We start from the raw sequence: 122219 nt of genomic DNA, 5'->3' as shown, positions 1-122219 counted from the left end.
ATTTAAATTTTAATATATTATTTTCCTTAGATACTTTCCTTTGAAACCACGATTGTAAAGAAGTATATATGTCATCAAAAATGGCTCAAACATGAGGGGCACGCGACTGAGAAAACATAGATGGTAGGTTAAGGCACCCAAGAGACTCGGAGGCGTGGAAAGGAAAGATTTGATGCGAAATTTCCAGACTTGCCAATGATCCTAGAAATTACGTCTTGCATTGGCAACCGATGGTTTTAATCCTTCGGAAAAATGAGCACAAGTTACAGGATCTGGCCGGTGGTGTTAATCCATACAATCTACCACCTTGGATGTGCATGAAGCAGAGCTCCTTTTTGCTTTCCATGATCATTCCTGGCAAGAAAGCACCAGGAAATGATATTGACGTATACCTGCAACCGTTGATACACGAATTGTCGACCTATGGACGAATGGTGAATGGTGTTGAGGCATATGACTCACATGACAAGCAAACTATTCAATCTCCGTGCAGCCTTGATGTGGACAATAAGTGATTTTCCGGTTGGGAACTTTGTCTGGCTGGAATGTGCATACTGGGTTGGCCTGTCCTGAGTGCAATTTTGATTCTGTGCCATGTCGCCTTCCACACAGTCGCAAGTGGTGCTTCATAGGACATCGACGGTTCCTTGATTCCAAGCACAGACTTAGATTGCAACGGATTCGCTTCGATGGGAAACAGGAGAAGAGAGATCCTCCTGTTACTTTGTCTGGTATGGATATTTGCGGCAGTTAGAAGATGTTCATGTCGAGTTTGGTAAGAGTGTGGATCCCGAACGATTGGGACGACGATCTCGTGGGACATCTGATACGCAACCTATGCAATGGCGGAAGAGAAGCATTTTTCACTCTTCCTTATTGGGAATCTAATTTGCTACGACACAGTTTGGATGTTATGCACATTGAAAAAATGTGTGCGATAATGTGCTATATACGTTGCTCAATGAAGCTGGAAAGTCCAAAGACCATCTCGCAGCTAGAAAAGATTTACGGGCCTGGGGAATTCGTGAAGAGGCTTGGCCTGATGAAACGAACAAGTTTCAGCCAGCTAAATCACCTTGACAAAGCAGAACAAGGATATCTTCCTCTCGACTTGAAGAACATAAAAGTACCAGATGGATATTCTAGCAACATCTCAAGGTGTATCGATCTGCAGGCTCGAAAGGTTACTGGTTGAAAAGTCATGACTCTCATGTTCTTATGCAACAGTTACTTCCATTGGCCTTGAAAAACACACTTCCTTCTGATGTATCGGTGGTTTTGGTAGAATTATGTTCATTTTTCAAGAAGTTGTGTGCGAAGGTCTTGGTAGCGGAAGAGCTTGATCAGCTGCAAAATAAATTATTCTTACACTTTGTCACTTGGAGATGATATTTCCTCCATCATTCTTTACTGTTATGGTTCACTTGACTGTCCACCTTGTTCGAGAAGCAAAGGTTGCTGGCCCAGTTCACTATCGATGGATGTACCCTATAGAGAGGTACTAGATTATCTTTTATTCCCGCCTCTTTAAATTTCACATTGTTCTTTCATTTACTCGTAATTATTAATGCAATTTTAACTTACAGGTACTTGGGAAAATTAAAATCATATGTTAGGAATAAGGCATGGCCTGAGGGGTCAATAGCAGAAGGTTATTCCGGAGATGAGGTCCTAACTTTCTGTTCGAGGTACTTTGATGACATGGAGACATCTTTTAAACCGCCCGCGTCGCGTAGATGATTCTCCTCCGGTCCTTCCACGTCAACTTTATTTCCTCCTGTTGGGAAACCAGTTGGAGGATATGAATTCTTCAGACTCACTCCTACAGAGAAACTCCAGGCACACAGACACGTTTTGATAAATTGCAGCCAAGTTGAACCCTTCATGCAGTAAGTATATATATCATATAAGCTCACTAGCTTTTACACTTTATATTTGTTTCTTACTGACTCTTCTAACAAATTACACTTTACTATAGTGAGTTTAGGAGTTATCTCAGGCGTCAGCTACGGGCCGTGCGCGTTCTGCTGACATTGATAAAAGAGTCCACAAAGAGTTTCCCAGTTGGTTTACACGTCGAATACGTAATGACAACAGCCCATACACAGATGAATTCAAAGCTCTTTCTCTCGGTCCGTTAGACCATGCACGAAGGTTTACCGCGTACAATGTCAACGGCTTCAAGTTCTGTACGGTTGGACGTGATCAGGGATTGCTCACACAAAACTCTGGAGTTTGCGGGACATTCGGAACGAGATGTTATGCTAGCAGTAGTGATGGCGATATGCGCTTGGAGGCGTCACTTACTATGGAAAGCTAATTGACATTATTGAGTTGACTTACCAGCTTTTCACCGTGACACTGTTCAAATGCTCCTGGGCAAAATACGACAACTTCACGGGGACTCGCTACTGACCATTTGGGCATCACCTCAGTCAATTTCTCTAGACTTATTCATACGGGGGCATCTGAAGATGATGAGCCATATATCCTTGCTTCTGAGGCACACCAAATTTACTATGTCGAGGACGAGAAACATAAAGACTGGAATATGGTCGTTCACCTCAAGCCACGGGATCTTTACGATATGGGTGATGGTGACATTATTTACGACAGTGAACCCTTCCAACCCTCGAATTTTGAAGACTTTTCCTCAAGGAGATGATAATTTGCCACTTATCAGGTACACGTCTTTTCTTAAATTATTTAAATAATTAACTACTAATTACTAATTTTTTCCAAATACAACATAAATTTAACAAATTTTTTTAAAATGTGTCCTTTCAGGCCGGATGATGATGGAGAATAGCAGCATCCAAAATAAATTATTTAACAAATTTTTCGTCCATAAATACATATGTATAAAAAAATTCGTAAAAAATTTTTTTAAAATAAAAAAAATTCATTTGTAGCGGTTCATAACCGCTACAAATTTTTCCATGAAATTGTAATTTGTAGCGGTTATTAACCGCTACAAAATACATACCTGTAAATTAAAATTCGTTCAGATTTAAAAATAAAAAATACTAAATTTCTAGCGGTAATAACGCTACATATATAACCGCTACTAAATTACTAGCGCTTATATATACGCTAGAAAATGAATAACAGCTACAAAATGCAATAAAACGCTACAAAAAACCGCTACAAATGTGTCGCTGATCTCTATAAATACCATATCTTCTCTACATTCATTTATTCATCTCTTTCCTTCCTCTCCTATTCTTCTTCATAATTCTCTTTTTTTCTTACTATCTCATATTGTGGTTTTTTCTCTTTACTCTATGGTAAGTGAATTTTATTTTATAATTCATTGTATCTTTGTACTAAAATATTTATTTCTCCTTTCCTTTCAGATTTTCTTCTCCACATTTGTCATGCCCTCCTCAACTGATTCAAATACTCTCAACCTAATACTATAGGTTCAATATCCAAAATATATCATCTTCAATTCAACTATCTTATTAAATATTCAATTAAATTATCTTATTAAATTAAATTCACTTCTTTTGACACATTCATAATTTAATTACATATTTTTTATAAAAAATTTGAATATATAAATGTAACATATAACTAATTATACAAATTAAAAAAATTCTTCAAAATAATTTATTTAATGGTTTTTAAAATTATAATATGAAAAACCATAAATTTTTTTTTTTGGCACGGTAAACATTTCTAGCGGTTCCGAACCGCTAGAAATATTCGTCAAATTTAAATTTTGCGCCAAAATTTCTAGCGGTTCAAAACCGCTAGAAAAGTTTTTCCCGCCATTCCTAAAATTCAATTGGCGGGAAAATTTAATTTCCCAAAAATTTCTAGCGGTTCTATAACCGCTAGTAATTTTCGCGCGCTACTGAAATTATTTAATTCCGGCAAAATGAATTTGTTTAGCAGGTTCTAGCGGTTACAAAACCGCTAGAAATGTTCTCCGGGAAAATTTTCTAGCGGTTTGTAACCGCTAGGAATGTGTCTCCTTCAGATATTTTCTAGCGGTTCGGAAACCGCTAGAAATTTTTCTATCGTTTTGACCATGATGTGTAGCGGTTGCGATAACCACTAGAATTTTTTCTTGCACTGTTTTCTAGCGGTAACTTAACCGAACAAATTTATTTGTTGCGGTTAAAAACCGCTAGAAATGTAACACTCTAACTCGCTAGAATTAATATATTTTTTGTAGTGTATTGATATGTCAATTATTATGTAACTTGAATTCATATTTTAGATAACTCACATCAGCAGATTAATGGACAAGTCATACTGCAATTAGTGACAAGTCAAAACAGGTCTATTGACAATGCAAGGTGTAATAATTACAACTCAAATGACAGTAGAATCTAACATATCAGTTTATAGCCAACTTTCATTTACATCTTTGTATACATGGAATTACACATATTTCACAACCCATTAAAAAAAAAATAGGGTGCATATAATTACCAAACTAATTGTTGGTGTGTATCTATTTACAAAAAAATCCCTTCACACTCATTTACAAAATATTCCTTTCATATCCATATACAAAAAATAACTGATTTCAATACATTCTCAGTTGGTATTTGGGTTCTTGCATGGTTTGACGGTGTGATGCTTCCCAGACATACTGGCCATCATTAATGTAAACCTACATCAACAATCATCTAGCTGTTATTGACAAGTAAAGCAGCACAATTGACAACTGTCGCGGCATCCATTGATAACTTTCACAGCTTATATTGACAAACATAATATCCCATTTCACAGGAAAGGTTTTCACCCACACCAACCTTCATCTTCTTCATCTTTCACACTAAACCATACTAAAATAGATAGAGTAAACCACCCATAATGTAACAAAAAACAGAGCACCTATCATCATTCTACCCACCTACAATGAAACCCCAACTTAAATTGCTAACCCACACCAACCAAAAGCACAACCTTTTTTATTGATTATCTTGTTCATATTAGACAAAAAAACAAAAGCTTTGCAATACCTAAAGGCAAAAACGAATTTCTAAATTCCAATACCCAACAACACATCTGTCAAGCAAAATACAAAGAAGAGGGGGAAGAAAGTTTCAAAACCTGGAAGTTTGGAGAGATTGAAATGGAAACTCTTTGGAATTCACTAAGAGTGATGAGAAAGATGCTTTATCAATGGCTATTTCCTTCTTCTCCATCTCTTCTCTCCTATTAGCAGCAACTTCAGATCGTGTAGAAAATATGAGCGCCCTTTCCTTCACACTGCTGGGCAATAAATGTCTTTTAAACATTCTTATTATTGCAGTTAAGTCCCTATGGGACTTATGATTCATTATCAGATTTCAGGAGACTGTTTTGTAGTATATTTTCTTTGTGTGGACCTTAATGTCATTTTCCCAAATAAATATGTCTTTTTATATGTTGCCTGTACCTGTAGTTTAGGAATCATCCTCAAAATTCCCGTTTTCACCAGTATTAATACTATTACGTTTCTTCAACTTTTGCTGTTTTCCTTATATGCTTCCCTTCAGATTCTTCTCATTCTCTCCTTCGGCTGAGCCATTTTAGCTAGTGACCCAATAATCATGTGGCTAGAAATCCGAGGGCATGATTTCCCAAAAAAAAAAAAAATCTTGCAGCTTTTGGTAGTTTAATAGTAAGATTCCATTACTCTACGCCTGAAACAGTGAGAAATTAAACCTGTTAGCTTCAGACAAGACTCTCTCTCTCTCGGATTTGTACGAGTAGACATGATAAGGCAAAACAACGTTTGAGTCAGTCGGATTGTTTTAGACGAAATGAATAATGATTTGTACACAACATGTAAGGGGGCCCTTCCTTCACTCTGAAATCACGTGTCCAGGCCAGCACTGTTGCCATGGAAGAGCTTGCATTCTCATGACCTTTTCATTCATGCAACAATACAAAATGGTCCCTGTGTATGAGGCACGGGCAAACAAAAGAAAGTAAACCAGGCCGTGCAGTGCATTTTATCCTCTTCTATAACGTTCAATTATTATCACTTTAATATATAACATGAAAAACAGGTGCATTATATTAAAGATAATTCCTTGCTACGTACAGTAGTGAAATGTATATGAATAACGGATAATCAACCAACAAAAGAATCAAGAATAAAAATATGGATTAAGAAATTGGCTAGCTGGGATTAAGAAGTATTACCGATCCTTAATATAAGACCTTATTTGACTTTTATTTGGTCTTAGATATAAGACCCTAATTCACTTTGTTTCTCATATTTATACATTTTTTCCAGATAGTAGTCCTCTAACAATGGTAGTTATAGCCAATACACTTAATTAGTAAGGATATTTTAGGAAAGACAATACATATTTATTACAAATAACTAACTTAACTCCTTTCCTTAATCTTCTCAAATTAGTCAACTAGCTCTTATAATTAGAGCTGGAGGTAGTAATAGTAGTAGTCAATTTGGACTGGGGACATGGGGCTTTAAATTTGGAGGAGGAAAAGGGAGCAAAGCAAAGCACGTCACGAGGCGCTGCACAGCATGGCTTCTCACTTCTCACAGTAAAAGCCAATTTATAGGACGCTCCCGGGGGCGTGCCACTCACGTGACAGATCTTCGTCTACATGAAACATTCTGACTCCACTTCGTCCAAGCACATGATACACACACACACACACAGAGTGAGTGTGTGTGTGTGCCGTGAGAAATATATATGTATATGGAGAATGATTGCCGCAGAATGCTTGGTGAAACGTAGTTTTCCTCTAGAGATCAGTAAGAAGCATGCCTTGGGTAACATGTTCGGCAGGTAAAATATATATAAATATAGAAGCCACCTCACCAAATTCTGCGGCTGATAATGTAGTATCTATGTATATGGAACAAAGAACGGCATAATAAAAGCAGACAATTAGCTGTGAGCAGTAATTTTTGACCAATGATTCTTATGTTTGGTCCCCTCCTATCAAATTTCCTGGGGGCGGCGTTATGTGCATCACTGTACTACTTATAATAATTGGATTCTTAGTTGTCCAAAAAAAAAGAAAAGAAAAGAGAAATTCACATTTTAAAATGGTGGAAGCCTTGGTCTATATATATACATATAACACTAAGACGTAAACTTGGTCAAGTAAAAGGGTTAAGAAGAGAAGTTGGCTCATACGCACAACAACTATAAAACGAAGCTGAAATAATGTTTAAAAATAGTGTTTTCAGATACTACTCGGACCATATTTTAAAACTACTGTTTTCGACACGTATATCCATCCGTATATTATATATATTGATTGATTGATTGATTATGAGTGGGCGACAAAAACAGCCAACGAAACGTAATAGGGATTTTCTTATTTATTGCGCACGTTAATTCTTTCATACTTGCTTTGATTTCGTATCTTGTGGGATGATAGAGTCTTACCTGTAGAGTTATAGTCACATCATTTAATCACAGATGTAACAAACAATACTTTTATATTATCAGGTAGACTCCAGCATTTGTCGAAATGATTAGAATATTTTAATCGAAAAGAAATTTGGAAAGGAGTAGCTAGAGATGTGTTTGTTGTGGACAAAAAATGGTTTGGATTATAGGATATTCTTGTCATATTTTCGTTCTTCTCACACTTAGCTTGCTGCAAAAGAACATGTCCTGATACTGTTCTGAGATAGTCATATCCGCCGTTATGATGATTGGACAGGGAAATAGTTAGTCCCATAGAAAAGATGACCAAAACCAATGGGGATGGCGCGAATTTTATTCCTCGTACAATATGCTCAGATAAAACTTGTTAGTCTGGGGGGGGGTTAGGAGATGAAAGGATGATTCAAAGGAGAATGAAGAAGAAGAAAGAAACTATTTATAGTCATAGAAATCCCTCAAAATAATGTGACAAGTCCAATTTGGGAGAGATCAAATCCTGTAAATAAGAGTGAAAAAAATGGGGCATCTATGTATGTTATGTTCAAGGATCAAAATATATAGAATTAGGGTGCTCATCGTATATTCAACCATTTAACTTTAATATAGACGATTAAAATTTGAAATTTAGACTATTAAAACTACATCACAATGGTTTATCGATTTATGAATTGAAGATGATGCAAAGGCGCCCTGTGAGGGAGTGAGCCAAAAGCTAAACTGTTTGAAATTCTCCCAGACTGCTAACCATTACATGACAAAATCCCAACTCCCAAATGCAGACAAATTGCTGGCCGGCTGCTTCACATGCCTCCAAATTCGTCTCTCTCGTTGCTCACCACCCAAACTCAGAAATAACAATAAGGGTTTTCAGCATTAGGATCTTCCTCTCTTTGTAGCCACCAAATATGTTGCTCACTGCTAATCTTTTGGCTGTTTTCCCCTCCCCAACCATGCCTCTCTTTTCACTTCACTTCAGTTTTTCGGGATGGGGTTTTTGCCCCTGATCTCTTACTGCTCATCATCACTCTCTTTTTCCAAGCACGATAAACATACATGCCCCTTATGCACCAAAAAGCTGGTCTGTCCATTTTCTCATTCTCAGATTTCAGAACTCTTCAGATTTCTCCCCCAACTTCACTGCTCATTTCACCTCATCTGGATCTTTTCCCAATGGCAAAGCTAGCCCACCACCTATTTCCCCACTGCTGGTCAGGTCACTTTCCCTTTTTCTGCCCCTTTCTGAATTGCTCTGATCCCTTTTTTTTTTTGGTTGCATTATATACCGTTCCTTCCCCTTTCTTTTTGTTCATTTCTTCTCATATCTCTCTCTATCTCAAGTCTAAACCTACAAGGCTACAACTAACAGTGTCGAAGTGATTTCTATGACGCAGTTCACACCAACACTGCCACCTTTGCACCAAATAACACCCCTTTCCAACTCCATCAGTAATAACAACAACATTCAAGTTCCTAGGACGACCAATTTGTGGCCAAAATTCCAACAATCGAAGGCACTAGGAAGATTGGGCGATGCTAATTGCATGGAACAGTTGCTTATTCACTGTGCCGACGCCATCGAGGCCAATGACGTCACTCTTGCCCAACAAATCCTCTGGGTTCTCAATAACATCGCACCTCCCGACGGCGACTCCAACCAGCGTCTCGCCGCCACATTCCTGCGTGCCCTCGCCGCACGCGCCGCCAAATCTGGAAGCTCCAAAATGTTAGCCGCCGTCGCTAGCGCTCACAGCAACACCAGTCTCGCCATCCGAACCCACCGCTTCTCCCTCATCGAGCTCGCCAACTTCGTCGACGTCACCCCCTGGCATCGCTTCGGCTTCACAGCAGCTAATTCGGCCATTCTAGAAGCCACGGAAGGTTTCTCCACCATCCACATCGTTGACCTGAGCTCAACACACTGCATGCAGATTCCCACCTTAATCGACGCCATCGCTTCCCGCCATGACGTCCCTCCTCTGATAAAGCTCACAGTAGTGGGTGCTTCAAGAAACATCCCGCCTATGCTTGACATTTCCTACGACGAACTGGGTTCAAAGCTGGTCAATTTCGCAAAGTCTAAAAACGTCATGATGGATTTTAGAGTGGTTTCATCGACTCACGCAGACGGGTTCGCTGCTTTGATCCAATACCTTGGGTTGCACCACCTTCAGGTGACGGAAGCTTTGGTGATAAACTGTCACATGATGCTCCACTGGATTCCTGACGAAACCCTATCCGCTGCCTCTTCTTCATCCCTGAGATCACTGTTCCTGAAGGCACTGCGGAGTTTGAACCCAACGCTTGTCGTTTTGGTGGAGGAGGACGCAGATTTGACATCGAGCGATTTGGTGTGCAGGCTGAGGGCTGCGTTTAACTACATGTGGATACCGTACGACATGGTGGACGCGTTTGTTCAACAAGGGAGCAAGCAAAGGCAGTGGTACGAAGCGGACATATGTTGGAAGATAGAGAATGTGATAGCGCAAGAAGGGGCTGAGAGGGTAGAGAGGCTTGAGAGCAAGGGCAGGTGGGAGCAGCGAATGAGAGATGCTGGGTTTCAGGGGGTTAGCTTCAGCGACGACACCGTTTCGGAGGTGAAGGCCATGCTGGACGAACATGCAGCGGCGTGGGGGTTCAAGAAGCAAGACCAACATCTTCTGCTGACGTGGAAAGGACATAATGTCGTATTTGCCTCTGCTTGGTTTCCTGCTCGAACCTTGTTCTCCCTCTCTACTTTAACCCATTAATATCAACTTTGTTAGACATTTATGCCTCATTTTTCACTAATATTATTATACTCATCCTTGTATTCTTCTGTAATTTAATGGAGTGATAGCGATCAATTAGACGCAGCCTTAGACTTACAATCACTCGCAGGCAGAGAGAGAGATTTTAAGAGTAGTATATGGAGCATTGCAATTAACTAATTACGGGGAAATTCTTAAAACTTAATCACAAATGTCTGGATTTTGACCAGAGGGTGATATTGCTTGAAGTCGACCTAACGAGAAGTTTTTTTTTTTTTGAGCTGAAATATTCGTCCATTTTATTGAAAATCAGAAAGAAGGAATACACATTTTAGTAATCAGCAACTCAGCCGATTCCTTTCTTCTCGCCAGCATCAGTACTAGGATTTTGAAGATCCTGTCTTAAAACTTCCAAAAGAGAGAATGGTGGCCTGTCAAGCCATCCTTGCGGTACCATATCCCTCATTATCATAGCTGCAATGAGATCCGCAGCATTATTGCCCTTTCGAGAAACTAAGGACATCGACCAATTACTAACAGAACCTCCAATCTCCAAGCACTTCTTCAGCACGTCAGTACAGTTCCACTCACATCCCTTTGTGTCACCACTTCTAAGACTTTTAAACAACAGCTGGGAGTCAGTCTCGATCACAACTTTACCTTCACTAAAGATGTCCTTAATCTAGAGCGCTTCCATAAAGGCTAAGCACTCTGCCATGAAAGCCGAGTCAGCAACCACCATCTTCCCCACTCCTCCTAGGAACCTTCCTGCACTATCTCTACCAAGCAGACCAATGCTCGCACACTTCCTGTTAGGACAAAAAGCACCATCCACATTGATCTTTACAACCCATGTCTGAGGCCTTTGCCAGGATAGCAATCTGACATCTGAATCAACCATCCCTCTCCTTCTTTCCTTTCTCTCCAACTGACTCCAATATTCGTTGGCCAATCTGATAACTCTAGATAAACAGTTCACAGCATTAACCTCAACATGTTCAAAAATGCTGCTACACCTTTCCTTCCAAATATTCCAGCACAGACAAGCAAATAGAGTAATATTATAATCCTCTGACTTCATTCTCCCTGTCAACCACTCCTCCAACCACCTATCCAACCTGATCATATTACCCTCCACAAATCTCATGGCCAAGGGAGAACCAAACCAGCATGATTGGGCCCAGGGGCATAGGAAAATAGCATGCTCAGTTGATTCAACACTCACCTTACAAATGCTACACATTGGGTTATTAGCACACTTCCTTTTAAAGAGTTCTGCTTTAGTTGCTAGCACGCCATTCGCAGCTCTCCAAAGAAAATGGTTAACCTTTGGAGGTACTCGGATTTGCCAAATGCTGTTCCACAATCTCTTAGAAGCCTTATACGAGCTACTAGGTCTCTCCTCTACCATATTACCCTCCTCCCTCCTAGCAGCCTTATAACCAAGCTTCACAGAATAAGTGCCATCCCTACTCCCCAACCAAACATACTTGTCAACCCCCTGCACAACAGGTAATCTTACCGAATTGATCCACACCTTTTCGTCATCATCTAGTATATTCTCCACAGGGCTAAAGTTCCATTGTTGGTCAACAATTATATCAGCAACCTTCATTTTCTTCATATCATCAGACAGTACCCTCTGCTTCAGGCAATTGCCCTTGACTTCAGGCAACCATTTATCCTCAAAAAGACTAATTTCAGCACCATTGTACACTTTCCAAATTAACTCTTCTTGAAGAAGCTGCCGTCCCTCCAAAATACTATACCAACCCCATGATGCATTATTACCCCTTTTGGCTTGCATAAAATCAGAATCTGGGAAATATCTACCTTTTAGTATTCTACACCACAAATCATTTTGATTTTGGCATAATCTCCAAGCAGTTTTGGCAAGTAAGGTCTTGTTCATTTTCATGAAATCTCTAAAGCCCATACCACCCTCCCCCTTATCACTACACATACAACTCCAGGACTTCCAATGAATCCGACCTTCCAACTCCTTTTGTCCCCACCAAAATCCCGCAATCATTCTATCCAATTCTATACAGACTTTTTTGGGAAACTTGAAGCAAGACATAGGATAGATTGGTATGGCATTAGCTACTGCTTTGATCATAATTTCCCTACCAGCAAAAGATAACAATCTTTGTTTCCAACCCTGCTTTCAAACTCATCTTGTTCTTTACAAAAACCAGAGCCTCAGACTTAGATTTGCCCCATAAAACCGGTAAACCAAGATAACTTCCAGGTTCAGAAGTACCTCTTATGCCAAGAGACTGAAAGACATCTTGCTTGACCGAATCAACTGTGTTCCTTGAGAAAAAAATGCAGGATTTATCAATATTAATTGATTGCCCAGAAGCTAAAGCGTAGTCATCCAGGATTTTCTTCAACAGCTTGCAATTCCTTTTTTCAGCTTTAACAAAAAAGAGAGAGTCGTCTGCAAAAAAACAGTGAGAAAGCACTGGACATTTAGAGGCCAATTTAATACCCTTTAGCTTCCCATGATCCACATACCATTGAACCATCACAGAAAGAACATCTGCAGCCATAATAAAAAGGAAGGGAGATAGTGGGTCACCCTGCCTAATACCCCTGCCCATATTCAAATCTGCGATCCTTCTTCCTCCCACCACCAAACACATTTTAACAGATCTAACACATTCCATGATCCATCCCACCCACTTCTCCCCAAATCCCATCTTTTTCATCACAAGCTCAATAAAGTCCCATTCCAGGCGATCATAAGCCTTATTCATATCAATCTTAACAGCCATTTCAAATTTTCTTCCCTTCTTTTTGTTTTTCAAGTAATGATAAGCCTCATGAGCAATCACAATATTATCCTGGATCAATCTTCCCTCAATAAAAGCCCTCTGGTTATTAGAAATCACTCTTGCCAATACACCACGCATTCTATTAGCAAGTACCTTGGAGACAATTTTATAAGCAAAGTTGCACAAACCAATAGGTCTATATTGTCCTACAGTTTCAGCATTTTCGACTTTCGGGATCAAGACCACATTCGTACAGTTCAAATTATCTAATTTAGCATTATTCTCAAAAAAAATCAATCACCATGTCTATCACATCATTTCCAACCTCAGACCACGCAGTATGATAAAACATACCAGAAAAGCCATCAGGTCCAGGTGCCTTTGCTCCTCCTAACTGGAAAGCTGCAGCCTTAATTTCTTCCCTTGTGACTGATCTTTCCAAGTGTAGATTATCTTCAGCAGTGACCTGTCTCTGCACATACCTCAAAACCTCATCCACTCCAGTACATCCCTTTGACAGAAAGAGATCATTATAGAACCTAATGAAGGTGTTGTTAATTTCTTCCTCTTTCTCCAGCCATACTCCTCCATCTCCTCTCAGTTTGACAACTTTATTCCTTACTCTTCTTTGAATTGTACTTGAGTGAAAGAATTTGGTATTCCTGTCTCCGTCTTCCAACCATTTCACACGTGCCCTCTGCCACCAATACACTTCTTCTCTGTCCCACGCTTCCTCCATCTTCTTAATTAAATCATCAATCTCATTTTTATTATCTTCTGTTAACACACCACTCCTACAGACTTCTAGCCTCCTTGTTAACTGCTCAAGCGACTTCCTTGCATTCGGAAAGGTGGCTTTTCCCCATTCTGTCAAAGCCTCTTTACACTTTGCCAACCTGCATAGTAGTTCCTGAACTTTGTCAATGAAGTCACTAGTTTCCAATCTCCAGCCTTCTCTAACTACCTTTAAGAACTCCACGTGTTCCATCCAATATGCTTCAAATCTGAATTGCTTTTGCACACGAGTATGCTTAAAATTGCAATCAACACAAAGCATATGATGATCTGAGCCCACTGGCTCTATGTGCAAAACCAAAGCATTCTGAAAAGCTTCACAAAATTCTACATTTGCCACAGCCCTATCCAACCTTTCTTTCACATGTGCACTGCCCATCCTACCATTATTCCAAGTATACCGAGGTCCACTAAACTTCAAATCCAGGAGACCACAATCTGATAGCATACCCTGAAAATTCAACATTCTTCTCACATTTACAGGTCTGCTACTAATTTTCTCACAGCAAGCCGCAATATCATTAAAGTCCCCCATGCAGAGCCAGGGCTCATCAATCCTTGAAGCAATGTCTCTCATCTTATTCCATACAAGCATTTTCTCTTCTTCTCTAGGTGCACCATACACAAAAGTGACATAATAAGGTACCCCTTTAGTCGCAGAGGTCATGCTTGTGTGAATAATGTTCTTCAAGCAGTACCAAACATTAATTGCAATCTCCCTCTTCCACATCAAAGCCAAACCTCCACTCTGACCCTGCGGCTCTACTACCACCAACTCATCCATTTGACACTTTTTTCTAATATTTTCAACCTTTTTCTTCTTCATTCTAGTCTCCATTAGGAAGATCACTGAGGGATTTCTTCTAAAGTTTTCCTCCCTCAGCTTTTTGACTGTCAAGGACCTCCCCAATCCTTGACAGTTCCAAACTAATTAAATCATGGCTCTTTGGTGGCTGTTTGAGGCCAGCCACCATCACCCTCAGTCATTGTTCTATTACCACAACTTTTACTGTACTCTTTAGAGCCATCTACATCCAGACTACTGAGAATACCCGAAATAGAATCAGGTTTACAACTTGATACCTTCGTTTTCCTGATCCTCCTCTTCAAAATCCTCACACTTCTTCTTTCCACAGGCCTCTTTTCCCTCATCTCATCTTTTATTTCCTTCAGTGGGTCATCATCAAAATTAAACTTTCTTCTTTTTACTTTTTCCTTTTCAACTGCATCCTCCAGCTCCCTCTTCAGCCTGATCGCACTCACTCCTTTAGTAACTTCTGTTAGCAGTGACTGATTACCATACACAACCAGGGCTTTTGACAGATCTTCCCCTTGGCTGGGAGAGTTAACACAACTCAGCTTCTCTGCTTCTGATATGACTACTGGAGATTTACTACCTTCACAATCCTTCACCATATTGTTCTTAGCCTCACCATCTTTTCCTTTCCCCTCCTTAAATTCTTCCACCCTAACCTCCTTAGCAACAGAAGCTGGATTAACATTCTCCTTATTCCTCCTATTCACATAAGTATTCGCATCATTACTTCTAACCTCCTCATTCTTTCTGTTTGTACTATCCCTCCACTTATCCTTGAATCTGCCATTATCTACTGATTTTAACTCAATAGACCTTCTTCCAATCAGATCAGTTTCACTCTCCACCCAATCCTTCCTACATAGAATGGTCTCAACATCCAGATTCTTAGCAGCTTGCACACTCAGCCAATTACCAAAAGCAAGTATTAAGTCAGAGTGTTCATCATCCCGGTTAGGACAAGCTCTTTGATCGTGACCTATTCTACCGCATCTATAACAGAAATTCTGTAATCGTTCGTACCTTATCTTAATCCAGACTGGCTCACCATCAGGCCGTGATGTTTTCTTCTCTGCAATTAGTTGCTTTCTCAGGTCCACCAATACTCTTGCCCTCAAAAGGCTTCTGATCAGAAAACCTCCACGCCTCGGATTTTCCACCATCACCACTTCACCAATTGTTGATCCAAGAGTAATCACATTTTCCATATCCATGCCTTCAAGAGGAAGGTCATGAAATTGTATCCAAAACGGACAGTAATTAAAATCAATCTCCTTATACACCATAAACTTCTGCCACACTTGAACATTTAATAACAATCCTTGAATTGACCAAGGACGGCCTCGAAGAATCCTTAAAAATTCTTCTCTGCGACGAAATTCAAAGATAAACGCGTGACTATCCACTTCGGTAATCTCTAGATCTTCACTCTTCTCTAAGTTCCAGCCCTTTCGTATCATCCGCATTACAGTAGGTTTATGGATACTCTTATCCGTTATCACTTTTCCTACTAAAGCACCACCATACAGCTTCCGGTTCTCACTATTCTTCCAAATTAACTTCACTTCTTGACCTTCAACGTCACGGTCATTGTTGCTCAAACCTCCCCTGCCTTCCATCTCTCGATCCACCATTCCTCCAATCTTCCGAGAGAACAAAACCTCACCAATACCTCACTGTCACAATGCGCAACAGATCAGCTACACTCTCTAGTCTCCGTCGCAGTGGGCGGCGGAGTTCACACAAATCGACGATCACCGTCGTAACCACCTCTCACACAGGAGAGAGAAAGCTCTCACTTAGGAGAGGAACTTTCGTCCAAGAATGACCTAACGAGAAGTTAATGAGCTAGTTGTTCGTATTAAGACTTTTTAATTTATGATATATGTAACGTATTAAGCATATGAAGAGTAATAGTGTATAAATATATCCGGAATAAAGAAAGAAAGATTAATGCTTTTATAAGCACATAATACTACATATCCATACGTACCGAGCATATTTGCAGGCACTCATTTAATATTATGCCTAAAATTTGTTCAAGTACTTTGAGAATACTACCTCCACTTTTTAATATAAGAGTGAGTCGACTAATTTAACTAAATTAAAGAAATTAGTTAAGTTAGTTATTCATAAACATGTGTTTTCTTTCCTAAAATATCCTTTCTAATAAAATGTATTGGCTAGAATTATCATTATTATAAGGACTATCTTTAAAAAAATAGATAAATATGATAGACAAATTAAAATAGATTGGGATTTTATATTTAAAACAAAAATAAAAATAAAATAAGCTCTTATATTAAAGACCATAGGTAGTATTGCCAAACAAGTCCCACACCCATTACTGTTGATGCGCTAATACTTGATAGGGAGTGTACTTGATGATATACACACACTAACTCATATTCTTAATATAATTAAGAGCTTATTGGAAGTATAACTTAATTTAAAATATAAGACTCATATTTACTTTGTTTTTAATATTTATTCATTTTGCCTTTAAATAATTCTTTTATGAGGATTACATATGTTAAAATTTTTTTTTTTATCAAAGAGTAGTTTCAATATACATAATTGATAGGAGTACTTTAAGAAAGACAATATTTATTTAAGTTAATTAATTTGATTAACACCCTCAAATTAATTATTTTATTTTTATATTAAAAACGAGATAATATATTAGTATTAAATTACTAAATGAGAATGATGAGGAAAAGCATCTGTCTGGGTTTTTTCACTAATACCCGATAAATAAATAAAAAATTCCCCAAAAACTACATAATGGGAATTATTTCCCCAAATGTTACAGTCAAAGTTGTTCAAGGCTTGAACAACTTTTAAAGTTCATTTAAGCAAGAATGAGTTCTTCAATAATTATCGTTTTCTATGTAACTGAACTTCATCTTGGTCTAAACAACTTCTAAACTTCATCATTAGGAGTGATTTGATTATCACTTAAATAATGATAATAAGTAATGATTAGGTTTTAAAAAATTAACAATAAATAATGATTAAATTGATATGAACAAAAAATAAAAATTAATTTACCTTATAGATAAAGACTTTTAGTATTTCTTACCCATAAAAAAGACTTTTAGTATCATGTCTTGCTCTCCTCCACATGTTATGTTTGTATATTCACTTTTTCTTGAATTTAGTCGAATGTCTCATTTATCTATATAGTTGGTGTAGTTGGCCCATACTGAAAAAGTGAAATTGTCTTACACAGTAAGTCCTACGCTGAACTCATTCTTGATAAGAAAGAGTTATTCAATCTTTAACGTAAGATCCACTGAATGCGTTCTTAGTAAGAACGAGTTTTTCATGAATAATTTAGACCCGATCACTTCCTGAATAATTTTAAAATGTAGCATATCCGTAAATATTTTTTTATGCCATAGCATTTGAGTAAAATAAATTACTATTTAAAGTACATAAATAAAAAAGCCAAAGAACCACGATTAGTTATTACATAATTTTTTTTGAAGTTGAAAGTTAAAAAATAATTTTTATTTAGGATTTTATAGCATTAAGATAATTTTCTTAAATAGAAAAAAATAAAAATATTTTGAACGGTCCAAACAGCGGTGATTGTTATTTTGATGTAAAAACACTAAGTTATAGATGGGCTAACATAACTTAATAATAAATTTGAGAAATTTGGTTATAAAAAGTTGAAAACATATTACAAATCAATCCATTATAAATTTAGAAGTTTTGTGAATTTTAAATATTTTGTAAAAATTAGAAAACTAAGTCATAAAAAAACAAAATATTAGTTACAATAAATTATACAATAATTTTAACTTTTAATTAAGAAAATAGAAAGTATAACGTAAATTGTAAAAACTTAGTCGAAAATTATTAATAGCTCAACTAGGGGACTTAAAAAATTAACTAACTAATATAATTCATAATTGATATATAAATAATATTTTTATTTTTTATATTTAAATCTTTTAGTTTTTACATCTTATACTTCTGCAATCAATTTGTTTAGATGAGTGAGGTGGTCTATCAAATGAAGCATTTGTTACCTCCAGTAATCAATTCTTTAAGTTAAATCACATTGATTTGATTTAAATATATGCCAACTACCAATAAGGAATGGAGGGTTGAGTCTAGTAAAATGAGCTAATTTCCATACCAACTATATAGACAAATGAGACATTCGATTAAATTCAAGAAAAAGTGAATATACAAACATATCATATGTGGAGGCGAACAAGACACGATACTAAAAGTCTTCTTATGGATAAGAGATACTAAAAGTCTTTATTTGTAAGGTAAACTAATTTTTATTTCTTTTGACCCAAAAAAATTAATTTTTATTTTTTGTTCATATCAATTTAATCATTATTTATTGTTAATTATTTAAAATCTAAATCATTACTTATTATCATTATTTAAGTGATAATCAAATCACTCTTAAAATTATTTTAGGAGATCAGTGTGTGGTGAGAGATTATAAAGAAATTATTCAAGAAGTGATGAAGTTTAGAAGTTGTTTAGACCAAAATGAAATTCGGTTACACAAAAAATGATGATTATTGAAAAACTCGTTCCTACTTAAATGAACTTTAAAAGTTATTCAAGTCTTCAACAATTTTGATTATAGTATTTTAGAAAATAATTCTTATTACGTAGTATATGGAGCTTTTTTTTTTATCTGCTTACAGGGTATTAGTAAAAAAACCGCATCTGTGCACTTGCAATGGCAGTAGCAGTCCTACTCTTTCACTTTATGACGTAATTGTCATATTACTTTATCTGTCCGCGCATTTTGGCTACTATCTTTCCTTCAATGCATGTACGAGGTGTCTCTGTTGACTTTGGTCGCCCCATTATTGCCTGGTTTTTTCTGGCAGTATTATTAGCCTCCCCTCCCCATACATATTTGTCTTACGCTTGGGGATGCTTGGAAAACCTAAAATCACTTTTTTAAAAAAATCACATAAATTAAGATAAAATTTTTGCATACTTATCTCAAACATCATAAAATCACTTCTTAAAAGATAATCTAAGCACCCCCTAGTGGGGATCTGTGATTATTTCCAAAGTTACTTTTATACACAAAACTTACGTACTTATCTTATATAACATGAAATCATTTAAATAAGGTTAACTTGCATTTAAAGAGTTCCTATAATTCTTAAGTAGCTAGTAAAATTTTGAACTACAACCCATATTTTCGGCAATCCTAGTGAAGGTAAATTGTGTTTTATTGCCTACAGGTAAAATACATAATAATTGTACCAACAAAGCTTGATACGGTTGGTAAATGTCTAGGTCCCTTAAACATGATGTTTTGAGTTTGAACCAGATCATGTGCATAAAAAAGACTTTGATGAGAGAGGCAAAACTCACTTGAGTGATTTTTATGTTTCGGGAGAATTAGTCTCTAGCTATCAGCTTGAGGATATTGTATGATTTCTACAAAATAAATATAATAATTGCTACTAAAAACTGTTAAAAAAAATTTTTAACGAAATATTTATCGTCCAAAGATGTCTAAGGGGGTGAAAACAGACACGTGGATTCGTTTAAATTAATATTGCTTCAAAAATTTTGACGGGGTTATCAGATATTCGAAAATAAGGCGGCAAAATATAAGCGTCACAAGCTAGAGCAAGAAGTGTAAGACAATTATTGTCCCAAAAATAACAGAAGGGTGAAAATGTCATTCTCAGATGTTTTAAAAGGGAGGGAAGGAAGGAAAGGAAGAAAGGAAAATCTTGAGGCACGGGTGTAAAGGGATTAGCTCCAGGCAAACGCTCAGACAAGTTTTGCTTCTTTCTTTTGTGATTTTTTTTTTTCCCGTGAAGGCCTGACATAAAAGGTAGATCACATTATATGGGCCTATGCCCAAATAAGCTTATTGCTTCCAAAAACCGTGGAGCTGGCTTGCTGACCCAGGAAGTGAAGGAATCCAAACTTGCATACATTTAGGGACCTTTATTGTTGGGCTTTGTGAATTTTGGTTTAACTGAATCCCGCGGACCCATAACTACCATTCAAATGGTTTAGGGAGGATGCCTGTGTCTTAAAAATAAAAACAAAAAGTTGATTAGTCACGCTGAAAATATGAGACTTGGGCCGAAAGCCTTGTAGCCCAATTGCGATGATGCTCCCATATAAGCAGGAAATTGCAAGTCCAATTCTGTTTGTAACCCTAAATTATTAGTGTTTGTCTTCGTAATTTTAAAAAAAGAATGAGACTTGGTTAAACTTAAATTTAAAAAAAAAAAAACAGATAGGTCATTGTTACAAGGATTTCTTCGACTAATTATCAGCATGACATATTAATTACCTTACATAAATTAAGAAAATTAGTTTAAAATTAATTAAATGTTGAGAAACTACATTAATTTTTAGAATAGCCTTTAATCAAGGTTAGGAAAAAAAAAGAGAGAATTCGGAATTCTTTTCTCACCATATTCTCTTGCCAAGTGAGAAGGACGAATTGAAAATTAATCACAAATATTTTATTAATCTTCTTGACTGGTCTTGCACTAAAGACCATGACAATGGATACAGTAGATGTAACTTGGTGTAAGCATTCATAGCCAGCCCCACTCCTGAATTCATGGTAAATTCGCATGTACAACATGAAACCATTCTCTTATTAATATCCAAATAAAACTTTAATAATATTAATAATAATAACAGACAAGGCATCAACGGTGAAGTACGGAGCAATCGGTGCGAATATTTCCATTGCGGGCGTTCTTGATACCGACCCGGCCCAACTTGGTGATGGCGGCGATGAAATTTTGCTGGAAAGTGTGGGCGCTGCTGGCGAAGGCATTAACGGCGGGTCTGGACCTCGGGTCGGTAAACAGGACCTGGTCCGAGGTGAACAGGCCCTTCCCTTGCTGCAGATTCTTGTAGTACTGGTGGTCGAAGGCCTGAGGTGTGGCCGGGTCCATGGTGATGGCTATCCTTGGATCCACGTTCCTCGGGCACATCGACCTCAGATCCGCCGCGTATCTCGCGTCTAGCGTGGGGTCCACCGGCATCTTACGGCTGTAATGGTATATCCTGTTCGCGAATCTGCTGCAGTGCGAGAATCCTAGGGTGTGTGCTCCTGCAACAACTCACAACCTCACTTAATGCCCTCACATTATTTTATTCCCCTATTTGTTTTTGCCATTTGCATTCAATTCATAATCTCTGATTTACCATTCCCTTATTATTTGTAGCTTGTACCGAGAAATTTTGGCTTCTTAATTTGTGAATTGTATTTTTTTCAATGTTTTATTTTCAATTCTATCCCTATTAATTATAATGAAGGTGAAGAACAAAGGGATGAGTGAGAAAAAGTATAATGGTCCTTAATGCTCTCCTTAATAAGGACAAAAATAAAAATTTTACCTATTTAATACTTTTCTTAGCGTATGAAAAACTCCTGCAAGTAACAGATAATACGGACTAGAGAGGTACTACTATTATTATTATAAATTTGAGGGTGAACTGATAAATTTGTGCCTGATTTATATGATTATAATTTAAATAAATTCATTATCTCCTAGAGTATGTTTTAATTGATTTATACACTCAAAAAATATTAGATGCTTTTTTTTAAAAAAAAATCTATTGAAATGGAATAAATCATGAACCACATAGTATAAGGATTTTTTCATGTTCCCCCCTTCATTAATGAATGATACAAAACATGGGCCCAACCAAATGTCCATTAGTTTTCATTGTCTCTTCTTTTCAGCAAGCCCATTAATGCGAGATGCTATTGACCCACATGCATGGTCGAGCAGAGAAAAGCAGGAAAAGATAAGGCGACTGGGACTTTGATCCATTTGGGCGGTCACCCTATGAATGTAATGAAATAAACGAAATGAGTGGAAAAGCAAGTGGGGCCCGCCATATTTACCTGAGAGGGCAATCATCTCCGTCTGGGTGAGGCCGTTGGAAGCAAACAGAGAATTGAGCTGATTCAAGTTGAAATCAGGGCGAGGCAGCCTCCCATTCACACTCGACGCCTTCGACTCCAACCCATCGTACCTCCCCAGTTCAACCACATAGAACGGTCCTCCAGCCTATCATCGATAATGATTCTAAATTATTCATTATCAATTCATACATACATATATATATCTTCCATTGAGAAAACTTGATGGATCGATCAGCACAAACCAGTACGACAGCCTCACGAGTGGCGAGAGCCAGAATATCGGCACACGACACTTTGTTTCTGCACTGAGGAACAGCATCCACCGCAGCTTTTGCTTTGATCACCGTGTCGAACCCATCTCCGGCCAGTGACAGATTATCCGGGTGATCCTTCTCTGCTTTGTTGTTCTTCGTGGATGCTACCAGAATCGAAGCGTCGCATCCCTGTACGTACCAAACATTCATACATATATATCAGAGTTTGCACAAATTGAAACTTGAACTGAACTGTTCTGGGATGATGATAAGGAGTCCGGTTGGTAATTACTTACATGGACGAAGCAGTCATGGAAGAAGAGACGAATGGTGGCGGGGGCAGTGACGAATGTCTGGTGAAACTTCTTTCGAACTGCTTCTCTAACGATCTTCTCCAGATTAGGACAGATTTTTGAGTAGTGGTGTGGACTGAGCTGAGCGCAAGTGAAGTAGGGATAAAGACAGAGACTTAGAGAAAGTGAACAGACAAGAATGAGATTAGGACGCCGACCCATCTGCAGTTTCTGACAGTGGAAAACAGCGGAAATTTGTGGGATGGATGAAATTGGGAGTGAAGGAGTGATATGATTATATGCAGCAAAAAGTTAGAGACAGTGTGATACATATATAGAGTATATGGGTATGAAGGTCACGAGCTAGCCAGTTGTACTGGGCGCTCTCAGAGCAAGAAAGGAATTTCTTTTGAATAATGATAATAACAACTGAACAGTGCGCTGTGAGAGGTAAATAAACTGTTGAAACTTGATCTGTGAATGCCATCCTTTGTCTTTATTAATATATCCCCATGTAATCGTTAGGACTTGTAGGGCCTGATTGGAATTGGAATTCTCAATTCCCAAAAAGAAGTGGACCAACCCGGGCAGCAAGTTAATGAAAACATAATAAAGGATAAAGGTCCAGTGTCTTCTACAAACTTTTGTTATATTATCATATACTGGTATATATTGGTCTTCTGTAAGATCTAAACAGAGGGCAGATAGGGAAAGAAAGAACTGGACCATATATACATAGGCTTGGTTTAATCTTTTTCAAAAGTAAGGTAAAGAATAGTGATGGGGAATATGCTTTTTGAACAAGAATAGGGAGTATTATTCACGCTAAGGTTAGGCAGATAAGTGTACTTGTTTTGTTTGTTTGCTTAAGCTGGTGGAGGGGATTCACTATTGTTTTCTATGGGTGGGAGCTAATTAAAGTGAGATTGGAAGGCCCGGATCCTTGCTAAGCCATTGAGGAATCATGCACTCATTTTGGTATAACTTAAACTATCCTCTAATTATTTTGTGTGCAAGACTAATTTCTGTCGGGTTAGGAGTACTAAGGTTAAAACTTTTTCAATAAGTATGTTTTTCAGGAGTTGAGCTTATGTTATCCTTCTTATTTGGTAGGAATCATGCACTTTTACTCAAACTCACTCATCCAATTTTGTTTTTGTTATTGCTCATCCACTCATTCATGCTTGTGCTCCTATTTCTAAGTACTCCCATCTTATCCATGTTAATCTTTCATAGAAATAGTCATCATACAGGGGTAAAAACTTCACAAGTGGCACATTATCAGAGGATTGCGGTGAAATTCAAAATAGTACTAACATTTATGCAAGGAACAATTTTCAAGATTGCAACGTTCTTGTTGTGAAAAAAACCCTACAAAAATCAACTTGTATACTCTACACTCTGGACAGAGCAAACTTCTCGAAGCCTGCTTGGGACTTATGGGAGGGCAAATTTAATAAAAATGTTGAGTTGACCAGAGCAATAATTAATTTTATTGTGGAAGACTCAAACTATTAGAGAAAGAAAAAAGTCATCTTTCATTCTGTTTTGAAGTTTTTAAAAAAGAACTGAATCCTAATCACGTTGCATATTTCACCGATCCGATCTGTATATATATAAGCTATTTCCAAGTGGCAGTGTTTCGTTCTAAATTAATTGGTATTCATTTATTGAGCATAGAACAATAAAATTGAAGAAACCCTCTCTGTCTATGTTTCATTTAATCAATATATATATAGCTCAAATCTAAGATCCAGTGAACCTAAATTATTAATAATAGGCAAACTCAAAGAAAACAAAGACGACATGTGAAATGCTTTTAATCAGAAAGAAAAAAGTTAAAGGAAAATATCCCGAAACTGTACATACTTTGTATTTTATGGGCAACAGATTTGAAGTACGTTTTCAAATGTGAGTAAGCCAGCCACATGAAATCCTGAAACTATTTGCTCACCAAACATAAGTCTAAAGTGTTTGAAATAATGTAGCCGTTGGGGACAAGAATTATTATAACAGCGAAAGCAAAGAGCTAATTAATGAATGGTCCAGGACATAGCACATGGCAATCACTTTGTCCAAAGGCAAAAGAATAATTAGGAAGATGTTGAAAGATATTGCAACTCAAAAGGGCACTGGAAAAGAGAATTTTGATGTTCAAGTCAAGGGGATGGGCGCGAGTGTGCATGATTCAAACAAAGTGAAAAAAAAAAATAAGGAAAGAATTTGGCAGTTTGATTGGGGCAATAGTGATTGGGAAAAGGGGCCGAAAAAGGAGAAAAAGAAAAATCTCATGCATTCATCATAATTACCTGCATAATAATTGGTTGCTCATGCACGTAATCTTATATATTCCGCGGCTTTTCCTCCTTTTTAAGAAATCTTTTTTATGTACTTTTTCTAATATTTTTTGTTATTAAGTTTTATTTTTTTATTTTATAACTTTATTATCAAAGTTCATCATAATTAAGCATACATAATATCTATACATGTCAGTTTGTCACTGTCGCACAATTCATATGTTACAAAATAAACATTCAGTGTAAAGTGTGTGAGAATTAATTATAGCTTTTAAATAAATTGGATAAATATCTCATAAATGTTGTCCAAATTATATATGTATTCTTTAGTCTTTAAAATGTACTAAATCTTTTCTTTAAAAAATTATTTTACGTTCATATGTAATTTCAATATTTTAACTGACATACTACTTTATGTATGCTAAACAAAAGTTTTTTCATAAGGCTAGCCTTAAAAAGCCTAAACAGGGGATATTTGGATAAAAAAAAAGTTTTAAATTTTGAATGAAGTGTTTGAATTTTTTTTTAAATTTTAAGGAGGTTCATCATTTGTGTATATCACAAAAATAAAATTCAAAAGATGTTTATATCATTTATTCTAAAATTTTTAGTTATAGACATGAGGATATTTTTTTAGTGATGAAACTTATATGATACTTCTCCGGTCCTAAATATAAAACCCTTATACCACTGGTATAAGGGTCTTATATTTAAGAGCGGAAGAGTAAATATATATAATTTTAATATACAAAATTATATTTCCAAATTTTGATATTAAATCATATTTTTTTCAAGAATGAGGCATTAATGTTATACTCCGATCCTAAATATAAGGCTCATTTTGTAGTGTAAATTACACTACAAAAATATTATATTTAGAACCAGAGGAGTAATATTTATTGAAAATTTGTCAAGAAATAGATAAACAATCACATTTTAGTTTAACTATTTAAAAAATTTGATGTCGTCAGGAATTAAGTTTTTGTTTTATAAGATCTCTCTTGGAAATTTAATTTATTGTCATATATATATAAAGAAGGAAGAGTCTCAATTAAATCCAGATAAAATTAGAACATATTTCTTATATACAAGTGGATGCGCATTGGCTCTATTTTTTCTAATGAAAAATATAATTCAGAATGAATAATAAATAAATAAAAACTGATCCAACGAATGAGATAATATAACCTCTTCCCATTTTAAAACAAACATTTGTTGGACAAAGCTCCCTCATCTTTTTCCCCAGTCCGAAGCGTGACAGCCAGAGAGTGGATTCCGTCGGTTGGTATAAAGTTGTTATCCGATGTGGGACAATTTGTTGCTTATAGGAAAGTTATAAAACTTCCTCATTTGTTGTTCTTTTCTTTCTTTTTTAAATCTTTTGGATAGTGCCTCTCTTTTTCCCTCTTGTTGCTTCCCAGCTTCAAAAGTCTGGCTTGCATTCATCTCTCTAACCAATGATGTTTATACAATTATGCCATAATTACTGGACTTGCTTCTTCCTTTTCTTTTTAAGGCCAATACGCTATAATCACTTCAATCATGTCTTAATCCTGTATTTTTAAATTACAATTTGTATCCCTTTTCAATCTAATTGGCTTCAAATCAAAGCATGATCCCATTTCCCACCTTAATAAATTTCATGTCTTTTAAGACATATTCCGTAATTATTGAACGAGCTTTACGTATTTAACTTTGCTTCTTTTTGTCCTCAGTAGCAATATTTTATTGGTGAAGACAAATATTACTGCTATGCGTTAAAATGATTTACCAGCCGATCAGTGAAACATTTTAAAAATAATTTTATTAAAACATCCAGGTACCCATGTGCAGATATATTCAAATTTGTGCAAACCATCCACAAGAAATTGGGGGTGAAAAGTTACTTCCCGTTGCCGACACATTTTGTGGACAATGACCTTTCTTTTACAAGTGTCTTGCACAGTCCTAATATTCCAGAAGATATAATCTGTAAAGTGCTATGACCTCCGGTCATTAATATAAAATTTAATCCATTGATTTAAATAAATTAAAAAACTAATTAAATTAGTTATTTATAATAAATATGTATTATCTTTTTTAAAATATCCTTACTAATAAAGTATATTAGCTAAAACTACTATTATTACAAAAGCTATCTTGAGAAAAAAATAGATAAATATGAAAGACAAAATAGATTAGATTCTTATATTTATTATTAAAATAAAAATCAAATAAGTTATTCTATTAAGAATCAGAGGTAGTATTAAATTTTAAGGTCGTGCTCGGTTGGGGTAACTAGGGGAGGGGAATTAAGACTTTCTTTGTTGGGGGAATCACAGTGAGAGCAACGTCCTAAAGAAGAAAAATTACTACCAAGTTTAAATGATAAGTTAATAATTGTCATTTACTTTTAAAACGTGTGGATTTTTTTATTACTATTGGGAGCTCTTAGTAATTATGTTCGTTACTTGAGATTTCACAGTAATTTCTTATTTTGAAAATAATTTTTTATTTTTAAAAAAATAAAATAAAATAAACCTGGTTGATAATTTGCTTTTAGTTAAGTGTTTTTTTTTAAAAAAACATAGATCTGTTTTTAAAAAAATTAAAAAAACCAAAATTAATTTTAGTTGTTTTTTTTTATTTTGCATCACTTATTTTTTTCGTTTGAGAAAATTGGCAAACATTTTTTTTCTCTGCATGGCTTTTTTTCCTGTTTGAATATTTGAGTTCTTATCGAAGTTTTACTCTCCCAACTCAATATGTTTATCTTTAAATCTAATTTTTTTAGAATAATTATTTAAACATGTTTTTTAAAAACTTGTTTTATAAAACTATTTTATAAAATTATTTTGAAACAAAGACAAAAAACAGAAATAAACGAAATTTCTGAGAAGAAATATACACGCCTTACTTATTTTATCAAAAAGCTTAATTTGTCTTACGCGTCCTGAGAAAAGTTTCACACTTTCCTCACAATTGGAGAAGTAGCTTCTTGAGTAGAACCCAAATAAGTTCTGGGTTTGCATTGGGTGCTCATCAGTTTTGATGAGCACCTAACTGAACAGTTCAAATTTAATTTAATTTTATTTTTATTTTTATTTTATTTTTAAAAATAATTATTTTAATAGATATATGATAAAAAATAAAGATAATCTCTTAATTATTATTTTTAAAAAATATAATTTTTTATTTTAAAATAATTCTTTAAAAATATTAAATTTAGACGGTCCAGATTACTTATCAGGTGATGAGTACCAAATGCGAACTCGTAGTAAGTCTACATTCCCAACATTTTTTTTTAAATTACAATCTTTTGTTTTGAAATACAAATTCAACCAATCAACTTATATATTTTTCGGGTCTTAAATATAAAATTTTTATACTAATTTGTATAAATATATTATATTTAAGACCGGAGGAATATTAACTTTCCAACAAGCTGCGCAATTAAATCAAGCCTAAGGCTAAAAAAAAGTAAAAACACCAGCCCATCATTAAATTTTGACTTAATTTCAATGATTCATTTAAATTTGTACAAGAGTAGAACTGTAGCTTTATCCCTAATCTTATTTTTCAAGTGAAAAAGATACTGATTTTTTTAGTGGTGTAATTTGAACATAATCCTTTTTTTTACACCTGGAAATAAGACCAAGGGTAGTGCAACGAAAAAAAGAATGATGGATAAAATTACACCATTGAAAAAATCATGATACTGAACGCAAGAAATAAGATCAGGTAAAGTAATTTTACCCTTGTTAAGACCTACACCTATGTTTTGACTTAAGTGCGCTCCTAAAAAGTTCTAGAGGATTATTTGTTAATTATAATTTAGATTAAAATAATTTATTTTCACAAGCTCATCCACACGATCCACCATTCCGTAGCTTCTTTCTATTCTTTTAGTTCTTAATGTAAGACGTAATTAGAAAGTTAATATTGATCCTAAATATAAGACATATTTTATATGTTTATTAATTCTTTTTAAATTAACTTTATTGATGTTCCTTTACTAACACTCAAGTAGGAGAGGAAGAAAATTAAAAAAGTGTTTGGATAGAAACTAAATCATGATTTTAAAAATAATTTTATGATATATGAAATAAGTATATAACAGAAGTTTTATCTCAATTTATATAAAAGTGTGTCAAACAACCTGTTTTAAAAAATCATATTAACTAATTTAACTAATATTTTTAATTTATTTAAATTAATTAATTAGATGTTATATTAAGAATTTGAGGAGTATTTTCTATAAGCGGCCTGCGAGCTCATTCCTTTTGTTAAGTTCATGAACCTATGATGAGTGTCTTGGATGTATAGACAAACTTCAATCAGTCACGAGAAAGATCAGGACGGTTCCCGTAAATTATTAGATCCCATTGAAATAACAGCAAATCCATACACTTCCGCCATGGTAATTTTGTTGCATCAATCTTAAAAGCGTCTCAGTCATAAGGGAAAAGACAAGATGGTGACAGAAACTACACTGAAAAATAAAAATAAATATTTATATAAATGAAAAAGACTTTATTGAAAACAAAACAAAGTTGAATCATGTATTTTCAAGCAACAAAATAAACCGGACTGAACACTAAATCAGTTAAAATAATAATTTAAGGGTTATTGGGTTAGACCAAGGTCAACTAAGAATTAAATGGATATATTAAAATAATACAATTTAATTAAAAATAACAAAACATAACAGTATTAATAATCACAACAATAATTTGATTATAACAATAACAAAGTATAATAATATTGAGAATTTTCATATTTACTACTCCTCCGGTCCTTATTATAAGACCCAATTTGACTTTTTATTTGGTCCTAATTATAAGACCCAATCCATTTGTCTCTTATATTTATGCATTTTTTTCCAAGATAATCCTTCTAATAATGATAGTTTTAGCCAATATACTTAATTAGCAAGGATATTTTAGGAATAACAACACTTATTTATTATAAATAACCAACTTAACTTACTTCCTTAATCTCCTCAAATAAGTCAATTGGGTCTTATAATTAGGACCGGAGGAGTATTTCTTAATAACTAAAATTAATAATCATTGATATAAAAATTATTATTAAAATTTATTTAAATTTATAGTTATTAAGATATTAGAAGTTGAATGAGCAAAAATAAGACAAATAACAATATAATTATCTAATGAATTGCTGAGCTGAACTAGCTAGTAGCTGTCGTGACTCTTTCGCATGTTTATACTTTTTTGGTTCCAGATATAAGACTTTTATCATTTTATTCTTCTTATGTTTATCCAACTAGCCCTAATAATTAAATATATCAAGAAACTTTGCAGCAGATAGTATTTTCAGTCCAAATAATTTGAGAATATATTTCAGAAAAATTAACACATATTTTTAACAAATAATTAATTTAACTTTTTTTAAAAAAAAAGAAATTTAGGGTGACCGAAAGAACTAGATCTGCATTTACTAAGAAGTGCTTCGAATAGTTGGCATGGTTTGCATGTAGCTACAAAAGGCAATGCAGAAACAGTGTCTTGCGAGATGATCTTCTAATTAAGTTATGTATATGAGAATCTAATGGGGTTCCTTGATCTGAATAATGGCAAGACGTGAATTTCTATGATACCTGCAGATTATTGAGGATGAAAAGCGTTTTAGGTATCCATATGCTTGTGTCAGCGAAGCCCATATAAACCCATAACACGTGAATTAGTGTTACGTACAGGGTAAGAGCTAGCTAGTTAATTTAATTGGAGCAACAAAATATCTCTGATCTTGCCGCGATGGAAAAAGGAAACATTAGATTAACTAAAAGCAAATTATAAGTGTTTGAGAATATTAATAATCTGTTTGCAATTTATAAGTCGCTTCTAATAGGTTTTCAATTGAAAGAAGCTCTATGTAAGTGTTCAAGGCAATATTAATTACTAATTTTTAAGTAGATCCAGATTCTTATAGGGCATAATTATCAATAATAAAATCTATATTTGACAAGGACATGTTAGAAAAGTTGACAAAATTTCAACATATTAATTACATTGAATTTCTTAACTGATGTGAAGTGGATAACTAGGATGGACGATCCTTATACAATTTGTTTTTTTCGTTTTTTCTGTTGGAACGAAAAAGGTATAAAAGAAAAACACTACTCCTTAACTAATTTTGCAATGACCCGTGAATGGGAGGACAAGACATGGCCGGCTTTTTAGTCCTTCCGAGCAATCAGTCACTTCTTTAATTCTATTATAAATTATTATTTTTAACGACAGCAAAACAAAAAACCTTTAATTTTGTTGATTTATTAAAATTTAATAATTTTCGATTTTAATTTTATTTCATATGTATAATTTTAAAATATAATAATTTACGTAATCAAATAAATTCCTTTTTCATTTTATAAATAAAATGAGAGGAATAATATAATGTACTTTTTGATAAAGTGGCAGGGGACAATTTTATCGGTTATTAAACAACTGGAACTAGAGTGAGTGTGGTGGGCGTTGAGGAATTTGCCAGCTAGAAATGGCATCACTTCATGTTGTTATTTGTGCCACCCAATGACGACAAATAAAATCCGACACGGAGATCTTTGGAATTGATGGAGGCTTCCACGCATTGATTAATTCCTCAATTCTTTGTTTGGCTGTCTATAATCACTTTTCTCGATAAACACGTTCATTATCAGAAGTGCTTCCGCATTATGTGGTTGTTAGCGTACGAAGATGTTGATTTTGTCGCCACTACTCATTACGCCCACACACAAGTCACTCTTGAAGGTGAACGGGAACCATAATTTTGAGCTCCCTTATCCAACCGCAACATTTAATATTCATAGATGCTACTGTGAGAATTAATTTAATATTTTTCTGGTCCTATTTATAAAATTTAAAAAAAAAGATTAGTTCTATTTACAGGATAAAGGGAAAAATTTTTCATATGAAAATCTAATTTTATTCTTAATTGACTATTATATTGACTTTATTCTCATATATATAATGCATATTAAATATAAATAAAGTTCAAAAGTTATTGAATTTTAAAGAGGAGTTAATGAAATTTAAAATTTTTCTTGATTTGTGTAAAATAGGTCAAAAGTGAATTATAAGTAAAACAAGATGAATATTTCACAATCATATTTTTAAAATTTTAAGTTTATTTTAATAAATTTTCATGTTTATGGCAGCAGGCTAATTAAAAATAAATAAATAAATGTATTTTTTAGCACATCATATGAAGTCAAATTAAAAAATAAACTCCTACCTCCCATCCTAAATATAAGAACTAATTTTGTAATATAATTTATACTGCAAATTAGATGTTATATTTAGGATCATGGGTAGTATGATTTATGAATTCGTGGCTTATTATGAATTTTATATTTTATACTAAAATTAATTTCATTTTTTTTGCCAACATACTAATATTAATTTGATATTTTGTGCTAATATTAATAATATTTCACAAAACTTAAGTTACATGTTCTTGACCAAAAAAAACTTAAGTTACATGTAAATAATATTTCCGAAAAAAAATTCACATGTATGCGGAATTTTTACATTATATATATAGATGTAGATTACTTAACTCTTATATTATACTACATCCGCTGACTTTAATTTGGTCCGAAATATAAAATCTCAATCTACTTTATCTCTCATATTTATTCATTTGTTTTAAAGTAATCATTGTAATAATTGCATATGTTAAATATTCTATTAAATGATAGTTTTAGGCTTTTAGCTGATATATATGATTGATAAGGGTATTCTAGGAAACATACTACCTATCTATTACAAATAACTAACTTGACAAATTTTTTAATCTACTTAAATTATGTAATTGATTCTTATATTAAAGATTAGAAATAATATATTAATGCATCGAAAATAAAAGAAGTGGTATATTGAATAATAGAGTGGGCTTTCATTTCATTGTCTTGAGATTGGAATTGCTCAGAAAGTTCAAACAGCGGGCAACACCGTCCAACATGTGCTTCGCATTTCTTAATAATCAATGTGATTAATTAATGGGCCCAATATGCAATTAACGGGCTAAGCGATATTTGTTGGGCTTTTTCCCATGTTGCCAGCACGAACTACATAACTTGCACCCTTCAAATTTTACTCACAAACTGAACCCCACTTCAAATTCATATATCTTCAATGTCGTACGCACATGCATACGCACGTGCACACCTTAATGATGCAGGACATGTTTGGATTGCCATTTCTAACAGCAAAAATGTCTTAGAAATAATGAAACCGGGGTTGCAAACTGAGTTGGACAAAAAACGTTGTTTAGTTGGGCTAACTTTTTCAACCAACTTCTAGCTTTCAACCTCAGTTGGACTCGACAGAGAAAAATCTGACTTTTCAAACTGCAATTTCAAACGGTGATCATTAAAAATGAATATCGCAGATTTACCCTCATATTTTTTTCTCTGCCTCATCTCCTTTGTTAGCATACTAAGCTTTTATTCGAACCAAATGAATTTTAATTTATATTCATATTTGTTCATTATATATTTAATTAATTATCCAGAACGTGTTTTCAAATTTTTCTATGTAACAAATTTGTTTATTTTATAATTTCACAAATAAACTATTTATATTTTATCATAATAATTTATGTATTTTTTTAAATTATTATCACATTAAAAACATAAAATTTCAAACACTACTACTCAATAAAGTCTATGTCTTTTTCAGTCATTTTATAATTAAATTAACTTTTCTATTAATCATGCAAACAACTGTTAACTTTTTCAACTGACTTTTTAAAAACATATATCCAAACATACCTGCATTCTCCTAGCCAAACACACCTTAACCAATGAAAGTATAGACTTTACAGTAATATAAAAAATTATTGGGTATTTGGCACTCACTATTATTAGTTCATAATATAAGAGTTAGTTTGATTTTTAATTTTATCCTAAATATAAGACCCCAATTCACTTTATCTCTCATATTTATAAATTTTTTTCAAAATAGTTTTTGTAATAGTTGCACATGTCAAAGATTTTGTTAAATAATAGTTTTAGCTAATACATTTAATTAGTGAGGGTATTTTAAGAAAACAAATACCTATTTATTACAAATAACTAATCTAACTAATTTTCTTAATCTACTCAAATTAGTTAACTAATTTTTATATTAAATACTAGAGGTGGTACTATCTTTAGTCTTGGAATTTGACCTATAATTTTTATTATTAGAATTTAAAATAAGTGGTTTTTATTCGTATCGAATAACTAATACTCCTCTGATTCTAAATATAAAACCCATTTTGTAATGTAAAGTTTATTATTAGTTTTGTCAAAGGACATTCACTTCTTCAGATTAATATGTCCACAAAATAAAGAAACCAGTAATTTCATCATCCCCCCCCCCCCAAAACACACACACACACACAATTGTTTGCATGGCTCATCTTATATTGATGAAACCTTTTAGGGGTAAAGTCCTCTTCAATTTGGTACCTCAAGGGAAAAAGGCGCTATTAATCCTTATTTCAAAGCATGTAAAATTTTCATGTTTGGATGTGTACAAATTAAACGTGACTAAATGGAAGTTCACGTAAGAAGCTCAGTGTTGAATAAAATATTAAAATTAAGTTTCATAAGTAATACTCTTCCCCATTTTTAATTTAAAAATTAAATAAGTATTTATACAAATTAAAAAAATCTGTTAAGTTAATTATATATAAAAGGAATATGCGTTTGTGTTTTCAAATTATGCTCTTCAATCTTTTGCATTTGAAAAACCAGGTAATGAAAACATTTTTAACTTGTCCAATTAATATAGAAAGTTTATAGAAAGTTTGGAAAAATATTTATACATACAAAAAATAAAATGGATTCAAATCTCATTCTCGTGTCTAAAACAAAATCTAACCCCCCATCTCATGCCTAAAACATAGTAACATAGAAATATTTATAAATATATAAGCTTTAAAATTTTGAGATGAAATCTCAGGTAAAAAAAAAAAAAAATTGAGATGAAATGTGATGTGCTTTCACTCTTTCATTATTTGCCACCATTTTCCAGCTTCATGCTTTCCGTGCCTTACATTTTATTTTAGAAAAATTAACCTTTTTTTTTATTCTCGAAGTTTATATAGCTCAATTCTTAAATTTTGAATCTGTATAACTCGATTCCTAATTATTGTATCATTTATAATTTTGTCCTTATCACCGATAACTGGTCACGAGTCAACATTATTATTCATCCTATGTGGCTTCCGGATCATCTCCACGTGATTTTACGTAAAATTTGATTTAAAAAAAGAAAAGAAAAACAGGGTCCGAACGGAAGAAGCCTGAATCCGATGAAGGGGGAAACAAAGAGGAAGGCGAGAATAGCTGATGAGCAGCAGAAACCTCCTCCCTACTCTGTCCAACCAGAACCCCGCCATGAATCAATGTAACATAGGTTTCATGATTCCCATTCCAAGTGTGTGGTTTTTAATTATTTTCGTTCTTACAGAGACTTATTGGTAATTTTTTTTCTCTTGGAAGTTCTCTCTTTGCTCTTTAATATTTTCTCACGTAATTGCAGATATAGCCTTTTCTCTTGCTTTCGTCTTTCGGACATTGTTTTGGATCTGTTTCAGGCCGGGAGCACCAGAAACTCGGCCTTGAGCCACGATTTGGAAGCCGGAAGCCATATAGGATGACTCAATGCCAAATCATGATCAGTTCTGTATCGATATGATAAAGATTAAATTCCAACTGATAAAATAATTACGCGGGAGTCAAAAATTTATAAGTGAGTTCAAATTTTAAGAACTTAAACTTTTTTTTTTTGGGGTTACAGATGTCTTTGATGTTGGTTCACTATGAAATCTAATTAGTGACCTTCGGGCCGTAGGTTCTCCACACACTTGACCTCGTGTTCCTAGCTCTGCAATTAATTTTGCGACTCTCCGTTAAGCGACAGACGAGACATTTGAATATTAAAACCAATCAATGTTGTATATTTTGGTCATTCTCGATAGTTACACAAACACGCGCGCACACAGAGTACTACTTTAAATAGGCGCCAATAATTTAGTCTAACTATCAGCTCGCGTGAGTTGTCAAATTCATTAACACATATAGTGAAATATTATGCTACCTCCTGTCTTTAATATAATATCTTATTTAGTTTTGATTTTGATCCTAAATATAAGATCTCAATTCACTTTGTCTCTAATATTTATGTATTTTTTTTCAAAATAGCTTTTCGAACAATGATAGTTCTAATCAATATACTTAATTAACAAGGATATTTTAAGAAAAATAACACATATTTATTACAAATAATTAATTTAACTTTTTTTTTAATCTCCTCAAATTAGTTAACTAGTTCTTATAATTAGGACCAGAGGTAGTATTTCTCAAATTCCTCTGTCAATCTCGATAACCATCATTATTGTGGTTGATATATATCTATGGTTTTAGTTAATTTCAATTCATTATGTGTTATTAGTTTGAGGATGGATATGCATTCCTGCCTAAGGTAAGAACCACCCGGACATCCATATATCTACTGAGTTTGGCTTCTCTGGAAATCAAATCTTTTGCGCATTTAAATGTATCATTGCTGTAAAACTATAAATCAGAGAGATTATGATATTTCAGGCTTAAAATAAAATGTAAATATCTGTGGCTTTTTAGTTTGATTTGCAAATAACTTGTAGAGGCTGATTTATGGACAAGTTAGACCGAATATCTAACCTGCAGTTTGGACATAATTTTATAGTCCCTCCCTTGTTATTTACTTGTCCTGCTTGACACTTTTCTTTTACTTCAGAAGATGCTTTGCTTCACTTCTCTAGTCTCGCTACGGATGAAATGCTTTTTCTTTTCTTCTTGGTGATAAGATGAAGTGATTTTATTGGTGTGTAAAAATTTGTTCACAGGATTACCTTAAAAAGGAAAATAAAAAGGACAGGAAATTGATCAGAGGGTCACAGAGTGGATCCATTACAGGTGGGACCCAAGAACAGGGCAAGCCCGTAGCGGTAGCTCAGGCTTTTCAGCAAACCCGAAGGACCCACCACCCCATACAAATGCACCTTGCAGACCCGGCAACGCGTGCTTCCGTGTCCATCTCCCTCTCTGGCCCTATTCTCCTGTTCTCTCTCTAAAATATTCATGCGTTGCATAATTTAGATTCTTGTATGAATGAGAGAGAATTTCAGACCTCAAACTCATCTCTTTTGTATTAGATATCCAGTTAAGCAGCTGATGTTTTCCATCTGCATTATTATACAGCTGAAATGCATCTTTCCATGCCCATCTAAACCGCTGCAAGTGCAGAAATCTCTTTCTCCTCAGCAGCTTATGCGTTTTTGTCATTTACTTGTATGCACATAAGCTGTTTGTAACAATACACAAGTGACACTCACCATGTGCCTTTTCTTCTTGTTTTCGGTGGTCCCGTCTCATAGGCAACATGGATTGATTTTCATTTCTCACATAACTTACCAAACATGGCCGCTTAACGGCTATAATCATTGCACTATGTCTTCGTTGTGTGTGGTGCTAAAAAAAACCCACAAAAGAACATTTCGTAATATCTCGTGCAGGTACAAAACATCTATAATTGTTAGTTCCTTCTTGCCGTTTCCCGTTGTAATTGAATCAATAGAATAATAATGATAAAGAATCAATCCTTGAGCTTGGTCTCTTGTGAACAGGGAGTACTTATTGGTTTTGTACAATGGACAGTTAACGTGAGGTACCCACTGATCGTACGGTCAAGATCCGTCTGTCAGCGGCAGCGAAGATGCCACCTTGAGCTCCTTCAATATAGGCACGCTTCAATTACATTGCGACATAGTGTGCAATTTTTAATTGAGACAACTGGTTTTGTCACAAAAGAAATGGTAGGTGCATGTGATTCACCTCAACAGGCTAAGCTGTTCTTTTGATGATTTGTCTTGAGCAAACCAAGACCTTGTGATCCTCAACAATTTCATAAATGCGAACACTATTATACTAATCATATATATTTGTTTATTGTGATTAATTTATTATATCTTCATTGCTGGACCTGTCTCAAGCATCTGTTCCACAAAACTAGAATCGCATTGGTCAAGGCACTGAGATTTGTTTGGCATGCCTCAAACCCCATGCATTAGCACAGCGCTTTGGTTTCTGTGAGTAATTTTTGAGGGAGAATCTGAAATTCTTCAACAGTTGTGTTGTACTATATGTTCAATGTCCGGCAGTATATACTGCCCACTGAAGAGCCTGATGGGGAATGTGAGAGCAGAGTTCTCGAAAGAGTTGTCGCTAAAGTTGGAGGGAAAGGAGGAACTTCTTGCCTTGGCTTGAAATAGATCCCTTTTGTTTTGTTGTCTTCTTTCTCACCACACAAATCACATTCAATCCTCACAGGTCAGTGTCTAAACTTTATCTCATCCTTTTCTGGGAATCCTTTGGCTCTGTAGTTTTCCCCTACAACAGACTCTAATATTCATGTTTACAATAGAATTTCTACTTTATTTGTATTCTTCTTGAGGATGCAACCTAGTGTAAGAAAACTTTCATTTTAGAATGGGCACAGAATAGGTGTACGGAGGAAAAGAAATTTTGAGGTGAAAGTCAGCTGTTCAACCATCACCCGAAGGGGGGGGGGAATGAAAAGAAAAGTGAAAAAACTGTAGAACAAGGGCTTCACCTAGTTTACTTCATTCATTTCTTGAAAACTGGCAGGGTAACAGCACCTGATTCTTGAAAGGGAAAATATTCATCGTGAACAGAGACTGCAAATTACTTCGGGTAGATGGTCCATGATTATGGATGGGGGAGAAAGAAAGTTGAAGGGTTGGGGGGAAAAAATCAATAACTTTCTATCTGCCTTTAATTCCAACCATCCCGCTTCAGGTATTTAATAATGTGAGCATATGAAAAGAAGTGAAACTCTTTCCTTGAATATATATTTGACCGCGTGCAACTGAAAAAATAATATGATTAATGACATCAGATTTCATGAGTATATGAGAAGGAATTCATAAACATGGTAGAGTAGCTGATCAACACATAAAACATGTCCGGAGATATTTTTTTTAGCTGTCCATTCTATTGTGGTCCAAAATTTTGGAAGGAAAGCAAGCATGAGAACAGACAAATTATACTAAAAGAAGTTGATGTCATCATTTTATGTCAGCGTTTCAAGAACATCATAGCAGTGCTTTTCTTTCTTCATCCTCTTTTCTTGACAAGCATCTTTTCATTTATCAAGGTCATTCTCAGTTAAAAATTTCCTTCATTTCAGAAGCGTGACAAGAAGGTGGAGTATCAGAAACAACATGCAATGAAGATGCAGATCTGAACACAAATTCCCAAGAAAGATAGAATTGACTGCCTATTATTCAAGCTAAACAGAGCACTCATGGAGAAGCTTATCAAGCCAAGCGACAAGGAGTTCATGAGGATGGCCATTTTAAAACATGAAGAGACTTTCAGAGAGCAGGTACTTCTCTTTCTAAATTTTGCCCTTTGGGTTATTGGTCATTCAGAGATTGAGTAACCCGAGATGTTCATTTTATATTACAGTTACATGAGCTCCATCGGTTGTACCGGATCCAGAAGATGCTGATGAAGAATATGAAAAATGGAAGAGCTGTTGATGTGACCCAACGAGAATGGAACTTGAAGAATGCGATTAGTTTAACTCAAACCACTAATCATCGAAAAGATGCACAGAAAAAGCCAGAAATCAAATTTGATCTTGAACGGCCAGCGGAGGAACACATTGCAGAATCAGATGGTGATGAGGTAGAGATCATGGATGAATCTGAGATTGAGCTGACACTAGGCCCGTCAAGTTACTGCGACCGTGCAAAGAAAGTTGATACACCACTAACTTCAGATTCTGGATATAGCTTGTCTTCTTCTTCCACTGGATCCAGCCATATAAACAAGACAGCGAGAGAAGATTCAAGTGGAATGAGAAACAGTTTTGTTGATATTGAAGAACGATCAAGACAGGAGAGGCTAAAACAGCCACCTTGGCTCTTTCAAGTGTTGAGTCTGAACATGACTCAATTAGATACATAGTTAAATCGCTGTTTATGGCTAACTTTGTGGATGATGTTTTTCATCTGGAATATTCTGCCTAGTCGTCAAGTGTGGTGGATTTTGATGAAGTCGAATATAACCTGTTTCCCCGGTGACCTTCCAGTTGCACTCAACATCATTATCAGCTAAAGCCATGAAAATATCATTTTGTTGATTATGGCGATCAGTCATGTCTCTAAGCTTCTGAACGCCCTGGCAATAGTTTTGCGCCCTTCGTCTGGAAGACTAGAGATGTAATTATGGAAGAGGATATATCAAATTATGTAGATAAGTTGTTTTCCAGTTCTCCCTTCTGATTTCACTTTCCACCTGCCATTCACAAATTCACAGACTAGATAACAAGAAAACGGAGTCTGGCTGCAACCTTCCATCAGATGAACCGAATATTTCAATATTTCCTTTTAAATGTAATGTTTTTATACGCTTTAAACTGGCCGCATTAATATGCTTATTTTGCCCAGCTGAACCCACAGGACAATTGGCCACATAAACCACCCCCACCCCACAACTGTCCCCTCATACCTCACAATCACAAACTAGTCAACTAGAATGTGGAGATTGCTTCTCGAACAGTAAATTCCCTTCCAAATTCCTAACAACTTTCGACAAGTCCAAGCAAGGTTTTTTTCATATTGTGTTTGTTACTTTACACCATTAGTGCTTTTGCCTTTTTAGAACATTGTTGAATTGTGGTGAAATCATGATTTCCTTGCTGATTTGATTATTAGGCTCGCACTTCAAAAGACACTGCTAGGTTGTCAATTGAATTATTCTTAGCTTTCTTTTTACCCGTAAGAACAAAGTTATGGATACACCCCACTGAACTTCTGTAATCCAATATGCTACTCTCAATATTTTGCAGCGTCTAGTGTCGCTTTATTAACACAATCTTGTCACGGACCATCACTATAATCACCCAAAAACTACTATATTTTACACTATCTTTTTTTTCTCCCCAAAAACAATGTGGGTCTTGATAAAACGTTCATGATAAGATAATATACACAACCATCACAACAATAAAATGAAACCAGGAAAGAACAGAGGAACAGAGTAAAGCCAGTGAAGATATTAAGATATTGAGTGGCGTCGATTTTTATTTGGTTTTGTACGACCTTTAGCCGAGGGTGTGACACCATCAGAACGTAGAAAAGGAGAAAGCCTTCCCAGCTTTTTGGACACTGAATTTATGAATGATTTCCGAGGCAAAGGAGGCTTATCAGCAGAAGAAGGTGAAGCACCGATCACAGGACTGCTAGCTGCTGATGATTTCATTGTTGCAGACTTCTCAATCTCTTTTAGTCTCATTTTGAGCTTCACTAGCTCTAATTTTAGGTCCTCGTTCTCTCTTCTTAAGCTGGATAGCTCATTCGAAACTGGGTGGAGATCGGCTGAGTACACATTCAGCTTGGAGGGTACTGAAGGAGCTGATTCCTCACCTTCACCGCCATTCATGGCGTCGCGAAGACGTTGCTGTTCATAGTAGAGCACTTGAACTACAGTTTGGACAGGAAGCCGATCATTTTGTGCAGCATGAGCACATGCCTCTCTTGATAACTTTTGACAGTCCATCACACTGCAAACTTTCTTCTTTTCCATGTCACTTAGGTCAGGATGAGCCTATAAGAATTGCCATTTTCAAATGCTAACTTTGTCAACAGCTATTCATAACAGACTGACTTTTAATAAAACCGCAGATTAGAAATCATGTTAGAATCAAAATCTTGAATCTAAAAACAATATTCTTTTCATTTGTGCATAATGAAATCTAAATGTCAATTCAATGAGCTGAAAGAATTTTCCCCAAGAGACAGGTAGATTTGTTTGTGGGGAAAAAAAAAAGTCCTCCTTTAAATCACAAAAACTTGATTGCAATTCTATAGATGTTAGCCATTAAATTCTCCAATTAAAACAGAATCAACACCAGATTCCTGACTTCGGCAAGTTTTGTCCTAAGCATATCCAAAGGAGGGAAACGAAGAATTATCTGATAGAAAATGTGAATAGTGATTAGAAACTTCACCTTTAGATAGATGTCTATGGCTCTATACATGCCATCTTCTGTTGGCCTTGATTTTTCAGGGATTAGTTCTGCAAGAGTGATGAACTTTGGAACAGGTAGATTACGGTCAGTGGCTATTTCTGCGAGATAGTTTTCCATTAATTTCCCAACCCGTTCCATATCAGTCTGCGGAGGAGAAAAATACTCATTATCTGCACTGAAGACGGAGTGGCTCATCGTCTCGGATTCAAGGTAATTCATCATGATTCTCTGCACAGTATCCACATCGAACAACGTGTCCCCGGTAAATGAATAAGAAGGGATAAGAAGATCATCTAAAACAGCTTGTCCTAACTGCACAGACATCCTCTTCTCCAAGTCAAGCCTGCAAGCAACAGTCGTTTCAAGATATATTGCTGCTCTGAGCAGCATAGAAAGAAAGCTCACTGACATTGCATTCTTCTCCTTTGGCAAAAGACTCACTATTGTCTCCAAAACAACTCTCTTCTCGTGCTCTTGTCTTGGCTCAATCTTCTTCCTTCCCTTCCCAAATATTTCCTGTACCCAAAAAAATGAAGAGGACAAAAAAAAGCTCAGGATTCAGACCATCATTTCATCCTCAGGAAAACCATGATTCGATCCTTGATAGATAGGTCTACTTTCAATTTCTTCTCTCATAGATCATATATTTCAATCTAATCCTTCGATCATTGTTAACATTGCTTTCAACTCAACATATTACTAACTCAAAGTCACCAATACAAGGCGATGGTCTTAAAGTCCTAGCTAGATTTTAATGATTGAGTGATTAAATTAAAAGAAACATTGGTGAAGATAGGAATTAAATATACTTAAGAGACAAAAGCAGGGTTTTCCTCTATCATCATGCTGAATTGGAACATTTTGAACAATTTAGTGAGGGATCTCACCAAACCTCGTAGGGACTTCTGAGCATAGAGCATTAAAATAGGACCAATAGCATACTGCTTAAACCCTCTTGCCATCATGGCGATCAGAACTCTTTGGAAAATATCAATTCTGAGTACTGTAAGATCCTCAGCCCACCAGTCAACTATGGGCCTCTGGTGAGACCCGAGGGAAGAAACTACTCCCTCAGTTCCACCATCAGCTCTTGTAGCACAAAACTGGCTTTCCTTGCAGGCTATATATGCTATGGCATCTATACATCTGCTTACCAACTTCGCTTTCTCTGCTATAGGAAGGAGGCTCTCTGACAAGTGTAAGATAGATACAGCTCCTGCAAGGCTCTTAAGGGCCACTTCATTCAAATAAGCATCTGTTCTTGCCACTAAGTTTCCAACTGAATAATCCTCCGTCATCTCCAGATACTCTGCTACGCAGCGAAGCATCGCAATATTATCTATGCTTATTTCAAAGTTTATCCCATAGCAGAATTTAGCTGCCAGCTCAAATGCTTCTGATCCACCAGGAACGTCATGGAGTTCGACGAGGGAAACATCAGCTTCACTAGATTCTGATACCAGTTTCCTAATGTATCCACACTTTGACACTAATGGAAACTGCAATTACAGCACAGGATGTATAAACTAATTCAGTTTTATTGATCCTCAGAGTTACAAGAGCTAACAATTAATATTAATAATATTGGTTTGTACCTTATGCAATTGAAAAGAAGCCGTTCCAACTTCAATGGTAACATCACTAGGAATCTCCTGGGAGAAAATCCTTTAACAAGTTCGAGATACGAGTCTCAGAAATTCTCGTTATATCAAGAACAGTTAACAACGAGAATGTACGTTGAAGGAGAAATTTTGAAGAAGACTGAGGATTCAGAAACATACCAGTCACTTGTTCTCTTCATGGCGGTAGAAAGAAGCTGTTTTCTTTTCAGAGACGCTTCAACAGTATCAGTTGTAGTTTTCTCTTGATCACGATCCACCATGGCAGAGATAGATTCTTCCCTGCTCACCACAGTCTCTCTACAGTACGGTTTGGTGGTGAAACAGAAAAGCGAGAGAAAAGGTTCGAGTCAGAAAAGCTCAAGGTCATCTTTTGGTATTTAAATTTCCCTCACAATATATATACAGAGAAAATGGGCACTGTGCAAGTGTTCAAACTGAAACGCAGAACTGAAGGAATAATGGGGAATAACGAATGATGGAGCCCGAAGCTCAAGTCAATTTCGAAGCAACGTTAATGAAAATAAATTATCATGACTGGTTGTGAATTACCAAAATAGGGTCTGAAATGCAGCGCGTGAGAAGGAAGGGATGTCGGAGGGGTAATTTGGAAATTAGAGGAAGGAGGGGAGGGGTAAAAATGGAAGAGTGAGGAAGGAGTGTGTGCCTGTGTGGTGTGTGGGGGTTGTGAGAGATTACAGGGATGAGATTAGAGAGTTGGAGGGGAAAGGATGAGATGGCTGAAATGTTGATTGGCTTCTAGCTGAGTCTGTTTCCACGTGGGAACTCCAAACTTTCCCGTCCACAAAGCTAAAAGCTCTCTCCTTTTTCCTTTTCTTTGAGCTCTTCGTTAGTTCAGTCCAAAAAAAGGAAGCCTCTTCATAATTGTATTATGGTGTCCCAAACTCTGCTTTTAGATAAGGCAACAATTTAGGAAATATCTTTCACTCTTTTAATTAGGAATTACTTGACAATATATATGCGAAATTTACTTACCATTTGTTATTTACTTTTATTTATTTTGTATCTTTCTCTCAATTAAAAATTATGTAATAAATATAACGATTTAGATCATTGAAGTTTAGACCGAAATGATTTCATTATGGGGCAAGTCCAATTAATATCAACGTAAAATATAAAAGATGCAGGTGTATGCAAATCACAAACAATCATATTATGTCTTATACTAGAATTCTAATAAATGCGCCAGCCAACAACCAATTTAGGTAAAATAAAACAATGCAAATAATTTAAAGTTGTATGAAATTTTGAAGTTAAATTACGCTGTTGGTATCATTCAACTTCACTTGATTTTTAATTTAGTGATTATCATTTAAGATATTAAAATTTCATTTTACAGTTTTGACAAATATATAACTTGGTTATTAATTTTATATCATATCTTTATTTTTAATTAGGATAAAAGTCCATCTAATGGCTGATTTTATTTACGGTGCATGATTTTTTTAATCCAGTATCCTAATATTATTTATAGTGCATTTAGCACTCTAAAAGTGAGTATGCTAAATATAAATAAAATATTAACATCACGGTGCTGAATGTAATTAAAAAAATAATATTAATATACTAAATATATAAATAACATAAGAGTAAAAATAACATCTCTCTACCCTTTTACTCTTTTAATTAATGTATGGAGCCTATTAACGCGGATGTGAGTATTCAAAAGTCTTCATGTTATCGGTAAGGGAAACAACTATTAGAACGAAGCAATAAAATCCAACCAGGGCCATGCATGAAAATTCTGCCACGTTCATCCATCAATCAATATTTAATATGAAAAAAAATAAAAATATAAAAAAAAATATGTTCATAAATACTAGAAGTTATCCTCAACTTCATATAGTCCATAGTACAAACTTTTTTTTTTTGGATAACACCATAGTACCAGACTAATATATGCTAATAATATCATTATATGGGTTCCCATTTAATTTATACATGTACACGTAATTACACATACACATCACATAAAATATATAAAAAGAACCCTGTTAATATTATTGATAGAATATGAATAAGATAACATAAACATTCATTCTATTTTTAAAATTCACACTTCAGTTATAATATTAAAATCATTAAAAAAAATGTTTTGTTAAAAGGTTTAAAATGTATTTTTTATTAATTGAAATTTATATGTAAAGAATCAGTATTCTTCCTTCATGGTCTAATTAATTATATACTCCCTTTCCAATTAAAATAGTTTTAAATAGCTAATGAGTGGGTGCTTTCATTTTATAAATTACAATGTAGAATTGTATGTGTAAGGGTTGGTCTGTGTGATGAATGATGATCCCACAGTTATCGGTGTGTCCCAATATGAACTCAATATTGCTTCCTCTTGTACACATCAACCACACCGTCTCGTATCGTCCCTTTACAAATTAAATTTCGTTGTTAAGGGTCCCCTAGTGAGTGAAGATTATTCACCCACAATATGCTTATGTATACATTCATATTTCTGTTCTGAGATCGATACCGCCACACTTCTATCTTACTTGACTTCTAAATAAAGCTAGGCCCCAGTGAAGCATTCAAATAATGTGATGTTTCGATTAGCTCTTTAAAAGTGATTTTTCGATATATGAGATAAGTATATTAAATTTTTTTTGGTCTTAGTTTGCATGAAAGTACTTTTTTTTTTTAAAGTGCATTTTGTATTTCTTAAACACCTGCTAAATTCTTAGACGGAATTAACATTTAACAACAGTAACCTTTTTCTCGGTTTCAACGCTGGCTATGAAAGTGAGGGACGATACATAGTGTCGTCTTGAATCAATAATTGAAAAACTCCAACATATACGTCTAATCCAATAGGCAGAGAATGACAAAGGCTGTGTTTGGGTGACACCCCAAATCATAGTTTGAGGAATAAATCACCAAAACACCCATTCAAAAACCAAAACCATGGTTTTGGAAAAAAACAAAAAAATTTTGTTTTTGGAGAAAAAAGGGAGAGTGTGAGAGCTATGTATCTTGTTATTTTTTTTATAAATATATTTAATCTTATATTTTATAATATATATACACATATTAATTATTTATTAATTATATATCTTATGTATTATTAATTATGTTAATAAAAAATATATTATTAACAATTTTATTCCTTCAAATTAAAATATATTATAAAATCTATTTTTTCTGTAATTATCATATTAACTTATGTCTTTTTTTAGTACTTTGTATATATAAAAAGTGCTTCTGATAACAACTATCCAAACACTCTTACTTCTCAAAATCACTTTTTCATAAAATCTATTCTTTCTAGAATCTATTCTTCCCAGAATCTATTCTCCAGAATCACTTTTCCAAACCACGGTTTGGTTTCATCCAAACACACCCAAAAGAGATTCCAAAAGGAAATTCACCCAAATTAGACGGATGATTAGCCTCAATAATGTAATTAAACATCATATAACTCAATCTTTAGTAATCATAATACGCAGCTATTTATCCAAGCTAAAAGAATTGGATTCCTTTTAAATCAGAGGTCGTCGTGAAGCTAGGGGGAAAGAAGTGGGAGGACACAAGCATGTTAGGCTAATATATAGGCAGGTACTTGAGGAGTATTGAAATGTCAAAGCTGCAATAGATCGAAGGCCCAGTTCTGTGGAAAATAATATCCACAGACATGTGATGTGGTGGCTCTTAAATCCATGTGATTGTCCTCTTCTCTTGGACCGTATGACCAACACTGCCTTGCTCCAAAGTTAGGGTACTTATTGTTCCAGGATGAAATTATGTGGAGAACGGGAAATCAAAAGAAGAAGGGACACCAGGGAAACTGTTTGTCCCCGTGGCACATGGGGTTTTCTATCTAGTGTTTTACTTTTTTGAAACAGATAAGGTCTTATTAATTGCCAGTAGAATTTTGAGAAAGAATAAAGGTCCCATTTGATGCAAAGAATTGCAAATAAAAGATAGGGATTAAAATTGTAATTGAAAAAAATCACTAAAAAATATTTAACATTAATAATTGTTTGTTATACGAGATTAGGCAAACTCATTAAGATGAGATTTTCTCTATGATATTCCCCAATCCCACATATATGAGTTTGTCTAATCCCATGTAACCAGTAATCTCTTGTGCTAAACTGTTTTTTAATAATTTTTTTTAATTCTGATTCTTGTCTCTATACTTCATTTTTAATGCTTTATACCAAACGTAACCAAAAAGACACATTCGTTCATATTTATTTTTTAATATATATATCTCAAGAATTAGATCTGGAGAGATTTTAAGTTGTCTCTAGACCTGGATTTTTTTAATTGTTGTTTCGCATTGATTAACTTGTGAACGTAGTAGCTGTTTTTTATTTCACCTATGATCTTCAAGTTTTGCCCTCGCTTGCATCTGTTCTCTCCCCACCCACAAGTTTTTTCCCCCTGTATATGTTCCTCTCTCTGGAATCTGGACACTTGAAGCCCAGCCAAATTCAGCACTCTAAGCTCTGGTCAGCAAGACAGCAATTGCCACAAGAGGCAATTTTCCAAAATACTGTAAGCAGTAAAAATAATTACCTAAATACTACACTATGAAAACTATTTACCTATATGCTATATTTTTTAAAAGTTGTTCATGCCGATATGAACTTTCACTCTGCTTTTTTTTTTTAAGTGAAAAAATGAAAGTTGTTCAGGTCAAGAACAACTTCAACCATCTCCATTTTCATTTTTGGAGAAAATTACAACTGAAACCCAATTTCATCAGTTAAAGTTGTGGAGCAAATTACAGTTAAGATCCCATCTCATCATATCTATTCCTCATCTTCTTTTACTCTACATCTTCTCCTAAATAGAATAAATATGAGCAGATTTTGTAGAAAAATTGCTTTGTATCTTGGTACTTAAATTTAGAAGAAAATATATAAATAAATTAAATAAACAAATATTTAAAACTTAACATGTTTCACAAATTGTATCTTATGTTCTCAATTCTGCTGCTCTTGACATGTTTCTAGTCTCTTTCGGCATGTTGTCACAGTTTCCTTATGTTGGTGCATGAAGAGAAGCAATCGTAGTCATGAAGCTCATCTTTTAACCCCACCCACCCCCCCCCCCCAAAAAAAAGAAAGCACTTTAATCCACTCAACAGTTTTAAAATTTTAACTTTTTTTTCGTAATTTTGTTTTGCTATTTTTTCTCTCCAAGTTTAGCTTTGCTAACAATTTGCTGTCATATCCGTGCACGTCCTGTAGGCGCACCCGTTTCTCTCAGGTAAGAGCCGCAGAATTGAGAACACAATAACTCGATCATTTTTTATGGGCCAACAACTTGGTTTTTTTTTTTTTAATATCTTCTTGTTAGAGACAATCTTATTAAAAATATTATTAAGTACTAAATATAAACACCTCTCCGGTGATAATCTAACCTTTAGTTCATTATGTTGTAACTTGTGAAGAACTAGTCTCTAAACCCGTTTCCATTGATAACTTGGTCATATTTGAATCAATAACCGGGGTTCATATGTGGACTCATGACCGGAGACTGAGTTTAGACATATGGGGTTGTAATTTCATGTACATTGATGTTTTGGTTTGCATATCCTACATATAAGCTACAATTGAATACGATTTTCCACCATCTTACCTTTCATTTTCAGACAATTTAAAGGAACCCGCACATATATCTGTTTAGTGAGGAGATGCAAATCACTCCCTTGAACCAAAAAGCTCTTCATACCCTATTTTACCGTTAAGCGTGAAGATGTCGAAGTAGCGTGACTCCACTTGATTGTCGGTAAGGTTGTTTCTTATAAACATAATTCCTTTGGATGTCTCATTTTCTGTGGATGCCGTAGACATAATACATTCACACATTTGTCCATAACCAATCAGAGTGATATCCCTTTTGCCATTGCCTTATTCTATCAGTTGTTTAGGACAAGATAGGAATTCTCGGACGGGTGATTGAGGGGAACAAGTTACTCCAAATAGGCTAGAGTGTTCTGGCAGACATTAGAATTTTACTTAATTAGTAGTTTTGCAGTCTATAGGCTTTAGTTGTGTTGTTATTCCGAATGAATTGTCGACAACTTTCGAAAATAGCTAGCGTCTGAAGCAAGCGAAGATCGACTGGTGTCAAAATAGGATCATTCATATCGAGGGGAGCATCATTATTAGTTTACTTCCATATTATCACTTATTTTATGCTCTTCAATTTTTTTTGCATGATTTGTGTAACATCGGTGCACACAGAGAATAAAAATACGAGGCCAAAATAGCCGTTTCTGATTCAGACATGGGATAAATCAGAATGCATGTTTTCCAAGGAACACCAGTATCATTAAGCAGTATTTCAAGGTTTCTTTCACTTTATCAAGGGGACGAAAGGCCTCCATAGTCCCCGCAATATGCACCTACACAGAAGACAAATTAATATAACACAAACAGAACTCAAGAAATATACTTATGTAGATTGCGGAAAAGGCCACAGGGATATCAACAGGTCTCCACAAACTCTCCCCAGAATAGTTCACTTCTTAAGATGGGGAAAACAAGCATAGAGGTCAGATTTAGGGTGCTTAGCCTCAGCATGCTCCCTGCACTTCACCTCTGATGTGGTGCACATAAATGTTTGCATACACACCTTGCACTGCAATTATCAATCACAATTGTTAAACTGTGATCAAATGTTCAATATGCAAAAAAGATTCTAAATTTCCAGCAATAATCTGAAGAAATGTCTTATAAAATGCGTTTATTGATTCAACCGTGCCATTCTGCACTGCTGTGTTTCTGTGTCACTAGTGTTGTTTCCCTCCCATTTCCTTTCACACTCTCATAAGAGTAAACAGAAATACATTAGAATTTCCATCCCTTGTTTGGAGGGTTAAAATTACAAGTACCATTATATTACTCCCTCTAAACTCAAAAGAAAGAGCCGGGAAAATGGATTGCTTGAGAAAATCATTTGAGACAGGATAAAGTAATTGGAATGAATAATAAGGCAAACAAGATCCCCTCTAAACTCATAATTTCAGCCAAAAAAAAAAAAAGAATCAACTACTCAATAAACACTTCGGCATTTTAGGCATGTAACTACAGAATGAACATTGCAGACATATAAAACGCTTATACAGCATAGCAATTTTAAGATACACATTGAATTCAAGCATTAGGCTGTTTCAGTCACGTCGGACAAGCACGATAAGCAGGAAATAGGGTTTCAATTTCCCATACCAGCCACGACAATATTAACAATCCAAGTTCATCATTGTTCAGAGTACAAGAATCCATATATGTAGTTCGGTTTACAAGGAGAAAAATGAAATCAAAGAACACGAAGTTCTAAGATTTATGAGTTTTCGTCTTAGGATGTAAATTATAAACACCAAATTACCTGGATCGTCATCGCTTTCTTGTTTGTCTCCAGCTGGCTTCCTACGCGTGAGAATCAGATTATTAAAATTAAGAAGTAAAACCATAAGATCTTTTTCTTGTAGTCACATTCCAATTTCAATTTCATAATACAGAAATAGGGGATTTCGCATAATTTCGAACAAAAGGGGCCGAAATAAACTATCCATTTAGTTCGCTAATTAAATTTAAATTTTGATTCGGCTTCTAATCTTGTTGCAGAAATTCTCAGCAACCAAAGAGAACATGATTGAAAATTATCGAGTTCGAGGGAGGGAAATGAAAGATCACCTTTCGAAGCCTTCATCTTCTCCATGTTCTTCTCACGAGCCATCTTTGCCTTTTGCCCGTTGCCCCCTCCCATGTCTTGAAGCAAAGGATCAGACCTTGAAAACCCTAATGAGTCAAGATCAACGATAGGAAAGGGTATTGAGTCCGGAAGGAGAAGCTGAAGGAGCAAGCGAGTTCGGATGTATGGCTAATGGCGCAACCCTAATGATTCTTCGGATCCATTTTTTCACTGGAAATATTTTTTCGGACTTTAAATAAACAGGAAAAATGATATAAAAAGAATTTAGAAATTACAATATTCTACTTGCACCTATTAAAATCCTAAAGAAGAGAGTGATACCTAATCTGCTATTGTATAAATATAATTAAATAATTAAATATCTTTATATCAGATTTTTTAAAAAAAACTATTAAACTTATTATTATTAGTCTATTTCTTATCATTTTCAGTTCACAACTTATTAATAAATAATAATATATTTGTTATTTGTTGTATATTTCTTCTCATGAGGTTTTGAAATCTAAGTGACTGAATTGAAATATGACAATTTCTAATTTCTTTTTTTTTTATGTCATTTTTCTAAATAAATAAACATTTTTATTATAAATTTGTCAGTTTCTTTATTTACTTTGATAAAATTCTGGGAGAATATAAGAAAACTTAAAATTACTAAATTCTAAATTGAATTTGAGAATAACACTTTAATACGTTTTGACAATACTGAATTGGCATATAATAATATATTTTTGCATAAAATTTTTATTTGAGATTTAATAATTTTAAATTTATTTTTACGGGATTCTTTCTAAAATTTGTAGTTTGATTTTAATTTTTTGTTTTTGTTAAAGATCTAAACCGTAACCTTTATCGATCGTTTGATACTCAATTTACATCTCCCAGTTTGCAATTTGTTTGATTTGTATCATTTTCTTTTGCTATAATGATTGGTATCAATTTCGGTTTACAAATATTAGATTCATTTACTTTGTTATTGTGTGATTTTGTTGAGGATGCAATATTTATCTATTTTTTTTGGATTACATATTTTGGAAAAATTATTAAGATTTTGGTAATTTATTGTCATTTACTTTATTTACTTATTATGAAATTTCTTAATAATTATGTAGAATAATGTTTTATTAATACTTATCAACATTGTATATTTGAATTGTTACTTTTTTTTTACTAAATGAGGATACAATATTTATTTCTTTCTATTTCAATTTAATTGTATATCTATAAAAATGATTAATCTGAACTACTCCTCCCATCCTTAATATAAGACCCAATTGTTAAGTTGATTTTGATCTTAAATATAAGACCCACTTCTTATATTTATCAATTTTCTCTAAACTACCCCTATGAATACTCCCTCAACCATAATTAAGTAGAGGAGGGAGATGAGGTATTAAGAAAAATAATTATGGTGTTTTAAAAAAAAATGTCACATTTCTTATAATTAACTAACTTACCTAACTTCTTTAATCTAATCAAATTAGTTAAATGGGTTATATTAAAGATTGGAAGAGTATTAGATTAACAACTAAAAATTAAAACTAAGATATATTAACGAAATTGCAAATTGAAAGACTCAAATTAACCTCTATCTCATCTCATACTTACCACTTAAATTAGGCTCCAATGACAATTTTAGAAATAACTTCAATTCCTTTTGTCTAACCATTTGTAATCTAAATCATGAATTAAAAATAATTTTGTTTACCTTTTTTTTTTTTTTTGGGGACAAGTACAAATTGAAGTTGATTTGTTTGCTATGGAAGAATGGGGAATCACACAAAATCGGGAGACTCTCGCATTTCGGGTCCAAATCTAGCTTTCATTTCACCGGAGGCAACGACACCGTTTCGTTCTTCGTTTTTAGCTACGCCTGTATCGAAGCCGCTAAATTTGCAGTGTTAACAACGGAACCGGTCCGTTTCGCGCCGATCATATCATATCGTCCCCGATCTCGTTCGGTCTCGGAGTCTCAGTTCTCCTCTCTCCCTTCCGTATATTTGCTTCATCTCTTCGATCTAGGGTTTATCTCAGACCCAAACAGGACGCTTATTCTTACATAATGTCTCTGTATTAATTCCAATATAATTGGCCGATGGCGATAACCATTGAGAGCTCGGTTTGGGAGCCAAATCCATCCATATACATCTTCCTCTTCTTCTCTTGCTGTTTCTCGATCTTTCTTTTTCCTCATTTCACTAATTCTAACAGAACATCTACAGTATTCGACCATGGAATCTCTTCCTCGTTTGTTCGCTTTCAGCGGAAATTCATTCTTCTCTATTCTCTATCTTCAGGTGAAATGCTTTTACTATAGCAGTGTTTGGATTTCAAGAAATGCGCTTGTAGAAAAAGGAGAAGCAACTTTTGAACTTGAAATTCATGCTTTATTTAGTTGATGGCATCAGAACTAAACCAAAAGGGACATTATTTTTCTCTTCAATTTAGTCTCCGCTTTTCGCAACCAATTTTCGAAATTCTTTAACTTTAAACTGCATTTCTTAGTGAATTAAGCTTTAGATCTGTAACGTGAGTGCTAATTGCATTTTTCTTACTTTCATCTTGTCAGTGATGGAAGGCCTGTGGTTAGCTTTCGGTGAGTTCGAGTTAGCTTCTTACGGAGTTGGCAGGGAGCAGATGGTTATGTCTCTCTGTTATAGATTTGGGGCGTCTCTCATTGCTAGTCCCTTTCTTGGTGTGATTTCAGACTTAATGTAAGCCTATGATTTGCCTGCTATTATTGCTACGATGTTTATACGTTATCTCTAATTTCTAATTTCTTAAAGGTCCAACTTATACTGAGTTGTCAATTTCAGTAAGTCTGATGTTTAAGTGACAAGTATTATTGGAATTTTTTGTATTAATTATTATATGTATTTATGATTTTCTTTAAACAAATAATAATGTGTATCATTCATAGCGGAAATTCCATAATGTTCGATATGGAAGAATCACTAACACTTTGAATGATCATTGGTGAAGTATTTTTGGTTGATTTTAAGTCAACCTCCATTGCAATGATGTCAGAAAGGGAAAAAACTGTTTAACTTTGACAAGCATTCTTTTAACGGGTCTAAAACTGCACAATGCCAAACTTTTATGACCGATAATTTTAATTATATATTTGGTGTTGCCTAATCCCATGGATTTTTTTCCCTTCTACTTTTAAATATTTCATATTTTTGCTGAGTCATGACATCCTCCCGAGTCATTTGAAACATGAAGCATGATATTGCCATGTTAGATTAGACAGTTTAGCAGCTTGGAAATTTGTGAAGTGGTTATGCAAAACTATGCCTCTTCAAGAAATATATATATATATATATCTATGTATGTATAATTTTTTTATAATTATTGTAATAATAATTTTCAGGTGATGTTGTTGCATGACATGCTGCAACTAAGTTATTATTTTCATTGTGTAGAGGTCACAAGAAAGCATGCCTATTTTTTGGCATCCTACACTTATTTGTTGGCATATGGAAGAGGGTCTCTGAGTATCCAAGCATTTTTGTCACTAGCATTTGTCTCTCTCTTGCCAGTGCAATATTTTCATTCAGTTTTGAGAGTTGGATGGTCACTTTGCATGAAAAGGTATTGAATAAATTTTCTCCTATACTCTTGATTCCTTGCAAACATAGATTTCAGCCCAGACATCTATGACACTTGCACTAGATGGGGACTTATTTATTCCCCTCAGTTTTAATAACATCGGCCAGTCCTTTTATTCTTATTTCTTTTAGTGTATTTGGCTAGTATCATTTCCTATCACCGAATATAGGATAACTGACTTTGAATATCTACAATCTAATGTCAATTTCTTTTTTTCCCCTAAGCAGCAAGGGCACAGGCTAGATTCGCTTAATGACACGTTTTGGTTAATGGCTTTTTCTGAGTCTGCATGTTTTATTGCCAGCCAAGTGTTTGCAAATTGGCTGGTTGGTGATAATTTTGAGAAGAAAACTGCTCCTACCACTGCAGCCATCTTCCTAGCAACAGTATGTATCACTTTTCTTTCCAGAGGATGGGCAGAAAATCCACAAGCAATGTCTTTAAAGGATTATAGCGTGTCCTTCTATGCATATATATTAGGTGGTAAGATACACATGCTTTCTAAGTTATGCCCTTGATCTTATTTTTGTGCATCAGTTCTAATGATTTTTTGTGGATTGACATGATTTAGAAGATTCTTACATTTAAGCATTTAAAGGTGCTATTAAGTTCTACTAGAGAATTAGCTGCTAATATTGTTCAATGTTTTAATGATAAGCTTACCAAGAATAACAGAGAGATGAAAATTCTATTATCTCCAGATAAAAGGATATGGCTTTTGGGGTGGGCACAGGCTTGCCTTTACTTCTCCATTGGAATTTTTTGGATCCTCTGGGCCCCTACAGTGGTGGTATGATTTAAATTTCACAGCGAGGATTTTCTATGTACTTGTTATGATCTCTAGAGCATTCCGTTGATATCTTTTTTTCTTTTTTTTTTAATTCTCTTCTTTCGGCTTCTTTGTATTGATCGACTTAGAAATAAAAGTCCATGGACAAATTAATGTATTTTTTTTTTCCCTGAGGCCATTTTTGTGGCAAAGACATCTGTCTTCTTTCCTGGATTCAGTCGTATGAAAGAGAAGGCTTCATGTTATGCAACCTTTTACATTTATGGTTCAAAGTTTAGAATACATTATGTGGTGCTTGTGTATTCAGGCTGATGGACGAGAAGTGCATCTAGGATTAATTTATCCATTCTTTCTGGGCTCAAGAATGCTAGGAAGCACTGTATTTCCTTGGCTCACAAGTGGACACTTACCTATTAGAACTGAGGACTGGCTAGTATACGCATACATCATACTGGGTCTTGTCCTGTCTATTATAGCCTATGATTATCAGGTGCTGTCACTTCATATTTTTATAAGCATGCAGTGCACTTGTCTGGCTGCAGAGGTGGAAATCTAGAGTCTACTCTAAAATTTTTTCCTATGCAGGAAATTGGAGTTCTGGTGACTCTGTTTATCCTGTTTCATGCTTGTGTTGGGCTCATTTTACCATCACTCGCCAGATTGAGGACCATGTAAAATCATTTAATTCTGGGTGCCTGTTATTCATTGGATTGTGTTAGTTTTGATAACTGTGTTACTTTAATTGCAGGTATGTGCCTAATGAGCTGCGTGGAGGGATGATGGGCCTTTCTCTTGCCCCAGCTAATGCGGCAATGCTGCTTTCTTTGGTGGAAGTGAGTGTTTGAACATAATGGCAATGTAGGAAATATATAGTTAGCCAATTAAGTTTTTAGCCCCAGTTGACCATAAAAATGGACACCACGATGGACGTAAACTGTGTCTCTTTGACATTTGAAGTCAGAATACTGGTCGTTGTTGAGGATGGCTTATGAAATAACTATTGGAAAGAGGTCCTGTTCCAATGAACTCCTTAAAAGGCGTACCATGATAAGCCCTGCGTTGAAAAATTCTGCTTACGGGCAGTTGTGTTTGGCTTGGATTTCTGTGCTTGAATGGTGCCACTATCCCCTTGAGTTTATTCCTGATGTTTATTCTAGCAGCGTTGTATGCTTTATTGAAATTTAATGTTTCAGATGTAAAGTACTTGTCTCCGCTGCGTTTTTCCTAACCACCTAGCATGAAATTGTGAAAATAGTTATATATTTGTTTGCAATCCATGTAACTAACTTTACCTACTGGGATAAGATTTTGTTGTTGCTGTTGTATTTGTTTGCCAGCTGGTTGTTGTATGTATTTAATATCATAATATAGTTACTTCCTTGTAACTGTTGCAGGGTGGCTACTATCGGAATGTTGGGAATGCAGCATTGATGGCATTTGGTGTGTTGGGACTATTGACTTCAGCTGGTTGCATGCATGCCTTGAAGCAATGGGGGAAGCAACCATATAATAACTGGCATAAACAGTGAATGCATATTGCTGATTTGGGAGAGTTTGGGGAAGGTGGGATGTCTGTCTTTCTTGTTGATGAAAGTAACGAACGATGTAGACCTCAGATGATGCCAAAGTATGCACGGTGAGATCAATTTCAGAACGCAGATATCATGCCCAACAATTACCGAGTGCAGGAGATTGACTTTGTAGTGGCGTCTCTAAGGACCGAAAGACAGGCTGAACAAGGACATCTCCCATTTTAATTCTCACTTCAAACTCCTTGTCCATGAGATGAAGATCGCTTTTTTAAATATATCAGCTATACGATCAGCCTAACGGGTTTATGTTTGTACTGTTATGTGGTAGCCGGCATCTTTTGGTGTGAATGCTTTTGGTTTTGCTTCCGTAGATCTGGCCGGCCACACAAGCGTTTGGAGCGGATGACGTGCAGATTCGCAAGTTCTTTTGGGGTGGCACCTAAAGATTGGGAGGTGAAAACTAATACGAGCATCAAAGTTCGAGCATGTTGTTCATTTGACGGGAACACCATTTAGGTAGTACCATGGTGGTTTTAATTGTGCTCTTGCCCCCTTAATATTATACTCCTCCGGTCCTTAATATAGGACCCAATTCTTGAGTTAGTTTTAGTCCTAAATATAAGACCCATTTCTCATATTTATTAACTTTCTCTAAATTACTCTTATGGATATTCTCTCAATCATAATCAAGTAGAAGAGGGAGATGAGGTATTAAGAAAGATGATTATGGTGTTTTAGGAAAAATGTGTCACTTTTCTTATAATTAACTAACTTACCTAACTTCCTTAATCTAATTAAATTAGTTAAATGGGTTTTATATTAAGGACCAAAGGAGTAAATAGCCTACTAACTAAAGTTACTATTGCAATGTTAGCGAGCTGAAACCAGGCTTAATTCTTCTGTCGTCATCTACAGAGACAGTAACAATTTGAAGATCTTGCTTGAATTAATTTTTTTTTTTTTGGTGGTAGACAAATTAAATTTCATAGTACCAACATCTGTTTGAAACCATTTAGTCTGAGTTTGGAATTGGCTAATGATTGCACAACATTGATTGAATGCTCGAGTGATAGGGTGCGGAGGCTTTTCCTGGCTTGGAGAAGAAATCTGTTGGCATTATTTGTGTTCTATTGACATTGAGTTAACGTAGGAAAGTGGTTGGAGAATATTTCATGGTCTTTTTTTTTTCCTTTTTTGGTAAACAATATTTCATGGTCTTTTTAACCCCAACATTCTCGGTCATTTTCAAAAGGCCTCTGAAGATGTAAAGTTCATGATTTTCTTTTTGGATAATTAACTTGCACTGCCTCCTGTACTTAATACAAGAATTGGTTGATTAATTTAAACAAATTAAAAAAATTGGTTAAATTAGTTATTTGTAATAAATATGTATTATCTTTTCTAAAATATCTTTACTAATCATATGTATTAGTTAGGACTAGTATTCTACTAAAATTTTAACATGTATAACTACTATAATAACTATTTTAGAAAAAAATGAATAAATATGAGAGATAAAATAGATTAGGGTTTTATATTTAAAACTAAATTAAAAATTAAATAAGTTCTTATATTAAGAACAGAAGGTAGTAATTCTTTATAGATTTAGATCCTTCTAGTTTTTTTATTAGGTCTTTATAATTTTACTTGTTTTTATTTAGATCTTTATAGTTTCACCTGATTTTTAATGAGGTTCCTGTGTATTTTTAATTTTATTTATTAATTTAACTTAGATTGATTGAAATATTAATATTTAATTTGCAAATATAAAATATCAATAATAAATTTAAATGAATTTATATAATTACGAAAATAATTAAAGAATCATTAATTAATTTGAATAAGTAATTATAGATTAATATCAATTACTCCTCCAATCTTTAATATAAGATCAATTTAACTAATTTGATTAGATTAAGAAAGTTAGATAAGTTAGTTAATTATAAGAAATATGACACATTTTTCCTAAAACACCATAATCATCTTTCTTAATACCCACTCTCCCTCTTCTACTTGATTATGGTTGAGGGAGTATCATAGGGGTAGTTTAAAAAAAATTAATAAATATGAAAAATGGGTATTATATTTAGAAAAAAAATCAACTCAACAATTGGGTCATATATTAAAGACTGAAAGAGTATATCATGTTTTTAGAAAATTTTATTACCATAATTCAAATTTTATAATTATAAAAATAAGAATTATAAATATAAAATAAATATAAATATATTTGTAATTCAAAAACTTAAAAGAATATTAATATAAAATTATTATTGAAAATGTTATTAGGATTTATATAATAAACCCTCAGGGACATGATTAAAAATTATCTAAAACTATAAAGTGAAATTATAAGGACGCGATAAAAAAAATTTACAAGAACCTAAACAAAAATAAGTGATGTAAGAATCTGATTTAAAAAAAACTATCATGCCTAAATTTAAAATTGGTTAGAACTAGGAGGTCATGCATATTAATTATCCTTTTTTGCCGAAAGAAAACAAGAAGTTATAACCTGCTTGATCCTTGATATACAATGTTAGCAACCTATATTTTCATTTTATCTTTTATCCTGTAGAGCTGTTAACTCGCCAAACTACCACCTCGACAATGATAAGACTCAAAATTCATCGATCGCAGGCGACGTGGTTTTATCATCCTGTTCTAGATCTCTTATCCACTTTGCAGCCACCCATTTCTCCCCTTTTATCACTGGGCAGCTTCCATGGAGTGGTGTCTGCAAAAACATGCATGGGAAAAGGCCAAGAAATCATGAAGAACGCACAAAAAAGGGCATTGCTCGGTAATTATATGTGATTCATATTAAGTGCTCCTGAAAATAGAGGATTATGAGATAAAGAATAAGTATGTATATTCTCACCTTTTTTCCCTCCATATTTTGAAAACATATTTTTATGAGGATAATATTTCACATATTTTAAATTTACTATACGTGACAAAAGAATCTACAAAACTCAATCGTTTCTGTTTGTATCTGAAAATATATGGGATAGAATTTGCGGCTACCGAAGCATAAGACGCCTATTTAATGAAATAAGGGAACAAAAGGAACATCTACATATATAATAATTAAAATTTATCTGAAAAAATAGATAATTTATAGAGTACAGTCGTTCTATGCAAAGCACAAATCCATAATTTGGTTATATATGGAATGATTTAGGCTAAAGCCACTTATTGAAGAGCACGGTCAACTATCTACTTATCACTTCTCAAAATTTTCTCAAGGTTTTATAAGAAAAGAATCTGATGATGATAAACGAAAGTCATTGTCATTAACCGTTTTAACATAAATTTGTACAAAAATGCATAGTTATTAACAAGTAGTAAGCTTCTTCCTTGCTTGCTCTATTTCCATACTTTGTTTATTTACCAATCCCCTCCCGTTCACTTTTTCTTTGATTTCTTTCTTTTGCCGGTTCTGGAGTTTCCCACTTTATCAGTATTAATAAATAATCGATTTATTGATAAAAAAGAAATAATCGATTTAGGATGAGTACTCATCGTGAAATAAAAAATAATTAATAATTAAGCATAAATAAAGTTAAAGATGTGATGTAAAGATGGATTAAAACTCGCAGAGTGAGAAATGGTAACAACGATGATTAGGAGAACAATACTAACCGGGTCGATCGTACCATTATGTAACAAAGAATAAAATAGAAGTCCATCCTCTTGTCGTGGCCTTGCTTTCAAATCAATGCAGTCCTTATAACCGTAGCTTACGTCCATGTTCAGGCCATTCTGCAGAGTACCGGACCAGTGACTACTCATTCAAGCCGAAACGGGAAGTATGTTAAGTGATGCGAAAGCGAGCCAGCTAGCTTTACCTCAAACGGAAACACGGTCTCCCCACCTTCCTCAACATCACTTAAATAAAGCAAAAAGGTTGCTATCGGCAAGCTGAAAATCATATAAACTCTAACGTGCCACGGAGGGAATTGAAGTTAGTTCTCCAACTAGTTTTTTCCCTTAACTCTAGAAGTAAAAATCCAATAGGAGAAATAACTTCGTATGTTTGAATCTGACTAGAATCTCAAAAAGAAGACTTCATAGTAACAAGATGATCTTGCTGTAAAAAGAAATGGACAACCCCGCCAAATAACCTTGAGCAAATGTCAGATCATCTGATGAATATTACAAGCCCCATGCTATTTGGTTTGGTTTGGTTTGGTTGCTGAGCATGACCACATCAAAACAAACAAACTTGTGATCAATATAACACCTTTCAAATGAGAATTATAACTTCTACTTCAGACATACCCTTTGGCTCTTTCGAGGGCCATATTCAGCAGCATCGAATGCATCATAATGAGACATGTATCCCTGCCCCAACTCATAACGCGGGATGTTGAATGCCTGAAACATGGTAATTTTCTCAGACAATTTTAAAACCTCCCTGTAAATACAGGGTTTGCAAGAGTTTCCTTGCAGATAGCATGAAGATCAGGAAGGAAAGCCAATAAATGCAATGGTATAAGCACACAAAACAAAAGGACAACACTCCCGACCTTCACTTCATTCCCTCTCTCTACCACTTTGGTCATCTACCTATGTTTTCTTCTGACTTGATATGGGAAGAAAATGAGCTAGCGGATTGAGAATTTGACATTATAAGGCGGCTTGGATGATATGTGAAACATTTATCTCCTATAGAACGTCCACAAAAGCACTGTCTATTGCTACCTTAAATGCATAATTGTCCAATTTTTCTTTTCTCATTTTGGCCACCGAAAGACTGCCGTTTCTTTTCCCCCCTTCTTTTTTTTTGGGTTGGGGGGGGGTGTTGAGCAGAAAAAAGACTTCCTGCTCCGTGTCCCTCATTAGTCCAACATTTAAGTCCTCAGTTACCAAAAGCATACCGTTGTATTTCCTAATGGGTGCACGGGGCAAAACAAACATATAGGAAGGAACTGTTCGGCACTCGAGACATTATTCCAGTAAATTTAGGGATGAAATCAGCTTAAGGTTCTAAACCGCACCTCGGGTAATATTTTCTGTGACTTGGGTCAAGAAGGGGAACGAGAAATATTCTTGCAGAAATATTGAAATGAAGGCAAAAGGAGAGAAACCCTGATTTCAAATTTGAAAATGAAAAGCCAAGGGAGAAGCAACATAGTAAGACAGGCTCTTCTGTCATTGATCTTGCCAAAAAAATCTCTTCTCTTCCTCCAATCTCAATTGTATGTACATTGTTAAAGCACATGAAGCCAGTTTGAAAGAAAAAGATGTTAACAAAACTACATATATACATATATTATTCAAACAATCCAGATTATATACATATATGTATGTGATACTCAAAGGAGTTACAGCGGAAGACTTATAAATACCTCTCTCCATTAGCTCAGTTGATTTGATGTAGAACTCGATCTGAATAATGATAAGCTGTGGATTAAAAGAACACAATTAGAGAAGAAAGAATGCAGGGAATCTTCCAGCTGGCGATTGGGCACAGCGATGGCAACTGGGATGCAGCCGTCACCAGTGGGGAACCCTCAGAGAGTGAGCAGAGATTAGGGTTTCGCTCCTGACTCAATGTACCGTATGTTATTTTCACCATCAGAAACTAACTTTAATTAATTGAGTCCATTACCCATCTTGGACTGGGCCCAAAATGACTACGGGCCACACTCTGAAATATTTATTAATTATCCTAATAATATCTAAATAGTTATATATTAATAATAAATATCTCACATTCTCCCACTTGGCCCGTATACTCAATGCCATTGCCCAGTCAAGATTAACTAAGGACATACTACAAGAATCATAGCGATAAGTCCTCTTTTATCGAGTATTACCTTCCATGTATTACAAGCAGCATCCTTACTTAATGGGTATCACTTTATGAATAAACTCAATGTTTATTCGGTTCCTGTCTCAATATTTATCAATTTCAATATCATAAATGTATACAATCTTAAACAAGAAATGATAAACCATAAATTTGATTTCATTGCTCATACCTCAACTAGTCAAATGAAGGACGAAGTCCCATGTGAGGTACATGTGAAACGAAAACATTCGGTTTCAACCCTTTCGTCAAAGGATCAGCTAACATATCATTTGTACTGATGCGTTCAACCGAAACTTGGCCATCCTGAACTCTTTCTTTCAGGCATAGGAATTTAAGTTCGACAAATTTGCTTCGACTTTTATTCCTTTTGTTATTTGCTATGGCCACCGCAGCTGCGTTATCACAGTACATTCTTATTGGCCTACAGATTGAGTCCACAATCTTGAGCCCAGCAATGAAATTCTTTATCCAGATTGCTTGTGAACTTGCCTCAAAACACGCAATGTACTCAGCATCACCAGTAGAAGGAGCTGTTAGCGTTTGCTTTGCACTTTTCCATGATATAGCTCCTCCTGCTAATAGGAAGATGTAACCGGTTGTAGATTTATTTGTATCTACACATCCTCCAAGATCTGAATCTGAGTACCCAATTACTTCCAAATTTTCTGTTCTTCTATATGTGAGCATATAGTGTTTAGTACCTTGTAGGTATCTGAACACCTTCTTTGCAGCTGTCCAATGTGCTTCCCCAGGATCACTTTGATATCTCCCCAACATACCCACAGCAAAAGCGATGTCAGGTCTTGTACAAACCTGTGCATACATCAAGCTTCCTACCGCTGAGGCATATGGGACCTTTTCCATACGTTTTCTTTCAAGCTCGATTTTAGGACACTGATCTGAACTAAATTTATCTCCCTTTTCAATAGGAGCTACGTTAGATGAACAGTTTTTCATTCTGAATCGTTCAAGAATCTTGCCAATGTAAGCTTCTTGAGATAAGCCTACAAGACCCTGGGTTCTATCTCTATGAATCTTTATGCCAATGACATAAGATGCCTCACCCATGTCTTTCATGTCAAAACTCTTGAACAAAACTGTTTCACCTCACGCAATAGTCCCAGATCATTTGTAGCAAGCAAAATGTCATCCACATACAAAATCAAGAATATGATCTTACTCCCACTAGCCTTGTGGTATATGCAGTCATCCATGATGTTCTCAACAAAACCAAATGATGTGATCACTTCATGGAACTTTAAGTACCACTGCCGTGAAGCCTGTTTTAGACCATATATTGATTTCTTTAGCTTGCATACCAACTGCTCTTTACCTTCTGCAACGAATCCCTCAGGTTGTTTCATATAGACTTCTTCCTCCAATTCACCATTGAGGAATGCAGTCTTCACATCCATTTGGTGCAACTCTAGATCAAAATGCGCAACCAATGCCATGATGATGCGGAATGAATCTTTCTTGGATACAGGTGAAAAAGTTTCCCTGTAGTCGATTCCTTCCACTTGTGTGAAACCCTTAGCAACCAACCTAGCCTTGTATCTATCAATGTTGCCTTGTGAGTCCCTTTTGGTTTTGTAAACCCATTTACAGCCAATGGCCTTAGACCCACTAGGCAACTGTACAAGCTCCCAAACATGGTTGTTTGCCATGGAATTCATTTCATCAATCATAGCATCATGCCATAATTTAGAGTTCGCACTCTTCATGGCCTGAGTAAACGTTAACGGATCATTTTCAACATTTACATCACAGTCAACTTCAGCAGAGTACACTATGTAGTCATTAGGTAATGCCGATCTTCTTTCTCTAGTTGACCTCCTTAATTCAACCTCTTGGGTTGATTCAAGCTGCTGACTAGGAACATCCTCTATCACATTTTGTGGAGGTTCCACTTGTGTGACAGTTTGATCAGCTTGTATGTGTTCCTCTTGTCCAGCATTGTCAACTTGAGCTTCAGGATTTACATCATGTTCAATGTCAACTCCAACAGTGGGAGAGTCATTAACTATTGATGGTCCCTCATCATAGGTGTTAGTGGTTTGCTCTATGTGATTATCTTGTGAACAATCACTCCCACTAATCACATCATTCTCAAGAAATTTGGCATTCCTAGATTCTACAAATCTTTTAGAAGGTGGAGGACAATAAAACTTATAACCTTTTGACCTTTCTGCATAGCCTACAAAGTAAGCTCTAATGGTCTTAGGGTCCAGTTTCTTTTCCTGTGGATTGTACACTCTTACTTCAGCAGGACAACCCCATACCCTGAAATGATTTAAACTGGGTTTCCAACCTTTCCAGATTTCAAAGGGTGTTTTGGACACTGCCTTTGTTGGAACCCTGTTTAATATGTAAGTGGCTGTCTTGAGTGCTTCCTTCCACAGGGAAGTTGGAAGTTTGGAGCTACTCAGCATGCTCCTAACCATATCCAATAAGGTCCTATTTCTTCTTTCAGCTACACCATTCATGTCAGGTGAGCCAGGCATGGTATATTGGGCTACTATACCTTGCTCTCGAAGAAATTCAGCAAATGGACCAGGTGCTTGTCCTTCACTGGTGTACCTGCCATAATACTCACCACCTCGATCTGATCTCACAATCTTGATTGGTTTCCCAATCTGTTTTTCTACTTCTGCTTTATATTCTTTAAAGGCATCTAGTGCCTCACTTTTATTATAAAGCATATAGACATACATGTATCGTGAGTAATCATCAATAAAGGTGATAAAATATTTTTGACCATGCGCAGTCAAGTCGGGGCAACAAATATCCGTGTGTATAATTTCTAGCAATTCAGAACTTCTCTTAGCCCCTTTATGTGACTTGTTGGTCTGCTTTCCTCTTATGCAGTCCACACAAGAATCAAACTCTGAATGGTCTAAAGATGGAAGAATTCCATCTTTACTTAACCTTTTGATTCTTTCACCGGAGATATGTCCCAATCTCCTATGCCACAGGCTAACAGAATTCTCATCAATGACACTTCTTTTAGTACCATGCGTAACAGAAAAAGATTGCGGAGAATCAGAAACAATTTTAAATAAACCATCAATCATAACTAAGTTCGCAATCAAAACAGAGTCTTTTGACAAGGTCATAAATTTCTTAGAAAGAACTAAATGGTAATCAAACGGAATCAGTCTTGACATGGAAATCAAATTCCTCTTATAAGAGGGAACATAAAAAACTTCATAAAGGTCCAAAACGCGATTATTTGAAAAAATTATGCGAAAAGTCCCAACAGCTTTCACAGGATCTCCTTTCCCACTGCCTGAAAGGACCGTTTCCTCATTGGGATGTGGAGGCCTGCTGGTTAGAAAGCCCTGCATGGTAGTCGAAATGTGGATCATTGAACCAGTGTCAATCCACCAAGTGTCATTATTAACGCTAGAAAAATTAGATTCAAAAGTAACACACGATGAAAACATACCTCTCTTTTCTAGCCATGCCTTCCTCTTGAGACACTCATCCCTCATGTGTCCCTTTTTCTTACAGAAGAAGCATCTGGCATTCCTTTTGTTAACAGCTGAAACAGCAGGGATTTTCTTCTTTTTCTTTTCCTCCTTCTTTTCTTTCTTTCCCCTTCTGCTGCCAGCCTTGGAACTTTCTGCTAAATGAGCCTCCTTTTGTGCAACCTTTCCACTCATCAGCAATCTAGTCTCTTCTTGAACACACATGGACAGCAGTTCATCCACTGACCATTTCTCTTTATGTGTGTTGTACGAGACCTTGAAAGCATCATATTGAGCAGGAAGTGAGTTCAAGATCAATTGCACTAAGAATTGCTCGGTAGGTTCCATTTCAAAGGATTTCAGCTGAGAGGCTAGGTCTCTCATTTTCATTATATGTTGCCTCACACCACCAATACCTGTAAGCCTCATAACACATAATTCAGACATGATGGCACCACCCATCTGTTTGTCTGTTGGCTTGAACTGCTTGTCCAAGGCTTCCAGGTATCCTTTGGCTGTCTCACATTTAGGGACTGCTCCCCTAATGCTTCTGGTGATCCTTTGTTGTATAAGCAGAAGAGATAAGCGGTTGCTCGCTCCCACAATTCATACCTTTCTTTTGCCTCCTTATCATTTGAGGCATCATCTGGTCTAGGAGGCTTTTCATACCTCAAGGCATAATCCAAGTCCATACAACCGAGCTGCAGCAAAACATCATCTCTCCAATCAGCGTAGTTAGTGCTACCATCTAAGATGATTTTGTTGCTCACATCAGTCATGATTCTAGGGGCAGCAATTGGAACTGCAAATTGGAAACAGACAAATGAACAAAAAACCAAGCTCACAAGTTAGAATTTGAGGCAATCACAATTCACTGTGCCATGTATGCATGCTTAAATGAATAAAGCATACAAGTAATAAATACGTATCACTAATGTCTACCTGTGGGCAAAGATATTAGCATAGCATGTATTTATCTCAAATTGATGAAACTAGAATGCATTTGCATTTTCTAATACCTGTGGGCCACTTAGAAAATAACAAGGCCATTCTATCCCACCCTAATTAAATATGCAATTATGAGATATCTACCTGTGGGCAAAGATAAATCATAATTACACATTTAATTACAATTGATATTTCAAATCCATATGTGATTAATTAGTGCATGCGACATAATTAAGGATGCTGTGGCTATTCCTTAGAAGATGCATGCTAATCACAAATATCACAAATGTGCATTTAAATTCCAAATATGCACAACTTAATGGAGAATTTAACAAATCAATTTAATCAACTGAAGTAACTAAATAATTTAATTTAAATTCTCCCACTATTTCATGCACCCCAAGTTTAATTTAATTTGATAAATTAATTTCAATACATTTCAACTTCAAAAGAGTTTTACAAAATTCAAATAGTTAATTTAATTGCCCAAAAACATTATCCAAAATAGGCAATTAAATAACAAAACAAATTAAATTTTGTAAACATTTTCCAAATGTCAAAATGTTAAAGAAATTAATTATTCTCAATTTGAACAATTATGGAGCACAAAACAGAATTCAAAGAAACATATTACAAAACAAAATTAATTTATTTTGTACAAATACATTCTGAAAAATTAAATTAAATGGCCCAAAACAACCTTCTGGAAATAAAACCAAATGGCCCATACTTAAAAGTCTAAACAGAGCCCAAATAATCAATCCAGAAGCAAAACAACAAAGGTTCAGGCCCAAAACGAAAGTCCAAAACAAACAGAGACAAAAAAAAAAAAGGAAGTTCTGTACCAAAAAAAAAAACCCAAACAGAGGCCCAAATGCTACTGTAGCGCACTGTGCAATTTTTTTTTAAATGCGTGGCCCAAGCAGAGGAGGCCCAGTTCACTCTCGAAAAAGAAACGAACAAAAAATATTTTCAAAATCCAAAGTCGGGCCCAAAATGTGTCAGCCCACCACTCCTGAATTAGTGAAACTGTGCGTTTCACTAATGGGCTGAACACTTGCGTTTTTTTTTTTTTTGGCCTTTATAAGTCTGGTTCTGGGTCCTTTTTTTTTTTTTGTTAATAACACGGATCCGGGTTAACCTAACCCGAATATTGACCCGTTTTGCTGGTCTCCATAGCCGCCGGCGTCTGCAACGTTTCTGCCATGCTTTCCGGCGAAACTGTGACTGTTTTCTGACCAAAAGGGTGCGTTTTTCTTGACGTTGGAACACATCTCTAACGTAAAACAGCTAGATTCGAACTCTGTTAAGCCAAAACACATCAAAATCGCGTCTGTTGCACAGAGAAATCAAACAATGCTTTCGGGTTCTCTTCGGTCTCACGGACGGCGTTGGCGACGGCGTTCATCGGGGAAGCAAGTGCCTTCCCTCCCTCGCTCTCTCTCAATCAGACGCATACACGCACGGACATACAATCATGTATGCAAATATTTTCACATAAAGGATTCAAAATGGAAAGACGGATACACAATCATATATGCATCAACATATTAAATCATATATTAATTCCCCTTCTCAGAAAAACCCAAAAGAAAAATTTAATCAAACCAAAATAATGCTTTCAAATAATTTTTCAAGGAGAAAAATAATAGAATGAAAAGAAGCATTATGATTGAGCAAGGCAAGGTGAATCAGAAACCAGGCTCTGATGCCACATGTTAACAAAACTACATATATACATATATTATTCAAACAATCCAGATTATATACATATATGTATGTGATACTCAAAGGAGTTACAGCGGAAGACTTATAAATACCTCTCTCCATTAGCTCAGTTGATTTGATGTAGAACTCGATCTGAATAATGATAAGCTGTGGATTAAAGAACACAATTAGAGAAGAAAGAATGCAGGGAATCTTCCAGCTGGCGATTGGGCACAGCGATGGCAACTGGGATGCAGCCGTCACCAGTGGGGAACCCTCAGAGAGTGAGCAGAGATTAGGGTTTCGCTCCTGACTCAATGTACCGTATGTTATTTTCACCATCAGAAACTAACTTTAATTAATTGAGTCCATTACCCATCTTGGACTGGGCCCAAAATGACTACGGGCCACACTCTGAAATATTTATTAATTATCCTAATAATATCTAAATAGTTATATATTAATAATAAATATCTCACAAAAGAAGCTTACATAGATTACAAATACAATGTTGATCACAGGTACGAAATCTATGACCAAGAAGGAAAGAAGAAGAAAAAAAGATTACTGGTACAAAGTAAAACAAATCTATTACAAAAAAATAAAGTGGATATTCATTTAAAGGAGGACTGACAGCGTTTTTCAAACTCTCTTTTCGGCAGAAAGGAGTTTAGAGGGGAGTACATTACCTGTCCATTAACTCTGGGAATCATTGTTGCTCTTGCAATTTTTTATCCTCGGAAGCGCCGATAGAAATGCCTGAACTGCACCAAAAAAAAAAAAAAGTTATATGCTTGTTATATGAATTTGTTCAATTGGGTGACATGATTCTAGAATTACAGAAGATCCTCTCGTTATTACCAAAGTCACCCATTCTTCCATGGGCCAGATCATAGATCAAATATAATTTATAAGATTGCACTTGTAACGCGCAACCTACAAAATATTAACATGCAACTAGAACTCGGTGAAGGGAACTCCCAGAGTGAGAACTTGGAAATCTTGCTTCTTTACTTTAACTGGGCACAAATGGATCGTGTTGAAAATCAGGAACTAAAACACACTGAATTTGTGAAGCTTGTCATCCAAGAATTACCTCCACCTCGATTTCTGAGATGCAGAAATCTCAGTGGCATTCACCATAATTTCAATCAGAGTTCATCCTAAACTTTGGACAAGCTAATATAAAGAATTATCCGACTTGGTTGGCCATACGTTGTGTTATACAAGAGTCTGGCATCCCAGTTATTGCAATAATATTCTTCCAAGTGCCATTTACACGAACAAGGCTTATTGAATACTGTGTCTTTGCAATTTTTTGTAAGACAAAACAGTAAATTATTCTCTAGACACATGCACGTTACCTTGTTCTAACCCCCTTTGTACTCTCCTCTGTTTCTCCCTCACGTAATGCCAAAATTGATGGCTCGAGGCCACCCCTTGCCATATCAATTATGCTTTCACATTGTTCTGAATTTGCAAAATTCGGAAAATACAGAGCATGTGGTTTCCAGCTCAAAATCCAAGGAACACGAGCCCATAGATATAGCAATTTTAGAGTCAATGCACAACTAAATGATGAAGGCTACGACTAAACTCCCACCTTTGTAACCATTAACTAAAGCTAATTGAAGAAGAAATCATTTCAACACCAGAATAGCATGCCAAAGTTGAAACACTTGAGCAAGTAAATTAGTAATACCATTTCAAGTGTCTGCTCTTTCACTCTAACGTCCATGAAATCAAATATTAACGTAAACTTACGTGTTTCGCTGGCTCTGCAACATATTTTATAACCAGCTAAATTGTTTGTTTCATTAGCTTAGAGAGGAAAGGAATAATAAAATGCGGCACAAATCTAGATTCGTTTCGATCCTAACCAAAGTAACATCATGGTACTGCGCAGCGAAAAATAAAGATAAGGAATTATCACCTGAAAAGGATCATGGTACTGCGTCGCCTCGCTCGTCGATTCAAGGAACCTCGGTCTCGGCCTGTGGCCAAATACATCATCCTGTGAATTTGCTGCGATCGGTTAAACAGATAATTTGCGATCAAATAATCTAAGAAATTTATCACATAAATCTAGAGGATTATGAATAGAATTTGAAAGAAGACGTGAGACTTACCTTTTGTTTGGATGGAGAAAAAATAAAAAGAAAAAAAAAAGAGAGGAGAGAAATGAGTTTTTTCTTGGATGGGGAGAGAAAAGAACGAGGAAAGAAAAATAGAAGAGAAAATATGATACCACTCACGTCATTTTCTTTTCAATTTTTCTCTCCAGCTGTGGAGAGAAAATGAGAAGAAAACTCATGTTTCTTTTATATCCTCTCCGATACTAGGTGGGTTTAAAAGGACTAGCCTTATAGGGTTTAAATTTCAAAAATACCCTAATTTATTAGGTCCGGTCCTTAAGCTAACTAGCTCAGGATTGGCCCGCGGGCTTTTGGTTTGCTTAAAAAAAAACTGTTTTTTTATATTTCTCATATTTTTTATTAAACAATAAAAATAAACCAATAAAATTATTAATAAAAGACATAAATATGAATAAAATTAAGTCATAAATATAAAATATCATTATATATAAATATCCATCAACATCCAAGAGCGTCTAAAACATTCATTAACAAGATAATAACATCTAAAAGTTTCATCTATAGTGCAAATGTGTAATAAACAAACGTTATCATTAATCTTTTGAAACTTCATTATCATTATAATCAATTACTCTTCTTCATAAGTATGTTTTTCTTTTATATAGGAATTTTACTTTTAAATTTTACAATCTAAATATTATTTTACTTTAGTTTGAGAAATATTATTGTTGAAACTCATAAATTTCTAATTCAAATTATAAAACCACAAGTTATATAAGTACAAAATAGTCTCTTATCAAATATATATAGTTTAAAAATATCAACGCATATAATATAATCAAATCATTATTAAAGTCTAAATTAACCCATTTTTAAAAAATTTAATTGGACAAATTATTGTCTAAAACTAAATAAACCAAACCATTGTGTGAAATTTAATTTTAAAATAATAATAATAAAATATTTGAAATATCATTAACCATATAAAAAATTAATAATATTAGACTTACGTAAAAATATTTTTAAAAAACAAAAAAAAAATTATAAAAGGGCTCGTTTAGGCTCTCGGCTCTACAGGACTAGCCCTGTATGGCCTATTTCCCATTCGAAAGAGAAAATTTCAAGCCTGACTTGATAGGCTCGACCTATTTTTCCTCCTATACTCGATACTAGGTGAATAAGAGCATATTTTTCCTTTAATGCAATTTTTTAATTTTATTTATGCCTATTTTATTGTTTAGAAAAATTATTTCACTATAGCCAAATTCCTGGACACTCAAAATTCGTACTAACTCTACACACACATACACACATATTTCTCCATCTCTTTCAACTTTTATAATATTTTTATTATTTAACAATAATTTTAAATAATATATATTTTATTTATTTTATTATATTTAATTTAAAAATATCCACTTTTTTATTTTTCTATTAAAAATAACATTTTTACTAAACTATTTAATTTTTAAATATAATAATGTGATAATATATTTTTATTAATTAATTTTATTTTAAATTATTTGATAATATTAATGTTGATATAATTTTTATTGTGATATTTAATTTGGTTTTAAACATAATATATTTTGCATAGAGATAAAGGTATTTTAATCATTCATATATTTGTTTATTTTTTCTTTTTATATTTTCTCTCCTTTTTTCAAATAAGATAGGTAAAAAAAAATTTTTGGTTTTCTCTTCTCTCTATTTTTTCTTCTCCCATTTTTTTTTCCCTTCTAACTTTTTTCCTTATAAAAACGGAGCATTAGGGAAGAGACTGGAGCCGAAGAATCCGGAAACAGAGAAAAGGATGCAAAGGAAAAAGACAGAGGTTGAGCCAAACTTCTTCGTCTTCAAGTTCCAATTTCCTCTTACGGTTTTGAATTTCATTTGGATTGGATTCCTTGTTTCCTAAAACCCACAAATTCAGGCGCGCCCTTCCCAGAGTGGTCTTCGCCTACTTGCGATGAATTTGCAGGCGGTGGTTGAGGAATGCTTGACTTCAGTACCATGCAGCTTTCGATATGCTTGATACGTTACTCCGTTGTTTTTTCATAAACAACATTAAAACTGGTAAATCGAAATATTAGTTAAAATTAATTAAAAACATTAAATATATAAAAATGAGAAGGCTTTTTTCTTTAAAATGATAAGAAAGAGAAAAAAAGAAAAATTACAATTAGGTCCCATTCAAAGAAATTAAATACAAAAAGGTCTCTTAAAATCATGAAATTATCCTGAAGTTTTAAGGGATTTCTTTACAATAAATTTTATTTTTTTAATTACCAAATTACCCTTCTTCTTTTTTGAAGTTTGCATTAACAACTGAAAGAGTAGTAATTGACAACTTAAGGTGCAAGAATTGACAACTATCGCAGCAAGTATTGACAACACACACTACTACAGAATGAGAAATGCCTGACGCTAAATACTTGACGGTTATAACAACAAACCGTTAAATATAGTGTCTTAAGAGAAAACTTGACGGTTTTAATAAGAACCGTCAAGTTTCATTCGATAATACTAAAAAACCGTCAAGTTTTCTGCAATAATACTTGATGGTTATGTCATAACCGTCAAGTATTTTTAAGGTAAACTTGACGGTTTCTCCTTAAACCGTCAAGTTTTATAATACTTGACGGTTTTTCATTATAACTGTCAAATATTATTCTAAGATACTTGACAGTTATGAAGAAAAACCGTCAAGTATTAAATTTTAAAACCCCTTCTCTATTCATTTCGCTCTACTGAGTTTAAAATTTCTAGTGCTCCCTTCTGGTTTGAACTCTCTAAACCGCCATACCCACCTCATTTTCAGTCTTCTCTTTTGTTTTTATTGATCGTCCTCCATCATCGTCCCTCTCTGTGTCCTCCTTTATCACTGCGGCGTCTTCCTGCATCGTCGTTGTCACGCATTGTTCTCCAGATTTGACAGCTTCAGGTTGGTCCTCCTTCATCACTCGCTCCTCTTATTTCCTTTAGTGCTTCCTTGGAAATGATTGTAGTTGAAAGAGGATGATAGGATAATGTTAGGACTGTTCACAATACGCAGGGAAAAAGATCAATAGAGTGGGGAAATGACTTATTTATTGATATTTGATTCACTCTTACACACGAAAAATGGAGTGAATGTTACAACCATGATTAACAAACCCAGAAAATACTAAGCAACGCTGGAAAGGAAAATACACTCAAACCACTCTATGGCTAGTATTCGAGAGACCAGGACCCTCTCCTCACGAAAACCACTTGTATCCCCAAAATGACCCCCCATCCTGGTTTTAGCAATAATTTTTGCTCCATTATAGTTTTTCTGTTCGACAGAAAGGGTTTTTTTCGCATTTTGATCATTTTTTTGGGTTTAGGGTCTTTTCAATTTGTGTTTTAGCCATAAATTGTTTGCTAAATTATCAAAATTACTAATGTTTCAATTTTTGTTTCTGTAATTGAAATCGACTGAGGCTGTATGTTTCATGTTTTTGAATGTTAATTAATTTGTATGTTGTTATATATTGAAATTGCCTGACTGCTGGTTTTCTGCTTAATTAATACTTCATTTGAAGTTAAATAGAAGGCATAAAGCCTGAGGAATGCTAAGTTATAAGCCGTCATGCTGCCAAATTTTTTTCAAATGGAATAGCACATCAGTAGTAGTAGAATATTTTTTAAACTGAAGTGAAAGTGAATTTTTGTTGAATTACTAGTTGCTTAACAGCTAGTATTACTAGTTGTTAACAAGTAGAATTAAAGAGGGATAAATGTGATCAATAGTGCCTCATGTATTGACTTCCTATTTTTGTTTAATTATCACAATATCTTTGAGTCGCTGATCATATTTTCCCCTAAATGATTCATCTTAGTTGGGGACCATGGGCAAGGAATGAATGTCCGCTAATCGTCTATCAAAGGGATATTGGGAGGGGGTAGAAGATTTTATTAAGTTTATGATTGAGCATGTTGATGATCACAACAGGATTATTTGCCTATGTCTTACGTGTTGCCTTATGAAGTGGGTTTCGCCATCCGATTGTGAGAGCCACTTAATTATCAATGGAATCGATCAAAGTTACAAGTGTTGGACAAAGCACGAAGAGACAAGAGATGCGAGTAATAGTAGTTGAGGGCATAGTGAAAGCTGTGGGTCATCTAATCTTGACATGAGTACATGTGAAGCTGACTGTCTTAAGAAGATGACAAATATGATTGAACAGGAACTTGACAATTGTCCTGAAATGTTTGATAGATTGAAGTGTGATGCTAAGACACCTCTATATGAAGGTTATACCGATTTCACAAAATTGTCTGCAATGTTGAAACTGTATAATTTGAAAGCAAGAAATGGGTGGAGCGACACAAGCTTCACAGAACTGCTATTGCTTGTTAAACAAATGCTAATAAAAGAAAACGAGCTTCCAAGCAAAACGTATGATGCAAAGTAAGTGTTGCGCTCTGTCGGCCTCAACTATGAGAAGATATATGCTTGCCCCAATGATTGCATTTTGTTTAGGAAGGAGTATAAGTTACTAACTGAGTGTTCTAAGTGTAATGCATCGCGCTACCAAGAGAATGGGAAGAACCCAAAGAAGGCATTATGGTATTTTCTCATTGTGCCAAGATTCAAACGTTTGTATAGTAATGTAGAAGATATAAGAAATTTAAGGTGGCATGCGGATGAAAGGGTTAAAGATGGCATGCTTCACCATCCTGTTGATTCTCCATAATGGAAGATGTAACATCCTGAGTTTTATCAGGTTTTAATAGCCTCTTTTTGGTTGATTTTGAGGATAGATTAGTGATTTGATGTTGATCTTGGTGTTCGGGGTGGAATTGAGGTATGTTGGAGGAATAGGTGAACATACCCCTTTCAGGGTATGTTCGTCGCGGCGAACCGGGAGTTCCAGGGGGGTTTGTCTTTCGGGAAGGTTTGGTCGCAGCAAAGGTTTTCTAGGTGAGCGAAAGTTTCCTCTCGGGAAGCTTTCGCCGCGGCGAAATCAGGTTTCCTCTCTGGATTAGTTCGTCGCGGCGAAGTTATGCGTTCGCCGCGCCGAAAGGTGCCGAATCTATATAATCCCACGAGGGTCTGGTTCTGCGAAAATTAGAAAATCTGAAGGAGGAGAGAGAAGCTCTGCTAGGGTTTCGGTGTTGTGGCTTGGGAAAGGCATTTCTAAGGATCTATTACCTCAAGTAAGTGATTTTAATCTCTAATCTACTTTCTTTCTTGGAATTTCTGAGGATTTATGGTGAAACCCTAGAGTTTTCTAGGTTGTTATGGAATTGAGGTTTTTGACCGACTGTTTTGAGTTTAATTGATTGCTTTGGATTAGTCTAAATATTTAATCAGTGTAGTTTTCTTGGATTTAAAGAACCTTGAGTTTTTGAAGCTAGGGTTTATGGAAATGGGAGGTTTGTGATTGAGGATGATAATGTAGAGGTTAATTTTAAGTTTTGTGAATTGGGTTATGTTAAGGAGGGTTAAATTGGATGTTTAATCGGTTTAGAATGTTGTTAGGACTTCAATTGTTCTAATGGGATGTTTGGGTGTTGAATTCCTATATTGGGTCCTTGAGGTTATGAGTTTTAATTGATATTTAGAAAGGAATTAAGGTTTTAAATGGATTTTTATGACCTCAGAGTGTTGCATTGGTGGTTATACTCTCTTTAGTTGGGTAGAGTTTTGGTTGGAGCTATGAATTTTGTGTCCCCAAGTGTTGTTTTGGCCACATTATTAGTTGAAAGCTAATACATGGTGGTTGTGTGGTTGTGTGCTTGTGTAGACCGGTTGTGAGCCTTGTTGGTGCATGGAGCTGTGTTATCGGTTTGTTATTCCTTGCTCAGGCGAGAGGTAACCACTTTCCAATCCTTTGTACATGCTTTTGTGGTATTGTGAGTGGATTTATGTTTTGTGCTCCGGATAACAACTGTGTTCAAAGTGTATATTGTATATTGAAAAGGAAAACCGTCTTGTGGGGTTTAAATTGATATTGATTGAATTTGTAACTTGTGAAAGATAGGCCACTGAAAGAAGTAATTTGTGAAATGATTATTTACTCTTTGATTATGGTTTGAGCATAATGCATGAATTGGGAATTGGTGAGAGTTTTGATTGTTACTACCGCGTGGTAAGACCTCCATTAATGCATGATGGTTGACTCTTTACGTCCCCCAGAGTGAGGGATATGCCTTTTATAGCTCCCTACGTCCTCCATAGTGAGGGATAAGCCGACTTCGGCTCTTAAAGATCCCCCAAAGTGAGGGATATGGTTAATGGGATTGCATCATTGCACTTGCATTACTTGTTGTGTGGCTATCATTTATCATATTACTTGTGAACCGCCCCACTTGACACCTCACGAGCACCTATTTAGTAGTACCTTGAATTGGAAAGATTGGTTACTGGGATGTTTGTCTTACCCCGTGGTTTACAGTGTTTTCAGGTGAGGGTTCCGGGCGTGTGCCATCGGGAAGAGACGCAGAGGCTTGAGCTTGGTTAGCTTTAAGCCTCTAGCCCTTGTATATGTATGACTAGTATATATTGCCACGTTTAGGACCCCTTTTGAAATATTTTGATTACCCGGCCTTGTTGTAAACTGGAGAGAATGTTATCTCCTTATTTTGGTTGGCCGGAGGCCATTTCTAGTGCTTTGTGAAACTTTGATATACATGGTTGAAAATTAATTGGATGGGTTGATTTTGATGTCTTTTGTTACCCGGGCTGGAGGCTTGGAGGCCCAGTGGTTGTTAATGAATGATTTTAGTTGCATGCAACAGAATTCGAGTTTGAACTGAGTTTAAATGTTAATTTCTAAAGTTATGCAATTTCTTTCTACTATGGTAGTTTGTTGTAACAGCTTTCCTTTTCTACCATAATAGTGAATTTTATGACGAGTTTATAATGTTTTAAGGTAAAGGGGTTTTACAGAAGAAGTTTGATATTGAATATTTTAAATTCGAGGAAGAAGATTGAAATCTACGCCTTGTATTAGCCACCGATGGGATGAACCCGTATAGGATGCAAAGCAGCACCCATAGCACATGGCCAGTGATTTTGTTTATATATAACCTTCCTCCATGGCTATGCATGAAATTCAAGTATTCAATGGTGTCTATGATAATCTCTGGGCCAAAGCAACCGAGAAATGACATAGATATATATCTAGCTCCATTAATTGAAGACTTGAAAGTATTGTGGGAGAATCGAGTTGATGTATATGATACATATATAAGGAAGAAACATTCAAGTTGAGAGCTATGTTGTTTGGCACAATTAATGACTTTCCTGCGTATGGTAATCTCTTAAAGTATAGCATTAAAGGACAACTTGGTTGTTCGATTTGTGAAGAGAGCACAGATTCTACAAGGTTGAAGCATGGAATGAAAAATTCATATATGAGACATCGTAGACAGTTGCATTGTGATCATCCTTGCCAGTGATTCAAAAAATATTTTAATGGGAATTCAGAAGAAGGTAAGGCACCTACATCATTGATTGGGGAGGATGTGTTTCAAAAGGTGAAAGATATAGATTGTGAATTTGGAAAACCTTTCGCGAAGTATGTTGGGATGTAACATACTAAAAAAAAATTGTAAATAAAAAATATATAAAATAATAATATTTTATTATTAAAAAAAGAAGAAAAGAAAAAAAAAAGAGACACTTTCCACCGAATCGATGGAAAGTTGGGGGCAAAGAAGAATTTGAGGGGGGTGTATTAAATGAAAGAGGAATGTTGAGGGGGAGTCTTAAATGGGTTGGAAAAAAATGGAAGGTAATAAATGAAAGAAGAAATTGGATGGAAGAAAAAGAGGGGGAAAGTACAATGGAAGTGGAAATTTGGAAGAGGAGCCGTGGAAAAATGAAATAGGGGGGTATTATATATATCATCATCCCCCGGTTATTTCCTTCAAGCAAGAGCAAGAGAGTGCGAGAGAAAAAGAGAGAGCGAGAGGAAGAAAGGAAAATAAAGAGAGTATGAAAGTACATGCTGTCTGAAGGATAGGAGAAGATTTGAGGATCATTTAGGTACACAAATATACTTCTTTTTATCAAATTTTCTTTGAGTATTTCTTAAATATTTAGAGCTTAATATTATTAGTATTATTATAATGTTTAGAGAAAATTTTACTATTTGGGTATAGAGTAAATATGGAGTTTTGACAATATATGACTGTAGAAATTTAAAGATCCATTATTAAGAAATTTTAATCGGTTTATTTTTGTTGAATGATTATTTTGAGAATTTTAAACTAAGATTTTAGTTGAAAAATTTGTTATTTAGACTTGTAATGTGTTTTTACCGATTAAATTTGAGTTAAATAATTTATTTGAGTTATTTAATATATTATTGAGGTTTTAATCGGTTTAGATATTGAATAAGTTAAAGATATATTTTTGAAATAATTTTTGAAGGCTTGTAAATTGAGAATTTTGTGAAATTAGATAAAGTTACAGTTTTTTTATAATTTAAAGAAGTTGTTTGGTTTGAGAAAAATTTTAAATGAGATTATAATAAATAATTGAGAATTTTAATATAAAATATTTAGATTTTAGGTAATAAAAATATATTCACTTAAGTTGTTAAATTTAAATAGCCTTTTATGTAAATTATATTTTTCAAAATAATATTATACCTATTATAAATGCCTAGATTTGGGAGAGTTAATATATTTATGTAATTTTAGTTTAGAGGGTAGTCTTAGAATTTTAGAGTAGTTTTGGAGTAGTTCTGAGTTTATATTAATAAATATTTATGTGCAATTTTGTAGACCCTTGAGAATTTTGGAGTAAACGTTGTGTAATTATTTGTAAGCTAAAGAGTACCAGGTAACTCTGAAAATTCTTTCTTGTACATGTGAATTGTGTATGATTATATTGTGGATTTACTAATCATTATATTACTGAAATATAATATTATGATTTTTTGTAAAATAAATGTTTTGGTATGTTACCTGATTTTATTAAGATTTGTTGCTAGTAATTATGATCAATATTTAAATATATTAATAGCTATGAAATTATCATGAGTTACTATTAAATGGTATATGAATTTTATTGCTATCTTATCATTAATAATATATTTGAGAATATATTTATGATGTACCATTATTTGTATATGACATGCATTGTTGAGTTAAGGATAGAAGGAGATTGCATGGATATAAAATTACCACGTGGTATGCCATCACTCGGTACACAGTGGATGACACTTGTCAAGGCCCCTTCTTCCATATTTTTCTTTGGCCGAGAATTCATTGGAGCTGTGGGACATGTGATACCTCCCTATTCACAAAAGAGAGGAGCCATAGTCCAAGCTTGAGTTCTATATCTTTGGTCGGATATATCTCTTGTATCGGTGAGCTTAGAATAATTCAGTAAAATGGATTAGTTCCTATCGGATTATGTGTTAGCCTATGGCCCCAGTCAGCGGTATAAGGGTGGACGGTGATATAAGGGAGGCAGCATATTTCATTATTTTCGGATATATTAGAAAAATAATATTGGTATATTGTTGGAAAAAAAAAGAAATTGAATTGAATGTATCAAATCTGTGATTTTTAATATATTTATATACACAAATATAAACAAATTTTTGGTTTATCATATATGATATGCTTGTATAGGTTAGAATTTCAGTAGTTACTGAGACGTTTGATCCCACCCCCTATATTAACAATTTTCAGACGAAGGATCTAGTAGGAATCAAAGGAAGGCACCAATGGAGTGAGTCGTGAAGGCTTTTGTACTCCTCAACACATGCTATGTTATATTTTTATTTGCCATGACTATAAGACTTTAATAGGTTATTTTGTTGTTATGTTAGAAATATTTTGAAATTATGAGTTGTTTGGAGTATTAGTAATGTATGGATTTTTATATGAAATATTTTATCGAGTATATGATATAATTATGAGAGGTGTTACATAGGACAAGTGGGTGGAAAAAGAGATCTATTTTCTTTATACTGCCGTATTGGATAACCCTGAATGTGAGACATTTTCTTGATACTATGCATATTGAGAAAAACGTATAAGAAACTCTGTTTGGCACATTACTCCATATTCCCGGGGAGACTAAAAATGGCATAAATGCGAGGCTAGACATGGTTGAGATAGGGATAAGGGAGGAATTGGCACCAGAGGATAAGGGAACTCGTACATTTCTTTGTCTGGCAGCTCACACACTTTCTAGAAAAGGGAAAGGTAGCTTTTGTGAGTTTCTTGCTTCAGTAAAAGTGCTGGAAGGTTACTCTTCTAACATTAATAACCTTGTTTCAATGAAGGATTTGAAGTTAAAAGGTTTAAAATCTCATGACTTCCATGTCTTAATGGAAAACTTTATTCTAGTGGCAATACGAGCTATTTTACCTGATAAGGTGCAAGTTACGATCACGAAGTTATGTTTCTTCTTTAAGTCTCTTTATAGCAAAGTGATTAATCCCAGTAAATTGCCAAGATTGCAAACTCGAATCATAGTTACGTTATGCGAACTTGAAATGTATTTTCCTCCGGTCTTTTTTGACATCATGGTCCATTTAACCGTCCACTTAGTTAGAGAGGTCCAACTGTGTGGCCTAGTGTATTTAAGATGGATGTACCCAGTTGAGCGTTACATGAAAATATTAAAAGGGTATGTGAAAAATCAAAGTCAGCCATAGGGTTGTATCATAGAACAATATATTTATGAAGAGGCCACTGAATTTTGTACCCATTACTTAAAAAATACAAGTGATATTGGAGTTCTAATGTCTCGTAATGAGGGTAGGACGGATGGAGAAGGGATTATGGGAAAGAAAGTTGTAACTATTTCAAACCAACAGTGGGAGCAGGCACATCTATATGTATTGCACAACTCCAAAGAGATTAAGGACTATGTGGATGAGTATATTGATGAGCTAAAGAGGGATAATCCTAATAAACTTGAAAGTTGGTATACCAAAACACACAATAAACAATTTACAGCATGGTTGAGAGAACAGGTGCATGGCAAGTATAATAGTGATCCTAATTCTGTTTCAAATAAATTAAAGTTGTTGGCAGATGGATCGAGCAAACATGTGATTTCTTTCACAAGCTACCTTATCAATGGGTTCGCTTTCTATACTAAAAAGCAAGATGATCAGAGTAAACAGCAAAATAGTGGCATAACTCTTGTAGCTAATATCATGCATATATCGAGTGCCAAAGATAAAAATCCTATCTATGCACGTATGTCATACTTTGGAGTGATTGAGGATATTTGGGAGTTGGATTACATTGAATTCAAAGTTTCGGTATTTGGTTGCAAGTAGGTGGACAATAATAATGCATTGAGAATTGATGACTTAAGGTTTATACAATTGAATTTGAATAAGGAAGGATACAAGGAAGAGCCATTCATTTTGGCTTCTCAGGCTACACAAGTGTTTTATGTCCTTGACCCGGCTGCTATAGGATGGTCTATTGTTTTGTTGACTAATAAAATGAATATTGAAGAGATGGGGTATGAAGACAATACAGTTGAAGATTATCTATTTCAAGGGACATCACTTGGATCTCATTTAAATGAAGATCAATCCATGTACGTTAGTCACGATCACAACGACGGAATATGGATTTCAAAGAGGGGGGAAGTGTTTCGTAAGAAGATCAAAACAATTCAAACCAAGAAGAATATACAAAAACCTAAGAGTAGAAAAAGGAAAAGATCTACTTAAACATGCATGTAAATTCTCTTATTATTTTCTTTAATTCTTTTATTTGTTTTAATTTTGTTTAAGTCAATTTCGTTATTAATGACTTTATTTTCATCTAATGGGTTCTGATTCATTTTGTTTAATTGAATTTCATTGTAGATGGCAGACGATAGCGGATCTAGCACCGATAATCCATCTTAGCCGAGAGATGCCTTTGACCAGGAGAGACAGTTGTAAGACGAGGCAGCACGCATACAGAGGGGCCTTTGTGTCATGCAAAAGGTCGTGAAAGCTCGAACGGAAGGAAAGAAATTTGCCGTATAGTGGAATAAGAAAGGATAAGCTTTACGGTCAAGTAAATTTATGAGCTATATTGGGACAGTGGCACGAAGCACCGTGCCCATTACAGTGCAGCACTTGAGGAGGGTTGATCATTCAGTGCGAGGCTCTATTTGGACAGATGTATTGTAATATCCTAAATTAATTTTTAGGATTTATGTGAAAATATATAAAAAAATTCAAAAAAAATGATATAATTGAAAAATAAAATAAAATAATATAATATAATAATATTTTATTATAATAATATTAAAAAAAAAAAAAGGTCAAGGGGGGCGGTGGGGGTTGGGGGTTGAGTTTGAAAAACCCCTCCCCCCAATAAATGTGCGGGGGGTGTTAAATACACCCCCAGCAATTCTCCCCCCGGCAGGCGCAAGAAGAAAAGAGAAAGAGAGTTGGAGTGTGCGTGAGAGAGAAGAGCATACCGGTGAAGGAGAGGGAAAGCTTTGAAAATATTTTAGGTACATAAAATTACTTCTTTTTATCAAACTTTCTTTATGAATATTTCCTGTATATTTTAAGCTTCCTATTTACATTATTACTGTAGTGATTAGAGAAAATTTTGAGACTTATATATGATATAAGTATTGAGTTTTAATAAAAGATAACTATAGAAATTTAGAAGTAAATGAGTTGTTAATTTTAATCAGTTTAAATTTGTCTATTTATTAGTTTTAGTATTTAAATCAAATTATTTAGTTGAAAATCTGTTATTTATGGGATATATCATATTTTTACCGATTAAATTCAAGTTAAGTAATTTATTTGGGTTGTTTAACATATTATTAAATTTTAATCGGTTTAGTTTTATTTATTGGGTGACTGGAGATTTTAAAATAATTATTGTAGCTAAAAAGTTTATTATTTATGGAAATATATATGGTAGTTATACCATTAAAGTTTTGATTAGATTATTTATTTATAAATACTTGAAGTATTAATGAATTTTTGATAGTTTGATTTTGAGGTTTAAACTTAAAATGGGATTTTTAGAATTTAGAAAATAATAATTTTATATTTGGAAATTATGGAAAATCCTTTTTATTAAGGTAAATAATTTGGAAGTGGTACATAAATAATTTGGGTTATTAGGAATTTTAAGTTGTTTCTAAAATACTTAATAATTTTTGAGTTATGAGAGTTGCAGGAATTTAGAGTAAAAATTTAATTAAATTAGAAATTTAAATAATATAGAGAAGTTTAATTAATTAATTAATTAGTTTATATTAATATGTGGTTATATTAATTGTGTAGATTAATTATTAGTTGAGCAAAGGATTGACCTTGTGGTAATCCTTAGTATTGCTTTGGCGAGAGGTAACCACTTTCCACTTGTTATATGTGCTAATATATTGTTTGTGAGTATTTTGCTATTTTGGTATAATGATTTGTTATTTGAAACTCGAGTAGATAAATTATATCTTTTGAGCTATGAAAATTGTCTTGTGGGATTTTTGGAATTGTGATTGAGAAGTTTGGAAAAGATATATGATTTATATCTTATGGATTATACTGGGAAAAGATTGAGACATTTTTGTTATATTGTGAATGGTTGGTTGTTATTTGGATTTTGGATTGAGCGCTATCCTACCACGTGGTAAGGCCGCCATTGGTGCACATTAGTTGGCTTCTTCCTTCATCCCTGGAGTAAGGGATAGACCTTTGTGGCTTTTTATTCGTCCCTCAAAGTGTGAGATAGGCCTATAATAAGGGATGGACCTTTGTGACTACTTAATCGTCCCCCAAAATGTGGGATAGACCTATAGGTCGGTTTGATCCCCTATAGTGAGGGATAGACTTATGTGGCTTGTGTGTTAACCCCCGTAATGAGGGTTTGGATGATTGAGATTATTTGAATATACATATTTGTATTTTCATTGATATATATATTGAGATTTAATAATTATCCCACTTGACACCTCACGAACACATGTTAGTATGTATGATGAGTTGGAAAGTTGGTTACTGAGGTGTTTGTCTCACCCCGTGGTTTTTACTATCTTCAGGTGATAGTTCAGGTGGTGGCCCATCAGGGAAGGCTCCGGAGGCATAGTGTGCTGTTGTAGCTTGTATAGCCTCCCTGCTTTTGTTTTATGTGTTGACTTGTTATACGTTGCCACATAGGGCCCATATACTTTAATGCTGTAAACTAATACTCTTAATTACTACAATCTAATATGGGGATCGTTGGAATGCCAGAGATATTTAAGACTTTGCGTATTACACTCATTTGGTAGTGTTGACTTTTGACTAATGGGCTCTATGACTTATATTAAAATGTTTTATCAGTTCGTGTGTTTGAACGTGTAAGTTTGGTTTGGGCTAACGGTTGAATGATATTTCTGGACTTTGAAAGTCCAAGGCCCAAGTGAACGATTGATGTGGCTCGTAATATAAGTTTATTTCTATTAACCATGATAGCGATTTTAAAATTTTAAGGTTTCTTCTTTTCTATCATGGTTAATCATTTGAATAGATTGAAAATTTTGATCTAAATGGGTTTTAAAAGAACGGTTGTCACATGTATCGGTAATATATTATAACAACTCAAATTTCATTTTCTTACAAGCTGCTTGACACTAATGTGTTGTTTTATATGTTTTGCAGTCTGCATTTGATATAGATGAGAGCAGGAAGAAGTTTGTAGAGGGAAAGGCTGGGAGGGCATTGTGCTCTTTTTGATACTTTGTGACACACAAGTACTTGAAAGATCATTCCACAGCCGACGAGTCTGAGGTTTCTAGCTTGATATAGGACTTGGTCTAACCATAGAATTGGGTTGCTTTTGTGACGTCACGTCATGATAGTCAATTTCAAGTAATAATCCTCACTCTTTTCGATATTACATAGTCCATTTTGTTTAATCTATATACTGTTTAATTGTGAATCTACTTTGTTTTTACAGGAATTAAGTGCCTAAAATAAAGAAAGGGTAAAGAAGAATGAATATCCCTACTGAAAGAGGCGCTTGGGTTATGCGGGTCTTGAGCAAGAGGTGACTCAGAAGGAGGGATTAGATGTCACTGTATCCCGTCAAATGCTATGGGCATTGGCCAGGCAAAATAAAGATGGCCAAATTGATAATCCTCGTGTTAAGGAGGTCATGGACAGGATAGTGAGTATTATTCTAAATTAAATAATCCTTATGTTATTGTCAAATATCTTTAAGTATGAATAACTATATCAATGTTTGTTGCGCAGGAGAGTTTGTCCCAGGAAGTTTCGCAGGGGGCATATTCTGCAGATGACCAGGATATATTGAGGAGGGCATTGGGTACTCCTGATCATCCTGGTCTTCTTAGAGGTGTTGGTTATGGAGTCACCAAGAGGGATTACTTCAGGTACCGACAAAAGCCCTTATCATCGTGCACGCCTTCCTCTGCTGAGTTTATGGAGCTGAAGGAAGAAACATGCTGGTTAAAGGAGTAAGTTAAAGCGCAAGCACTCCTAATCGAGCAGTTGATCAAGAATCAAGCACCACAGCCGGCTCCGAATCTCAGCCCAAGTGGCAAAGACAGCTGCACATTCCCCTTGCTACCTGAGGTATAATACTTGTGTTTATACAATTACATTCAATTATTTATATATCTAGCTAACTTGTCTCCTATGTTAAATCAGGATGAAGCAGACGTTCAGTGTATGGCAGATAGCCCTAAACATCACACTGTTGCAACGGGCCGCATGTTCAATTTACCGGGGGAGAGTATGATTCATAATGTGCCTCTCCCTGCTGATCATGTGAGGGTACAGTTGAACACTGCTATTGATGCTAATTATGCCCTCTCGATGCCCACCCCAGATGTAGAGACAGTGGTTCAAGCAGTGGGTAGCTTTGTCGCTTGGCCTGGCCGTCTTCTCACGTTAGGACATCCTTCAAAGGTATATATGTATAGGTCTACACATTCAATTGATTTAAAATAAACTCTGTTTTAATTACTAACAGTCTTTTTGTCAATCTAAGGGGAAGAAGAGCCTACCGGGTGATCACTCATTATCATCGCCACAGAAGCAGCCCTTTGAGCCCGTTTAAGCGGTATCATCAAGATTCCGAATATGTCTTGAGGAATATGCATTTGGGGCTAGATTAGAACATGGTGAGAATTTCATGATTCTTCTAGAGTTTGAACCAGAGGTCTACAGTCGACCCTCGTCAGAGTACATCACAAATGAAGTATTGAAAGAAATTCTGACGCATGGAATGGCCATCACAAATGCCTATAACTTTTATATCAGGTATTTGTTAAAACCTCAACTAAATACTTAAGTACTTGAGCATTTATTCTATTGATATCTTTATTTATTGATTTAGGTATCTTTTCAAGAACTTTATAGTCCCTAGTTGCCTTGATGACAAGTTCAAGATTATCAGCCCCCACACTTTTGCTGGCCACGGACCTGATATGAAGAAAAAAGACTTATATAGAGACTTGGTGGATATCTTCATTTCTAGGGCAGCAACACCTGAGACTTTGTTTTTGGCGCTTACTGTCAAGGGTACGTAGTATACTGAACTTTCCTAAATTCTTTCATTTTCAAAATATTTTGTAATTGTTCTAATTATCTTTCTTATACTTAGGGGACACTGGATGCTGATTGTGGTCAATCCCACAAAGCTAAGGATTTGGTATCTCGATTCTCTTCATGGGGATCCAACCAATTGACCATTTATGGTTTTATTGTTCAATAAGTAACATTTATATCTATTATTTAAATTTAATTTAATTTCTTGCTTCAATCTAATTTTTGATAATCATTAATATTCAATTTTATTGTCTTCTCAGGGCTTTATGGCTATACCGCACAAATCAAGCCTTACCCTGCCCCCCGTAAAAAACAGCCAATTTGACGATACCTTCCTATGGAAGAAAGTGAAGGTATTCATTACCATTATTTACTATTTTACTAAATATGGTTTATTTATATGATTAACTAATATTATTTCCTTTTCCATGCTTTACAGTGCCCACGTCAGCCCAAAAAAAGCTCTGATTATGGATATTGCGTGATGAAATTCATAAAGGAGATAATTATGCACAATGCTGACACAATCCCTATGCAGGTAATATGCATTTGTTAAAGTTCAATTTATATATTTAAGAATTGTCTTTACTGTAACTTTACATTTATATCTAACTTATGTCATAATTTGTGGTTACATATAGTACTTTGCCGACACATATTGCACAATGTATTCATCCGCTCAGATAGAAGAAATCATTGAAGAGTTGGCAGTGACCTTATTCCGTCAGTGGACACAAAATAGATAGGGAAGTACAAGACATTGCATGTACAGCTTCGGTTTCAATTTTGGTTTTGGTTCATTTTTTTGCTGTTGGTTAGTTTTTGGCATTGAACAATTTTGGCAATTGGCTAATTTTGGAATTGGTTCACCTTTTGTACTTGTCCAGAATTTTTACTTGTCTTAAACACAAGTTTTTTTAATATGACAATTGGTTTTGGTTCATTAAGATGTATATAATAATATAAATTTTTGGTTTTGGTTACATTCATATGGCTGAATTGGTTTGAATGCTGGCCTGCATGGTTCTGTTGAATATGCTCCTTTGTATGAGGTTTCAAAATTGCGGGGGGCTGCTTGCACAGCAAAGCTGGTATTAAAAAAATTCCCATAATACTTGACGGTTTTAGGTAATAACCGTCAAGTATTGTTCACGATTGTTGCACAATGGTTGATGGTTTTGAGAACCGTCAAGTACTGATTACTTATACTTGACGGTTTCTAATTAAAATCGTCAATTTTTGTTCTCCAATAATTGACGGTTTTGATGTTAACTGTCAAGTACTTAGAGAAATAGTTTACGGTTTTTTTGAAAAACCGTTAATTGCTTGAATAATAATTGATGGTTAATAACATGACGCCCGTATACTTGACGATTTTTAACTGTCAAATATGACCCAAAATAACCGTCAAGTATTTGTCATTCTATAGTAGTGACATTTTCTCAGCACATCGCAAAATGTAATGCATGAATTGTCAATACCTGCCGTGATAATTGTCAATCCTTACACCTTAAGTTGTCAACCACTACTCCTTCAATTGTTAATGTAAACTAGAAAAAAAGGTAATTTGGTAATTAAACAAATAAAATTTATTGCAATAAGGTAATTTGGTAATTAAACAAATAAAATTTATTACAATAAGGTCCCTTAGGACTTCAGAATAATTTCATAATTTTAAGAAAATTTTTTGTATTTAATTTACTTGGATGGGACCTAATTACAATTTTATCATAAAAAATTATTATAACAAAGAGAATTATAAAAGAGAGAAAATGTGTGATATAGAGATAATAGTTTAAAAAATAAGATAATAAACATATTAAATATTAAAATAAGTAATTAATAAAGATAAAATAAAAAATATACTCCAAAAATTTAAAATAATTTATCAATGTTGTTTATACTATCTCTGATCCCAATTATAAGAGCTAGTTGACTAATTTGAAGAGATTAAAGAAGGAAGTTAAGTTAGTTATTTGTAATAAATATATATTGTATTTCCTAAAATATCTTTACTAATCAAGTGTATTAGTTAGAATTACTATTGTTAGAAGAACTATTTTGAAAAACAAAACATAAATATTAAATATTTTATAAATAGAACCAAATGAACATATATTTTTGTTGTAAAAAGTAGTCGCATTGACCTCTACGTATTTGAATTTTTTTAAATTCAAAAACTAATGTTAATGCTAATATTTTCAATAAAAAGAATAGCATTGCTCTTCTCTTTAATACTTCGGCAATAATATTAAGTCAAATAACTTGTTTAACAGTCATAACTCTCGCATACACTTTCAGTACGAGGAAGTATTTCTTCCCCATCCATACAGGCTATTTGGAATGGAGTGAGTGGATTACTTTTATCCTCTGAGAAGAGCAAGATAAGGAAGTTCTCTCTTATTATATGTTTGTTTTATACATGAAAAAATTGTTTTGTGTTTGTTTTATGCATGAAAAAATTGGCTCATCTAATTCAGGAACGAGTGGAGATGGGCACCTGGAGATCGATTCGCCTAAATAAAAATGGTCTTCCCATTTTCCACTTGCTGTTTATGGATTACTCAATTATTTTCCTTGCGACGAATTTGGATCAAGTGCAAGTGATCACAAAATGTCTTGGCGATTTCTGTTGGGCCTAAGGATGGCGGGTCAGTAATGAGAAAACCAGAATATTTTCTCGCAACGTTAATCATTATGTTCCTTTGCAGTTTAGTGATGAATTGGGCTTTGCTCGAGCCGCGGATCTTAACAAGTGCCTTGAAGTTCTTTTGCACGTACTGTGATCGGGGGTGTCCAGGGATACTTATGATCGATATATAATACAAAGATGTCATCAAAAAAATAAATAATACACGGAGTTGGCATGAGACTTAGCAACTGAAAAATATAATAACTAGATAACTAATTTGATGATATTAAAAAAAATTAACTAAGTTAATTATTTATTATGTTCTTTAATTATATGCCTTGGATAACCCTTAATCAATAGAGATATTTTGAGAAAAAAATAAAAGACAAAATAAATGAAGTTATTATATGCTGGACCAAATATAACATTCAATTATTATCTCCGGTCCTAATTATAAAACCTCGTTTATAAATTACAAATAATATCTTATAATTAGAACCGGAGATAATAATTCTTATACTAAGAATCAGAAAGCAGTATTTATGATCAGGGAGAAACACGCTAGCAAAGAATATTACCGTACCGTCGCGATGCGTAACCCCGTCATGCAACCCGCGCTTCTGCCAATTGAGTCAGTTGCCGTGAAGAATCAGCAATGCAAAAGCACACTTCGGTTGGGGTGGGGGTCTGCACTAGCAAACAAAGTGGAGGACTTGGATGAATCGAGATGTTCTCTTCACAAGCAGCAAAAGCAATATCGTCAATTGTGAATTAAAACCAAAATATTATATAAGAAGGTTAATACATATATATTACTTCTTATCCTTAATATATAAAAAAAATTAACTAATTTAAATACACTAAAAATTTTTGTTAAGTTAATTATTTGTAATAAACAAGTGTTATTTTTTTTTAGAATATTATTACTAATTATATGTATTAGTTATAACTACCATTTGATAGGTCATTCACTACAAAAAAGGGTATTAGTGACAGAATTTAGCGATGGAATTTTATTCTGCTGCTAATCTGTCGCTAATCCGTCACAAATTCTGTCACTAAAATTAGCGACGGAATTTAGTGACGGAAAATTTTCATCGCTAAATTAGTAAAGGATTAGTGACGGAATTTTATTTTGTCACTAATTTAGAGACGGATTAGTGACGAAATCTTATTCCGTCACTAAATTCTGTCACAAGTCCGTCACTAATTTGTTTTAAATTATTAGTGACAGAAATTAATGATGGAAAAATTCCATCACTAATTTTGGTCACCAATCCGTCACTAACTCTCATTTTTTAGTGATGAAATTTTTCCGTTACTAATTTTTGTCGCAATTCCGTCACTAATCCGTCGTAAAAAAATATAATATAAATATATAACAATTATTTTTTAAACTTATTATTAAAATAAAAATATAATATATCATAATTTTTAAATGATATATTATATAAAAATTAAAAAATACAAATATTATAAAAGAAAATAAAAATAAAAATATCTAATATACTTATTATTTTGTTCAATATTTGAATAAAAATATAAATTATTAGAAATTTTTTACTAAATATAAAAATTAAATTCAAATAAATAATAATATATTAAATTATGTATATAATATTTATTATATAATATTTGTTATATATATATATTTGTATTTGTTATTAGAAATATTATATATATTTATTTTGCAAAAGAATTTCAGCTCAACTGGCAAAGGCTTCAACACGCGCACAGAAGGTCTTAGGTTTGAACCAACACTTCTTCACAAATTGGCTCAATTTGTGACGTGGCGATGACGTGGATGCTATGATGACGTGGCTACATGGGGGAGAGGACGAATTGAAGTGGCATCCAATGATGGCAATGTGGCACGATGACATGGATGAAGAGATGACGTGGCAACATGAGAGAGAGAGGAGTTGGTAAGGTGGCAACCATTGATGACGTGGCGCTCATAGTGATGGACACGTGACACGATGACATGGATGAAGAGATGACGTGGCAACATGGGGGAGAGGAGTTGGTGAGGTGGCAGCCATTGATGACGTGGCAACTCATAATGATGGACACGTGACACGATGACATGGATGAAGAGATGACGTGGCAATATTAGGGGAGAGAGAGGAGTTGGTGAGGTGGCAGCCATTGATGACGTGACGGCTTATAGTGATGGACACGTGGCATGATAACATGGATGAAGAGATGACATGGCAATATGGGAGAGAGAGAGGAGTTGGTGAGGTGGCAGCCATTGATGACATGGCGGCTCATAGTGATAGACATGTGGCAATGATGTGATATTTTAAATTTACAAAATAAAAAAATTTAGCGACAGACTAGTGATAGAAATTTCCATCACCAATTTGTCACAAATCCATCATTATTTTGTGACAGAATTTGTGGGATATCTGTTACTAATTAGTGACGGATTTGTGATGAAAAATTTCCATCACTGATCCGTTAGCGATGGAATTTTGAAATCCATCACTATTTATTTAATGATGGTGGAATTAGTGACGGAAAAAATTCCGTCACTAATTGAATTCCGTTACTAATTTTGATTAGTGACGAAAATTCTGTCACTAAATTTTGTCGCTAATTTGATTTTTTTTGTAGTGATTTAACATGTGCAACTACTATGAGTATGTTTAGATTGTCGTTTCCAACGGCAAAAGTGTCTTAGAAATGGTGAAACTGAGGCTGTAAACTGAGTTGGACAAAACATGTTATTTGGCTGGGCTAACTTTTCCAACCAACTTCTGGCCTTCAACCTCAGTTGGACTCAACAAAGAAAAATCTGACTTTTCAAACTGCAATTTCAAATGGTGATCATTAAAAATGAGCATCTTAGATTTACCCTCACATTTCCCCCTCTGCCTCATCTCCTTTGTTAGCATGATGAGATTTTATTCAGACCAAATGAATTCTAATTTATATTTATGTTTGTCCATTATATATATTTAATTAATTATCTACAATGTATTTTCAAATTTTTCTCTGTAATAAATATTTTTATTTTATAATTTCACAAATAAACTATTTATATTTTATCATAATAATTTTATGTATTTTTTTAAACTATTATCACATTAAAAACATAAAATTTTAAACACTACTATTCAATAAAGTCTATGCTCTTTTCAGTCATTTTACAACTAAACTAACTTTTCTATTAATCATCCAAACAACCTTTAATTTTTTTAACTGACTTTTTAAAAGCATCTATCCAAATATACCCTAACTGACTTTTATTCTAACTTCATTTATAAAAGTCAATTGGGCTAGAAGTCAATTTTGTCCGACACCAATCCAAACATACCCTATGATAACCACTTTGAGGAAAAAAACAGATAAATATAAAAGATAAAATGAATTAGGATCTTATATTTAGAATTAAGTTGAATGCCAGACTAAATCTAATATTCCATAATCACCATATAAAGAAACATAGGTAAGCTAAGTAACAAAACATAAACACACTAACTGTAAGACATGATTCACCCATGTGTTAATTCGCCATTTACAGGTATTTAAAAATTGATACTCAAATTCTTTTTATGATAATTTTTATATTTGACATTTAGAATGTTTATCCTGTTGTAAAACTACAAAAAACAAGGAGACTTAGGAGTAGAAAAGAAAGTCAAAGATAAAGAAGACAATGGCTTTTTTCTCATTCACTTTGTTTTATGGTACAAATGTCTTATGCATGCCCTCTATTTATAAGCCTCCAAGTATTGAAGTCCTATACTAAGGTTACAAAGGAATAAAGAATATCATAATAGCATTAAAAATGAAAAACTCCTTCCAAGTGATTCATTAGGGAGGTTATGTAGTTTATAACACTCGAAAGTAAGGAATCCTATGAGAATTCTAAAGGTTAAGGGTTATGGACATCCACTCATGCAATATCATAATACTCCCTCTTGGATGTCCATAATGAATATTATGCCTTATTAAAATCTTACTAGGAAAAACCTATTGGGACAAAAACCTAGTGAAGAAAAAAGAGTACACAATATTTATTTTCCCAAATGATAACATCATTTTAAGTCTTTAGGTCTACGCATTCCAATACCATACACTAACTTCTCAAATGTTCTAGTCGATAGTGTCTTGGTAAACAAATCAGCAAGGTTGTCACATGAGCGAATTTGCTGAACATCTATATCACCACTTTTCAAAAGATCATGAGTGAAAAAGAACTTTGGAGAAATATGTTTTATTCTATCTCCTTTGAATATGTTGAGTCACTGACCTCAGCCAAACACTTCTCGACTTGCCTCATGAATTGCAATTATTTCCGTATGATTTGATGAAGTACCTGATAAAGTTTGTTTTGTTGAACGCCATGAGATCGCTATACCTCCACAAATAAATAAATATCCTATTTGAGACTTGTCTTTATGTGGATCTAATAGAAATCCTGCATCTACATAGCCAATTAATTGTGATTTTGATTCATTAGAGTAAAATAATCCCATATCAATTGTCCCTCAAAGATGTCAAAATATATGCTTAATTCCATTCCATTACCTTCTTGTTGGTGAAGAACTAAATCTTGCTAATAAACTAACAGCAAATACAATATTAGTTCGTGTTAAATTAGCAAGATACATTAATGCACCTATGGCACTAAGATATGGTACTTCAAGACCAAGAAGTTCTTTCTCATTGTAACATCCTAATTTTTAATCTCTAAGACTTAAGTAAATTTGTGAGTAAATATTTATTAACACCGCTTTAATAGTGGTTAAATTTATATAAACAATTAAAATATTTATGATCATATGTATGTATATATATGTAACTATTTATATATGAATCGATAAATAAAAACAAAAGGTTATGAAGTCCCATATCTACTAAATGGTATGAAGATGAGACTCTATGAGCTTATAAATAAGTGGTAGTAGGGAAGAATTAAGAATAAATTAAATATTTTCGCACAAAACTAAGACTATCTCAGTAAAGGGTCATGTGTAAGTTTGTAAACTGTTAGATCGGGCTGAAATTTGATCTGCCAGTTCGAGACATCTAACTTGTCAATTTCAACAGTTGGATTAGTGATTCAATTTCTGAGGTATGATTTATTGGATATGCATTAAACTCTTTTTTTTTCCTTCATATATTATAGATAGAACCTTAAGTAGTAAAGTATTATTATTAAATTTGTTCACTGTTAGATTGAGCCAAAATTTGGAGATATAGACTCAAGATATCTAATATGTTAATTTTAATAGTTGATTAATAACTAAACTTCTATAATGAGAATAATTTAACTCATATTAAATATGTTTCTCTAAATTTTTCAAAAATAGAACATAGACTATAAATTGAGAATTTTCTACTTGGGTTATGAATCAATTATGATGATATAATTCAGAAATTTTGAAGATAATATAAGTTAAAGAAACTTAAAAACTAAATCCAAAGCATAGTATCCGTGTTCTTACTCCATATCTTAGAAAAATTTTACAAGCTAGAATTCTGAGTAACAATTCGGAAACCTTAAAAAGGGAGTTATGTGTTAAAATTTAACACGTAGCTTACCCATAAAATACTGTAGTAACATATATTTTCTGTTTGTGGATATGATATTTGGTTTGATGACCCCAAATTCAGGGTCTTAATCTTTAACTTGTAAGCACTTATTAGATAGCAGGTAACGTAAATTCTTACTTGTTTTCTTCTACTGGATCCTCTAAGAGGAGTTTTTAATTAAATTGAACCCTTTAGGATAGGCTTGAATAATATGAAATAGGAAAATTGTGTTGAAACTATGAGAAAACTTTATAGACATTTGGAAGTTGCTTTATGGGAGTGCTTTGTGAAAAATAAATCAATTGCTACTACTTTAGGACTGGATAGGAGCCTGATGAGTGATTTTTGGACGAAATTGTAGACTTGGGATATACTGTGTAGTCTGCTGTGGCGAAAAGTTTTTTGTTCACCAAGGCAAATTATCCAAGCTACTATTTTATTTGATTGTGTTTTATATATTAGCATGAGCTTCTGGAATGATATTTATACCCTTGATTATCTCAGAATACTATTGTATAGTATGATATTAAGTACTACCTCCGGTCCTTAATATAAGATCCTGTTTGACTTTTATTTTGGTCTTAAATATAAGACCCCAATCCACTTTGTCTCTCATATTTATACATTTTTTTCTAAAGTAGTCCTTCTAACAATGATAATTCTAGTCAAGACACTTGATTAGCGAGGATATTTTAGGAAAGACAACACCTATTTAGGACAAATAACTAACTCAGCTTACTTCCTTAATCTCCTCAAATTAGTCAACTGGCTCTTATAATTAGGACTGGAGGTAGTATCTTATATGGTTGATGTATGTTTTGAATCTCTTAAGATACATGTTCTTGAGATACCTGCTGAGAATTGAGAATTGTAATAACTATGATTAATTAGTTTAACACTTAGGGAGAGGTGTAGCGATGGAGCTTGATATACATATATTACCATGTGGCTTGCCTCCATAGCATGCACTATAGTTGGCCTATTAGAGAGGGTAGTATCTCCTCATTTGCGACACTCCAGAAGTATCCCGGGGCAGTATCCCCTGAGGGCAGCATCCCTGCCAGGATATTGAGCAATAAACCCATTAGGGTAGAATCCTCCTTTTCTGGAAGAACCCATGGCCCCGCATGTGCTCTGCTAACTTTGGTCGGTCCACATCACATGTATGGGAAGCTCGTGAAAGTCATCAGTCACATGATTAAGACCTAGCCCATGGGTTCAAGTTGGCAGGTATAAAGAGGATATAAGGCAGAAATCGAATGATGAATAATGATAATGAATGATGAGTAAAACAAGCACATATGTTGATATTTTCCTATAGCTTATATGTTTATGATATTTGGTATCTGCTATGTGATAGTAACATATTTAATGATTATCTCAATTGTTAGTTCCACTTGGCGTCTCTTAGGGGTGTTGGTAGGTGAGGTGGGTAGGAGTTTTTGTTATTGAGATGGTAGTCTTATTCTGTTACATCTACAATTTTCAGGTAAGCGTAACAGAGGAGCGGCAAAGAGGAAGGAACCAAAGGTGTGAGGTTACCTTCATTAGTGATCACACCCCGAACTCTGATTATGTTTAGTCATTAGTTATTTGCCACCTGGGATACCATTATGCATCTCTTTTTATATTCTCAATGTTGAAACATTTATGATTATACATTTATGAGGATGTCTTTGAAATGAGTTAAACTTAATTTTGTTAGATTATTTGTGATAAACTGTGTCAATCAGGTATACGAAAGGCTTTTTATAACCATGTTAGGGGTATAATCATTTCCTAACATGGTTATGCATAATGGGTAAGTATAATCCTTTTATAACCATAATATGTTGTACTGCTAACTATTTGTCTTATTCTTTTATATCATGGTTATGTGATAATAAGTAAGAAAATTTTGAAATAAAGTTTGTAACCCTTTTTTTTAATTACCATGGTAATGGTGTTGACATTCTTATATTGTATTAAGTATGACAAGTTTCTAGATAGGGTATTACATTTCTCATCTTCTTGATGGCGAAAAGAATCTTTATCCTTATCCAGCGATCTTATAACCATAGAAGTAGATAATGGATGTGCCTTATCCATATAAAATCGCTTTAATACTTTTTCAGTATAAGTTGATTGATGGAGGAAAATTCCATTAGCTAAGTGCTCAATTTGCAAACCAAGACAAATCCTTGTTCTTCCAAGATCTTTCATTTCAAATTCTTTCTTTAAACAATCAACTGTTTTTTGAAACTCTTCGGGAGTTCCAATTATATTTAAATCATCCACATAGACAATAATTATAACAAACTGTGATCCATTTCTTTTTATAAAAGCACGTGGGCAAATTGGATCATTTTTATAACCTTCTCTCAACAAATATTTACTAAGTTGGTTATACCACATTCGTCCAGATTGTTTTAATCCATATAAGGATTTATGCAAATGAATTGCATAATTTTCTCAAGAATTCTTACATGTTTCTGGAAATTTAAATCCTTTAGGGATTTTCATATAAATCTTAGTATCTAAAGAACTTACAAATATGCCATAACAATATCCATTAGACGCATTTCAAGTTTTCTATGGGCTGCCAAACTAATTATATATCTTAAAGTGATTGCATCCACCACAGGAGAATATGTCTCTTCATAATCAATACTAGGTCTTTGTGAAAATCCTTGTGCTACAAGCCGTGCTTTATATCTAACAATCTCATTTTTCTCATTTCGTTTGCACGCAAATACCCATTTGTATCCAACTGGTTTTACACCATTTGGTATATGGACTACAGGTCCGAAAATTTCACATTTTGAAAGTGAATTCAACTCTGCTTGAATTGCATCTTTTTATTTTGGCCAATCACATTCGCTTCAAGGAATGGAGCTGATCCAATGGGATGGATCTCATGATTTTTCATTAATAGCTCGTTATTTTGTTCAGCCACAAGAAGACATGAGATCAATTCAGAATATTTCTTAAAACCCTTTTCACGATATTGCTACTGCAGGAGCACATTTGAAGCATGAAAAATTGAAAAGGTTTTTTCTAATAAGTTCTCATCTGTTATTTTCTCACCACATAATTTCAATTGAGAACTTATTTTGAAAACTGCTAAATTATATTTGGTCACAGATTTAAAATCTTGAAGCCTCAAATGCATTCATAACGAGCTTTAGGAAAAATTATTGTTTTTTTGATGATCATACCTTTCTTTTAAATTATTCCACAATTCTAACGGGTATTTCACCGTTGGGTATTCAGCTTTTAACCCTTCATGCAATTGGTGGCGTAGGAAAATCATGGCCTTAGCCTTATCTTAGCTAGTTGCTTCATTTTTAGGTAAAATAGTACTTCCTAGACCTTTGGTATCTAGGTAGATTTCAGCATCTAAGACTCAAGACAAATAATTTTTTCCAGTAATATCAAGAGCTAAAAACTTGAGTTTAGTAAGATTAGCCATAGATCAAACTAAAATGGTAATAACAAAAATTAGAATTATCATAAAATTGACGCACTCTAAAACATAATAGATAAAATATTAGGATTCAAAAGTCATCCATAAATAAATTATTCCTTTAAAATTATAAACAAAAATAAATGAATAAATAAAAAATAACAAATAAACATATATGAGAATAAAAAAAGATAAACAATAAAAATAATTAGTTACAATACATAATATAGAGACAATGTATATAAATATATATAAAGGGCTAAGGAAAAGCAATAATGTAAATAAATATATAAATATTACAATAGACTAACTAATATATAATAACAATTTAAATTAAAAACAAAGATAATGCTACAGTGAAATAAACGAACTAAATATAAATTTATAAATAATAAATAAAGCTATAATTATATAAATCACATTATATAATCACACATAATATTATCAGGCATGATTATAAATAAATTATGTAAACAACATATATAAACAACATAAATAAATACAAACAAATATAATGAGAGAAAAGAAAATATAAACAGTATAATATATATATATATATGAGAGTTAATACAATATAGATAAAACAACACGGGACAGTATAAATTATATATATATATATATGTGTGTGTATGAGAGTTAGTACAACATAGATAAAATAACATAAAACACCATAGATACCAAATGGAGATGACACATAAATTACATTAAAAACATAATATTTAACAATATGACAAAAAAATAAAATGACTTAAAATAATAAAAAAATAGAATGTTAACATAATATAAAGCAAAAAAAAAAAGGAGAAAAATAAAATAACATATGTTAACATAAAATAAAAAAACAAAAAAATATAACATAATGACAAAATTAAAATGTAAAGAAAAGAACAATGGAATAACATTATATAATATAAAACATGATAATTAAGAAAGGAGATAATATAAAGTTAATATGTAGTTAATACATATATATATGATGATTAAGTAAGGAGATAATTAGATGATGAGAAGAATACATCATCTTACAAAGGGTTTATACATCAAATTTTCATAGTAAGGTTGTGCTAATAACGTGTTGTAAAACTACAAAAAACAAGGAGACTTGAGAGTAGAAAAGAAAGCAAGAGATAGAGAAGACAATGACCTTTTTCTCATTCACTTTGTTTCATGGTACAAATGTCTTATGCATTCCCTCTGTTTATAGACCTCCAAGTATTAAAGTCCTATATTAAGGTTACAAAAAAAATGAAGAATATCATAATGGCATATTAACAATGAGAAACTCTTCCCAAGTCATTCATTAGGGAGGTCATGTAGTTTATAACACTTGAAGGTAAGAAATCCTATGAGAATTCTAAGGATTAGAGGGTATGGACATCCAGTCATGTAATATTCATAAGGGATAATTAATATGCAAATCCTCATAGTTTCAACCTATTTTTAATCAGATCCTTATCATTTTTTTCTTTTTATCAGGTCCTTATAATTTTACTTGTTTTTAATCAAGTCCTTATAATTTTCTTTCTTTTTATTAGATCCTTATTGTTTTACTTTATTTTTAATTAGGTTCTTATAGTTTTTATTCTTTATTCTGTAAATAATAAATTATTATAATAATCTTATGTTAATATTTTTAAAATTTTTAGTTAAAATGTATATTATTTATTTTTCAATTCTAATTTTTATAACTATAATATTCAAATAATAATAAAATTATCTAAAATTAGAATATAATTATAAATAATTTTTAGTTAAGTATAATTGATTATTCTGATTAATTACTAATTACTAGATCATTATATTAATTATTTTGTCCAATTATATAATTATTAATTTGAAAATAAATTTAAGTTTAAAGAATAAATTTAATAAACAATTTTTTAAAACTACAAAGGACCTAATTAAAAAATAAATAAAACTATAAGAATCTAATAAAAAAGAAAAAAAATGGAGGGGCCTAATTAAAAACAGGTGAAAATAAAAGGATCTAATAAAAAAAAAATTTTATAGGGACCTGATTAAAAATGATATAAAACTATAAAGAGGACCTGGAGATTAATTATTCCTATTCATAATATATGCAATATATTCACATACAGCTTTTGCATAATAGTGAAAAGAAAGAAAATATGGACATACCTTGGAGAGTTTTCTTTCTGATATGTAAATCCAAATTGTGAAAAGAATCTTGGAAAAAAGCTCAAAGATAATCGGCGCCATAAATCATTATTTTAATTATTGCTGTGGCCCCGTAGTGTGGGATCCAGAAATTCAATGACTCCAGGCAATCAATTAACGCAAGTTACGTAATAACGATTGGCAGGAAAGAGAAAAACGTCACGTAATACTCATTTTGTAGTATGAAATGATATTATAAAACAAAGAATATTTTAGAACAACTTGTCACGATGTGAACGAAAGAATCAGATACTTTTTTTACATGATTTTTCAAAAAGGAGAACAATCGAAATATTCCAAAAAAAAAAAGAAGTCATGTTGCTAACATTTTGCCCTCATTGAGTTGACACCCTTCAAAAGCTAGGGAGACGTACAAGAAACAACATTTACAATTCTTCACTCGATGGTAGTCTGGAAGTAAAGAGAGAAGAGAGACGAGGGATAATTTTGTCCTTCCGCATATCACGAAGGTAAAAGAAACCATTGAATAACATCAAATTTTGTAAAATCAATCTACCAAAACTTTAAAAATGTCCCCAATCCTTTTTTTTTTGTCTGTATTTTCTTATTTGAGACAATCTCATTCAAGATACTATCAAGTGTTAAATATGGGTACCTCTCTCAGCAGGGATTTGAATTTTAATTTATCACATTGTGAGGGACTAACTATTTCTGTGAGGTGCAACCTTTGTTGGTAAAATGTCCTCAGTCTTCTCGAAATATATTTTACTCCTAGTTTGATGCATTATGGATTCTAAAATCAATAAGTAATAAAATAGAAAATGAAATTTTGATGCATATTCTTGGAATCTAAATATGACAAGTGTTATAAATTATGAAAAACAGCACTTATTTCTTTTCTTTTTTTGACAGAATGAAAAACAACATTCCAGTGATCAATAATCTGGAGCAGCGAAGTAGCTAATTAAGGAACCAAGAGAGTTTCTGATATTTTTCAGATTTATAGAAACCTATTTGTCTATAAAGCCCTTGCAAGAGAACATATCTTAGGATTCCTGATATTTTGACAATTTGAGGTCCTAAAGTATCGTTTTATTCTTTCATATCCTCATAGTGGTCATTCTGGCCAAAAAAAAAAAAAAATCCTCGCATAATCCAATTGCGCTGAACCAAACTGACAATTAGAGCTGGTATGAGTCATTGGCACAGAAGTTTGGGAATCAATATTGCTTGTGTCCCGCCCTGAGCCCGCCAGAGACAATGACAGATTTAATTTAAGAAGTCGAGTAAATGATTTTGCGTTCAACATACTATAATCAGATCCATGTGCGATTCAAGGACGGGGTTGAAAATAATTACTACCTCATTTTTTTAATATAAAACTTAGTTAATGAATTTAAAAGATTTAAAAACTTAATTAAATTAGTTATTTGTAATAAATTTTCTTAAAATATCCTTACTAATTATATGTATTAGTTAAAATTATCATTTAATAAATTTTTAACATATGTAATTACTGGATGAATTATTTTAAAAAAAATAGATAAATATAAAAAAATAAAATGAAGTATATTTAGAACCATATATTTGAAAGTCAAATATTTTAAGAGCCGGAGATAATATTATAGTCAGATAATCTATGCGGACATGCTCCTCAGAATGTTTATCACCCTAGGGTTGAGCCTTTATTATGTTATTTTATTTGATTAAGATATTCTCTCATTTTTTTAATAAAAAATAAAATGATATATTAAAATTCACAAGGTTTACAATGTGCTAAAACAGGTCAAAAACAAAATATTCTCTAAGTTGTAATATTTAAAAAGCAGAGAAAGTACTTTTTCTCAGTATAATCACTTTATTGAATTTATTATGCAAATACGTAATTTTATATCTAATTTACAATTTTATAGATAGTTATTAAAATTTAAAATAAAATTAATAAAAATTAGATATATTAAAATATATTAAAAGTGTTTTATAAATAAAATTACAAAAATAACAGAAACTTGGTGATTATTTGGACTGACTAATTTAAGTTCTTATAAACACATGTCATATAAATTGAAACAAAACTTTATATATATATGTGTGTGTGTCTATTTCTCATATTTCGTAAATTATCGACAGCAAAGCCACTTTATGGGTGTGCGTGTGAGTGGGTGTTACATTTCCCATAATATAAGAGAAGTGAAGCATCCCAACGGGATAGGATCAAACGTAAGGTATTAAACGTAAGTTGACGTACCTGACTTTCCAATTATATTTATATTCTCCGAAACTTCATTAAAAAACAATAGAATTATGCATGAAAGTAGTCCCAGCATCATTTTTCTTATGTTGCCATCCTTCTTTCATTTTAATTTTGAAAGATTTGTATAGCAAATCAAAATCTTAAAAATTATAGAGTATTCAATCCGAAAAAAGTATAGAAGGCGTGATTACAGGTAGAATTTTTAATGATAGATGTTGAGTTAAGGGTAAAGAACTTGATATTTGATTCATATTTTAAAAAAACTATCCCTCTAATCCTATTTATAAAGTACTTCCAACATGTTTCACACAGACTAAGAAAATCTTAAACTTCATTAATTTTTATTTAAAATTTAATGACTTTCTAATTTTATTCTTATTTAATATGCATTATACCTCATATAAATAAAGTTAACATAATAACAAATGAGGGGTAAAATTGTACATTCATAAAAAATTTCTCTCAATGTCTTATAAATAGGACAAAAAATACATTCTCTCTTTGTCTTATAAATAGGACCAGAGGAGTATATTTTAGCAAAAGAATTTGTTTTTTCCCCCTAAAGATATCGAAGTCGATTGAATAGAATAATCCTATTAGGAGATTGTTGATTAAATGGCTTGCGATATCAAATTTTAGTATTATCTTTTATTTCCCCATAATTACAGTAGACATTTTTGAGACATTCAGCTCATCTTCGTGTTTTGTGTAAAGATGGAATAGTATATTATTTTGCGTTTGAAAATCATATCTTGTCTGTTCTCCAGTTATCTGTTGAGCTTTTATTTTGGAATAATATAATTTGTGGTCCTTCACCATTTCCACAATTATCAATTTATTTTATAAATACTATCGAAAGACTTAGTTTATAGTTTCTTGTTTTTTTTGTCCGAGTTTAGTTTATAGTTTCTTGACTTCATATAATTTAGTTCTTATAATTTTTTGACTTTGTAAACTAATTTAGTCCTCATAATTATATTAAAGCATTAGTGCTAAAAAAAAATATATTAAAGGATTGTGTTGTCCTACCAAGCTCAAATTTAAGAATTAAATTAATAATTATGAAAATTTAGGAATTACTAAATTATATTATCCCCGTATTTTTTTCGGCTTTTTGGCTTTGGAGGATAGGTGACTGGGGAAAAAAAAAAGTGATGGTGCCCAGATTACCTTGTTGGGAGAATTACAAAGAGGAAAAAAAATAACTACTAAAAATTTTTAATGACAATTTAAGTAATTTGTAATGACAATTTTAAAAATAAAAAATAACAACTTATCAAACTTGTTTTGTAATTTTTTTTTGTAATTATTTTTTTAAGACTACATTATAATTCTATCTTCTTTTTTTCCGCTTGGCATGCAATTTCATTGCAAGACCCATTTTTTTCCATTTAGGAAAAATGGCAAAAAAAATTTTAAAATAGAAAAATTATAAATAAGGACCCATCATAATATTAGTATGGGTTTTGATAATAATTTTTATAAACCAATCCCTATGTGTAAGTTTACTATCTCGGCGATCTGTTTTTACTATTTTTCTTTTCATTTAAGCCCTGAGAAATTATTCCATTGAAGTACACATCATGGGATAACTTGTGTAGAGTCGAAACCGCCCTCGTACGTATGGGAAAACGAAATATTAATTTGACATTTTATTACTGAGCATGATTGAGTCAATCATTATCATATTTTTTATATTCGTATAATTTTTTGGACTGTCTTTTATATTCCGATCTTATTTTACAGATATTCTTATCTTATTTGCAGCAGACGAGCTCTTAAGCAGTATTATTTCATTTTCATCCACATTCTCGTTCATATTTCCATTTTTTATAATTCATGTCGAGATGCCAAACATATTATTAATGTAATATTTTATTAAAACGGAAAATAAATATATAAAAGAAAGAAAGAAAGAAACGCATGGAGTAAATTTGTCACTTAGTATGATTTTTAATATAATCAGTTAATTAATTTTTAGAAAAGAAAATTAAATACATTATATTTATGATTTTTTTTCAAACCAACTTGCTCAGATTATAAATTGTTATATAATCTAATGATATATATAAATATTTTTAAAAAATTATATAATACATGTATATGTTATAATTAAATGATTTTTTAACTTTATTAATTTTTTAAAAATTAATTAACTAAATTTTATATTAAAAACTAAAGATAGTATTATAAAAAGAGTAGTATGTCTCTTTTCATCTTTTCTTTTTGCTAGGAAGGCATAGCTTTACAAAAGGAGAAAGATGTCAAACCAGTGGGGCTTGATATGTTCCTTGTCAAGCTGAGCCGTGGGGGCCTTCCATTGAGGATGAGGTTCTCTCATAACCGTTTCTTAATAAGTAAGTCATACCTTAAGTTGTCTTTGTTAACCAGTCTATATAACAATGTTTCTTATCACATACAACTCCTCCGAACATAAATATAAAACTATTATACAAGTGTATATAAATGTTTTATATTTAGAACCAAAGAAATATCTCCTATCAAGATCTAACTGTAGTTCAATTTCAGCAAAAAGCTAAATTTTATATTAAAAATCGGGGAGTATTAATAATTATATAAGATTTGTTAATAACACCTATAATGCTCTTTTATAAGTGGAGATCGGAGATTCAGCCTCCTTGCTTGTAATTTCAAAGTTCAAACTATTAGTATCTGCACTTTTAATTAAAAAAAGAAAAATCATATGAGTCCTCGGGTTTTGAAGCACTGCGCCTGTATATAAATTTTGACGCTTTTGTTATTAAAATTGGCCATGGATTGCGTTATATGGACTTATTAATAAAATAATTTGGTAGGATTTTTCTTTTATGTATTGAACAAAATTTAAAAATAAACGATAATATTTGAATAATAAAAATTATCATGAATTTTATATTATACGACCTTTGGTCCTAGATATAAGATTTAATTGAGAATTAGATTTGGTCTAAATATAATATTTCAATTCATTTTATCTCTTAAATTTATAATTTTTTCTTCAAAATATCCTTACTCGTTATAAGGTGTTTCCAATAATAAGTAGTTCTAATATACATGACTAAATAAAGTAATTCAAAAAAAATCAATACATATTTATTGCAAATAACTTATTTTAATTATTTTTTAAATATTTTAAAATTAATTATCTAGTTTTTATATTAAGAATATAAGCTAGTAGGTATTATTTTTTTGGCCATTTAGTAGGCATTATACAGTTGAAGTGAAATTGATACAATGATACACTTTTTCGAGTAATTGACAAATAATTGGTATATGGATTCAATCATATGACTTTTTTTTTTTTGTTAAACCAGAGACTCAATGATATGGCATTGAGTTATCTGAAAAGCGTATAAAACTTTTTTTTTTTTGGTTGCTGGGTACAGAACCCTTTTCTTTTTCTTAATGTTAAAAGAGGAAAAGCTTACGACCCCATTAAGGCATTAACATTGCCCCAGCAAAGGATGCACGTGATTCCGGCCCACTCGGGGCATGGGAACTTTACCCTTTTTTGTTTTTTAAATAATAAAAGGATTTAAAACACCACAAAGAGTTTACAGCCTCAGCCGATCAAGGACAAAACATCCATAAAACAAAGAGTACAAGAGGTGGCGAGAGGCAACTTCACTTTCTGTTCTTGTTTCTTTTCCCTTGCCCAATGGAACTTATTCCCAAATCCCAAAAGTAATACCCGTGATGAGATTTAAAAAATGGAACAAATCGCATAAAAACTATAAATTTATATTATAGTAAAGATATAAAATTTTGTTGTTGAAAAACTTAGAAAATTATATTTGATCATGATTCAACATTTCAATATATTTCATTTCAAAGTTAAGAAGCATACAGTAATCTAAATTATTTTTTCAGTAATATTTAGTATCTAAAGTCTTAAACTAATTTTTTTTATGCATTTCGTACCTTAGATAATTTTTTTTTTGTTATGTATAGGTATCCTTCTATTAGAAACAATTCTATTCAAGGGACTGTAAGGTATTAAATATAAGCACCTATTCTAACAAAAATTAAAACACTGGTTTATTACATTGTAAGTGACTAACCCTTAAAGTATCTTTTTTCAGAAGCAATGAACACTCTAAATTTAGAATACTAAATGTTACTGAATAATACCTTAACATGCTATATGAAAAAAATACTTAGTTTCACTGAAAAAAAATATTTTAAGATGAAAACAAATGTCATTAGAAAAATATTTATTTTGCCAACCACTATATTTCAGGCACTAGTTTTACTTAATACTTCATTTTAAGCCATATAAATTTATCATTATTAGATGTAATTCTCCCAAAATAATGAAATCATTTTCAGCGAGCATCACAATCTGAAATCTAAACTATTCAAATACAATTATAATGGTCTGGATTTAAAAGTTTCAACTAGTAATTTTTAAATAAAAAAGTATTCTTTAAAAAACTTGCAGTTCAAAAATCATATTTATTTTGTTTTATATACCTATTAATAAAATGCTTGGCGGGAGGGTAAAAGACAAACAATGTGTCAATGAGAATGACCAAGAATGACATGGTTTCTTGTTTAAAGAAAGGAAATGAGGTTAAATCAGGATTTGTCTTATTGCCAGTACAGATAAAAACCCGTGAACCATATAACACGTAATAAATTACAAAAAGCGAAAACTTTGCTTTCAATGCAATCACTTACCATCTTTAGCCATGAAATGTTAGAAAAACGACACACAACGGAAGTTCAAGGTGGTTGATCACAGGACGGGGTGCTTGCTACATTACTCTAGCTTGAGGTGAGATGCAAAGTAACATAAACTTTATCAATGATTTTAAATTTTTACTATATTTTTGTTTTATTATTTAGACAAATTAAAGTAAAATAATCTTTTTTTCTCCCCGTCATTCACTTCTCTGTCTCATGATCATAATTTCCATACGTACTTGAACACTTTGGTTCAAACCAAACCATTGATTGAAGAAGTTGCAGAAATTTAATAGAAAAGTTAAGTGTCAGAGAGGTGAACAGGAAGCATGGGCGGCCCTGGAAGAAAAGCAAATGTGTTGTGTTATGCATCAGAAAATCAAATCTTGTTTGGGATCATGATTGGAATTTTTTTTTTTTAAAGAATTCTAATGCAATTCTTTTTTTTTTTTCCCCGCTAAGTAAGTGTATACTTTTATTGAAAATAATTCTATGCAAAATATTATCAGGTATTAAAAATAAATATATATATTTTTTACATGATCACATTATGAGGAACAACTTCTTCCATAATATCGTTGGTCTTCTAATGGAGAAACAAGCCCTAAGTAAGCGGCTCCACTTTTTGAGTCCATTATCTTATACTTACACGTCCTTCGTCTGTGACTGAGTTTGTCTCGATGCAATAATTCAGGCAACCGGACAACTACCCACCGCTTCCCGGTTCTCTCTTTACACACTTTCGCATTTAAAAAGAAGGGTGAAAAAAGAGGTGTTCTTGTAAAATTTTTAAAGGTATTTCCCACACCTAAAAGTTAGAACTTTTTAAAATCTAAAATCATTGGCTTCTAAAATCGTACCTCTCATTATTATTTAATTGGAAAATTTACAACGCTGGCCCAAAAACAAAAAAAAAAAAGGAAATCTACAACGTAAACGCCACGTATCGGTTTTCTCTTATAAAGTGAGCTACTTCGAGACCTTAGTCTCACAGGCTCTCGCTCCAAACTTTGCAGGGCGGAGAAAGCAGCGGCCATGGAGACGTTTCACAAATATCTTGTTCCAACGTTCTTAGCTCTGAGTCTCTTAGCTGTGTCCATGGCGGCAACGGAGAAGAAGAATGAGGTCCAGAAGAGTACTTATATAGTTCATATGGCGAAATCTGAGATGCCAGAAACTTTCGAGCACCATTCAGTCTGGTACGAGTCGTCTCTCAAATCAGTATCGGACTCAGCTGAAATGCTTTATACCTATGATACTGCGATCCATGGATTTTCCACAAGATTGACTGAAGAAGAAGCTCGATCACTTGAAAGCCAATCTGGAATCCTCGCTGTGCTGCCAGAGATGAGGTACGAGCTACACACCACTCGGACCCCTGAGTTTCTCGGACTCGACAAAGAAGCCGAGTTCTTTCCTGAATCAAACGCCCCCGGTGAGGTGATTATTGGAGTTTTAGATACCGGAGTCTGGCCGGAGAGCAAGAGCTTCGATGATGCTGGACTCGGACCCATCCCCAGTACCTGGAAAGGCGAGTGTGAAACAGGTACAAATTTCACTGCCTCAAGCTGTAACAGGAAGTTGATTGGAGCAAGGTATTTCTCAAAGGGCTACGAGGCTACCTTGGGTCCAATCGATGAAACAAGGGAGTCGAAATCGCCGCGAGACGATGACGGCCACGGGACTCATACTGCGAGCACAGCGGCTGGATCAGTAGTTCAAAACGCAAGCCTCTTCGGGTACGCAGCTGGGACGGCGCGTGGGATGGCCACGCGCGCCAGAGTTGCAGCCTATAAAGTTTGCTGGATGGGAGGCTGCTTCAGTTCTGATATATTGGCCGCCATCGACAAGGCCGTCTCTGACAACGTCAATGTGCTTTCCTTGTCGCTCGGAGGTGGGATGTCGGATTATTACAGAGACAGTGTGGCGATGGGATCTTTCGCAGCAATGGAGAAAGGGATTTTAGTTTCTTGCTCCGCTGGGAACGCAGGTCCCAATGAGTACAGTCTCTCTAACGTAGCACCATGGATAACTACCGTAGGTGCTGGCACACTGGATCGAGATTTTCCTGCTTATGTTAGCCTTGGCAATGGTAAAAAATTTTCAGGTGTGTCTCTTTACAGAGGCAATACTCTGCCAAATTCTCCGCTTCCCATTGTGTATGCCGGAAATGCCAGCCATGCCTCAAATGCTAATTTGTGTATGATGGGAACGTTAAAGCAAGAAGATGTTGCCGGAAAGATAGTGTTGTGCGAACGTGGAGTTAGTGCGAGGGTGCAAAAAGGATCTGTAGTGAAAGCCGCCGGCGGTTTAGGTATGGTTTTGGCGAACACCGCCTCTAACGGTGAAGAACTGGTGGCCGATGCCCATCTTTTGCCAGCCACGGCGGTGGGTGCGAGGGCCGGCGAAGCCATCAAGAACTATGTTATGTCTGATCCGAAACCGACGGTGAGGATTGTATTCGAGGGAACCAAAGTTGGGATCCAGCCGTCACCAGTTGTCGCGGCTTTTAGCTCCCGGGGTCCCAACACCATTACTCCGGAGATACTAAAGCCTGACTTTATCGCGCCAGGTGTCAACATCTTAGCTGGATGGTCAAAAGCAGTAGGCCCCACTGGATTAGCCTCTGATGACAGGCACGTGGATTTCAACATCATATCTGGCACCTCCATGTCCTGCCCTCACGTAAGCGGCTTAGCGGCTTTGATCAAAGCGGCTCACCCAGAATGGAGCCCAGCCATGATTCGATCGGCGCTCATGACCACAGCGTACACCACTTACAAAGATGGCCAGACGTTGAAAGACAGCTCAACGGGAAAACCCTCCACACCGTTCGATCACGGGTCAGGACACGTAGACCCCGTAGCAGCCATTAATCCCGGGCTCGTCTACGATCTAACAGTAGCCGATTACCTAGACTTCCTCTGTGCCCTGAATTACACCACCGCACAAGTAACCAGCTTGGCGAGGAGAAAATTCTCGTGCGACGCAAGCAAACGATACAGTGTGACCGCACTTAATTACCCTTCATTCGCGGTGGTCTTTCAATCAGTGAGTGGGACCGGCGTAGTTAAACACACGCGGACTCTTACTAACGTGGGGACCGCAGGAACATACAAGGTGTCGGCAACGTCAGATACCCCAAACGTTAAAATCTCAGTGGAACCGGAGGTGTTGGATTTCAAGGAAAAGGAGAAAAAATCATATACGGTTACGTTCACGTCATCGGGTGCGACACCACGGACTCAGTACGGGTTTGGTCGCTTATCGTGGTCTGATGGAAAGCACGTTGTGGGAAGCCCAATCTCATTTAGCTGGGGAAGTTAGGAAGCTCCGAATTCGGATTCTATGTTTTAATTCTAAGCGCTCCATAGAAGGGTGATCAAAGGTTCATCACTCACTCGAAGAGGGGTGTGTTTGATTGGCTAGCTCGTTATATTTGAATCTAGGAAAAACGAAATGTTTAAGGTTATGTGGTTGATGAAACAAAACAAGAGCTGGGAATTATGTTGTGTTTGTTCCTGGGAGAAATTTTCTTCCAGCGTACAGCCTTGGATGGATATATTCAATTTGCTGCTGGCTCGTTAATTATGATATTTTAGCCCATTTTTATTCAAGCTGTTGTTTTCAGAAATAAATTGTGTGTCAGAGTCCAAAGCTCAGCGAATGAAGAAATGGAGTTGGTTGATGACTTGATGCTGAAAGCGAAAAGACAGAGAAAATGTGTGGGGATGAGAGCATGTGGTGACTCAAGATGTTTCCCAATTTTCTTTCAATGTTCCCTCTTATTTTGAACAAGTCCATCAATATCCTAGTTTCCAGCTTGCTTCATTATTGCATTTGTGAATTTAGAAGGGCAGGCTGCCCCGAACTGTCACATGGGATTAATGATATTTAGCTACTTCCATTTACATGCTATAATTTTGGAACTTCAAATTAGATCATATCACATTAATTTGAAGAAATAAAAACGGGCGCCAAATATTAATAATTTTCTCACAAGATACTTAAATATCATTCTCCCAATATCAAACACTCCGTGTCTCACGCAAATCTTTTTCTTATCAATATGTGTGCATTTAAAAAATATACTCTCTTTTTCACCATTTAAAAAAACTCTTTTCAATGTTATATATAAGGCAGTATTTGATCATTTTTTATGTCATTCTATAGGTTGTTGAACTATTAAATTCTATAATGTAGTCCCTTAAATTTTAAATATAAGACTTAATTAATTCATGGTGGTAAAAAAATTAAGTTAATTATTTGTCATTATTATGTAAAAATTATGTGTTACTTTTTTTAAAATATTTTATTTTAATGAAAGTACCATACGGGAGAGAAAAGTAATGATAAAAACTATGAAATTAATAAGGATGATGTTTAAAATGTTAAATGATGGAGAGAAAGTGGCACCTGGGATAGGAGAGAATATAGCGACTGATGTTTAACCTAACGGGAATCCTCCGCTATACGTGGAAAAATATCAATGCCTCAAGTGGTTTGCGGAAAGAAGCAAGTGAAATATTCGGCCCAAGAAATTTTGTCCACTTGGATAGGTCAACTGCTACATTGAATTGTGTCCTTGTTAGTTGGGCATTCTCGTGGGCCGTACAAAATTTTTTAAGACTCGGAGCACACGGTGGGACGCTACTTTCAATTTTTAACATAACAGCTTTTAAATTAGTCATTTATAATAATTAAATATTTTTTTAGAATACTTTTACTAATCATATATGTTAGTTATAATTACTATTTAATAAAGTTTTTAATATATGCAGCTACTACAAGAACTACTTTAAAAAAATAGACAAATATGAGAGACAAAATAAATTGAGATCTTATATTTAAAACTAAATTAAAAGTTAAATTAGTTCTAATATTAAGGATCAGAACTAGTATTTAGAGCCAGTAATATGGGTTGAGCCCAACCAGCCATAAGGTGGCGGGTTGAGTTGAAAAAAATAGAAACCATTTTGATGCGGTCTTTTTAGCCAGCAGCAGGTAGCCGCTAGCCCTTTTTTTTTAAATACAATTTTAATTTTAATAAATTTTTTTTATCATTTTTACTTAATTTACATATAACTTTGTATTTTGTTAGCGACTTTGATCTTAAATTTGATTTCTCATTTTCTTTATTGTTTTACTATTTTTATACTAATAAAATAATTATTAACAATGAATTATATGTTTATATTTTAAACTTTTGAGATTAATTTAATTACATAATTACTGAAAATATAAGAATGAGAAGAAATTGGTCTATAAAAATTTATAATTTAATTTAAAAAATTTTAAATATGTGTAAAAAAAAATTTTTTTTAAAAAAATAGAGGTTGCTGGGCCAACCCGCCAACCCACCTCTTGACGAGGCGGGCTGGAAAAATATGAGCCTACTAGGAGACTGTTCTTTTAGGATCGACCTGCATGGTCTTGAGCCTGTGACAGGCCAGCCCATTTTACCACTTCTAGTAGTATTTCATATATTTGAATTAGTTGTTGGTGCCATTAGCTGATAAGAAGTTGACTCATAACCTATAAGATCATAATTTCAAATTTTACTGTTAATGTGAGAATCTTGTTGATAAACAATTTAATTAATCCTGCAATTGCTTTTAGATTCTTGAACAAGGAACAAAAAACCGGATCAGAAATTAAATCGCTTGAGGCAGTAGGTCAAGGATTACTGGTCAGACCGGTCATATTAAAATAATATAATTTAATTCATAATATTAAAATAAAACAAAATTCATAAATAATAATCACTAAAAGATAGGATGAGAAGCTACAAAAGGAGTTTAAATGTTTAATAATACTAAGCCAACATTAATGAAATGTATATATCTTTGTTATGGAAAATCAAAATCATATTGGCATACAGTTCTGGAGGTTCTTTGGTTTCAAGCTCAAGGGTATGGATACTTTATATGTCCAGAATAGGTTCTTCAGTTTCAAGCTCTATATCCAGAATCAATTTAATCCTATCTCCAAAAGAAACAAAATCTATATTATTTTAGCCAAAAAAAAAAAAATCACCAACTACTTTCCTCTCCTACTTCAACTGCTCATAAATCAAAATAATTCCCAAACCTTTCGACAGCCAGAGAGAAACAAGGAACAAAGGCACCTCTTTAATCCTAAAAAACAACCTAGCTGAAAGGGAAACGTTTCAAGCTTACCCACAACTCAATGCATCGAAGGGACAACATTGACTCGGATTTAAGGGAGACCTCCGACTTTCAATTTTATGAACTACGAATGCGAGTGGCGCGAAGGCCAAGCTCAGAGCCTCAGACTTGTGATGTGAGTTTGGGTTCTACCATCTACGAATGTGAGTGGCAAAGGCGAAAGGCGAAGCAGGTGAGGTTGAGGGAGACTTGTGAGCTCAGAGCCTTAAACTTGCGATGCAAGTTTCGATTCTGCCCTCTACGAATGTGAGTGGCTAAGGCAGAAGGCGAAGCAGGAGGTGGTGAGGTTGAGGGAGACTCAAACTTGTGACAACGGCGATGCCATTGCAAGGTTAGGGAACGACCGAACAAGGAGCTCTGCCGTAGACCGTCATGTCGTCAACGATGCTAAGGAGCAGGGATTCTAGAGGAGGTGATTTTCGAATTTTGGTTTAAGGGAGGAATTAGAGTTATGCAAGCCAAAGGGGAATCAGGGGAGGGGTTGAATGGAAAAGGAAAGAGAAGAACCGAAGAAGTCAAGAAGGGCTTGTTTTTTTTTTTTTCAAAAAAAGAAACGGCGTCTTTTTGGGCTTTCTGACAGGCAAAAAAATATAAACCCGGTAACCTACTGAATCGGGGTTACCCGGTTTAATAGCAGTTCTTGCCGGCTGAACCGGTTTTTTACTGGTTCTATTGATCATTGGTACTAACAATTAAACCAGATCGGACTGCAGACCGGTTCACCAGCTTTCCGGTTGAACCGGCCAATCCGATCCGGTTTTTTTTTTCTCGCTCTTGAAGCATCTCCTGGACTCCTAGCCCTGGTAAGCATTTGGGATCCAACATATTTAAAAAAGATTTAAAAAAAAAATTCAAGTAAGTATATCCGAAAAAGTTTTACACCAGCAGTAGTTTATAGGGAGTCTGTGATATTCATTAGCAGAACAGATATTTTAGATGTGATAATAATTGAAATAATAAATGCTTACGTCATGCACAATGTATATGTGCTTCTTTCTGTCTCAGAAGATGTCCGTGTTCTTATTAAATGGCGAGCAGAGAGAGTTCAACTGTTCAAGATTATTAAAGATGATGGATGGCAGGTGAGTGCTAAATCTGCTTTATTCGATCGGTTGAGTTTGTTGTTTGAGGAGTTTTTTGTTTCATTAAAAAAAATCATAAACAAAACAAAGACAGGAAAATAATTAGAGGAAATTAAAAAAGAAAAGAAAACACGCATTGAGTTTTTTTCAAAAAATTGACTTTGTTATTGAGGATTAATTTGGCCCTCGACTATGCATACAACTGAATTGATATGGAGATGTTATTTATAATAAATTTTGTAAGTACTCTTTCAACTATAAAATTTATTAAATTTTGACGAGTTTTCAGATTTCATTCACATAGCCGTTTATTCATTGGTCTTGATTTAAAAAATTAAAAAACAAAACAAACACACACACAAATTTCAAATGCCCACAGCCCATTACACCGAATCTTCTAAATTTGGAAGTTTCCCCGGACTGAAATTTTAATTTCACTTCTTGTTATTATATATATCGACTTAACCATACGGTGAGTTTTTTTTTTTTAATACAAAAAAGTTTAGATGAGTTGGGTTTCGGGAGCTCACCAGGGTCAGGGTATGTTTTCAGGCTCAAAGAGTGCTTACAGAGGTATTTTTATAGATCGCCCACCAACAAGGTCCTCACATCGGCAGCGAGATTCGAACTCACAACCTTGTATGTTATGAGCTGACTCCTTACCAACTGGATCAAGTAACCATACGGTGAGTTTATCAGGACTTAACATTTCGTTCTCTCTCTCTGTTTTTTTTCCCGATACAATTAATGATTCGTTCTCTATACGTGAAGAAATCACGGTGCTTGCACAGTAAGGAATCTAATTTTTCCATCTGCATTATTATTATTTCAATCGATAAAAAATTATTACTATGAATAGTAAATTTCAATTTCAGGCTCTCCGCCAGCTATTTCGATAATTTTTTTATTTTTCAAATATAATAGAAATGATTAGAATTTCTGTAAAATGGTTATTTCTTGTAAATTGGGACGATCTCTACATCTTTTTCAGCAAAATAATTACCATGCATCTATTTATCATTATTATAGAACTCAGGCTCATATAAAAGTGAAATGAAATAAAAATAATATCATAACTAAAATCACTTTGCGTGTCTTTGAATAAAAGATCATGAAGATTGTATATCTATGAGAACTGGTAATTAAGTATCAATTATTGTGCAATGTGGTGGGAATATTGCTTCCTCATCATTCGTACTGAATGAGATTTAGCCTTTTATTTTTGGTAATGATGAATGAGGGCTAACTTTTGTTTGTCGGTAAAAAACAATCACCTAAATAAGATGCAAAATTGGTTTATGATTAGTAATTAATGCAGAGGGATTATGAAATCTCAAACCTAGAGGTGGATGAACAATTATGAATCCCCACCGTCACCTACCACAATAAATAAAATTTTCTCCCACCATCCATAATTCACTTTAATTACTCTCATTTTTTGCAATCTGCACATTTAGGTGAAATTTTGCCTTACACGTTAAGATACATTTCTTTCAAAAAAAAAAAAAATGGTAATGCTGGATTTGTTTTGCCTGTACAGTTCCGAATTTATTCAATACGAAGGGGTTCAAATTAGACCAAAAAAACACACGCAGTTTCCAAAAATCTTAAAAGGTCAAAAAAGTATATTGGTAATACAAGTGTACGTTAAGAATGTGAATGGAAAGAAGGGGGCAACGTTTAAAAAGTAGGAGAGAAAAAAAAAATGGACGATGAGTAATAAGATGAGAAAGTACTTGAGTGGAAAGCACATTGCATTTTAATTTAAAATTTGAACATTCAAGTTTATGAATTCTTTCACATTTATATATATACAAATACTTGTTAAATCTAACCCTTGTCCGATTAGAAACGTTTCACATAAATCAAATCTTCTTACATTTAAACATCGTAAGAATGCAAAATAGTTTCTGGACGTATATTAATTAGAGTTCACGGGGATTCTCCAATCCAAAACCCGAAGTTTCTTTGTTCACCCATAGCAGGCCTGAGTTGAGGGGAAAGTGACCGAGTTATACATGTTTGGTTAGTGTATTTGAATTAAAGAATTTTATCGTCGCTTTTTTTTTTTGGGGTTACAGACAATTTAGATGAGTTGGATGTCGGATGCTTACTAAGATCAGGCATATCTTCAGTTCAAAAACTCTTACACGAGTACTTACAGATCTCTCACTAACAAGGTCTTCACATTTACAGCGAGATTTGAATTCACAATCTATGAGCTAATGACTAACTGAATCAACTATTATTAGTATTTTCTGGTCGCTTTCGAATTATGATTGATATATTCAATTTCAAATAGCAGAATGGACCCCACGCGCACTTTGAGGCACGCCAAACGGGACAGATAAAGCCCACTGGAATTCATCCAGAAGAATAGCATCGAAAGCGACTTCTGAAGCGTACTGGTTCCGTTAATGCCCGGCCCAAGTCACACACTCTTCCTTTCTTCACTTCCGGACAATTAAAAACACCACCTTTTTTTTCCGGCATCCACTCCCACCCATCTCTATCCTCTATTCCTTGCTTCTGTGCTTCATCCTCATCACTACTCGCTTTACTCCTCTTTATATTCCATATGTCTCTCTCTCTGTCACTCTGTCGCCCACATCCTTCGTCCTTTGTTCAACTATCTTCATCCTCATTATAAATTCTTATTCTTATTTATATCTCTGGCCAGTTCCCCAACAGCGAGCCTGTACCATTCCTGATATGGCGACAAACAGTATCAGAGGAGAGCATGAAGATTCTAATAATTGTGAGAACAAAGAAGAAGATGAAGCATCAACAGCTGCAGCAGAGGAAGAAGATGAAGAAGAAGCATTGTCGCTGTGCGATCTTCCTAACAATTCGAACAAAGAAGAGGACCAGGGGAGAAAAGCAGATTCCTCTCGTGATCAAGCCATTGAGGCCCAAGAGGAATTTGATTTCCTCCTATGGGGTGGTCCCTTTTCCAAGGAATCAGAAATGTGCGTTGCAGATGAAGTTTTCTTCCAAGGACAAATCCTCCCATTATTAAATACTTCACCACCTCCGACGACGCTTCTCGGTTGCTACCCGCCGGGTTCAACCGGTCCGAATCATCAAGATCCGGCTCCATGACCAGCGAGCTTAGGAGCAGCAGCAGTAGCAGTAGAAGCAGCAGTGTTAGAAGCCAGAACTCATCAAGTAGCATTAGTTCAGCAAACAGCATTACAAATCCAGAAATCTCCAATAAACCCAGAATGCGAAACCAGTTCCAAACGCATCCAAGTCCAAAGCCTCAACTTAAAGTATCAAATTCAAGGCAAGTAAGTTTTGGTCATCTGAATAGAAAATCATCAGCGTGGGACTTTGTCCGTTTGGGTGTGGTTCCTGCACCGGAAATAGGATTGCAAGATCTTAAAGTTCGTCGTTGTACCAATAACAACAAAAACAAAACTTCTGCGAGTAGCAATGGCAGTAATGATACTAGCAGCGAAAGGAGCAATAATCATGGTTTCAGACGGATGGTGGGGAAAGCCGGTGGTGGGTTCTTGAAGGGCTGTAAGTGTTCGGTTGAAACGGTGCCGTTCGACATCATGATTGCTAAAAGCACCACCAAGAAGACAGAAAGTACAACGCACGCCATGAAAGAAAAAGCAAAGCAGAAGCAGAGGAGGAAGGCAGTGTCACGTCATCGAACGTTTGAATGGTTAAAAGAGCTTTCGCATGCAAGCCATGGCTATGACGACGAAGAGGAAGCTTTGTTATCAAGCTCAACACATAGTAGTGTATTATAATATTGTAATAACTTTAACTTAGTCTATGGGCTGCCTTTTGCGGCATTTAATTTGCTTCCTTAGCTTTAATTTGAATTATTCTATAATATTGTAGGGGCCGGCTCATTGATCAAGGCATGTCTCTCTCACATTCTCGTGAGGATGAAGATGTTGTACTGTGACATCGTTGTTTGTCTTATTAATTAGTGGCAAATTGATGATTGATGTTAATTAGGGCAAGATATTAATTAATTAGATAAGGAGGGGAGATGAGTGGTGGTGATTGGGTGGAAAAATGATAAGCCCCCAACATTAGTGGAGAAAATTTAGTTGCTTATGGTTGTCATGATTAAAGTGTGGAGTTGGATGCTTTTTTTATGTGGTAGTGGGAGCATATGTAATAAAAATAGGATTTGAGGACTGCTCATAGTCACGCGAGAGAATCACAGGGATCTGAGAAAGAAAGAGGAAGACACCATGGGAAAGTCATGTACTGTATAGAAAAGAGCCAAAGTAAAGTGGTTTGGAGGTGGAAAAGATGGTTTTCCCCCCCCTGAGAAACGGTACCTTTATTAATGCAAATTAATAAAGATGATCTCCGTAAAAATCATAAAAGCTCTCACACAAATCTGACCTGATCTTATATGACCTTGTGGTTGGCGTTCAAGATATATATATATATATATGGTGTACTGTTCAACATAATATCCAAGTTGACATCCTACACAGTGATCAGGTCATAGTTCATATATAACACCAAGAGTCCTAGGTGACATGCCATAATATTATCAGGTGACACAAAATCAAGTGGTCCATTTATTGTGGTAGAAAAAATCAAAATCGCACCATTTTTTTTTACTAATAAGATATCAAAATATCACTAATTTTATATAGAATCTAATTATTAGAAGAAACATAAAAAAAAAAAAAAGGAAAGCGGAGAAAATTTAGGAAGCAGAGGAGAGAAGGAGAAGCAGACACCCCAAATTCAAATTTACGTCTGAATGCATGTCCTAATATGCAATAAAAATTCATGGCTCCGAAGAGTTTTACGAAAGACATGGCCCTTGTGGCGAGGATGAGAAAGCTAGTCCTAGGTTTGTACTCTATATATAACATCACCCTGAGAGGATGAGAAAATAGAAGAACGTATGATCAACAGTTAATTATGCTATATCTGAGTTAACATTTTCGGCATTTGAGTGGTCCATGTAATGTTGTCCTTGTCACGTCAAAACTCAAAACCAAACGAACACGATAAGGTGGCAGTGGTTTTATCTTATGGCTGTTTCAGCAAAGGTTGATACTGTTACCTCTCACCACAAAAAAATATGTCAATTATAACGGTTAAAGTGAGACATTTCTAGCAGTTCTAACCGCTACAAATAATATTTGTAGCGGTTACAAAAACCGTTAGAAAATCAAGCGCAAGAAAAAATTTCTAGCGGTTATGGCAACCGCTACACAGTATGGTCAAAACGCCAAAAACTTTAAACCGCTAGAAAACGCTAGTAGTAGGAGATGAAGTTTCTAGCAAACAGAAACCGCTAGAAAAAAGGAAAAAATTTGTAGCGGGTATATAACCGTTAGAAAATTCTGAACCAAATCTCATTTTGCCGGGAATTAAAAATTTTCATTCTGGCGCCAAAACCGCTAGAAATTTCATGGGAAATCAAATTTTGCCGGCAAATTAAATTTTTGAAATGGCGCCAAAACATTTCTAGCGGTTTGAACCGCTAGAAAATTTGGTGCAAAATTTAAATTTCACGAAATTTTCCCACTATTTTTTTTATTTCTAGCGGTTTTGAACTGCTAGAAATGTATTCCGATGCAGAAAATTTTTTTTGGTTTTTTCATTATTAGAAAATATAATATTATAAATTTAAAAACCATTAAATAGATTATGTTGGAGAATTTTTGTTAATTTGTATAATTAGTTATGTATTACATTTTATATATTTGAATTTTGTAATAAACAATATGTAATTAAATTATGAGTGTGTCAAAAGAAGTGAATTTAATTTAATAAGATAATTGAATTGAATATTTAATAAGATAGTTGAATTGAAGATGAGATAGTTTGTAATATTGAACCTAGAGTGTTATGTTGAGAAGTATTTGAATCAGTTGAGGAGGGCATGACAAGTGTGAAGAAGAAAAATCTGAAAGAAAAAGAGAAATAAATATGTTAGTAAATTATAAGTAAAAACAAATAAAAGATACAATGACTTATAAAATAAAATTCACTTACCATACAGTGAAGAGAAAGAAACCACCATATGAGAAAGTAAGACAAAAAGAGAGAATTATGAGGAAGAATAGGAGA

At 34.1% G+C, this 122219-nt stretch overlaps 8 protein-coding genes and 1 pseudogene across 10 annotated transcripts; 5 read left to right on the top strand and 4 right to left on the bottom strand.

Annotated features, from left to right (window-relative positions):
• The first annotated feature begins 8761 nt into the window (after positions 1-8761).
• Positions 8762-10126, top strand: LOC114751837 (scarecrow-like protein 32). The gene has a single exon (XM_028940521.1). The coding sequence runs from the start codon at positions 8762-8764 to the stop codon at positions 10124-10126; it is 1365 nt and encodes a 454-aa protein (XP_028796354.1).
• A 10853-nt stretch (positions 10127-20979) lies between these two features.
• On the bottom strand, positions 20980-23326 carry LOC114751840 (peroxidase 51-like). The gene is made up of 4 exons (XM_028940526.1): positions 22978-23326; positions 22670-22870; positions 22407-22572; positions 20980-21605 (listed from the first exon to the last, which is right to left on the bottom strand). Exons 1-4 carry the CDS (start codon positions 23194-23196, stop codon positions 21196-21198), a joined length of 996 nt encoding a protein of 331 aa, XP_028796359.1. The 5' UTR covers positions 23197-23326; the 3' UTR covers positions 20980-21195.
• A 14444-nt stretch (positions 23327-37770) lies between these two features.
• On the top strand, positions 37771-40747 carry LOC114751845 (uncharacterized). Of its 2 annotated transcripts, XM_028940533.1 has the most exons (5): positions 37771-37817; positions 37960-38117; positions 38295-38631; positions 39512-39709; positions 39793-40747. In XM_028940533.1, the coding sequence occupies exons 4-5, from the start codon at positions 39629-39631 to the stop codon at positions 40294-40296; spliced, it is 585 nt and encodes a 194-aa protein (XP_028796366.1). In that variant the 5' UTR covers positions 37771-37817; positions 37960-38117; positions 38295-38631; positions 39512-39628; the 3' UTR covers positions 40297-40747. The 2 variants fall into 2 exon arrangements, with proteins under 2 accessions (XP_028796366.1, XP_028796367.1); XM_028940534.1 differs by lacking the exons at positions 37771-37817; positions 37960-38117; positions 38295-38631 and adding an exon at positions 39070-39120.
• A 395-nt stretch (positions 40748-41142) lies between these two features.
• On the bottom strand, positions 41143-44546 carry LOC114751842 (BTB/POZ domain-containing protein SR1IP1-like). Of its 2 annotated transcripts, none has more exons than XM_028940529.1 (5): positions 44143-44546; positions 43957-44026; positions 43249-43860; positions 42341-42877; positions 41143-41937 (listed from the first exon to the last, which is right to left on the bottom strand). In XM_028940529.1, the coding sequence occupies exons 1-5, from the start codon at positions 44241-44243 to the stop codon at positions 41389-41391; spliced, it is 1869 nt and encodes a 622-aa protein (XP_028796362.1). In that variant the 5' UTR covers positions 44244-44546; the 3' UTR covers positions 41143-41388. The 2 variants fall into 2 exon arrangements, with proteins under 2 accessions (XP_028796362.1, XP_028796363.1); XM_028940530.1 differs by having other exon boundaries at positions 43516-43860; positions 44143-44544.
• Positions 44547-50211: 5665 nt separating this feature from the next.
• LOC114751844 (uncharacterized protein At2g23090-like) lies at positions 50212-51826 on the bottom strand. The gene is made up of 3 exons (XM_028940532.1): positions 51657-51826; positions 51349-51389; positions 50212-50601 (listed from the first exon to the last, which is right to left on the bottom strand). Exons 1-3 carry the CDS (start codon positions 51727-51729, stop codon positions 50482-50484), a joined length of 234 nt encoding a protein of 77 aa, XP_028796365.1. The 5' UTR covers positions 51730-51826; the 3' UTR covers positions 50212-50481.
• A 1743-nt stretch (positions 51827-53569) lies between these two features.
• LOC114751843 (molybdate-anion transporter-like) lies at positions 53570-57899 on the top strand. Its single transcript, XM_028940531.1, has 9 exons — positions 53570-53969; positions 54242-54386; positions 55098-55266; positions 55512-55767; positions 55986-56074; positions 56382-56564; positions 56660-56745; positions 56823-56907; positions 57469-57899. Exons 1-9 carry the CDS (start codon positions 53768-53770, stop codon positions 57601-57603), a joined length of 1350 nt encoding a protein of 449 aa, XP_028796364.1. The 5' UTR covers positions 53570-53767; the 3' UTR covers positions 57604-57899.
• Positions 57900-60158: 2259 nt separating this feature from the next.
• Positions 60159-73620, bottom strand: LOC114751830 (probable prolyl 4-hydroxylase 9; annotated as a pseudogene).
• A 36236-nt stretch (positions 73621-109856) lies between these two features.
• On the top strand, positions 109857-112771 carry LOC114751841 (subtilisin-like protease SBT1.7). The gene has a single exon (XM_028940527.1). It carries the CDS (start codon positions 109919-109921, stop codon positions 112208-112210), a length of 2292 nt encoding a protein of 763 aa, XP_028796360.1. The 5' UTR covers positions 109857-109918; the 3' UTR covers positions 112211-112771.
• A 6457-nt stretch (positions 112772-119228) lies between these two features.
• On the top strand, positions 119229-120075 carry LOC114751834 (uncharacterized). The gene has a single exon (XM_028940517.1). The coding sequence runs from the start codon at positions 119252-119254 to the stop codon at positions 119912-119914; it is 663 nt and encodes a 220-aa protein (XP_028796350.1). The 5' UTR covers positions 119229-119251; the 3' UTR covers positions 119915-120075.
• Positions 120076-122219: the final 2144 nt, after the last annotated feature.

The sequence above is a fragment of the Neltuma alba genome, unplaced genomic scaffold, assembly GCF_004799145.2.
Source record: "Neltuma alba isolate B1F8T4 unplaced genomic scaffold, ASM479914v2 tig00007130_pilon, whole genome shotgun sequence".
Lineage (NCBI taxonomy): Eukaryota > Viridiplantae > Streptophyta > Magnoliopsida > Fabales > Fabaceae > Neltuma > Neltuma alba.
Note: the sequence above shows the minus strand (reverse complement) of the source record. Positions and strands in the feature narration are given on the sequence as shown.

What these genes read in the sequence shown, in the direction of transcription:
- LOC114751844 (XM_028940532.1), bottom strand. Translation starts at nt 51,729, where the DNA reads ATGGGAGGGGGCAACGGGCAAAAGGCAAAGATGGCTCGTGAGAAGAAC. An exon ending in GAAGATGAAGGCTTCGAAAG is followed by an intron (nt 51,390 to 51,656) that starts GTGATCTTTCAT and finishes TCTCACGCGTAG; the next exon opens with GAAGCCAGCTGGAGACAAAC. An exon ending in AGAAAGCGATGACGATCCAG is followed by an intron (nt 50,602 to 51,348) that starts GTAATTTGGTGT and finishes TGATAATTGCAG; the next exon opens with TGCAAGGTGTGTATGCAAAC.
- LOC114751841 (XM_028940527.1), top strand. Translation starts at nt 109,919, where the DNA reads ATGGAGACGTTTCACAAATATCTTGTTCCAACGTTCTTAGCTCTGAGT.
- LOC114751834 (XM_028940517.1), top strand. Translation starts at nt 119,252, where the DNA reads ATGACCAGCGAGCTTAGGAGCAGCAGCAGTAGCAGTAGAAGCAGCAGT.
- LOC114751843 (XM_028940531.1), top strand. Translation starts at nt 53,768, where the DNA reads ATGGCGATAACCATTGAGAGCTCGGTTTGGGAGCCAAATCCATCCATA. An exon ending in TCTCTATTCTCTATCTTCAG is followed by an intron (nt 53,970 to 54,241) that starts GTGAAATGCTTT and finishes TCATCTTGTCAG; the next exon opens with TGATGGAAGGCCTGTGGTTA. An exon ending in CTCGCCAGATTGAGGACCAT is followed by an intron (nt 56,746 to 56,822) that starts GTAAAATCATTT and finishes CTTTAATTGCAG; the next exon opens with GTATGTGCCTAATGAGCTGC.
- LOC114751842 (XM_028940529.1), bottom strand. Translation starts at nt 44,243, where the DNA reads ATGGTGGATCGTGATCAAGAGAAAACTACAACTGATACTGTTGAAGCG. An exon ending in ATGAAGAGAACAAGTGACTG is followed by an intron (nt 44,027 to 44,142) that starts GTATGTTTCTGA and finishes AACTTGTTAAAG; the next exon opens with GATTTTCTCCCAGGAGATTC. An exon ending in AGAAGTCCCTACGAGGTTTG is followed by an intron (nt 42,878 to 43,248) that starts GTGAGATCCCTC and finishes TTTTGGGTACAG; the next exon opens with GAAATATTTGGGAAGGGAAG.
- LOC114751845 (XM_028940533.1), top strand. Translation starts at nt 39,629, where the DNA reads ATGGAGAAGCTTATCAAGCCAAGCGACAAGGAGTTCATGAGGATGGCC. An exon ending in AAGAGACTTTCAGAGAGCAG is followed by an intron (nt 39,710 to 39,792) that starts GTACTTCTCTTT and finishes TTTATATTACAG; the next exon opens with TTACATGAGCTCCATCGGTT.
- LOC114751837 (XM_028940521.1), top strand. Translation starts at nt 8,762, where the DNA reads ATGACGCAGTTCACACCAACACTGCCACCTTTGCACCAAATAACACCC.
- LOC114751840 (XM_028940526.1), bottom strand. Translation starts at nt 23,196, where the DNA reads ATGGGTCGGCGTCCTAATCTCATTCTTGTCTGTTCACTTTCTCTAAGT. An exon ending in TCCATGACTGCTTCGTCCAT is followed by an intron (nt 22,871 to 22,977) that starts GTAAGTAATTAC and finishes TGGTACGTACAG; the next exon opens with GGATGCGACGCTTCGATTCT. An exon ending in CTCGTGAGGCTGTCGTACTG is followed by an intron (nt 22,573 to 22,669) that starts GTTTGTGCTGAT and finishes TATCGATGATAG; the next exon opens with GCTGGAGGACCGTTCTATGT.